Below are 144,179 nucleotides of genomic sequence, written 5' to 3' on the forward strand. Positions count from 1 at the left end.
TGTCTCCCATAGTTGAGGTCTACCTATGATGTAAATTACAGACGCCTCTCATCTTTTTAAGTGGTGGAACTTGCACTATTGCTGACTGACTAAATACTTTTTTGCCCCACTGTATATATACACGCATATATACATCCATGATGCATCACAAATTTACGTAACCTTTGTAACCTGATATCCATTCGCCCAGTCCCACTAACAAGAGCTCTATGGAACGCTCGCTATGTCTGCAACAAACTTTCCTACATCCAGGATCTTTTCATTACTGTCAAGATCTGAGGTTGCAGATTAATGATGCAGCTATTCTTTATTTCTTGCATCCATAGTTTTACAACAATTCCAGATGGTGATCGTTACATTGTCCCCAGTCCACAAGATCACCTCCCCGGGGCCGATAGTACCACTGCCACTATACCAGGCGATACTCACTGTCTCCCAACTTAGGGTTGGCCCACAGATTTAGATTCTCCCAGCAGTATTATCTGTAGTCAGTCCATGTTCCTCAAGATGGCAGGAAACAACCGACGCCCATGTGTCTTTAAGAAAGTTCCTGAAATCCAGATGACATCCCTCAACAGTGATGCGTGTGTCCAGCCCAGCCAGCAACCGACCTCCAAACTCCATAGGCCATCTATGTGCTCCAGGACCTCTTCTTAGATCCTCTCTCTTCGATGTCACTCTCCCGACTTCCTGACTAAACATGTGGCTTCTTCCTCCTTCCCATATAAACATTTTATTTTAGCTCAAAAAATGAAGACTATTCCAGAAGCCCATCTCCTGGGACAGCATATGAGACCCAATGTTATGACGGCTCTCCTTGTCTACTATCCCCATCCACACAATGTGCCTAGTGACTGGGAGTACAAAGGCTTGAAGCACCCAAGATACAGAGGAGATTAATAGAATAATTGCTTTACATTTACCTGTCTGGCCTTAGATATGCAAATTGCCTCTTCTGAGAAAAAGAGGACTTAAACTCTATAGCGCCACCTGTTGGAAGTAGCGATCCTACAAGTCACAATCAAACCTTTAACAATATGACTTAGGATAAAAGCCAAATCAGTATCTCAATTCGCAGATACGGTGTTTCGGGCTGTTGGCCCTCGTCAGTGCGAAGCATGAGAACTGATTTGGCTAGGTGAGAGGCTCTGGACTGGGGTCTAAGGGGTAACATTTATCCTTATGGAGAGTGACATACCATCTCTGGCTTGTCAAGGTAAGGAGGCTTGACAAGCCCCTTACCCCTTAGACCCCTGGCCTTACTGCTTACTGTCACTGAAGGGAAACATTGATTTCTGTGGATGAATTGACGAGCAAGAAAGTCTCGAATAAAAGACTAATATCGACCTAACAGATGTTCCATTCTGGAAAAAGTGTGCTTCCCATAGTTGTGGACTCCGCTCTACGTTCATTGGTCCAATAGTCTTTAAAAGAAGGCCAGCTACTCACAGTAAAACTTTCTTCCTCGGCATCACCGAAACCTGTCTCACCCCCTCTGACACACCCTCTCCAGCTGCACTTTCTTATGGTGGATTACCGCCCACCCTCGCAGGGCCAGCCATCACCTTCTTCGATCACTTCACCACCTGGCTACTTCAGATCCTTTCCACTGACATCCCCACTACTGTCATGGATGACTTCAACATCCCCATGGACACTTGCCACTCAGCTGTCTCTAAGCTGAGTCGTATTCTACGACCAAGGGCTACAGCCAGAAACGCGTTAGAATGACTTATTCTTTTTAAGCTGTCTCAACAATATCTTTTTCCTTTTTTAATGGAATGAACTAAAGAGATTTTTTATTTAAATCCAACCCATGGAGCCTTCTTTTTCCTTTTTCTTAATTCTTCCGGTGGTCAACGGACTTGGATCCCAGCTGCACTATTGAGAGGCAACCATTCACTCTTTACACGGTGAGGCTTATTTCCAATTTGTTTTTTTTCCAAACTACTTACATAATCTTCCCTCTCCGCTCCAGGTACACAATCACCACTCTACAAACTTACACATCCTCACAGAAATCTCAAACACCTTGATCTACACTCGCTGTATCCCATCTCCCTTTTGCAGAGATAAGTTCCTTACACAACGCAGATGTTCCTACATCTCTATAAAACACCACAGCAGCTGCAGCTCTCGAATTGGTCACACCCCCCCCCCACACAGACACACACACATACCAAAGCACGCACAATCAACAGGCAACCCTGGCACACCAGCCTGACTAAAGAACTGAGGCGGGCTTCCAGGGCTGCTGAACGGAAATGGAAAAGCTCACATTCCAATGAGCACTTCATCACATGCATAAAGTCCCTCACTACTTTCAAGTCCACACTTGCTGCAGCAATCAAACCTATTTCTCATCTCTCATATCCTCCCTGTCTCACAACCCTAAACAGCTATTCAACACTTTCAATTCTCTCCTCCGTCCTCCAGCGCCTCTTCCCTCTACTCTCATCTCAGCTGAAGATTATGCCTCATTCTTCACACAGAAGATTGATAACATTAGACAAGGCTTTGACCTAAAGTCCCCACGGTCCCTCCCCATAACTACTCAGCCCTCCTCCTCCAAAACCAGCTTCTCCACCATTATGGAATATCAACTTTCCTCTCCAGATCACACCTCACCACCTGTGCACTTGACCCGATCCCATCCCAAACCTCACCAGTCTTCATCCCAACCCTAACCCATTGCTTCAACTTGTTACTATCAACTGGTGTCTTCCCCTCTTGCTTCAAACATGCCTCGATCCCACCCATCCTCAAAAAACTCTCCCATGCCCCATCCTCTCTGTCTAGCCATCGCCCCATATCACTTTCCCCCTATGCCTCAAAACTACTGGAAAAACACATCCATTTTAGACTGTCCTCCCACCTCTCCTAGTGCTCTTCAACCACTTACAATCTGGCTTCTGACCGCATCATTCCACTCAAACTGTCCTGACTAAAGTCACCAATGACCTACTAATCACCAAATCCAAGCAACACTACTCTGTCCTCCTCCTCCTGTACCTGTCCTCTCCCTTCGACATAGTGGACCATTCCCTCTACTACAGATTCTCTCATGCCTTGGCATCACTTGGCCCTATCCTGGATCTCTTCAACTGACCGGATATGCAGTGTCTCCAACTCAAACACCAACTCCTCATCTGAACCAGTATCTGTTGGGAGTCCCCCAAGGCTCAGCTCTAGGACCCCTACTCTTCTCCATCTACACCTTCGGCCTGGGACAACTCCTAGAGTCCCACAGCTTTCAGTACCACCTCTGTGCCGATGACAGACAGATCTACCTATCTGGACCAGATATCACCTCCCTACTAACCAGAATCCCACAACATCTGTCCTCTATTTCATCTTTTTACTCTGCTAGATTTCTAAAACTTAACATGGATAAAACAGAATTCATCACATTTCCCCCCCATCTCACTCAACAGACAAGCTCACTGCCTTTGGGTAACCATTGACACTTATCGCGCCTTTAAACCACATATCCAAGCCCTTCCCACTTCCTCCAACTCAAAAATATTTCTCGGATTACAAACTTAACCAAGAATCTGCAAAAACACTAGTGCATGCCCGCATCATCTCCCGCCACGACTACTGCAACCTTCTACTCTGTGGCCTCCCCTCTAACACTCTCATACTCCCTCCAAACCTGCACCTCTGTAGGATCTAGCAGGCAAATAAGAGTTGATCCCCTGCAGACTGTGAGCCCTCGCGGGCAGGGTCCTCCCTCCTTATGTACTCGTGTGCCTTGTTATCTGCTCATGTTTAATGTATTTGTCTATATTTGCCCCGTATTCACATGTAAAGCGCCATGGAATAAATGGCGCTATAAAAATGTATAATAATAATAATAATAATCCTGGAGCCGACCTCATTAATAATAATAATCTTTATTTTTTTATATAGCGCTAACATATTCCGCAGCGCTTTACAGGTTGCACACATTATCATCGCTGTCCCCGATGGGGCTCACAATCTAAATGCCCTATCAGTATGTCTTTGGAATGGTCTTTCCTCAGTCACCCAGTCTCTGTCCATGATGGTTTTCACAGTGTGGTGATGCTCAAGCCCGTTATTTGGAGACATAATACATGGAATCGAGGTTTACGTCATCCTCCCATTGCTCATGTCTCTAAAAAAAAAACCTTTAATTTAAATCTTTTTCCGCTGAAATATCAGAATTCTCCCCATGCAAGAGGAATGGCTTCACTGTAATTATACCTGCTGGCCACTCACCATAGAGGACGCTGTGAGAGCAGGATTTATACACCTCTATCATAACTATTTTGGATATTCTACATGCATTTCCTGTTTTCCGGAATGGAGTTTGTCTGTCTGCGTGTTTTGATATGAGGGTTTTTTTGGAATGTCTTTGTCTAAAGACTTAGAAATAACGGAGAAACGAAACCAAAGTGAAAGACACACCTAAACACTTCATCTTGGTGTAGACAGTATTACCATTAGCCAATGAGATGCATGTATGCTAATGCCAGCACATATTAGAGGTAAGCTGAGCCAATTATATTGTTACAATGCATGAATACTAATAACCTATATAAGATTATGTAATGACATAAAGATCGGCCTTGATGCTCAATGTATCAGTGTGGCTCTTCCGTGCACGTATTTGGATTTTAGAATGTTATTTGGAGTAGGCATGTCGTCTCAGAACGTCCCACATTATGTGGTGACGACAAAGGCCATGTCCTGCAGACTAGCAATGAGACCGTCTGCTTCATCCACTCAAATCCACACTCCAAGCTGATCCTCACGATTGGCCAATTCTTTCCATCACATCCCTCACAGTCAGTCTCTGCCCCCACTTGGATCAAATCCTAGCAATAATCTCCTTAATCCGTGTTCAGGTCCGATGCTTTCTCCAATTAGGTCTGCGCTCTGATCAGATTCTCGTGGTCGGATACTTCCTCTGTTCGGATCAAATTCTTGAGATTGTAACGTTTTCTTTGCTCAGGTCCATGCTCTGATCTGATTCTTGCGGTGCGACTTTCCATCGGCTCATGTCCACGCTTGGATATTATGCTCATGGTAGGACGCTTCTTTGGCTCAGGTACAGGCTCAGATCTGATTCTTGCGGTTGGACGCTTCCTCAACTCAGGTCCGTGGTCAGACTATTCCTTGGCTCAGGTTCGCTCTGATCAAATTCTCGCAATCAGACGCTTCCTCTGCTCAGGTCAGATTCTAGTGGTCAGATTTTTCCTCCACTTGGATCCACGCTTGGATCAGATTCTCACGGTCAGATGCTTACTCCGCTCAGATCACATTCTTGTGGTCAGATGCTTCCTACATTTGGATCCACGCTTGAATCCTATTCTCGTGGTTAGATGCTTCCATGGTTCAGATTCGCGCTCACATCAGATTCTCACAGTCGGATGCTTCCTCCGCTTGGATCAGACTCTCTCAGTTGGATGCTCCTTCCGCACAGATCAGATTCTCGCAGTTGAATGCATCCTCCGCTTGGATCTGATTCTTACGGTTAGACGCTTCCTCTGCTCAGGTCCGTGCTTGGATCCAATACTTGCAGTTGGACGCTTCCTCGTCTCAGGTCGGTGCTCAGATCAGATTCTAGCACTCTGATGCTTCCTCCGCTTGGATCAGATTCTCGCAGTTGGATGCTTCCTAAGCTCAATTCAGCTTCTTGCAGTCGGACGCTTCCCTGGCTCAGATCTGCACTCTGATCCGATTCTCATGGTCGGACGCTTCTTCCACTCAGGTCCCTGCATTGATTTGATTCTCGTGGTTGGACACTTCCTGAGCTCAGGTCGGCGTTCAGATCCGACTCTCTTGGTCGGATGCTTTCTCTGTTCATGTCCGTGCTTGGAACTGATTCTCATAGTTGAACACTTTCTCATCTCAGGTCGGTGCTCAGATCAGATTCTAGCGGTCAGATTTCTCCTCAGCTCAGGTCTGTGCTTGGATCACATTCTTGCGGGTTGGACTCTTCCCCCGCTCAGGTCCCCATATTGATTTGATTCTCGTGGTTGGACACTTCCGCAGCTCAGGTTGGCGCTCTGATCCAATTCTCTTGGTCGGACACTTACTCCATTCAGGTCCGTGCTTGGATTTGATTCTCACAGTTGAATACTTCCTCGCCTCAGGCCGGTGCTCAGATCAGATTCTAGCGGTCAGATGCTTCCTCCCCTTGGGTCTATGCTTGGATTAGATTCTCATGGTCGGAGCACTAATCTGATTCTTGCAGATTCTTTCCTTGTTCAAGACGGCGCTCATATGCGATTCTCGTGGTCGGATGTCTCCTACGCTCGGGTCCAAGCTCGTAAAAGATTCTCGAGTTGGTTGCTTCCTCTGCTCAGGTTCGTGCTTGGATCCAATACTCACGGTTGGACACTTCCTCGTCTCAGCTCGGTGCTCAGATCAGATTCTCATGGTTGGATTCTTCCTCATCTCAGATCAGATTCTCGCGTTTGGACGCTTCCTTGTCTCAGATCAGATTCTCGCGGACATATGCTTCCTCGTCTCAGATCAGATTCTCGCGGACATATGTTTGCTCGTCTCAGATCTGATTCTCGCGGACATATGCTTCTTCGTCTCAGATCAGATTCTTGCAGTTGGACGCTTCCTCGTCACAGGTCAGTGCTCAGATAAGATTCTCACAGTTGGACGCCTCCTCGTCTCCGATCAGATTCTCGCGGACATATGCTTCCTCGTCTCAGATCAGATTCTCGCGGACATATGCTTCCTCGTCTCAGATCAGATTCTTGCAGTTGGACGCTTCCTTGTCACAGGTCAGTGCTCAGATAAGATTCTCACAGTTGAACGCCTCCTCGTCTCCGATCAGATTCTCGCGGACATATGCTTCCTCGTCTCAGATCAGATTCTCGCGGACATATGCTTCCTCGTCTCAGATCAGATTCTTGCAGTTGGACGCTTCCTCGTCACAGGTCAGTGCTCAGATAAGATTCTCACAGTTGGACGCCTCCTCGTCTCCGATCAGATTCTCGCGGACATATGCTTCCTCGTCTCAGATCAGATTCTCGCGGACATATGCTTCCTCGTCTCAGATCAGATTCTTGCAGTTGGACGCTTCCTCGTCACAGGTCAGTGCTCAGATAAGATTCTCACAGTTGGACGCTTCCTCGTCTCCGATCAGATTCTCACGGTCATACGCTTCCTCGTCTCAGATCAGATTCTTGCGGTCATACGCTTCCTCGTCTCAGATCAGATTCTCGCGGTTGGATGTTTCCTCGTCTCAGAGCAGATTCTCGCGGTTGGACGTTTCCTCGTCTCAGAGCAGATTCTCGCGGTTGGACGCTTCATTGTCTCAGGTCAGTGCTTAGATCAGATTCTTGTGGTTGGACACTTCCTCCACTCGAGTCCGGTTCTTACGATCGGTTTCTTTCATTTATTCATTATGATATTTTGTTAGCTTTTGTACAGACTAGCACATGACTAATCTCGCTTTACAGCGTGCTGTGAAACTGAACATCACCCCCCTCGTAATTAGCGCGAGGGATGGACGCTGCATTTATTCGGTAAGATTGTGTTACATGCACATACAAAATGATTGAAACCTCCCCCTTCTCTGCATTGCTCTGCAGACCACATTGTGAGTAATGCTCTGCAGACGAGCAGCGGGGAGGGGCCGGAATACAGAAAGTTCACAGATCTACATCAATATAGACAACTGTCCCACGATACGGCTCTTACACAGGCAGAACCACCTGGTGCTGTAGAGACTACTGGACCTTCGTACATTGGCAGCACACAGCTATAATGACAACATGGCGGCTCATTGCCTGAGCTCACACTCCATGCAGCTCCAGTATCAGCTGACCCCACACATCCGGCTGAACGTCCAACGTGGCAGAAGGCGAAGATCTGACATCCCCCATAAATGAGGCGAGTGTGGCCGCCAGGAGACACATGGACACGTCCCATCCTGCACATCATCAGGCCTGGAGGAAAACCATGGTAAGGAGGCCTGCAGGGGCAGAGGTGAGAAGGTCAGGAACAGAGGACCACCCAGACCCTAACCATGTTTTCATCACAGCCAGAGCTGCAGCAAAAACTACACCCGAAGCTTCTAGAACACTGCTCCAATCACAGCCAGAGATGCAGGAGGAAACCGGAAGATAGGACATGATGTAAGAGCAGAATAGTGAGTGCAGCTCTGGAGGTGACTGGAGGATAAGACATGATGTAACAGCAGAATAGTGACTGCAGCTCTGGAGGTGACTGGAGGATAAGACAGGATGGAGCAGAGATGTGACTGCAGCTCTGGAGGTGACTGGAGGATAAGACAGGATGGAGCAGAGATGTGACTTACCTAACACGTAGGCTGCGACCAGTTTCTGGATGACGGAGACGTGGAGGTTTTCGTTGAGGAGGCTCCGGGGGTCCCCTTGCAGCGGCAGCATGAGCACCAGCAGTGCGATCAGCCCCACCAGGATGTAGAGACTGAAGAGTCCAGGAGACAGCGGGCGGGAAACACCTGGCACAAGAGACAGCGCATACAGGTCAAGTAGAGATAAGCGGCGCCGTTACCCCCTCACCGCTGCTCTCCTACCTTGCCGCATGGAGAAGAGGTGGGAGGGCGGCCTCCACGCTGCGGGGTCTCGGGCTCCTCGCTCTCTGGACTGTGGTTTAGTTGGGTGTAATGTGGCGGGAATGTCCTTACTCCCGACAACAGCTCGTCCGCCGCCCTCCTCCCACACCTCCACCCGGAACCGGTCCATGGTGCCATAGTGGCGGGCGCGGATATCTCGATGCCGCGTGACTCTACGGGAGAAAGAAGGAAAAGTGAGAGCAGGACCCCCGGAGAACCGCACCAGCCGTATGTGTAACCACAAATATCCCTCACTCCCCTGGGCAGCTGGGCATTACCGCACGGCCCACGCATCCTGGAGGCAATATTGTGCAGCCCACGCCTCCTCGGGGCATTACCGCACGGCCCACGCATCCTGGAGGCAATATTGTGCAGCCCACGCCTCCTCGGGGCATTACCGCGTGGCCCACGCATCCTGGAGGCAATATTGTGCAGCCCACGCCTCCTCGGGGCATTACCGCGCGGCCCACGCATCCTGGAGGCAATATTGTGCAGCCCACGCCTCCTCGGGGCATTACCGCGCGGTCCACACATCCTGGAGGCAATATTGTGCAGCCCACGCCTCCTCGGGGCATTACCGCGCGGCCCACGCATCCTGGAGGCAATATTGTGCAGCCCACGCCTCCTCGGGGCATTACCGCGCGGCCCACGCATCCTGGAGGCAATATTGTGCAGCTCACGCCTCCTCGGGGCATTACCGCGCGGCCCACGCATCCTGGAGGCAATATTGTGCAGCTCACGCCTCCTCGGGGCATTACCGCGCGGCCCACGCATCCTGGAGGCAATATTGTGCAGCCCACGCCTCCTCGGGGCATTACCGCGCGGCCCACGCATCCTGGAGGCAATATTGTGCAGCTCACGCCTCCTCAGGGCATTACCGCGCGGCCCACGCATCCTGGAGGCAATATTATGCAGCGCACGCCTCCTCAGGGTATTAACGAGCAGCCCACGCATCCTGGAGGCAATATTATGCAGCGCACGCCTCCTCAGGGTATTACCGAGCAGCCCACACATCCTGGAGGCAATATTATGCAGCGCACGCCTCCTCAGGGTATTAACGAGCAGCCCACGCATCCTGGAGGCAATATTATGCAGCGCACGCCTCCTCGGGGCATTACCGAGCAGCCCACACATCCTGGAGGCAATATTATGCAGCGCACGCCTCCTCAGGGTATTAACGAGCAGCCCACGCATCCTGGAGGCAATATTATGCAGCGCACGCCTCCTCGGGGCATTACCGCGCGGCCCACGCATCCTGGAGGCAATATTATGCAGCGCACGCCTCCTCGGGGCATTACCGCGCGGCCTACGCATCCTGGAGGCAATATTGTGCAGCCCACGCCTCCTCGGGGCATTACCGTGCGGCCCACGCATCCTGGAGGCAATATTGTGCAGCCCACGCCTCCTCGGGGCATTACCGCGCGGCCTACGCATCCTGGAGGCAATATTGTGCAGCCCACGCCTCCTCGGGGCATTACCGCGCGGCCCACGCATCCTGGAGGCAATATTGTGCAGCCCACGCCTCCTCGGGGCATTACCGCGCGACCTACGCATCCTGGAGGCAATATTGTGCAGCCCACGCCTTCTCGGGGCATTACTGAGCGGCCCGCGCCTCCTCAGGGCATTATCGAGCGAGCCAGCGCCTCCTCAGGGCGTTACCGCGCAGCCCGCGCCTCCTCAGGGCATTACCGAGCGGCCCGCGCCTCCTCAGGGCATTACCGCGCAGCCCGCGCCTCCTCAGGGCATTACCGCACAGCCCGCGCCTCCTCAGGGCATTACCGCACAGCCCGCGCCTCCTCAGGGCGTTACCGAGCGGCCCGCGCCTCCTCAGGGTGTTACCGAGCGCCCCTCGCCTCCTCAGGGCGTTATTGAGTGGCCCGCGCCTCCTCAGGGCGTTACCAAGCGGCCCGCGCCTCCTCAGGGCATTACAGCGCGGCCCGCGCCTCCTCAGGGCATTACAGCGCAGCCCGCGCCTCCTCAGGGCATTACCGCGCGGCCCGCGCCTCCTCAGGGCATTACCGCGCGGCCCGTGCCTCCTCAGGGCATTACCGCGCGGCCCGCGCCTCCTCAGGGCATTACCGAGCGGCCCGCGCCTCCTCAGGGCATTACCGAGCGGCCCGCGCCTCCTCAGGGCATTACCGAGTGGCCCGCGCCTCCTCAGGGCGTTACCGCGCAGCCCGCGCCTCCTCAGGGCATTACCGAGCGGCCCGCGCCTCCTCAGGGCATTACCGCGCAGCCCGCGCCTCCTCAGGGCATTATCGCACAGCCCGCGCCTCCTCAGGGCATTACCGCACAGCCCGCGCCTCCTCAGGGCGTTACCGAGCGGCCCGTGCCTCCTCAGGGTGTTACCGAGCGCCCCTCGCCTCCTCAGGGCGTTACCGAGTGGCCCGCGCCTCCTCAGGGCGTTACCAAGCGGCCCGCGCCTCCTCAGGGCATTACCGAGCGGCCCGCGCCTCCTCAGGGCATTACAGCGCAGCCCGCGCCTCCTCAGGGCATTACCAAGCGGCCCGCGCCTCCTCAGGGCATTACCGAGCGGCCCGCGCCTCCTCAGGGCATTATCGAGCGGCCCATGCCTCCTCAGGGCATTACCGCGCAGCCCGCACCTCCTCAGGGCATTACCGCGCAGCCCGCGCCTCCTCAGGGCATTACCGCACAGCCCACGCCTCCTCAGGGCATTACCGAGCGGCCCGCGCCTCCTCAGGGCATTACAGCGCAGCCCGCGCCTCCTCAGGGCATTACCAAGCGGCCCGCGCCTCCTCAGGGCATTACCGAGCGGCCCGCGCCTCCTCAGGGCATTATCGAGCGGCCCACGCCTCCTCAGGGCATTACCGCGCAGCCCGCACCTCCTCAGGGCATTACCGCGCAGCCCGCGCCTCCTCAGGGCATTACCGCACAGCCCACGCCTCCTCAGGGCATTACCGAGCGGCCCGCGCCTCCTCAGGGCATTACCGTGCAGCCCGCGCCTCCTCAGGGCATTACCGTGCAGCCCGCGCCTCCTCAGGGCATTACCGAGCGGCCCGCGCCTCCTCAGGGCATTACCGCGCAGCCCACGCCTCCTCAGGGCATACTCACATGTCTATGCAGGAGTTCGGTCTGACGATCCCCTCAGCATCGATCACGGTATAACGCAGCGGAGCTGTGGACAGGACTGTGGAGAAGAAGAGATGGCGGTCACAGGACGGCCGCGGTCACAGGACGGCCGCGGTCACAGGACGGCCGTGCTCTGGCTCCACGCAGCGCGTCCGTGGAGCGCCCCCTACCTTTGTATCGCAGCCCTCGGGGGAAGGGGTTGTACAGGGTGAGCACCTGCTTGTGGCTGCTCTGCTCGTCAGCGTAGAAGTCCAGAGCCGGAGGAAACACAAAGACGGGGAGGGCGGACAGCGAGGGGGGAACAGGCGTCGTCCTGCGCTCCGCTCCTGGCGCCCCCCTCTGCATGGCAGTGATGACATCACATCCCGGAGGACACGAGATCACACGACACCCGGGGGCCTGCGAGACGGAAAAGTCAGAAGACACACGGGACCCTGCGGCGGAGCGACACCGGCGGGAGAGAGGGACATCACCGGGACACACAGGAGCACCTCACCGGACGCACACGCGTGATGCTATATATATATATATATATATATATACACACACCCGATGTTACACACACACACACACCATGTTACACACACACAGACGTTACACACACACACACCATGTTACACACACACGTTACACACACACACACACGTTACACACACACACGTTACACACACACACGTTACACACACACACACCATGTTACACACACACGTTACACACACACACACGTTACACACACACACACGTTACACACACACACACGTTACACACACACACACACCATGTTACACACACACGTTACACACACACACACACACACATACACACGTTACACACACACGTTACACACACACACACACACACGTTACACACACACACACCATGTTACACACACACACACCATGTTACACACACACACACGTTACACACACACCATATTACACACACACACACATTACACAGACACACCATGTTACACACACACACGTTACACACACACATACACCATGTTACACACACACACACGTTACACACACACACACCATGTTACACACACACCATGTTACACACACACCATGTTACACACACACGTTACACAGACACACCATGTTACACACACACCATGTTACACACACACGTTACACAGACACACCATGTTACACACACACACACCATGTTACACACACACGTTACACACGTTACACACACACCATGTTACACACACACACACGTTACACAGACACCATGTTACACACACACGCGTTACACAGACACACCATGTTACACACACACACACACACCATGTTACACACACACACCATGTTACACACACCATGTTACACACACACGTTACACACACATTACAGACACACCATGTTACACACACACCATGTTACACACACACACCATGTTACACACACACATTACAGAGACACCATGTTACACACACACACACCATGTTACACACACACACACACGTTACACACACACACACACACGTTACACACACACACACCATGTTACACACACACACACACACACCATGTTACACACACACACACACACCATGTTACACACACACATTACAGAGACACCATGTTACACACACACACACCATGTTACACACACACACACACGTTACACACACACACACACACCATGTTACACACACACACACACACACACCATGTTACACACACACACACACACACACACCATGTTACACACACACACACACACACACCATGTTACACACACACACACACACACACACACACACCATGTTACACACACGCACACAATGTTACACACACACATTGCCAGCCGCACACACAATGTCAAACTCATCGCCGACGACACACACGTGATGTCACACACACACACACGTTACACACACACACACGTTACACACACACACACCATGTTACACACACACACGTTACACACACACACACCATGTTACACACACACAATGTTACACACACACACCATGTTACACACACACACACACACACACGTCACACACACACACACACACACAATGTTACACGCGCGATGTTACACACACACATTGCCAGCCGCACACAATGTCACACTCATCGCCGACGACACACACGTGATGTCACACACACGATATTACACACACACACACGTGATGTCACACACATACGTCACCGGACCGGAGGATATCTCTTATACTACATGAGGAGACACGAATGACGTCACGGAGGCTTCTCCTCGTCACAGTGACGTCAGACCTCTACTACCGTCTCCTATATAACTGTGCAGACCGGCACAGGGTCCGGATACTCCCCGATAACGGACCTGCAGCTTCCGCCATGTCTTGTCTCCGGCTATTTCCCAGCGTCCTGGTCCATCGTTCTGATTGGTCAGAGCTGACGTCATTCACTTGATTGCCTGGAAACAGTTAACAGCAAAGAGGCGGTGTCCAGTTCCCAGTACCATAATTGGCCAAAAGATAACCAATCAGCATTCGCCGTCGCTTAGCAACAGAAAGAACCACCCTCTGTTACGACCTAACGCTGAGAACTTATTGTGCCGTCGCCATTTTCTTAGAGACCAAAATCAATTCAATAAAAGACGAATCTTACAAACAATGGCGGCTGTGATAGAGACCAACGCGTCCTGGATGGTAGAGAAATACAAAGACAAGTTACACATTGGCCGGCAGAGGGCGACAGAGGACACGAGAGAAGTGACAGCGCCGAGAATCCGCAACGTCCTAGACGTACAGCAGAGGAAGTGTCACGCTGGTAGCCATGGTAACGGCCACCTTTACTATCCGTGTACCCAGCCTGAGGTCGGAGCCCGGAATCAGGAATAGCAGGTTCTGAATGCTGCGCACTGGATCACTGAGCGAATCGGATCACTGAGCGCACTGGATCACTGAGCGCACTGGACGACTGAGCGCACTGGATCACTGAGCGCACTGGATCACTGAGCGCACTGGATCACTGAGCGCACTGGATCACTGAGCACACTGGATCACTGAGAGCATCGGATCACTGAGCTAATCGGATCACTGAGCGCACTGCATAACTGAGCGAATCGGATCACTGAGCGCACTGGATCACTGAGCGCATCGGATCACTGAGCGCACTGGATCACTGAGCGCATCGGATCACTGAGCACACTGGATCACTGAGAGCATCGGATCACTGAGCACACTGGATCACTGAGAGCATCGGATCACTGAGCATCGGATCACTGAGCGCACTGGATCACTGAGCGCATCGGATCACTGAGCGCACTGGATCACTGAGCGCATCGGATCACTGAGCACACTGGATCACTGAGAGCATCGGATCACTGAGCGCACTGGATCACTGAGCGCACAGGATCACTGAGCGCTCTGGACCACTGAGCGCACTGGACCACTGAGCACACTGAATAACTGAGCGCACTGGATCACTGAGAGCATCGGATCACTGAGCGCACTGGATCACTGAGCGCATCGGATCACTGAGAGCATCGGATCACTGAGCGCACTGGATCACTGAGCACATCGGATCACTGAGCGCACTGGACCATTGAGCGCACTGGATCACTGAGCGCACTGGATCACTGAGCGCACTGGATCACTGAGCGCACTGGATCACTGAGTGCAGCCGATCACTGAGCGCAGCAGTTCACTGAGCGCACATGACTACTGAGCGCACTGGATCACTGAGCGCAGCCGATCACTGAGCGCACTGGATCACTGAGCGCACTGTTATGATCTGGTGATTAGGGAGCGACATGCGTCTAGCTCTGAGCAGGTGGTAACTATACTGACCGCAGTCCCTAAGCTCAACACAACACTAGAAGTAGCCGTGGAATGCTCCTAACTCTGCCTAGGCATCTCGTCACAGCCTAAGAGCTAACTACCCCTAAAGATAGAAGCAGGAAAACTATCTTGCCTCAGAGAAAATCCCCAAAGGATAGATTAGCCCCCACAAATAATGACTGTGAGTGGAGAAGGAAATGACATACGTAGTATGAAACAAGATTTAGCACAGGAGGCCACTTCTAGCTAGATAGAAATAGTACAGGAAAGAGCACTGTGCGGTCAGTAATAAAAACTAGAAAAAGTCCACTGCAGAGAAATGCAAAAATCTCCACACCTGACTAAAGGTGTGGAGGGCAAACTCTGCTGCCCAGAGCTTCCAGCTTAACTGCATAGATCCATACTGAAAAGCTGGACAAATGAACAAAAACAAAGAAAGTGCTGAACAACAAGTCCACAACAAGAGAACCGCAAAAGGACAAGCAAGGACTTAGCTTTGATGAACTGGTCAGAGTGTCAGGAAAGTCCTAAGAGCAATGACTCCAGGCAGGAACAATTGACAACTGGCATTGAATGAGGGATAAGGCCAGACTAATATAGCCGAGCCAGAAAGACGATCAGTGAAAACAGCTGCAGAAGCTAAATCCAAGAAGCAGCAATACCACTAAAAACCACAGGAGGGAGCCAAAGAGCAGAACCCACAAAAATGCTACTTACAACCACAGGAGGGAGCCCAAGAGCGGAACTCACAACAGCGCACTGGACCACAGAGCACACTGGACCACTGAGTGCCCTGGACCACTGAGCGCAGCAGATCACTGAGCGCAGCAGATCACTGAGCGCAGCAGATCACTGAGCACACTGGATCATTGAGCGCACTGGATCACTGAGTGCAGCGGATCACTGAGAGCATCGGATCACTGAGCGCAGCAGTTCACTGAGCGCACATGACCACTGAGCGCACTGGATCACTGATCGCAGCCGATCACTGAGCGCAGCGGATCACTGAGTGCACATGACCACTGAGCGCACCAGGTCACTGAGAGCATCGGATCACTGAGCGCACTGGACCACTGAGCGCAGCGGATCACTGAGAGCATCGGATCACTGAGCGCAGCAGTTCACTGAGTGCACATGACCACTGAGCGCACTGCATCACTGAGCGCACCAGATCACTGAGCACCTGCAGATTTACCTGCGTGATCAGAACGCCGCGTCAAAGATGCTATTCCTGATCGTTGCGAACGTGGCCATTATGGTTGTATGTTCTTTTTGTTTTCTTACAGGAGACGAGGGTTCGGTGGAATTAGGAGTTAGGCGAGTAATACTGTGTTTAGTCTGATCTAATATATAAAGCTGAATGTGTGTGTGTGTGTGTGTATGTCCGGGATTGGCATCTGCACCGTCGCAGCTACAGCCACAAAATTTTGCACAGTCACACGTCTGGACCCCGAGAGCGTCATAGGCTATGTTGTGAGGTGAAATTTTAACCCCGCGCGTTCCAATTCACCAAACAATTTTGCCCCTATCTACATAATGGGGAAAAGTGAAAGGAAAAGTGTTGGAGGCAAATTGACAGCTGCCAGATGTGAACAAGGGGGACTTAAAGAATGAGAGCGATGGCGCCAAAGAGTATATACCGTACAGTTGCTAAGGTGGGGCCTCAACATGGGATATTCCACACACAGGGATATGAACACACACACAAAATGCGCCACAAACTACCACGTGCTTGAACACATATGCCACCCTCAGCACACATTTCACCACACATACACCAACCTCGCCACATAAAAGTCGAAACACAAAAGTCGCCGGTCAAAACTAGCCACATGCAAGAACTAGGCTCACGCAAAACTCACCTCATGGAAAACTCGCCACACGCAAAACTTGCACACGCGGAAAAATTGCCACATGCACAAAAGTTGCCTCACACAAAACTTGCACATACTCAAAAGGCACCACATATAATACTCACCACGCGGAAAACTCGCCATGCGCAAAACTTGCTGCACACAACTTGCTACACTAACCTGTCACATGCAACTCGACACACAAAAAGTTGCTACACGCATGTTGCCACACAAAACTCATCTCACAAAAGTCGCTACACGCATGTCGCCACACGCAACTCAACACACACAACTTGACACATGAAACTCGCCCTAAAACACACACAAGTCTGGTATTATCCTTCAAAAATAAAAATCTGATTAATAAGCAGACAAACTACAAGAGCAACAAATGTACCATATAGGAAATACGGCAGCTGTCAGTCACATGACCTGTCAATTATATGTATGTGTGAGCTAAGGCTGGGTTCCCATTGCGTTATGGGAACGCGCTTAACGGACAGCGTTGCACGGCGAAATTAACGCCGTGCAACGCGTCCGTTAGCGCGCCCATTCACGGCAATGGGAACGCGCAGCACTAGCGCGTGCCATGTTCGGCACGCGCTAGCGACGCGCCGGTGTTTCCTGGCGCGCCGCGGACGCTGCTTGCAGCGTCCGAGGCGCGCCCGCGGTCCGTTCCCCGCTCTCGCAGATCGGGGATCTGCGAGAGCGGGGACGTTACCGCGACCCCGGGACGCGGCCACAGTAAAAACATTGCGTTAGCGCAACCCGCTAGCGCTAGCGCTAAACGGGTTGCACTAACGCAATGTGACCCTAGCCTTATATATACTGCCAGGGGGAGGGCTTCCTGTTGGCTGGGGATATATCAGGCTGCCAATTTAGCTTACAAATACTGAGGTAAAAATACTGAGCAAATAACGTGTGAACGAGGTCTAATACAGGAGGAGATGACATACAGATATATATATTATATATATATATATATATATATATATATACAGAACGAGATGACATACAGGTATATGCTATATATAGGAGAAGATGACATACAGGTATATACTATATACAGGAGGAGATGACACACAGATATATACAGGGGAGATGACACAGGTATATACTATATACAGGAGGAGATGACATACAGGTATATACTATATATAGAAGGAGATGACACATGGGTATATACTATATATAGGAGGAGATGACATACAGGTATATATTATATACAGGGGAGATGACGCACAGCAGGTATATACTATATACAGGGGAGATGACATACAGGTATACACTATATACAGGAGATGACAGAGGTGTATACTATATATAAGGGAGATGACAAACGTATATACTGAGGTGAAAATGAAAAGGTGTGAGTGCAAAATGAGAGGAGTGAGGGAAAATAGTGGAGTGATTGGAAAATGACAGATGTGAGGTCGAAATGACAAGTGTTAGGGGGGAATGAGAGGAGTGAGGGAGAAAATGAGAGATGTGATTGGGAAAATAAGAGAAGTGAGGTGCTATAACTAATCACAGATATTTACTATGCCCAGGCAACGCCGGGCTCTTCAGCTAGTTTCTAATAAAGGACTTTATTTTGTCTGTGTCTTTATTTACCATATAACTATAAGATTAGTAATAGATAGGTTCTTATAGACGCTTCTCCATTACTAACCAGTGGGCTTGATGTCACTGGACAATACAGAGGTGACATCAACCCCACAAATACGAACCCCACTTGCCACCGCTACAGGGCAATTGAGAAGAGTCGGGCAAAGTGCCAGAATTGGAGCATCTAATAGATGTGCCTTTTCTGGGTAGCTGAGGGCTGCTATTTGTAGGCTGGAGGGGGTCAATATCCATGGCCCCTTACCAGCCTGAGAATACCAGCCCCCAGCTGAGAGCTAATGTCACTGGTGATCCCTGTATAACATCTTCACTATACACTATATACAGTGCTCCTGTGTATAATGTCACCAGTGATCACTGTATTACTTGTACACTGATACTATTTATAGAGCTCCTGTGTATAATGTCACTGGTGATCACTGTATTACCTGTACACTGACACTATCTACAGAGCTCCTGTGTATAATGCCACTGGTGACCACTGTATTACCCATACACTATATCCAGAACTGCTGTGTATAATTTCACCAGTGATCACTGTATTACCTGTACACTATATTCAGAGCTTCTGTGTATGTCACTGGTGATCACTGTATTACCTGTACACTGACACTATATGTAGAGCTCCTGTGTATAATGTCACTAGTGATCCCTGTATTACCTCTTCACTATACACTATATGCAGAGCTCCTGTGTATTATGTCACCAGTGATCACTGTATTACCTGTATGCTATATACAGAGCTCCTGTGTAAAATGTCACTGGTGATCATTATATTACCTGTACACTATATACAGAGCTCCTGTGTATAATGTCACTGGTGATCACTGTAACACCTGTACACGATACACTATATACAGAGCTCCTGCGTATAATGTCACTGGTGATCACTGTATTACATATACATTGAATACTATATAGAGAGCTCCTGTGTAAAATGTCACTGGTGATTACTGTATTACCTCTACACAATACACTACATACAGAGCTCCTGTGTATAATGTCAATGGTAATCCATGTATTACCTTACACTGACACTATATATAGAGCTCCTGTGTATAATGTAACTGATGATCACTATATTACCTGTACACTATACACTATATACAGAGCTCCTGTGTATAATGTCACTGGTGATCACAGTATTACCTGTACAATATACACTATATAGAGAGCTCTTGTGTATAATGTAACTGATGATCACTATATTACCTGTACACTATATACAGAGCTCCTGTGTATAATGTCACTGGTGATCACAGTATTACCTGTACAATATACACTCGCTACACTCATCAAGAGGGCGTTAAACTAGAAGAAGAGGGGACGGGAAGAAAAACATTAGACTTGAACAAAGAAGACCCAGGAAAACATACTCAGATGGGAGGTAAGAACATTTCTAAAACAATCCACAGCGAGGAGATTGGAACAAAACAAAATCCTCTAAACTGCATGCTCGCAAACGCCAGAAGCCTGACAAACAAGATGGAAGAACTAGAAGCAGAAATATCTACAGGTAACTTTGACATAGTGGGAATAACCGAGACATGGTTAGATGAAAGCTATGACTGGGCAGTTAACTTACAGGGTTACAGTCTGTTTAGAAAGGATCGTAAAAATCGGAGAGGAGGAGGGGTTTGTCTCTATGTAAAGTCTTGTCTAAAGTCCACTTTAAGGGAGGATATTAGCGAAGGGAATGAGGATGTCGAGTCCATATGGGTCGAAATTCATGGAGGGAAAAATGGTAACAAAATTCTCATTGGGGTCTGTTACAAACCCCCAAATATAACAGAAACCATGGAAAGTCTACTTCTAAAGCAGATAGATGAAGCTGCAACCCATAATGAGGTCCTGGTTATGGGGGACTTTAACTACCCGGATATTAACTGGGAAACAGAAACCTGTGAAACCCATAAAGGCAACAGGTTTCTGCTAATAACCAAGAAAAATTATCTTTCACAATTGGTGCAGAATCCAACCAGAGGAGCAGCACTTTTAGACCTAATACTATCTAATAGACCTGACAGAATAACAAATCTGCAGGTGGTTGGGCATCTAGGAAATAGCGACCACAATATTGTGCAGTTTCACCTGTCTTTCACTAGGGGCACTTGTCAGGGAGTCACAAAAACACTGAACTTTAGGAAGGCAAAGTTTGACCAGCTTAGAGATGCCCTTAATCTGGTAGACTGGGACAATATCCTCAGAAATGAGAATACAGATAATAAATGGGAAATGTTTAAGAACATCCTAAATAGGCAGTGTAAGCGGTTTATACCTTGTGGGAATAAAAGGACTAGAAATAGGAAAAACCCAATGTGGCTAAACAAAGAAGTAAGACAGGCAATTAACAGTAAAAAGAAAGCATTTGCACTACTAAAGCAGGATGGCACCATTGAAGCTCTAAAAAACTATAGGGAGAAAAATACTTTATCTAAAAAACTAATTAAAGCTGCCAAAAAGGAAACAGAGAAGCACATTGCTAAGGAGAGTAAAACTAATCCCAAACTGTTCTTCAACTATATCAATAGTAAAAGAATAAAAACTGAAAATGTAGGCCCCTTAAAAAATTGGAAAGAATGGTTGTAGATGACGAGGAAAAAGCTAACATATTAAACACCTTCTTCTCCACGGTATTCACGGTGGAAAATGAAATGCTAGGTGAAATCCCAAGAAACAATGAAAACCCTATATTAAGGGTCACCAATCTAACCCAAGAAGAGGTACGAAACCGGCTAAATAAGATTAACCCCTTCCCGACCCATGACGCCACGTAGGCGTCATGAAAGTCGGTGCCAATCCGACCCATGACGCCTATGTGGCGTCACGGAAAGATCGCGTCCCTGCAGATCCGGTGAAAGGGTTAACTCCCATTTCACCCGATCTGCAGGGACAGGGGAAGTGGTAGTTTAGCCCAGGGGGGGTGGCTTCACCCCCTCGTGGCTACGATCGCTCTGATTGGCTGTTGAAAGTGAAACTGCCAATCAGAGCAATTTGTAATATTTCACCTATTATAACGGGTGAAATATTACAATCCAGCCATGGCCGATGCTGCAATATCATCGGCCATGGCTGGAAATACTAATGTGCCCCCACCCCACCGATCGCCCCCCCAGCCCCCCGATCTGGCCGGTACACTGCTCCGGCTCCCCTCCATCCAGTGCTCCGCTCCCCCCCGTGCTCTTGTCCGCTCCCCCCGTGCTCCAATCACCCCCCCGTGCTCCAATCACTCCCCCTGCATTCCGATCAACCCCCCGTGCTCCGTTCCACCCCCCCGTGCTCCGTTCCAGCCCCCCCGTGCTCCGTTCCACGCCCCCCGTGCTCCGTTCCACGCCTGCCGCGCTCTGATTCCCCCCCGTGCTCCGATCCCCCCCCCCCGTGGTCCCCCCCCACCCCATCATACTTACCGATCCTGCCGGGGTCCCGTCCGTCTTCTCCCTGGGCGCCGCCATCTTCCAAAATGGCGGGCGCATGTGCAGTGCGCCCGCCGAATCAGATTCGTTCCAAAGTGCATTTTGATCACTGAGATAGATTATATCTCAGTGATCAAAATAAAAAAAAAATAATAAATGACCCCCCCCCCCTTGTCACCCCCATAGGTAGGGACAATAAAAAAATAAAGACATTTTTTTTTCCCACTAATGTTAGAATAGGGTTAGGGGTAGGGTTAGGGTTAGGGGTAGGGTTAGGGTTAGGAGTAGGGTTAGGGTTAGGGGTAGGGTTAGGGGTAGGGTTAGGGGTAGGGCTAGGGTTAGGGATAGGGGTAGGGCTAGGGTTAGGGGTAGGGTTAGGGTTTCGGTATGTGCACACGTATTCTGGTCCTCTGCGGATTTGATAAATCCGCAGTGCTAAACCGCTGCGGATTTATGGCGGATTTACCGCGTTTTTTTCTGCGCATTTCACTGCGGTTTTACAATTGCGATTTTCTATTTGAGCAGTTGTAAAACTGCTGTGGAATCCGCACAAAGAAGTGACATGCTGCGGAATGTAAACCGCTGCGTTTCCGTGCAGTTTTTCCGCAGCATGTGTACAGCGATTTTTGTTTCCCATAGGTGTACATTGAACTGTAAACTCATGGGAAACTGCTGCGGATCTGCAGCGTTTTCCGCAGTGTGTACATACCTTTAGAATTAGGCCATGTGCACACGGTGCGGATTTGGCTGCGGATTGGCCGCTGCGGATTCGCAGCAGTATTCCATCAGGTTTACAGTACCATGTAAACATATGAAAAACCAAATCCGCTGTGCCCATGGTGCAGAAAATACAGCGCGGAAACACTGCGTTGTATTTTCCGCAGCATGTCAATTCTTTGTGCGGATTCCGCGGCGTTTTACACCTGTTCCTCAATAGGAATCCGCAGGTGAAATCCGCACAAAAAACACTGGAAATCCGTGGAAAATCCGCAGGTAAAACGCAGTGCCTTTTACCCGCGGATTTTTCAAAAATGGTGCGGAAATATCTCACACGAATCCGCAACGTGGGCACATAGCCTTAGGGTTAGGGTTGTGATTAGGGTTATGGTTAGGGTTGTGATTAGGGTTATGGCTACAGTTGGGATTAGGGTTAGGGGTGTGTTGGGGTTAGTGTTGGAGGTAGAATTGAGGGGTTACCACTGTTTAGGCACATCAGGGGTCTCCAAACGCAACATGGCGCCACCATTGATTCCAGCCAATCTCGTATTCAAAAAGTCAAATGGTGCTCCCTCACTTCCGAGCCCTGACGTGTGCCCAAACAGTGGTTTACCCCAACATATGGGGTATCAGTGTACTCAGGACAAACTGCGCAACAATTACTGGGGTCCAATTTCTCCTGTTACCCTTGTGAATCTAAAAAAATGCTTGCTAAAACATCATTTTTGAGGAAAGAAAAATGATTTTTTATTTTCACGGCTCTGCGTTGTAAACGTCTGTGAAGCACTTGGGGGATCAAAGTGCTCACCACATATCTAGATAAGTTCCTTGGGGGGTCTAGTTTCTAAAATGGGGTCACTTGTGGGGGGTTTCTACTGTTTAGGCACATCAGGGGCTCTGCAAACGCAACGTGACGCCCGCAGAGCATTCCATCAAAGTCTGCATTTCAAAACGTCACTACTTCACTTCCGAGCCCCGGCATGTGCCCAAACAGTAGTTTACCCCCACATATGGGGTATCACCATACTCAGGAGAAACTGGACAACAAATATTGGGGTCAAATTTCTCCTGTTACCCTTGGGAAAATTAAAAAATTCTGGGCTAAATAATTATTTTTGAGGAAAGAAAACGTATTTATTATTTTCACGGCTCTGCATTATAAACTTCTATGAAGCACTTGGGGGTTCAAAGTGCTCACCACACATCTAGATAAGTTCCTTTCGGGGTCTAGTTTCCAAAATGGGGTCACTTGTGGGGGGTTTCTACTGTTAAGCCACATCAGGGGCTCTGCAAACGCAACGTGACGCCCACAGAGCATTCCATCAAAGTCTGCATTTCAAAATGTCACTACTTCACTTCCGAGCCTCGGCATGTGCCCAAACAGTGATTTACCCCCACATATGGGGTATCAGTGTACTCAGGAGAAACTGGACAACACCTTTTGGGGTCAAATTTCTCCTGTTACCCTTGGGAAAATAAAAAATTGCAGGCTAAAAGATCATTTTTGAGAAAATAATTTTTGTTTTTTTATTTTCATGGCTCTGCGTTATAAACTTCTGTGAAGCACTTGGGGGTTCAAAGTCCTCACCACACATCTAGATTAGTTCCTTTGGGGGTCTAGTTTCCAAAATGGGGTCATTTCTGGGGGATCTCCAATGTTTAGGCACACAGGGGCTCTTCAAACGTGACATGGTGTCCGCTAATGATTGGAGCTAATTTTCCACTTAAAAAGCCAAATGGCGTGCCATCCCTTCCGAGCCCTGCCGTGCGCCCAAACAGTGGTTTACCCCCACATATGGGGTATCAGCATACTCAGGATAAACTGGACAACAATATTTGGGGTCCAATTTCTCCTATTATCCTTAGCAAAATAGGAAATTCCAGGCTAAAAAATCATTTTTGAGGAAAGAAAAATTATTTTTTATTTTCATGGCTCTGCGTTATAAACTTCTGTGAAGCACCTGGGGGTTTAAAGTGCTCAATATGCATCTATATAAGTTCCTTGGGGGGTCTAGTTTCCAAAATGGGGTCACTTGTGGGGGAGCTCCAATGTTTAGGCACACACGGGCTCTCCAAATGTGACATGGTGTCCGCTAACAATTGGAGCTAATTTTCCATTCAAAAAGTCAAATGGCGCGCCTTCCCTTCCAAGCCCTGCCGAGTGCCCAAACAGTGGTTTACCCCCACATATGAGGTATCGGCGTACTCGGGAGAAATTGCCCAACAAATTTTATGATCCATTTTATCCTACTGCCCATGTGAAAATGAAAAAATTGAGGCGAAAATAATTTTTTTGTGAAAATAAAGTACTTTTTCATTTTTACAGATCAATTTGTGAAGCACCTGAGGGTTTAAAGTGCTCACTAGGCATCTAGATAAGTTCCTTGGGGGGGTCTAGTTTCCAAAATGGGGTCACTTGTGGGGGAGCGCCAATGTTTAAGCACACAGGAGCTATCCAAACGCGACATGGTGTCCGCTAACGATGGAAATAATTTTTCATTCAAAAAGTCAAATGGCGCTCCTTCCCTTCTGAGCCTTACCATGTGCCCAAACAGTGGTTTACCCCCACATGTGAGGTATTGGTGTACTCAGGAGAAATTGCCCAACACATTTTAGGATCCATTTTATCCTGTTGCCCATGTGAAAATGAAAAAATTAAGGCTAAAAGAATTTTTTTGTGAAAAAAAAGTACGTTTTCATTTTTACGGATCAATTTGTGAAGCACCTGGGGGTTCAAAGTGCTCACTATGCATCTAGATAAGTTCTTTGGTGAGTCTAGTTTCCAAAATGGGGTCACTTGTGGGGGAGCTCCAATTTTTAGGCACACGGGTGCTCTCCAAACGTGACATGGTGTCCGCTAAAGAGTGGAGCCAATTTTTGATTCAAAAAGTCAAATGGCGCTCCTTCCCTTCCAAGCCCTGCCGTGCGCCCAAACAGTGGTTTACCCCCACATATGAGGTATCAGCGTACTCAGGACAAATTGGACAACAACTTTCGTGGTTCAGTTTCTCCTTTTACCATTGGGAAAATAAAAATATTGTTGCTAAAAGATAATTTTTGTGACTAAAAAGTTAAATGTTAATTTTTTCCTTCCATGTTGCTTCTGCTGCTGTGAAGCACCTGAAGGGTTAATAAACTTCTTGAATGTGGTTTTGAGTACCTTGAGGGGTGCAGTTTTTAGAATGGTGTCACTTTTGGGTATTTTCAGCCATATGGACCCCTCAAACTGACTTCAAATGTGAGGTGGTCCCTAAAAAAAATGGTTTTGTAAATTTCGTTGTAAAAATGAGAAATCGCTGGTCAAATTTTAACCCTTATAACTTCCTAACAAAAAAAAATTTTGTTTCCAAAATTGTGCTGATGTAAAGTAGACGTGTGGGAAATGTTATTTATTAACTATTTTGTGTCACATAGCTCTCTAGTTTAACAGAATAAAAATTCAAAATGTGAAAATTGCGAAATTTTCAAAATTTTCGCCAAATTTCCGTTTTTATCACAAATAAACGCAGAATTTATTGACCTAAATTTACCACTAACATGAAGCCCAGTATGTCACGAAAAAACAATCTCAGAACCGCTAGGATCCGTTGAAGCGTTCCTGAGTTATTACCTCATAAAGGGACACTGGTCAGAATTGAAAAAAACGGCAAGGTCTTTAAGGTCAAAATAGGCTGGGTCATGAAGGGGTTAAAATAGATAAATCTCCGGGTCCGGATGGCATACACCCACGAGTACTAAGAGAACTAAGTAATGTAATAGATAAACCATTATTTCTTATTTTTAGGGACTCTATAGCGACAGGGTCTGTTCCGCAGGACTGGCGCATAGCAAATGTGGTGCCAATATTCAAAAAGGGCTCTAAAAGTGAACCTGGAAATTATAGGCCAGTAAGTCTAACCTCTATTGTTGGTAAAATATTTGAAGGGTTTCTGAGGGATGTTATTCTGGATTATCTCAATGAGAATAACTGTTTAACTCCATATCAGCATGGGTTTATGAGAAATCGCTCCTGTCAAACCAATCTAATCAGTTTTTATGAAGAGGTAAGCTATAGACTGGACCACGGTGAGTCATTGGACGTGGTATATCTCGATTTTTCCAAAGCGTTTGATACCGTGCCGCACAAGAGGTTGGTACACAAAATGAGAATGCTTGGTCTGGGGGAAAATGTGTGTACATGGGTTAGTAACTGGCTTAGTGATAGAAAGCAGAGGGTGGTTATAAATGGTATAGTCTCTAACTGGGTCGCTGTGACCAGTGGGGTACCGCAGGGGTCAGTATTGGGACCTGTTCTCTTCAACATATTCATTAATGATGTGGTAGAAGGTTTACACAGTAAAATATCGATATTTGCAGATGATACAAAACTATGTAAAGCAGTTAATACAAGAGAAGATAGTATTCTGCTACAGATGGATCTGGATAAGTTGGAAACTTGGGCTGAAAGGTGGCAGATGAGGTTTAACAATGATAAATGTAAGGTTATACACATGGGAAGAAGGAATCAATATCACCATTACACACTGAACGGGAAACCACTGGGTAAATCTGACAGGGAGAAGGACTTGGGGATCCTAGTTAATGATAAACTTACCTGGAGCAGCCAGTGCCAGGCAGCAGCTGCCAAGGCAAACAGGATCATGGGGTGCATTAAAAGAGGTCTGGATACACATGATGAGAGCATTATACTGCCTCTGTACAAATCCCTAGTTAGACCGCAAATGGAGTACTGTGTCCAGTTTTGGGCACCGGTGCTCAGGAAGGATATAATGGAACTAGAGAGAGTACAAAGGAGGGCAACAAAACTAATAAAGGGGATGGGAGAACTACAATACCCAGATAGATTAGCGAAATTAGGATTATTTAGTCTAGAAAAAAGACGACTGAGGGGCGATCTAATAACCATGTATAAGTATATAAGGGGACAATACAAATATCTCGCTGAGGATCTGTTTATACCAAGGAAGGTGACGGGCACAAGAGGGCATTCTTTGCGTCTGGAGGAGAGAAGGTTTTTCCACCAACATAGAAGAGGATTCTTTACTGTTAGGGCAGTGAGAATCTGGAATTGCTTGCCTGAGGAGGTGGTGATGGCGAACTCAGTCGAGGGGTTCAAGAGAGGCCTGGATGTCTTCCTGGAGCAGAACAATATTGTATCATACAATTATTAGGTTCTGTAGAAGGACGTAGATCTGGGGATTTATTATGATGGAATATAGGCTGAACTGGATGGACAAATGTATTTTTTCGGCCTTACTATGTTACACTATATAGAGAGCTCTTGTGTATAATGTCACTGATCGTCACTGTATTACTGGACATTTACACTATTTACAGAGCTCCTGTATATAATGTTACCAGTGATAACTACACTGACACTATATATATGGATCTCCTGTGTATAATGTCACTGATGGTCCCTGTATTACCTCTACACTGTACACTATATACAGAGCTGTGTATAATGTCACCAGTGATCACTGTATTACCTGTACACTATTGTAAGAACTCTGCTGGCATCACTGCATGGCCTCCCATCCCCCACCTGCATTACACTCAAACTCACTTATTTCTCTGGGCCTTGTGGTGACTTCTCTCTGCTGCCAGCTCCATGCTGTGTGCCTCATGTCTGCTGTTTGCTCTGTGCATGCTCTGTATGTGTGCATAAGGGGGCGGCAACTCCTGTTTCTTATAGAGACTGTGTGCACCTTGCTAAGGTGTCCCTGGCCAATCGCCATGAGCCTTCCTGTATTTAAGACATCCCCACCCATTGGTGGGGGCCTGTGCAACTTACTCCCTCAGTCAGTTCTTTGCTGCTGTGGTGCCAGGCCCTGTCTGGTTTACTCTTATGTCTGCCACCCAGGGGGGTGTTGTACCCTGGTCTGTGTCCTGTGTAGCCACCCAGTGGGGCTTAGTACCCTGGCCTATGTTTTTGTGTAGCCACCCAGCGGGGCTTCGTACCCTGGCTTGTGTCCATGTCTCTGTGTCTTGTCTCGTTCCTGACTCTGTCTTAGTCTAGTCCTATTCCGGTGTCCGTTTATATCCCTGTCTTGGTTTGCCTTTTCTGCTGTGCGTACTCTGTATCTAGCTTTGCTCTGCTCTGCCCTCTGTGTCTTGCTTTGCCCTGCTTTCGGCTCCGCTCTCTGCGACCTTGCTTTGCTCCTTGCTCTGCATTCTTAGACCTTGCTCTGCACTCTGACTCTGCTCTCAGCTCTGCACTCTGTGGCTTTGCTCTCAGCTCTGCTCTCTGTAGCTTTGCTCTGCACTTTGCTCTGTTCTCTGACTTTGCTCTGCACTCTGTGGCCTTGCTCTGCAGCTCCGCTCAGCTCTCGCTCTGTTGCCCTGCTCCTTGCGGTTCTACTTCTCCCGCTCTTGGCTCTGCCTCCAGCTCTTGGCTCCACCTCCTGCATTTCTGTACTTGGCTCCGCCTCCTGCGTTTCTGCACCCAGCTCCAGCTCTTGGCTCCGCCTCCTGCGTTTCTGCACCCGGCTCCAGCTCTTGGCTCCGCCTCCTGCATTTCTGCACTTGGCTCTGTCTCCTGCATTTCTGTGCTTGGCTCCGCCTCCAGCTCTTGGCTCCACCTCCTGCTCTTGGCTCCGCCTCCGGCGTTTCTGTTCCTAGCTCTAGCTCCTGTGCTTTCGCTCTGCATCCTCTCTTGCAGTGTTTCTCTACCTATTCTTAGGTCCTCCTGTCTGAACAGGTTCTTACCTGTTTTTACATACCTGCCTGCAGACTGGTCCCTACCGGTTCTTCCAGTGTACCAGTCTTGTCCACCTGTCCTGCCAGAGAGCCAGTCGTACCCGCCTGCCTACCAGAGAGCTAGCCATGCCCGCTGCCTGCCAGTGTCTCTGTTGTATCCTCTGCCTGCCTTTGTCCTAACCATGCCCACCTGTCTGTCAGAGTGTCAGCCGTGCCCGCTTGCCTGTCTATGTTCCGTTCCCCGGTGGGATCAGCAGCCACAGCCAGACATCACCCTGGAGTGGTACCTGGTAGCTTCCTATTGCACAAGTCTGACCTCACCATCAGAGGCTCCAGCGAACACCTAGGAAGCTACTTAGTTACGCCCCTTCCAGGGAAGTTTGGTCTGTGGTCCAGTGGGGCCACACCCCCGTATGCCCGCGCCAACCAGTCTGGGCGCTTGCGTGACAGTTTGCACAGGCCATGGTCCCCGCTGAGTCCCATGTGCCTTCGCTCTCGGAGCAAGATGAACTCTCTTCTTGCCAGTATTGGCCTCCGAGGAAAATGTTTACCCAGTCTGAAAGTCAGTCCTTCACTGCTCCATCCCCTATTGTCATCTCTAATGAGCTGTTTGATCGACTTCAAGCCTGCGCTCCTAATGACGAATCCAAGCCAGCAGATCCTCCATGCTACTATGGGGACCCAAAGCAATGTCGTGTGTTCCTGGAGCGGTGCTTGCGTTATTTCAAGTGGCATGCTCCCCAATTCCCCACTGACTGGTTGAAAGTAGGTTTCTTAATGGCCTACATAAGAGGAAATGCTTTGATGTGGTGCGACCCCCTTTGGGAAGCAGGGGACCCCATCATCTCAAATCTGCCGGCCTTCCTGGCGGCCTTCTGTAAAGCCTTCGATGAGCCAAGTACTGCATCTCCTGAAAAGTCTTCCCCTTCAAGCTCACAGAGACGGTCCAGACGAAAGAAACCTGTAGGTAAACCGTCACTTCCGTCCAAGACACACCTGTTCCACAACCTGCCAAAACAGCCACCCGAGCAAGATCCAAGAGGTCTAATAAGAGAGGGCTGGCAAAACTGCAGCCAGAATCTAGTGCTGAGATTGAAATACGGTATCCCTGTGGTTGTAAAGAACATTCAGATGGTCTTTGCCCTGTGAAGCCTGTACTCCAAAACCCTGGGCCAGTAGGAGAGGCTGCCCCTGGCGAGAGTACTTCCTCTCCATCTAAGTTAATGACTGTTTCTCTGCCTTCTGGGAGCTTTGGTGTGTTTAAGCCGCCTGTCATACGGAGTCGGTGTATGGTCTCCGTTCTACAGCTACAGAACCCGGTGTGGGCGTTGCCTGATAATGGCCGAGCCCTGCTAAAGAGCAGTCTAGTCCTGCAAGGACAACTACAGCTCCAAGTTGGAGCCTTATACACGAAGAAGTTTGTTTTCCGTATGCTGTCTGTTATGCCCATGGGTCATTCTGAGCCAAGGACTCTACCACCCGCTCTGGTCAAGAGTTCCAGTAAAGTGCTTCGTTTGAACTTACCCAGTCTTGAGAAGTGTCTGGTTCCAATGCGTGAAAGACACTCAGCAGTGTCATCTTCTTCAGCTGGTCTGCTAGTCGTCGAGTCAAGGTGTGCTGACGTCACTGAAGATGGGGAAACGGTGACGATGTCTCCACACATCTCCAGCAACTATACCAGTAAGCAGTTAGTCGTCGAGTCAAGGTGTGCTGACGTCACCGAAGATGGGGAGACGGTGACGATGTCTCCACACATCTCCAGCGACTATACCAGTAAACAGTTAGTCGTCGAGTCAAGGTGTGCTGACGTCACCGAAGATGGGGAAACGGTGACGATGTCTCCACACATCTCCAGCGACTATACTAGTAAACAGTTAGTCGTCGAGTCAAGGTGTGCTGACGTCACCGAAGATGGGGAAACGGTGACGATGTCTCCACACATCTCCAGCGACTATACCAGTAAACAGTTAGTCGTCGAGTCAAGGTGTGCTGACGTCACCGAAGATGGGGAAACGGTGACGATGTCTCCACACATCTCCAGTGACTATACCAGTAAACAGTTAGTCGTCGAGTCAAGGTGTGCTAACGTCACCGAAGTTGGGGAAGCGGTGACGATGTCTCCACACATCTCCAGCGACTATACCAGTAAACAGATAGTCGTCGAGTCAAGGTGTGCTGACGTCACCGAAGATGGGGAAACGGTGACGATGTCTCCACACATCTCCAGCGACTATACCAGTAAACAGTTAGTCGTCGAGTCAAGGTGTGCTAACGTCACCGAAGTTGGGGAAGCGGTGACGATGTCTCCACACATCTCCAGCGACTATACCAGTAAACAGTTAGACGTCGAGTCAAGGTGTGCTGACGTCACCGAAGATGGGGAAACGGTGACGATGTCTCCACACATCTCCAATGACTATACCAGTAAACAGTTAGTCGTCGAGTCAAGGTGTGCTAACGTCACTGAAGTTGGGGAAGCGGTGACGATGTCTCCAGACATCTCCAACGACTATTCCTGTAATCTGTTCCTAGGAACATCCCCGGCATTTGGACAATTTCTTCTGGATAACGGGCAGAAGATGGTTCCTATGTGGATACCTTCAGCGTCCTTGTGGCCGGCTGGTGAAGATTTCAAAACAGAAGTTTGTTCACCTCAATTTTTCTCTGATCCGGTGGAGCTGTTGTTCTCCACAATCATCTCTAATGATTTTTCTTGTGTTCCGTACTTAAGAACATCTCTGCTACCTGTCGGGCAAAAGTTGAATCCTATGAGAAGGCTTCCAGTTTCCATGTGTCCGGCTGGTGAAGATGTTAAGACAGCAGCATTCAAGTCCCTGTTACCTATGTATCTGGAGGAGGTGGTCCTGCTCATTGTGGAAGCTAACCCTGTTGAGCACCAAGAAACTTTGTTTTCGGAGATTCCTGGTGACCCTCCTGCCTTATTCTACCCTGAAGATGTCATGTTGGCCTGGACTGTGTCTGGACCTATTCTTCTTCTGCAAATCATCCTGGCGAGCTTGAAGAAGAGGGGCCAGTAAAGGAAGGGGGGTACTGTAACAACTCTGCTGGCATCACAGCATGGCCTCCCATCCCCCACCTGCATTACACTCACACTCACTTACTTCTCTGGGCCTTGTGGTGACTTCTCTCTGCTGCCAGCTCCATGCTGTGTGCCTCATGTCTGCTGTTTGCTCTGTGCATGCTCTGTCTGTGTGCATAAGGGGGCGGCGCTGGCAACTCCTGTGTCTTATTGACACTGTGTGCACCTTGCTAAGGTGTCCCTGGCCAATCGCCATGAGGCTTCCTGTATTTAAGACATCCCCACCCATTGGTGGGGGCCTGTGCAACTTACTCCCTCAGGCAGTTCTTTGCTGCTGTGGTGCCAGGCCCTGTCTCGTTTACTCTCATGTCTGCCACCCAGGGGGGTGTTGTACCCTGGTCTGTGTCCTGTGTAGCCGCCCAGCGGGGCTTAGTACCCTGGCCTATGTTTTTGTGTAGCCACCCAGCGGGGCATCGTACCCTGGCTTGTGTCCATGTCTCTGTGTCTTGTCTTGTTCCTGACTCTGTCTTAGTCTAGTCCTATTCCGGTGTCCGTTTATATCCCTGTCTTGGTTTGCCTTTTCTGCTGTGCGTACTCTGTGTCTTGCTTTGCTCTGCTCTGCCCTCTGTGTCTTGCTCTGCACTCTGACTCTGCTCTCAGCTCTGCTCTCTGTAGCTTTGCTCTGCACTTTGCTCTGTTCTCTGACTTTGCTCTGCACTCTGTGGCCCTGCTCTGTGGCTCCGCTCAGCTCTCGCTCTGTTGCTCCGCTCCTTGCGGTTCTACCTGACTCCGCTCCTTGCGGTTCTACTTCTCCCGCTCTTGGCTCCGCCTCCTGGGTTTCTGCACTTGGCTCCGCCTCCAGTTCTTGGCTCCGCCTCCTGCGTTTTCTCACTTGGCTCCGCCTCCTTCATTTCTGCACTTGGCTCCGCCTCCAGCTCTTGGCTCCGCCTCCTGCTCTTGGCTCTGCCTCCGGCGTTTCTGTTCCTAGCTCTAGCTCCTGTGCTTTCACTCTACATCCTCTCTTGCATTCTTTCTCTACCTATTCTTAAGTCCTCCTGTCTGAACAGGTTCTTACCTGTTTTTACATACCTGCCGGCAGACTGGTCCCTACCGGTTCTTCCAGTGTACCAGTCTTGTCCGCCTGTCCTACCAGAGAGCCAGCCGTGCCCGCCTGCCTGCCAGTGTCTCTGCTGTATCCTCTGCCTGCCTGTGTCCTAGCCGTGCCCGCCTGCCTGCCAGAGTGCCAGCCGTGCCCGCTTGCCTGTCTATGTTCTGTTCCCCGGTGAGATCAGCATCCACAGCCAGACGCCACCCTGGAGTGGAACCTGGTAGCTTCCTATTGCACAAGTCTGACCTCACCATCAGAGGCTCCAGCGAACACCTAGGAAGCTACTTAGTTACGCCCCTTCCAGAGAAGTTTGGTCTGTGGTCCAGTAGGGCCACACGCCCGCGCCATCCAGTCTGGGCGCGTGCGTGACAACTATATACAGAGCTCCTGTGTCCGGATGGCATACACCCACGAGTACTAAGAGAACTAAGTAATGTAATAGATAAACCATTATTTCTTATTTTTAGTGACTCTATAGCGACAGGGTCTGTTCCGCAAGACTGGCGCATAGCAAATGTGGTGCCAATATTCAAAAAGGGCTCTAAAAGTGAACCTGGAAATTATAGGCCAGTAAGTCTAACCTCTATTGTTGGTAAAATATTTGAAGGGTTTCTGAGGGATGTTATTCTGGATTATCTCAATGAGAATAACTGTTTAACTCCATATCAGCATGGGTTTATGAGAAATCGCTCCTGTCAAACCAATCTAATCAGTTTTTATGAAGAGGTAAGCTATAGACTGGACCACGGTGAGTCATTGGACGTGGTATATCTCGATTTTTCCAAAGCGTTTGACACCGTGCCGCACAAGAGGTTGGTACACAAAATGAGAATGCTTGGTCTGGGGGAAAATGTGTGTAAATGGGTTAGTAACTGGCTTAGTGATAGAAAGCAGAGGGTGGTTATAAATGGTATAGTCTCTAACTGGGTCGCTGTGACCAGTGGGGTACCGCAGGGGTCAGTATTGGGACCTGTTCTCTTCAACATATTCATTAATGATCTGGTAGAAGGTTTACACAGTAAAATATCGATATTTGCAGATGATACAAAACTATGTAAAGCAGTTAATACAAGAGAAGATAGTATTCTGCTACAGATGGATCTGGATAAGTTGGAAACTTGGGCTGAAAGGTGGCAGATGAGGTTTAACAATGATAAATGTAAGGTTATACACATGGGAAGAGGGAATCAATATCACCATTACACACTGAACGGGAAACCACTGGGTAAATCTGACAGGGAGAAGGACTTGGGGATCCTAGTTAATGATAAACTTACCTGGAGCAGCCAGTGCCAGGCAGCAGCTGCCAAGGCAAACAGGATCATGGGGTGCATTAAAAGAGGTCTGGATACACATGATGAGAGCATTATACTGCCTCTGTACAAATCCCTAGTTAGACCGCACATGGAGTACTGTGTCCAGTTTTGGGCACCGGTGCTCAGGAAGGATATAATGGAACTAGAGAGAGTACAAAGGAGGGCAACAAAATTAATAAAGGGGATGGGAGAACTACAATACCCAGATAGATTAGCGAAATTAGGATTATTTAGTCTAGAAAAAAGACGACTGAGGGGCGATCTAATAACCATGTATAAGTATATAAGGGTTCAATACAAATATCTCGCTGAGGATCTGTTTATACCAAGGAAGGTGACGGGCACAAGGGGGCATTCTTTGCGTCTGGAGGAGAGAAGGTTTTTCCACCAACATAGAAGAGGATTCTTTACTGTTAGGGCAGTGAGAATCTGGAATTGCTTGCCTGAGGAGGTGGTGATGGCGAACTCAGTCGAGGGGTTCAAGAGAGGCCTGGATGTCTTCCTGGAGCAGAACAATATTGTATCATACAATTATTAGGTTCTGTAGAAGGACGTAGATCTGGGGATTTATTATGATGGAATATAGGCTGAACTGGATGGACAAATGTCTTTTTTCGGCCTTACTATGTTACTATGTTACTATGTAATGTCACTGGTGATAAATTTAGTATTAGTAGTGTGTTTTTTATTAAAATGGTAGTCATTTCTTCTTGAAAAATTCTGCAGAGACACTGTGACTGTGCACACTTTAAGTAATCACCACTGTTGCCGGTCTGTGCCGGGGATTCGCTCATTTGCCCGATTTACCTCTCTATAAGTGAATTTAGCGAAGCTGAGCACATCTAATCGGCACATGAATGCAAGCGTGCAAATTGTCGGCTCTCACCAGCGGTATCAATGAATGCTGACAGCGTGTGCACTGCAAGGTATCAGGATTTAAAAGTCGGCAGACACAGAGTCTCTGCAGTGTCATCTGCCAGATACCAGACTGTAAAATTAATTTTCAGTATGGCGGTATTAGGTCAGCGTAGTATATGTTATTACGGTATGTGGCATTATTTTATGTGGTATTATTGGTGTTGGTGGGTTTTATTTAGTCACCGGATGGTGGTTATATTCTGGCTCTCTGCGGTGGTCCTATTGGTTTGGCGGCATTATTTTGCCCTTCAGCCCTGGAGCCGTAGAACTCCACTGTCTCCGATATTTTCCCACATTGGCTATGGTGATACCATTGCTCCCTATGGTACTCTGTTATCAGTCTCTGTCTGATGGCTCGATGCCTGCAGGGGGCGCACATACGGTGGTGACGCGTGGACATAGTGACTTTGGTGATACCATTGCTCCCTATTGTCTTCTGTTATCAGTCTCTGTCTGATGGCTCGATGCCTGCAGGGGAGGTACATACGGCGGTGACGCGTGGACATACTGACTTTGATGATACCATTGCTCCCTATTGTCCACTGTTATCAGTCTCTGATGGCTCGATGCCTGCAGGGGACGTACATACGGCGGTGACGCGTGGACATAGTGACTTTGGTGATACCATTGCTGTTATGAACTGGTGATTCAGAACCACAATGGACCTGGTGAATACGAGCACAGAAAATGACCTGATAGTTGCTAATCACATAGGACGAGCTCTGAGACATGGGAACTCTGCTGACCGCAATCCCTAATCCTATCAAACCACACTAAAGGTAGCCGTGGAGCGCTCCTGACCAGACCTAGGCGCCTCGGGCACAGCCTGAGAAACTAGCTAGCCCTGAAGATAGAATAATAAGCCTACCTTGCCTCAGAGAAATTCCCCAAAGGAAAAGGCAGCCCCCCACATATAATGACTGAGTTAAGATGAAAATACAAACACAGAGATGAAATAGATTTTAGCAAAGTGAGGCCCGACTTACTGAATAGACCGAGGATAGGAAAGATAGCTTTGCGGTCAGCACAAAAACCTACAAACAACCACGCAGAGGGCGCAAAAAGACCCTCCGCACCGACTAACGGTACGGAGGTGCTTCCTCTGCATCTCAGAGCTTCCAGCAAGCAAGAAAAACCAATATAGCAAGCTGGACAGAAAAAATAGCAAACAAAAGTAACACAAGCAGAACTTAGCTTATGCAGGGCAGACAGGCCACAATAACGATCCAGGAGAGAGCAAGACCAATACTGGAACATTGACTGGAGGCCAGGAACAAAGAACTAGGTGGAGTTAAATAGAGCAGCACCTAACGACTTAACCTCGTCACCTGAGGAAGGAAACTCAGAAGCCGCAGCCCCACTCACATCCACCAAAGGAAGCTCATGGACAGAACCAGCCGCAGTACTACTCATGATCACAGGAGGGAGCTTGACCACAGAATTCACAACACATTGCTCCCTATTGTCCTCTGTTATCAGTCTCTGTCTGATGGCTCGATGCCTGCAGGGGGCGCACATACGGCGGTGAGGCGTGGGCATAGTGACTTTGGTGATACCATTGCTCCCTATTGTCCTCTGTTATCAGTCTCTGTCTGATGGCTCGATGCCTGCAGGGGACGTACATACGGCGGTGACGCGTGGGCATAGTGACTTTGGTGATACCATTGCTCCCTATTGTCTTCTGTTATCAGTCTCTGTCTGATGGATCGATGCCTGCAGGGTGCGCACATACGGCGGTGACGCGTGGGCATAGTGACTTTGGTGATACCATTGCTCCCTATTGTCCTCTGTTATCAGTCTCTGATGGCTCGATGCCTGCAGGGGACGTACATACGGCGGTGACGCGTGGGCATAGTGACTTTGGTGATACCATTGCTCCCTATTGTCTTCTGTTATCAGTCTCTGTCTGATGGATCGATGCCTGCAGGGTGCGCACATACGGCGGTGACGCGTGGACATAGTGACTTTGGTGATACCATTGCTCCCTATTGTCTTCTGTTATCAGTCTCTGTCTGATGGCTCGATGCCTGCAGGGGACGTACATACGGCGGTGACGCGTGGGCATAGTGACTTTGGTGATACCATTGCTCCCTATGGTCCTCCGTTATCAGTCTCTGTCTGATGGCTCGATGCCTGCAGGGGACGTACATACGGCGGTGACGCGCAGACACATTGGAGCAGAATGGTTTGTGGTCCGTTTATTTCAGTCTCTGTCTGATGGCTCGATGCCTGCAGGGGGCGCACATACGGCGGTGACGCGTGGACATAGTGACTGGTGATACCATTGCTCCCTATTGTCCTCTGTTATCAGTCTCTGATGGCTCGCTGCCTGCAGGGGACATACATATGGCGGTGACGCGCAGACACATTGGAGCAGAATGGTTTGTGGTCCGTTTATTTCAGTTGAGGATGAGTACAGAAAAGACATCAGATGCAATATGGAGGGCAAGGCGGAAGCAGGCTGTCGCCATAGCAACATGGCAGCGGGATCCTGGCGCCGGCACTGACGTCACGGCGGCCTCTAGCAGGGCTTCTTGGCGATGCTGGTGAGGATCTGATGCTGCTGAGCGCGGTAAGTGATGACAAAACTGTCACCGACGATCCGACCGCGGCCAAAGTCGTCCACCTTCCCCATGAAGAGATAACTGGCGCCTGCGGATACAGAGACGGCTCAGCGCCACACACCGGGCATTCCTGCAGAGCATCTCTACCGACTGACACAGGGGTCTGCAGAGTATTCCACCTCTGACCGCTGTACATGTCTGCAGCACATCGCACCCTCCACCGCCTGATACACAGCAACTCTGCAGTCTGTACATGTCTGCAGCACATCGCACCCTCCACCTCCTGATACACAGCAACCCTGCAGAGTATTCCACACCTGACCCCTGTACATGTCTGCAGCACATCGCATCCTCCACCTCCTGTTATACAGCAACTCTGCAGAGTATTCCACCCCTGACCCCTGTACATGTCTGCAGCACATCGCACTCTGCACCTCCTGATACACAGCAACTCTGCAGAGTATTCCACCCCTGACCCCTGTACATGTCTGCAGCACATCACACCCTGCACCTCCTGATACACAGCAACTCTGCAGAGTATTCCACCCCTGACCCCTGTACATGTCTGCAGCACATCGCATCCTCCACCTTCTGATACACAGCAACTCTGCAGAGTATTCCACCCCTGACTCCTGTACATGTCTGCAGCACATCGCACCCTGCACCTCCTGATACACAGCAACTCTGCAGAGTGTTCCACCCCTGACTCCTGTACATGTCTGCAGCACATCGCACCCTGCACCTCCTGATACACAGCAACTCTGCAGAGTATTCCACACCTGACCCCTGTACATGTCTGCAGCACATCGCACCCTGCACCTCCTGATACACAGCAACTCTGCAGAGTATTCCACTCCTGACCCCTGTACATGTCTGCAGAACATTGCACCCTCCACCTCCTGATACACAGCAACTCTGCAGAGTATTCCACCCCTGACCCCTGTACGTGTCTGCAGCACATCGCACCATCCACCTCATGATACACAGCAACTCTGCAGAGTATTCCACCCCTGACCCCTGTACATGTCTGCAGCACATTGCACCCTCCACCTCCTGATACACAGCAACTCTGCAGAGTATTCCACCCCTGACCCCTGTACATGTCTGCAACACATTGCACCCTCCACCTCCTGATACACAGCAACTCTGCAGAGTATTCCACCCCTGACCCCTGTACATGTCTGCAGCACATTGCACCCTCCACCTCCTGATACACAGCAACTCTGCAGAGTATTCCACCCCTGACCCTTGTACATGTCTGCAGCACATCGCACCGCTCGGTACACACCTTTCTTCAGGATGGGGCACTTGGGGCACTCGTTCATGATTTGGACGCTCATTATCTTCCCAGCCTTCTGGATGTTCAGATCTCCCTCCTTGTAGGTCTGGATGATGTTGATGCTGGCGAGCAGAGTGCCCTCCTCCTCGCCCTTAACGAGGGTCTTCACGCTGCCAGTCAGCACTGCGGGTAAACGAGGTAGAGGTCAGTGAGGGTCTCCTCAACTGTATGTAACAGATAATAATGCACCCGGACCCTGGACGTGACACCGACTGCACCAATAATGCCCCCAGCGGGCCGCACCTGACACCGACTGCACCAATAATGCCCCCGGCGGGCCGGACCTGACACCGACTGCACCAATAATGCCCCCAGCGGGCCGCACCTGACACAGACTGCACCAATAATGCCCCCGGCGGCTGGACCTGATACAGACTGCACCAATAATGCCCCCGGCGGCTGGACCTGATACAGACTGCACCAATAATGCCCCCAGCGGGCCGCACCTGACACGGACTGCACCAATAATGCCCCCGGCGGGCCGGACCTGACACCGACTGCACCAATAATGCCCCCGGCGGGCCGGACCTGACACCGACTGCAACAATAATGCCCCCGGCGGGCCGGACCTGACACCGACTGCACCAATAATGCTACCAGCAGGCCGGACCTGACACCGACTGCACCAATAATGCCCCCAGCAGGCCGGACCTGACACCGACTGCATCAATAATGCCCCCATTGGGCCGCACCTGACACCAACTGCACCAATAATACCCCCAGCGGGCCGCACCTGACACCGACTGTACCAATAATGCCCCCAGCAGGCCGGACCTGACACTGACTGCACCAATAATGCCCTGGGCAGGCCGGACCTGACACCGACTGCACCAATAATGCCCCCAGCGGGCCGGACCTGACACCGACTGCACCAATAATGCCCCCAGCGGGCCGCACCTGGCACCAACTGCATCAATAATGCCCTAAGCAGGCCGGACCTGACACCGAATGCACCAATAATGCCCCCAGCGGGCCGCACCTGGCACCAACTGCATCAATAATGCCCCCGGCAGGCCGGACCTGACACCGAATGCACCAATAATGCCCCCAGCAGGCCGGACCTGAAACCGACTGCATCAATAATGCCCCCAGCGGGCCGCACCTGACACCGACTGCACCAATAATGCCCTAAGCAGGCCGGACCTGACACCGACTGCACCAATAATGCCCTAAGCAGGCCGGACCTGACACCGACTGCACCAATAATGCCCCCAGCAGTCTGCACCTGACACCTATTGCACTAATAATGCCCCCGGCAGGCTGGACCTGACACCGACTGCACCAATAATGCCCCCAGCGGGCCGGACCTGACACCGACTGCACCAATAATGCCCTGGGCAGGCCGGACCTGACACAGACTGCACCAATAATGCCCCCAGCGGGCCGGACCTGACACCGACTGCACCAATAATGCCCTGGGCAGGCCGGACCTGACACAGACTGCACCAATAATACCCCCAGCGGGCCGGACCTGACACCGACTGCACCAATAATGCCCCCGGTGGGCCGCACGTGACACTGACTGCATCAATAATGCCCCCGGCGGTCTGGACCTGATACCGATTGCACCAATAATGCCCCCGGTGGGCCAGACCTGATATAGACTGCACCAATAATGCCCCCGAAGGGCCGGACCTGATGTAGACTGCACCAATAATGCCCCTGGTGGGCCGCACCTGACACTGACTGCACCAATAATGCCCCCCATGCACCGGACCTGACACTAATTGCACCAATAATGCCCCTGGTGGGCCGGACCTGACACCGACAACATCAATAATGCCCCTGGCAGGCTGGACCTGACACCGGTTGCACCAATAATGCCCCAGCGGTCCGGATCTGACACCCACTGCCCCAATAATGCCCCCCAGGCCCATGATTCTGACATGGCTGTTACCAAACTGGCTGGCACAGAAATGGCTTCCTAGGGTTCCAGTCTTGCGACACTTCTCAGGGCACTTGGCAGCTGAACCTAAAACAAGCAGAAAAAAGACAGATGAGCCCCTAGAAGATCAGTAGATCCCCCCAATACCTGGGCTCCTCTTCACCTGCAGCTGCGGGTGCTGCCGATCCTCTGACTTTTGGCTTAGCGGTACTGGCAGGTTTGGTTGGTTTAGGCTTTGCGTTGGGCTTTGGCGTTGCTTTCTCTATAGGCTTAGCGGTGGGTTTTTGGCTGGACTTAGCTGTGGGTTTTGGGGTGGCCTCAGCTATAGTTTTCTTGCTGGGTTTTTGTGTAGGTTTCTGGGTGGGTTTAGCTGTGGGTTTTGGGGTGGGCTTAGGTTTTGGGGGTGCCTTTGTCCCGGACGGGTGGATGACACTCTTGGTGGTGGGCTTGGATTCGGTGGTTTTCTTCTGCACTTCAGAAACGTCCTTCATCCTGTAGACGGCCTCAAACCCGTCGGCCGTGACACTGAGGTCCGAAACAAACTGGACCAGCATCTCGTTCCCATCAGAGTAGATTGTCCTAGAGGAAATAAACAGTGACGGGGCATCATGGGGGTCCGAGCATGGCCAAAATATCTCCGCTAATGTCTGCTTGCCCACCCCCTGAGACCACCACATCGAACCCTCCCGACCTGCGGTTCTGCTGTGTGAGCTGACATAACCGTGGCGTGTACACACTGCTGAATACTCACGCGGGGGGGACGTCTCCGCAGAATTTCCCAATCTGCAGGTTGTTATCTGTCGCTCCGCCATTGAATATGGCCAAGTAATCGTATCGGCAGTAACTGTCCTCCTCTATGTCGAATTTCCCAAAGGACAGCTCGACTACCTGAGAGACGGAGTGGGGGGTCATTGTACGTCATACAAACCCCCAGACCACCCCAAACAATTCTTCAGTGTCAGTGCACATCACACAGACCCCCAAACCACCCCCATCAATCCTCCGGTGTAAGTGCATGTCACACAGACCCCCAGACCACCAGCAACAATCACACACAGACCCCCAGACCACCACCAACAATCCTCTGCTGTCAGTGCATATCACACATACCCCCAGACCACCCCCAACAATACTCCACAGAGACCCCCAGACCACCCCCAACAATCCTCCACACAGACCCCCAGACCACTACCAACAATCCTCCGGTGTCAGTGCACATCACACAGATCCCCAGACAACAACCAACAATCATACACACAGCCCCCCAGACCACCCCCAACAATACTCCAGAGACCCCCAGACCACTCCCAACAATCCTCCACACAGACCCCCAGACCACCCCCCAACAATCCTCCACACAGACCCCCAGACCACTACCAACAATCCTCCGGTGTCAGTGCACATCACACAGATCCCCAGACAACAACCAACAATCATACACACAGCCCCCCAGACCACCCCCAACAATACTCCAGAGACCCCCAGACCACTCCCAACAATCCTCCACACAGACCCCCAGACCACCCCCCAATAATCCTCCACACAGACCCCCAGACCACTACCAACAATCCTCCGGTGTCAGTGCACATCACACAGATCCCCAGACCACCACCAACAATCATACACACAGCCCCCTAGAACACCACCAACAATCCTATGGTGTCAGTGCATATCACACAGACCCCCAGACCACTCCCAACAATCATACACACAGACCCCCTGACCACTCCCAAGAGTCCACTGGTGTCAGTGCATATCACACAGACCCCCAGACCACCCCCATCATACACAGACCCCCAAACCACCCCCAACAATCATACACACCCCCAAACCACCCCCAACAATCATACACACAGACCCCCAGACTAACTCCAACAATCCTCTGGCATGAGTGCATATCACACAGACCCCCAGACCACCCCCAACAATCATACACACAGCCCCCCAGACCACCCCCAACAATCCTCCGGCGTCAGTGCATATCACACAGACCCCTAGACCACCCCCAACAATCCTCCACACAGACCCCCAGACCACTCCCAACAATCCTCTGGTGTCAGTGCAAATCACACAGACCCCCAGACCACCCCCATCAATCCTCCACACAGACCTCAAGACCACCCCCAACAATCTTCCGGTGTCAGTGCATATCATGAAGACCCCCAGACCACCCCCAACAATCATACACACATACCCCCAGACCACCCCCAACAATCATACACAAAGATCCCCAGACCATTCCCAACAATCCTCCAGTGTCAGTGCATATTACACAGACCCCCAGACTACCCCCAACAATCATACACACAGACCCCCAAACCACCCCCAACAATCCTCTATGTGTCAGTGCATATTACACAGACCCCCAGACCACCCCCAACAGTCATACACACAGACCCCCCAGACCACCCCCAACAATCCTCCAGTGTCAGTGCATATCACACAAACCCCCAGGCCACCACCAACAATCCTCAACACAGACCCCCAGACCACCCCCAACAATCCTCCACGCCGACCCCCAGACCACCCTCCAACAATCCTCTTGTGTCAGTGCATATCACACAGACCCCCAGACCACCCCCAACAATCCTCCACACAGACCCCCAGACCACCCCCAACATTCCTCCACACAGACCCCCAGACCACCCCCAACAATCCTCCTGTGTCAGTGCATATCACACAGACCCCCAGACCACTCCCAATAATCCTCCACACAGACCCCCAGACCACTTCCAACAATCCTCCACACAGACCCCCAGACCACCCCCAACATTCCTCCACACAGACCCCCAGACCACCAACAATCCTCCTGTGTCCGTGCATATCACACAGACCCCCAGACCACTTCCAACAATCCTCCACACAGACACCCAGACCGCCCCCAACAATCCTCCAATGTCAGTGCATATCACACAGACCTAAACCACCCCAACAATCCTCCACACAGACCCCCTGGACACCCCCACCATCCCCCAGGGTACATAATATGCCTGCCATCTACCACCAATTAGTTTGGCCAATGGGCCCTTCTCACCTGGTCTTTTGGGGCCACGATATGCCAGGAGCAGCTTACACCACTGGGGTAATTATTTTCTGGCCAGTTGGGGCTGGTTATACTTCCCTGGGGTTTTTCAAACTTCCCCCCACAGAGGAGATTGTCTGTAATACAGAAGTAATGGAGTCAAAATGTTCAGTCTGTGCCCGATGTCACCGTTCAGGGGTGCTCCCGGGGTCTCATACAGGGGCCTTCCCGAGGTCCCGTACAGGGGCGCTCCCGGGGTCTCGTACAGGGGCCCTCCCGAGGTCTTGTACAGGGGCGCTCCTGGGGTCTCGTACAGGGGCCCTCCCGAGGTCTTGTATAGGGGTGCTCCCGGGGTCTCGTACAAGGGTGCTCCTGGGGTCTCGTACAGGGGCCCTCCCGAGGTCTCGTACAGGGGCGCTCCCGGGGTCTCGTACAGGGGCGCTCCCGGGGTCTCGTACAGGGGCACTCCCGGGGTCTCGTACAGGGGCCCTCCCGGGGTCTCGTACAGGGGCGCTCCCTGGGTCCCTGTACAAGGGTGCTCCCAGGGTCTCGTACAGGGGTGCTCCTGGGGTCCGTGTACAAGGGTGCTCCCGGGGTCTCGTACACTGATGCTTCTGGGGTTGCCGTCCAGGGGCGTACTCTCACCTGACAGCTGTGGGGCCCCAGCACTGTACCAGACCAGGAACCCACGTCCTCCGGTTCCTTCATCTGACACCATCTCCAGCATCATCTGGGAGCCGGTTGACATGAGAGCTCCGGGGCGGAACGTTCCACAGACCCGAGCCAGACGCTGGGAGCCGGTGTCATGGCCATTGTAGATATTGAGGTAGTCATAGCGACATGTGGGGTCCGACTCCATGTCCAGGACACGGAAGGACAGGATGACCACATGACCCTCCGGGACCTGCAAGAGACATATGTCACCTCATGCCTGGCACAGACCTCTCACCTGCAGTCTCCTCCTCACCAGCAGTCTCCTCCTCTCACCCGCAGTCTCCTCCTCTCACCCGCAGTCTCCTCCTCTCACCCGCAGTCTCCTCCTCTCACCCGCAGTCTCCTCCTCTCACCCACAGTCTCCTCCTCTCACCCGCAGTCTCCTCCTCTCACTTGCAGTCTCTTCCTCACCAGCAGTCTCCTCCTCTCACCCGCAGTCTCCTCCTCTCACCCGCAGTCTCCTCCTCTCACCCGCAGTCTCTTCCTCACCAGCAGTCTCCTCCTCTCACCCGCAGTCTCCTCCTCTCACCCGCAGTCTCCTCCTCTCACCCGCAGTCTCCTCCTCTCACCCGCAGTCTCCTCCTCTCACCCCCAGTCTCCTCCTCTCACCTGCAGTTTCCTCCTCTCACCCGCAGTCTCCTCCTCTCACCCGCAGTCTCCACCTCTCACCCGCAGTCTCCACCTCTCACCCGCAGTCTCCACCTCTCACCTGCAGTCTCCTTCTCTCACCAGCAGTCTCCTCCTCACCTGCAGTCTCCTCCTTACCAGCAGTCTCCTCCTCTCACCCCCAGTCTCCTCCTCTCACCCGCTGTCTCTTTCTCACGAGAAGTCTCCTCCTCTCACCCGCAGTCTCCTCCTCTCACCCAGTCTCCTCCTCTCACCTGCAGTCTCTTCCTCACCAGCAGTCTCCTCCTCACCAGCAGTTTCCACCTCTAACCCGCAGTCTCCACCTCTCACCTGCAGTCTCCTCCTCTCACCTGCAGTCTCCTCCTCTCACCTGCAGTCTCCTCCTCTCACCTGCAGTCTTCTCCTCACAGCAGTCTCCTCCTCTCACCCACAGTCTCCTCCTCTCACCCGCAATCTCCTCCTCTCACCCGCAGTCTCCTCCTCTCTCCCGCAGTCTCCTCCTCTCACCCCCAGTCTCCTCCTCTCACCCCCAGTCTCCTCATCTCACCCGCTGTCTCTTTCTCACCTGCAGTCTCATCCTCTCACCTGCAATCTCCTTCTCTCACCTGCAGTCTCCTCCTCTCACTCACAGTCTTTTCCTCTCACCCGCAGTCTCCTCTCACCCACAGTCTCCCCCTCACCCACAGTCTCCTCCTCTCACCCGCAGTCTCTTCCTCACCCGCAGTCTCCTCCTCTCACCCGCAGTCTCCTCCTCTCACCTGCAGTCTCTTCCTCTCACCCAGTCTCCTCCTCTAACCCATAGTCTCCTCCTCTCACTCGCAGTCTCTTCCCCTCACCCGCAGTCTCTTCCTCTCACCCGCAGTCTCCTCCTCTCACCCGCAGTCTCTTCCTCTCACCCGCAGTCTCCTCCTCTCACCTGCAGTCTCCTCCTCTCACCCACAGTCTCCTCCTCTCACCCGCAATCTCTTCCTCTCACCTGCAGTCCCTTCCTCACCCGCAGTCTCCTCCTCACCCGCAGTCTCCTCCTCTCGCCTGCAGTCTCCTCCTCTCACCCGCAGTCTCCTCCTCTCACCCAGTCTCCTCCTCTCACCTGCAATCTCCTCCTCTCCTGCAGTCTCCTCCTCTCACCTGCAGTCTCTTTCTCACCCGCAGTCTCCTCCTCTCACCCGCAGTCTCCTCCTCTCACCCGCAGTCTCCTCCTCTCACCCACAGTCTCCTCCTCTCACCCACAGTCTCCTCCTCTCCTGCAGTCTCCTCCTCTCACCTGCAGTCTCCTCCTCTCACCTGCAGTCTCTTTCTCACCCACAGTCTCCTCCTCTCTCCTGCAGTCTCTTCCTCTCACTCGCAGTCTCTTCCTCTCACCCGCAGTCTCCTCCTCTCGCCTGCAGTCTCCTCCTCTCACCCGCAGTCTCCTCTCACCCACAGTCTCCTCCTCTCACCTGCAATCTCCTCCTCTCCTGCAGTCTCCTCCTCTCACCTGCAGTCTCCTCCTCTCACCTGCAGTCTCCTCCTCTCACCTGCAGTCTCCTCCTCTCTCCTGCAGTCTCTTCCTCTCACTCGCAGTCTCTTCCTCTCACCCGCAGTCTCCTCCTCTCACCTGCAGTCTCTTTCTCACCCGCAGTCTCTTCCTCTCACTCGCAGTCTCTTCCTCTCACTCGCAGTCTCTTCCTCTCACCTGCAGTCTCCTCCTCTCTCCTGCAGTCTCTTCCTCTCACCTGCAGTCTCCTCCTCTCACCCGCAGTCTCTTTCTCACCCGCAGTCTCCTCCATTGCACACATCTCTTGCACTCTCTTACCGTAATCTTCCACACACATTTCTTGTTATGGGGGTAATAGCTTGGAAACCCCTCGCTGGCGATGTATCCGGATTCCCCGCTGAGGTCTCCTCCGCACAGAAACTCGGGCCTGAGGATGGAAGAGCGGAGTGTGAACAGTGACCTGGATCGTGTATGCAGCACATGTGGTGCCGGTCATCACTGTGAGTCTTTTTCTCTACACTTTTGTGACCATTTTGCTTTTCCAGATATTTTAGACAGAGATGCGACTTTTACCAAATATGGTATTTTTTTATGCGTCTCCCTAAGTTTGGTGCAAAACATTGGCGATTATCACGAAGCAAAAAAAAGTGACTTTAATAAATCACAAATGATGAATTGGGTACTATGTGCCAAAAGTAAGTGCACCCCCTCCGGATATTGAACGTCTGTCACACCCCTCCACACAAGTGCGTCTCATCCAGCGCACAGGCGCGTCTCATTCAGCACACAGGCGCGTCTCATCCAGCGCACAGGCGCGTCTCATCCAGCGCACAGGCGCGTCTCGTCCAGCGCACAGGCGCGTCTCATCCCTCACACAGGTGCGTCTCATCCACCCTACAGGTGCGTCTCATCCAGCACACACGTGCGTCTCATCCACCACACAGGTGCATCTCATCCAGCACATAGGTGCGTCTCATCCACTACACAGGTGCATCCAATTTTGCATCTGTGTTTCCTAAGAAAGCAATTGTAACATCAATTGATCTTCAGGGTGCCAGGAATAAAAGAATCCACACTATCCATAAACAGGAATAAAAAAATCCACACTATCCATAAACAGGAATAAAAAAATCCACACTATCCATAAACAGAGAGGTGGTAGGGAACACAGCTAATTTACATGAATTTATATCTCCTAGTCCAGAGGAATTACATCCTAGGGTACTGAAAGAGTTAGCAGAGAAAATTGCAGAACCACTAGCCAGAATCAGGAGAAGTCCCAGAAGATTGGAGAAGGGCAAATGTTGCACCTAATTTCAAAAAAAGGAAAGAAGAAGATGGAGTCATGAAATTACTCTAACTTCTATACCAGGAAAGACCTGTGAACAAATGATTACACAGCATGTAAGTACTTAGTTAAGAATACATTAATTAACCGGAGCCAGCATGGGCTTGTACCAAAAAAGTCATGCCAGATTAATCTTAATTTCTTTCCATGATGGAATCACTGACTGGGCGGATCAGGAAAATGCAGTAGATATTGTATATATTGACTTCAGCAAAGCATTTGATAAAGTAACTCATACTATCCTTATTGAAAAATGACAAGGCTATGGTTAGTTGGATTCATAACTGGTTCAGTGTCGTACTCAAAGTTGTAATAAATGGCCTGGGCACTTTACATGATGGTGGAGGTCTTCTCTGGGTGTGTGGACTTGTGCTGTGAGGACACTATGCCCATGCAGGCCAATGACGCTAGGTTGCCAGGACCAGATGTTAGACAGTCCAATGAAGTGTCACGGCCACTCCTTCCGCTCATTCTTACCCGCTGTGGCGCGCTCCTCCTGCAGGCGCGCGCTCTCTCCTTCATTCTTCTCCGCTCCCTGGCTCTCGGCGGGTGCGCATGCACACCGCCCACTTCAGCACTTCCTTTTTCTGATTTACAGGCGCTCTGTATCTCCTCTCTGTGATCCTGGAGGACCGTGACCCGGAAGTCCTTCAGCAGTCCATGTATATAAAACGATTCCTTCCTCTGCTCCTTGCCTGTCTGTCATTTGTGCTTCTGTGACTCAGGTCCACCTTTGTCTTTGCACTACCTGTTTTGAGTCTCCACTCTGTCCAGCCAGTTCAGCTTCTCTGTCTCTCCCAGGCTTCCTTGTTTCCTCGTCCAGTCCGGTCCTCCCAGTGTCCTCTCTATACTCTGTTAGTCTGGTGTCTCTGTTCTGTCCTGCTTCCTTTGTGTCTTCCCCTTCGCAGAGCTCCTTTGGTCTTGCCGGTACCCAGCTCTTACCTAACTGTACTTCATCTTACCCCGCTCTGTCCGTCCTACGCCTAGCTTCTCTATTTTGTACTTCCTACTACCTGTCTCTGGGTTCCAGCTTCTGCGGCAATAGTCTCCCTTGGGTCTGCCCCTAACGCTCCCTGTATAGGGGGTGGTCTACCTGGTCAGCTCACCCTTGGGAGGTTCGTTGTTGTGGATCTGTAGGTCCACCCCAGGTATTCCAATAGGACTGCACTCAGATGACATCTGAGTGCAATCTGATTCTCACAGTACAGACAGGCCATGGACCCCGCTGGGACCTCGACTCCAACTCAGAAGGAGTTATTGTTCCTATGGGAGAACTAGTCCAGGATTATGTCCTTTTTGAACTCCATGGAGTCTCTCCGTGCTACAGGCTGCTGATCCCGGTAGTGCTTCGCAGCTGGCTGCTCTCCAACTGGAGTTAGCTCAACAGCGAGATACTCAACCCCATATACTTAATTTTATGGCTTCAGTGGATGATCGCTTTCGTGCTCTTCAAGCTTCTGCTCCCGTTTCCCCTCCAGCCTCAGTCCCTCACCCACCTCCTCGTCTGGCTAAACCTCCTCGCTATAGTTGGGATCCCAAATTGTGTAGAGGTTTCTAAACCAATGCCAGCTCCACTTTGAGTTACTTCCCTTGTAGTATCCCACTGACCGTGCTAAGGTAGCCTTTGTAATTTCACACCTGGAGGGTGAGGCTTTGGCATGGGTTAATCCTCTCTGGGAGCGGGATCATTCTCTCGTTTCTCAACTTTCTTGATACTTTTCGCAAGGTATTTGATGAACCAGGTCGTTTGGCCTCTACCACCGAGTCCCTTTTTAACCTCCATCTAGGAAAGTACTGCGCTGGCGCTGATGGCAGAGGCATGTTTTAGAGAGCGAAAAGCATCTTCAGCCTCCGAAGACCAAACGTGAGGGTTAGATCCTTTATGAGTCAAAGCTGAAATTGAGGCGACCGGAGAGGAAAAATGTGGGATAAACTGCCGATAATAATTTTCGAATCCGAGAAAGCGTTGAATTGCCTTTAGTCCCTGCGGACGCGGCCAGTTAAGCACAGCAGACACTTTATCAGGGTCCATCCGCAAACCAGAATCAGAAATGACATAGCCAAGAAATGGTAGCGAAGTTTGTTCAAAAACGCACTTTTCGAGTTTGGCGTAAAGATGGTTTTCTCTTAGTCGAGACAGAACTTGGCAGACGTGTCTTCTGTGGGAAGCTAGATCCGAAGAAAACACAAGACTGTCGTCCAAATATACCACTACACTGGAGTAGAGTAAGTCCCGGAAAACATCATTCACAAACTCTTGAAACACCGCTGGAGCATTACACAGGCCGAAAGGCATGACTAAATATTCATAGTGGCCATCTCAGGTGTTGAAGGCAGTTTTCCATTCGTCACCAGAGCAAATACGGATGAGGTTGTAGGCTCCACGAAGATCCAGTTTCGTAAATATACGTGCTCCCCTAAGACGATCAAACAACTCAGGAATTAGTGGAAGTGGATACTTGTTCTTGATCGTGAGGTTGTTGAGACCACGGTAGTCTATACAAGGACGGAGGGTTCCATCCTTCTTAACAAAGAAAAAACCTGCGCCTGCTGGAGAGGATAAAGCCTTTAGCTAGATTCTCCTGAATGTATTCAGACATGGCTTGTGTCTCGGTAGGAGACAACGGGTAGATTCGACCTCGAGGCGGAGTAGAGCCTGGTACAAGATCAATTGGGCAGTCGCATGGTCGATGCGGAGGCAAGGTCTCTGCTTCTCTCTTATTGAAGACATCCAAAAAAGCCTGATACGAGGAAGGTAGATTTGAGGACTCAGAAATAAGACGAGAAGGTTTTCTTGGCTGAACCGGAAGAAGACAGTTCTTCTGACAGAAGAGACCCCAATGCAGGATTTCACCTGACCTCCAGTCAAGAGTGGGCTCGTGAATCCTCAACCAAGGAAGACCAAGCACAATAGTATGAGACAAGGTAGGAAGCACATAGAAGGCGATATTTTCCTGATGCAGAATTCCAATTTGAAGCTCCAATTATTCGGTAACCAAGGTAACGGACTCCCGCAGAGTCCCACAATCTCCTAACAGCCTTGAGATGGATGAAATTCCCAGTCGCCCCAGAATCTATATAGGCAAAATCAGAAAAACGCTCATCACCCAAATGCAAAAGAACAGAAAGAGCAAGGGGTTGAGAGGGTTCAGAGACACCTAGGGAGACCTCTCTTACCTGCCCTAGGTGGAGGCGTTTCCCGGCCTGACTGGACAAGAATGCAAAAGATGTGATGCACTGCCGCAATAGAAGCAAAGACCTTGGGTTAGCCAGAGATCTTCTTCCGGACAACTGGCTATCTGTGGTTTCTTTTCCAAGATCTTCTCAGTCTCTGAAAGAAATTACACCATTGGCGACAAGGAACTATTGGCCATCAAGTTGGCGTTGGAGGAGTGGCGGTATCTGTTAGAAGGAGCTGTTCATCCTTTTAAGATCTATACTGACCACAAGAATCTGGAGTATATCTGCTCAGAGCAAAGACTTAACCCCCGACAAGCCAGATGGTCATTATTCTTTGCCTGCTTTGACTTTGAATTACATTTCCGTCCCGGCGACAAGAAGCTCAAGGCTGATGCTTTATCCAGATCTTTTCTCGCATCCGATACGGAAGAGGAGCCTTCACACATTGTGGATCCAAGCAAAATCATTCTTGTGGCTCCGGTTAGCATGTCTTCCTTGCCCCCTGGTAAGACCTTTGTCCAGGAGAATGAGAGGACTCAAGTTCTACGTTGGGGTCATGCCTCTAAACTGGCAGGCCATGTGGGATATAAGAAGACACTTGCTCTCATTTCGCACCACTATTGGTGGCCATCTCTTCTTCCGGATGTCCGAGGTTTTGTCGCTGCATGTCCTTCGTGTACAAGGAACAAGGTTCCTAGACGTCTGCCCTCCGGTCTCCTGCATCCGCTTCCAGTTTCTTTGGCTCCATAGCAACATATTGCAATGGATTTCATTACCAATTTACCCCGTCTTCTGGTCATATTTGTGGTCGTAGATCGATTCTCCAAGATGGCTCATTTCGTTCCTTTGCCAGGCTTACCTTCTGCTCCAGAATTGGCAAGAATCTTCATTACTCATTGTCACGGATCCCTACTCCGTGGCATCACTAATTTGTCACGTGCCTGCTCTTACACGTGACTTGGGGTTGTGTCTGCAAGGGTTAATCTATCTCCCCACTCTCCGTCCAGCATTCAACCTCTGTCCTATGCTGTAATGGAAGCGTAAATCACACACTGACCCAGGCCACACACCCGCCCATACGCGCTGCCACCACTCACCGAATACATGGGTGATGAGTCTCAGAAATAATACTAATAAAAATATGTCTATCACTCATAAGGCTCACACACTTTAGGCTATGGATTCTTTTAGAACATTCAAGGTTCAACTTGTTAAAGTTTTATACTTTAATAACAAAAGGGTCAGTGCTTACAATAAGAAAAAGTATAAAAATATGATAAAAAGAAATACAACTTATGCAAAACAGTATCAAAATAAACAGGAGAAAACTTACAGAAATTATCTAACTGGTAGTTGCTTTCTGCTCCCTGAGGGGGGGTGAATGGAGTTGGTGGAACACATCAGCTTCTCAGGCTACCCTCACATGTGAACACCGTTCTCTGTCTGCAGCCTAAATTTATAACTTTGGTCTGAGGTCAGGTTTCTAGACCGCCCCTCAGGTCAATATCATAACTGCTGCCTGTTTGATTGGGCCACGGCCGCACCCGCAATGAATATATTATTTTCTCTTGTGGAAAAAGGTTCTCAGGGATAGATTCCCTCAGGCCGCAATTAGCGTCTCCCCTCCAATACCTAGAAGGTGCCAAATGTTGCTTTTCTTCTCGGCCCTAGCTAGACCCCCTGGTGAGATATGGAGACAGAATTTCTACTAGTCCCAATGAAGTACCTATTAACACCTAGGTGCGACTTGCCTTCAGGACAGATGTTACATTATCACTAATCACACATATAACCCTAGACATATGTCACTACACACATATAGATATATATACACATATTTCACCACACTCATCTTCCGAATTCACGGTTTCCCGCTACACATTGTCTCTGATAGAGGAGTCCAGTTCACCTCTCGATTCTGGCGGGCTCTTTGCAAACTAATGAACGTTTCTTTAGATTTCTCTACAGCTTACCATCCACAGACCAACGGACAAGCAGAGCGCACAAACCAAATTCTAATGACTTATCTTCGTCATTTTTCCAACGGTCATCAAAATGACTGGTCTGATTTGCTTCCATAGGCCAAGTTTGCATACAATAACCATATCAATGTTTCTTCTTCCAAGTCTCCCTTCTTTATTGTCTACGGGCAACATCCTGGTATTCCTCTGCCGGTACTTCCTGTCTCAGGTGTGCTGGCGGACAATCTTCTGTCCGAGGAGTTCTCCAGGGTCTGGCGGGAGACCAAAATCTCATTAGAACAGGCTCAGGCCAGGACTAAGAGACATGCTGATAAGAGACGCCTGGATCCTCCGTTATTTCAGCCAGGTGATAAGGTGTGGTTGTCTTCCAAGTTTATTTGTCTTAAAATCCCCTCATATAAACTGGGTCCACGCTACGTAGGTCCTTTCGAAGTTTTGTCTCATATCAATGATGTTGCCTACAAATTGAAATTGCCCACCTCACTTCACATCCCCAACTCTTTTCATGTCTCCCTTCTAAAACCTGTCGTTTTCAATCAGTTCCATGTTTCTCCTCCTCAAACTCCTATACCTGTCACCGACTCAGATGTCTTTGAGGTTAAGGACATTCTTGCCATGAAAAAGTCTCGAGGTAAAACTCTCTTTTTGGTTGATTGGAAGGGTTTTGGTCCTGAAGAGAGGTCTTGGGAGCCCCGTGAGAACATACAAGCTCCTCAGATTTTATCCAGGTTTCTGTCTGGTCTTAGAAAGGAGGGTGCTAAGGGGAGGGGTACTGTCACCGCCGCTCCCCCCACTCATACTTACCCGCTGCGGCACGCTCCTCCTGCAGGCGCGCGTCCTCTCCTTCATTCTTCTCCGCTCCCCGGTTCTCGTCGGGTGCGCATGCGCACCGCCCACTCCAGCACCTCCTCTTTCTGATTTACAGGCGCTCTGTATCTCCTCTCTGTGATCCTGGATAACTGTAAAGGCCCCTTCACATTAAGCGACGCTGCAGCGATACCGACAACGATCCGAATCGCTGCAGCGTCGCTGTTTGGTCGCTGGAGAGCTGTCACACAGACCGCTCTCCAGCGACCAACGATGCCGGTAACTAGGGTAAACATCGGGTAACTAAGCGCAGGGCCGCGCTTAGTAACCCGATGTTTACCCTGGTTACCATGCTAAAAGTAAAAAAAAACAAACACTAGATACTTACCTACCGCTGTCTGTCCTCCAGCGCTGCGCTCTGCTTCTCTGCTCTCCTCCTGTACTGTCTGGGAGCCGGAAAGCAGAGCAGTGACGTCACCGCTCTGCTCTCCGGCTCACAGCCAGTACAGGAGGAGTGCAGAGCACAGCGCTGGAGGACAGACAGCGGTAGGTAAGTATCTAGTGTTTGTTTTTTTTTACTTTTAGCATGGTAACCAGGGTAAACATCGGGTTACTAAGCGCGGCCCTGCGCTTAGTTACCCGATGTTTACCCTGGTTACCAGTGAAGACATCGCTGGATCGGTGTCACACACGCCGATCCAGCGATGTCTCCAGGGAGTCCAGCGACGAAATAAAGTTCTGGACTTTATTCAGCGACCAATGATCTCCCAGCAGGGGCCTGATCGTTGGTCGCTGTCACACATAACGATTTCATTAACGATATTGTTGCTACGTCACAAATAGCAACGATATCGTTAACAATATCGTTATGTGTGAAGGTACCTTAACCCGGAAGTCCTTCAGCACTCCATGTATATAAGGCGATTCCTTCCTCTGCTCCTTGCCTGTCTGTCATTTGTGCTTCTGTGACTCAGGTCCACCTTTATCTTTGCACTGCCTGTTTTGAGTCTCCGCTCGGTCCAGCTAGTTCAGCTTCTCTGTCTCTCCCAGGCTTCCTTGTTTCCTCGTCCAGTCCTCCCCGTGTCCTCTTCGTACCTTGTAGTCTGGTGTCTCTGTCCTGTCCTGCTTCCTTTGTGTCTTCCCCTTCGCAGAGCTCCTTTGGTCTTGCCGGTACCCAGCTCTTACCTAACTGTACTTCATCTTACCCCACTCTGTCCGTCCTACGCCTAGCTTCTCTATTTTGTACTTCCTACTACCTGTCTCCAGGTTCCAGCTTCTGCGGCAATAGTCTCCCTTGGGTCTGACCCTAACGCTCCCTGTATAGGGGGTGGTCTACCTGGTCAGCTAACTCTTGGGAGGTTCGTTGTTGTGGATCTGCGGGTCCACCCCAGGTATTCCAATAGGACTGCACTCGGATGACATCTGAGTGCAGTCTGATTCTCACATGAGGGAGATGACTATTCAAAAATAAACTCTTTACTGAGCAGAAACTTGGTAGGGAATATGTACAAGAGATAGTGAGTACACTTAGCGACACTCAAGAATGCGGCACTGCTTGACTTTGAACCTTAGGTCCTTTATCTATGCATTTCAAAGGCTCTATTTAACTTGCTACCAGGAAGTTGGCACTTTCCCTCGCACTCTGGGCTAGTCCCAAACATTAACTCTCACTATCCCTACTGTCAAATTCCAAACATTATCAACATTGTTAACACAAGTCACAATTCTCATACATCACAGCTCACATTACAACCTCGGCCATCCAGAACCTGTAATTCACCATCACACTCCTACACATAACGTAGATCATCAGATGCTTGTGAAAAATACCAAGCCACTCTCCTGCACTTTACTTAGATCCAATTCTATAGATGATTTCGAGCCACTCTCCTGCATATTACTTAGACCAGATAATGTTGCTTTCTTTTGTGTCAGCCGGTCCTCTAAGTTAGGACCCTGGAACTTACGATCATGCAAGCCCTTTTTACTGTCTTCCTAACCCGGCACCAGTTCCTCAGGTTAATTTGGCCCCATCGAACAAGGGTCCTCGAGTCAACACAGACTTTTTTTCTGTGAGAGTAGCCCTTCATATTAAGGGCAGCCCTTCATATTAAGGGCACAGTCCATTGTCCAGCATCAATCCTTGGACAGAGATGCAATCCTTAGCTCAACATCTGTCCATGAGACTGGAATACACACAGTCTCTTTGGTATTTTGTCCTTACTGGATAAGGCTCAGTCCTTGACTGGGGATGTAGGACCCTCCAGCGATTGTAGTATCTCTTAATCCAGCAGGGCAATGTGCAACAAACAAAAACGAGGGGGAAAACAACTTCGGCCATCCGTGGCCATAAACATAGGGGAGTCTTGGATAAATAGGTTATTGACCAGCTGGAACCTTGGCCCCCAGAAATCTCGAACTGTTCCTCTTATCGGGTGCAACTGGCACAATGTGGCATTTTTCAGTTCATTCTCCATTCCTTCTCTAAAACAGGTCATCAACCAATGACATTCAGACCCAGGTCTCCTTGGCCTCAATTCTCCCCATGTACTCAGCTGAATGAGCAACCTGGGTCACATATACCATGGCTGGATTGGCTGCTACCTCCGGTAGTCCCATGGTTATTTTCTCCACCGAGGGACCATGGATACTCGAGTTGCTTTCCCCACTATTATTCCCGGGGGTGTCACTGCCTCAGGAACTGACAGGTCTCGCTGAGGCTCCACTGCTGCTGGCATTTCTTTAGCCTCTGATCTTATCCTTGAGACCTCTATCGTGAACCACCCCCACGGCCCATCTTCCTTCAAGAACTGGACCCGTTCTCAAGGCTGTAGACTAGGACTGCAGCGAAGAGAGCTGGCATTCAAACACTTTGTTCCATGTGCTCTCTTCCACCATGAAGCCAAAGCCCCTATCGCGGTCAAAGTATACCACCACTCCCTGGAATCATCTGCTGAACTAACTCTTCTCCACCGGGGCTCTCCAGTTGGGCCCAGACCCACTCCTCTCTCCTCTCTTCGAACTGTACTACTCCTGCAATCCTGCAATCCACTCCACACGGGTGACATGAGGTGCGCGCCCAGTGTTGAGGACCACTTCTGGCATCGGTGGGTGACCCTGCGGTGTCTGGGCCCATAGGATCTCCAGGTACTTGGCCCTACTATGGGCCTCGCACCAGTCAGTTGTAAAAAGCTCAGGCTCTTGTTTCCATCTGAACTCTGTCTTTTCCGTCAGGCTGCCCGGCCTCACCTGTTCCTCCATGGCTGCCATTAGTTGACGCAACGTCCTGCACCAATCTTTCCTTAGAGCAACCCACTTTGTGCCACCAGCAACTCCCACTCCACCATCATGATTCGGCACTGCTCTCTTGCTGACTTCCAACCCACAAATGGCGCCGCCTCTTTCGCTGCTTGAGGCTGGTCACGGCTCTGCTTTTCACTAGGTGGGGTTTTCTCGTGCTCACCATCGCGTTTCTCTGACTCCTCTGCCCATTCTCTGGAGTCACAACTTTCTGGTTGGGCCTTTTCCTTCCTCTTCGTTCTTCTATAATATAGGTCGCACTTTCAATAGGTGTAATCTCCTTAGGGCTGGACACAACTTTGCACCCTTTTGTTACTTCTATGCCCACGATGGGCAGGTCCTTCCTGTTGTTCTGCACCACTCACCTCCATTGCAGAATCCATGCTTGGTGCCATCTTAGACCACATAACAGTCGCCATCCTCCAAATAACTCGAGTCTTCCCCGCATCACTCTGCTCTTCCAGCTGCCAGACTTGATCCTGCCGACTACGCTAAGTATGATGTGGTACAGGGTGGTCTCCTTCGATGAGCAGCTCGGCTGTGGTGCCCCCTGCATGTTACATGAAGGTGGGGGTTCTGGCTGGGTGTGTAGACTTGTACTGTGAGGGTGCTATGCCCGTGCAGACCACATGTAACCGATGCCACTAGTTTGCCAAGACCAGATGTTGGACAGTACAATGAGGGAGACAACCGTTCAAAAGTAAACTTGTTACTGAGCAGTAACTTAATAGGGAATAGTAGATAGCGGGCACAAAGTCTTATGGACGTTTCCTTCACCACTCAGCAGTTTCCACACACAGATTCCTTCCTGTTTACTCTCTTGTCCTCTATCTTCACCTTTCCTTTTTACTCTGTTTGTCCTCTGTATTCACGGTTTCTCCCCACAGTCATGAACTCATCCCGCCGTTCAGCATCTTCTCTGCCCAAGGCCCAACTCGACACCACAGTCATGTACTCGTCCCACGGTTCAGCGTCTTCTCTCCCCACAGCCCAGGTTGACACCACGGTCATGAACTCATCCCGCCGTTCAGCATCTTCTCTGCCCAAGGCCCAACTCAACACCACAGTCATGAACTCATCCCGCCGTTCAGCATCTTCTCTCCCCACAGCCCAGCTTGACACCACGGTCATGAACTCATCCTGCCGTTCAGCATCTTCTCTCACCACAGCCCAGCTCAACACCACAGTCATGTACTCATCCCGCGGTTCTGCATCTTCACCCCCCAGGAGCTTTGGTGCCAGTAAGTCCCGTACTTCTCTTCTCTAGTGCTGACGCTCTGGAACTCCTACCTGGGGTACTTTCTTCATCTTGCATTCTCTGTTCCGTCCTGGCCCGTTACCTTCAGGACTTATAAACTCTGGGCCTTTCTGCTAGGCCTCCTCTCCCAGGACCTGTTTCCAGAAAATCACTCTATCCTTTTGTTCTTGGTCTCCACTCAGCTAGGGACACCCAAGAATGCGGCACTGCTCACTTTGGACCTTAGGTCTTTTCTCTATGCACTCCAGGCCCTATCTAACTTGGTACCAGGAAACTGTCAGTTTTCCTTCAACTTAGCCCCTTCCACTCTCAGCTAGTCCCAAACATAAAATCTAACTATCCCTTCTGTCAAACTACACACACTATCAACATTATTAACACAAGTCACAAATCACCTTATACATCACAGTTTATATTACACATTACAACCATTTACATATTCTTCAAAGGGGAACGGGTGTGACATGTCCATCTTCTTGCACAGGTGCATCTCATCCAGAACCCAGGTGCATCTCCTCCAACACACAGATGCATCTCATCCCCACAAACAAACATCAAGGAAGTGCACACAATGCCAGGAGTCTGCTGAAAAGCACAGTACTGGATGGATGTCCAGCAAACTGATGTAGATATGATGCTCTGGGGTTCACATACTTTAGGTATTGCAGTATATATAAAAGCAGAAGACTAACATTATTCAGAGCAAAAGATGCGGTGTGTGTGATGCAGTGACCCATGTTTCAGCCAGGGGGCGCTGTATGTGCTCCTCAGGATACGCATGGAGTCGTATCTGTAATGGTGATAATGAAACAGTGTCCGGCATGATTGTAAATGGCCGGTATGTGTCGTAGAGGGTGTCTGCGCTGTAAGCCTGTAGTATTGTTGCTCTGGGACCTGTAGTCCCACAAATATTTGTATAGTTAAAAGGGAGGCTTGCAGGGTTAGTCGGAGAGCTGGGCGGGACTGACTAACTACACACACACCTCGCACATATGGGGGTGGTTACAGCTACATAATGTGACCAGGGTGTGAGTCACATGTTCAGAGTGTATGGCTTGTGTGTTGGAATGTCCTGGAGTGGACTGGATTCCTGGAAGCACATGATAAGGCCATGGACTGATGGCCTGTGTGTTGGAAGTGCCTGTGACTGGACTTCCTGAATAGCACATGGAGAGGCCGTATCTGCAGAGCCTGGGACGGCTACTGTGTTGGGGAAGCTACAGTTCCTACTGTGAGTCTGGACTATCTGAGGTGCCCTGGTCACAAGGACGGTGACCCCAGTGAGGCAGCTTTCCCCTGGGAACCAGGACTGACAGGAGTGAGTGTGTGGAGCAGGAGCTCCTGTAAGGTAACTCCAGTTAAAAGGGGTTATGGGCAGAGAAGTATCTGCCATTAGAACAGACTGTCGGTGTTTGTTGTGTTCCGTGGACGTTAATGAACTGTTCGGTGAGTTAAAGCTGTACACTATAAAGTGCTATGGACTATGTGTAGGCCTGTGATATGCAACATGGCTTACGGTGCGGTTTCTGATGCTTAAATAAACCATATAGACTGTTATTTGTGAGAAACCGTGCCTGAGTGCATTAATCCCGTTGCCAAGCGAGTGTCCCCCAACCCACTCAGGTAGCGCTATCTCCCAGCGGATACACAGAGGAGGGTGGGGAGGCTTCCGGAAATGTTTGTTTTTTTCTCCACTTTATTACACCACAGGACATATCAGTCTCTATAAATCCTTGGATTATTATAGTTCAGTATTATTATCAGGCATTGTTATACATCGTTATTGGGTCCCGTGGTTTATTACCATTATGTTTTATGATAGATTTTTACGGATTATCACCATGGATTATTATGAATCATCACTATGAATTATTACTGTGGATTATTATGGATCATCACTATGGATTATTACAGATTATCATTATGGATTATTATGGATTATCACTAAGGATTATTACATATTATCATTATGGATTATTATGGATTATCACTAAGGATTATTACAGATTATCATTATGGATTATTACTGATTATCACCATGAATTATTATGAATCATCACTATGAATTACTACTGTGGATTATTATGGATCATCACTATGGATTATTACAAATTATCACTATGGATTATTATGGATTATCACGAAGAATTTTTACAGATTATCACTATGGATTATTATGGATCATCACTATGGATTATTGCGGATTATCATTATGGATTATGATGGATTATCACTAAGGATTATTACATATTATCATTATGAATTATTATGGATTATCACTATGGATTATTACAGATTATCATTATGGATTATTATGGATTATCACTATGGATTATTACAGATTATCACTATGGATTATTATGGATCATCACTATGGTTTATTATGAATCATCAATATGGATTATTTCAGATTATCACTATGGATTATTTCAGGTTATCACTATGGATTATTACAGATTATCACTATGGATTATTATGGATCATCACTATGGATTATCACTATGGATTACTATGAATCATCACTATGGATTATTACAGATTATCATTATGGATTATTATGGATTATCACTATGGATTATTACAGATTATCATTATGGATTATTATAGATCATCACTATGGATTATCACAATGGATTACTATGAATCATCACTATGGATTATTATGGATAATCACTACGTATTATTACAGATTATCATTATGGATTATCACTAAGGAATATTACATATTATCATTATGAATTATTATGGATTATCACTAAGGATTATTACAGATTATCATTATGGATTATTATGGATTATCACTATGGATTATTACAGATTATCACTATGGATTATTATGGATCATCACTATGGTTTATTATGAATCATCAATATGGATTATTTCAGATTATCACTATGGATTATTTCAGATTATCACTATGGATTATTACAGATTATCACTATGGATTATTATGGATCATCACTATGGATTATTGCGGATTATCACTATGGATTATTACAGATTATCATTATGGATTATGATGGATTATCACTATGGATTATTACAGATAATCCATAGTGATGATTCATAATAATCCATAGTGATGATCCATAATAATCCATAGTGATAATCCATAATAATCCATAATGATCATCTGTAATAATCCTTAGTGATAATCCATAATAATTCATAATGATAATATGTAATAATCCTTAGTGATAATCCATAATAATCCATAATGATAATCCGCAATAATCCATAGTGATGATCCATAATAATCCATAGTGATAATTTGTAATAATCCATAGTGATGATCCATAATAATCCACAGTAATAATTCATAGTGAGGATTCATAATAATCCATGGTGATAATCCGTAATAATCCATAATGATAATCTGTAATAATCCTTAGTGATAATCCATAATAATCCATAATGATAATATGTAATCATCCTTAGTGATAATACATAATAATCCATAATGATAATCTGTAATAATCCATAGTGATGATCCATAATAATCCATAGTGATAATTACAGATTATCATTATTTATTATTATGGATTATCACTAAGGATTATTACATATTATCATTATGGATTATTATGGATTATCACTAAGGATTATTACAGATTATCATTATGGATTATTACGGATTATCACCATGGATTATTATGAATCATCACTATGAATTATTACTGTGGATTATTATGGATCATCACTATGGATTATTACAAATTATCACTATGGATTATTATGGATCATCACTATGGATTATTGCGGATTATCATTATGGATTATTATGGATTATCACTAAGGATTATTACATATTATCATTATGAATTATTGTGGATTATCACTAAGGATTATTACAGATTATCATTATGGATTATTACGGATTATCACTATGGATTATTACAGATTGTCACTATGGATTATTATGGATCATCACTATGGTTTATTATGAATCATCAATATGGATTATTTCAGATTATCACTATGGATTATTTCAGATTATCACTATGGATTATTACAGATTATCACTATGGATTATTATGGATCATCACTATGGATTATCACTATGGATTACTATGAATCATCACTATGGATTATTACAGATTATCATTATGGATTATTATGGATTATCACTATGGATTATTACAGATTATCATTATGGATTATTATAGATCCTCACTATGGATTATTGCGGATTATCACTATGGATTATTACAGATTATCATTATGGATTATTTCAGATTATCACTATGGATTATTTCAGATTATCACTATGGATTATTACAGATTATCACTATGGATTATTATGGATCATCACTATGGATTATCACTATGGATTACTATGAATCATCACTATGGATTATTACAGATTATCATTATGGATTATTATGGATTATCACTATGGATTATTACAGATTATCATTATGGATTATTATAGATCATCACTATGGATTACTATGAATCATCACTGTGGATTATCACAATGGATTACTATGAATCATCACTATGGATTATTATGGATAATCACTACGTATTATTACAGATTATCATTATGGATTATCACTAAGGATTATTACATATTATCATTATGGATTATTATGGATTATCACTAAGGATTATTACAGATTATCATTATGGATTATTATGGATCATCACTATGGATTATTACAGATTATTACTATGGATTATTATGAATAATCACTATGGATTAATACAGATTATCACTATGGATTATTATGGATCACCGTATTTTATATATATATATATATATATATATATATATATATATATATATATATATATATATATATATTTATATTATATAGATTTGATAAGTATTTTTATTACGGTTTGTTATCACTGGAGATTATTAAGGACTAATCTGGATTTCTCCTATACCTCTGAGTTATTTTCTATTATGATGGATTCTTACTCTGGATTATTGTAGATTATTACGTAAACATTCTGGATTTTTGCTGCTATTTTTAAGTTTCCCTCTTAGAGATGGATCTTTGGAAATGAAAGCTCTGGAAGTTCCTGAAAAGATTGTACAGTCGTGGAATGTGCTGTGTCCGCGCCAAAGAGCGAGACGTCAGCGGACCTGGACCCCCGCCACCGTTTCCCGGGCACGAGGGGCCGGACGCGCTCAGAAGCCAAATACTCTGCTTTCTCATTAACACTTTCCGTTTTATCCGACAATGACAGAGAATCCTGTGTCTGGTGGGAAAGACGTGATCTATACTGTACCGGCACCAGCCGGAGATGCATCTTACCGTTGTGCTCAAAAGTTTACATACCCCGGCAGAATTTTTGCTTTCTTGGCCGTTTTTTTTCAGAGAATATGAATGATAATACCAAACTTTTTCCCCACTCATGGTTAGTGGTTGGGTGAAGCCATTTATTGTCAAACTACTGTGTTTTCTCTTTTTAAATCATAATGACAACCCAAAACATCCAAATGACCCTGATCAAAAGTTCACACACCCTGGTGATTTTGGCCTGATAAAATGCCCAGAAGTTGACACAAATGGGTGTGAATGGCTTCTAAAGGTAACATCCTTACCTGTGACCTGTTGGCTTGTAATCAGTGTGTGTGCATAAAAGCTGAGTGAGTTTCTGGGATCCAGACAGACTCTTGCATCTTTCATCCAGCCACTGACGTTTCTGGATTGTGAGTCATGGGGAAAGCAAAAGAATTGTCAATGGATCTACGGGAAAAGGTAGTTGACCTGTATAAAACAGGAAAGGGATACAAAAAGATATCCAAAGAATTGTTAATGCCAGTCAGCAGTGTTCACACTGTGATTAACAAATGGAAAATCCAGGGCTCTGTAAAAACAAAACCACGGTCAGGTAGACCAACAAAAATGTCATCCACAACTGCCAGGAAAATTGTTCGGGATGCAAAGAAAAACCCACAAATAACATCAGCTAAAATACAGGACACTCTGAAAACTAGCGGTGTGGCTGTTTCAAGATGCACAATAAGGAAGCACTTGAAGAAAAATGGGCTGCATGGTTGAGTCGCCAGAAGAAAGCCATTACTGCGCAAATGCCACAAACTATCTCGCCTACAATATGCAAAACAGCACAGAGACAAGCTTCAAAACTTCTGGAACAAGGTAATTTGGAGTGATGAGACCAAAATTGAACTTTGTGGCCACAACCATAAACATTACATTTGGAGAGAGGTCAACAAAGCCTATGATGAATGGAACACCATTCCTACTGTAAAGCATGGAGGTAGATCGCTGATGTTTTGGGGATGTGTGAGCTTCAAAGGCACAGGAAACTTGGTCAAAGTTGTAGGACAGATGAATGCAGCACATTATCAGCAAATACTGAAGGCAAATTTGCACTCATCAGCCCGGAAGCTGCACATGGGACATACTTAGACATTCCAACAGGACAAGAATCCAAAACACAAGGCCAAGTCGACCTGTCATTGGCCACAACAGAACAAAGTGAAGATTCTGGAGTGGCCATCTCAGTCTCCTGACCTCAATATCATTGAGCCACTCTGGGGAGATCTCAAGTGCGCAGTTCATGTTAGACAGCCCAGGAATTTACAGGAACTGGAGGCTTTATGCCAAGAAGAGTGGGCAGCTTTACCATCTGAAAAAATAAAGAACCTCATCCACAACTACCACAAAAGACTTCAAGCTGTCATTGATGTTAGAGGGGGCAATACATGGTGTTAAGAAATGGGGGATGTGAACTTTAGATCGGGGTCATGTAGATGCTTTAGGTTGTCAAAATGATTTCTAAAGAGAAAACACAGTAGTCTGACAATAAATGGCTTCACCCAACCACTAACCATGAGTGGAGAAAATGTTTTGGTGTTATCATTCATATTCTCTGAAAAAAGGCAAAGAAAGCAAAAGTTCTGCCGGGGTATATAAACTTTTGAGCACAACTGTATATACAGACACCGGAGTATACAGCCCCTTATATACAGGCACCAGAGTATACAGCCCCTTATATATAGCCCTTTATATACAGGCTCCGTTTTATTCAGTCCCTTATATATAGGCTCCAGTGTATACAGCTCCATATATACAGGCTCGGGTGTATATAGCCCCTATATACAGGCACCAGTGTATACAGCTCCTTATATACAGGCTCCGGAAAATACAGCTCCTTATATACAGGCTCCGGTGTATACAGGCACCAGTATATACAGGCTCCGGTGTATACAGCTCCTTATATACAGGCTGTGGTGTATACAGCTCCTTATATACAGGCTCCGGTGTATACAGCTCCTTATATACAGGCTCCGGTGTATACAGCTCCTTATATACAGGCTGCGGTGTATACAGCTCCTTATATACAGGCTCCAGTGTATACAGCTCCTTATATACAGGCTGCGGTGTATACAGCTCCTTATATACAGGCTCCGGTGTATACAGCTCCTTATATACAGGCTCCGGTGTATACAGCTCCTTATATACAGGCTCCGGTGTATACAGCTCCTTATATACAGGCTCCGGTGTATACAGCTCCTTATATACAGGCTCCGGTGTATACAGCTCCTTATATACAGGCTCCGGTGTATACAGCTCCTTATATACAGGCTCCGGTGTATACAGCTCCTTATATACAGGCTGCGGTGTATACAGCTCCTTATATACAGGCTGCGGTGTATACAGCTCCTTATATACAGGCTCCGGTGTATACAGCACCTTATATACAGGCTGCGGTGTATACAGCTCCTTATATACAGGCTGCGGTGTATACAGCTCCTTATATACAGGCTCCGGTGTATACAGCTCCTTATATACAGGCTGCGGTGTATACAGCTCCTTATATACAGGCTCCAGTGTATACAGCTCCTTATATACAGGCTGCGGTGTATACAGCTCCTTATATACAGGCTGCGGTGTATACAGCTCCTTATATACAGGCTGCGGTGTATACAGCTCCTTATATACAGGCTCCGGTGTATACAGCTCCTTATATACAGGCTCCGGTGTATACAGCTCCTTATATACAGGCTCCGGTGTATACAGCTCCTTATATACAGGCTCCGGTGTATACAGCTCCTTATATACAGGCTCCGGTGTATACAGCTCCTTATATACAGGCTCCGGTGTATACAGCTCCTTATATACAGGCTCCGGTGTATACAGCTCCTTATATACAGGCTCCGGTGTATACAGCTCCTTATATACAGGCTGCGGTGTATACAGCTCCTTATATACAGGCTCCGGTGTATACAGCTCCTTATATACAGGCTCCGGTGTATACAGCTCCTTATATACAGGCTCCGGTGTATACAGCTCCTTATATACAGGCTCCGGTGTATACAGCTCCTTATATACAGGCTCCAGTGTATACAGCTCCTTATATACAGGCTGCGGTGTATACAGCTCCTTATATCCAGGCTCCGGTGTATACAGCTCCTTATATACAGGCTCCGGTGTATACAGCTCCTTATATACAGGCTGCGGTGTATACAGCTCCTTATATACAGGCTCCGGTGTATACAGCTCCTTATATACAGGCTCCGGTGTATACAGCTCCTTATATACAGGCTCCGGTGTATACAGCTCCTTATACAGTGGGGCAAAAAAGTATTTAGTCAGTCAGCAATAGTGCAAGTTCCACCACTTAAAAAGATGAGAGGCGTCTGTAATTTACATCATAGGTAGACCTCAACTATGGGAGACAAACTGAGAAAAAAAAATCCAGAAAATCACATTGTCTGTTTTTTTATCATTTTTTTTGCATATTATGGCGGAAAATAAGTATTTGGTCAGAAACAAACAATCAAGATTTCTGGCTCTCACAGACCTGTAACTTCTTCTTTAAGAGTCTCCTCTTTCCTCCACTCATTACCTGTAGTAATGGCCCCTGTTTAATCTTGTTATCAGCATAAAAAGACACCTGTGCACACCCTCAAACAGTCTGACTCCAAACTCCACTATGGTGAAGACCAAAGAGCTGTCAAAGGACACCAGAAACAAAATTGTAGCCCTGCACCAGGCTGGGAAGACTGAATCTGCAATAGCCAACCAGCTTGGAGTGAAGAAATCAACAGTGGGAGCAATAATTAGAAAATGGAAGACATACAAGACCACTGATAATCTCCCTCGATCTGGGGCTCCACGCAAAATCCCACCCCGTGGGGTCAGAATGATCACAAGAACGGTGAGCAAAAATCCCAGAACCACACGGGGGGACCTAGTGAATGAACTTCAGAGAGCTGGTACCAATGTAACAAGGCCTACCATAAGTAACACACTACGCCACCATGGACTCAGATCCTGCAGTGCCAGACGTGTCCCACTGCTTAAGCCAGTACATGTCCGGGCCCGTCTGAAGTTTGCTAGAGAGCATTTGGATGATCCAGAGGAGTTTTGGGAGAATGTCCTATGGTCTGATGAAACCAAACTGGAACTGTTTGGTAGAAACACAACTTGTCGTGTTTGGAGGAAAAAGAATACTGAGTTGCATCCATCAAACACCATACCTACTGTAAAGCATGGTGGTGGAAACATCATGCTTTGGGGCTGTTTCTCTGCAAAGGGGCCAGGACGACTGATCCGGGTACATGAAAGAATGAATGGGGCCATGTATCGTGAGATTTTGAGTGCAAACCTCCTTCCATCAGCAAGGGCATTGAAGATGAAACGTGGCTGGGTCTTTCAACATGACAATGATCCAAAGCACACCGCCAGGGCAACGAAGGAGTGGCTTTGTAAGAAGCATTTCAAGGTCCTGGAGTGGCCTAGCCAGTCTCCAGATCTCAACCCTATAGAAAACCTTTGGAGGGAGTTGAAAGTCCGTGTTGCCAAGCGAAAAGCCAAAAACATCGCTGCTCTAGAGGAGATCTGCATGGAGGAATGGGCCAACATACCAACAACAGTGTGTGGCAACCTTGTGAAGACTTACAGAAAACGTTTGACCTCTGTCATTGCCAACAAAGGATATATTACAAAGTATTGAGATGAAATTTTGTTTCTGACCAAATACTTATTTTCCACCATAATATGCAAATAAAATGTTAAAAAAACAGACAATGTGATTTTCTGGATTTTTTTTTCTCAGTTTGTCTCCCATAGTTGAGGTCTACCTATGATGTAAATTACAGACGCCTCTCATCTTTTTAAGTGGTGGAGCTTGCACTATTGCTGACTGACTAAATACTTTTTTGCCTCACTGTATACAGGCTCCGGTGTATACCGCCTCTGTACACAGGCTCAGTGTGGCCTCCCTCTCTCCGAGGCCTCAGGGTCGGGTTTTCCAGCACACAGGCCTCTTTATGTGGACACACTCCACTCATTGATGCCTGACCTCACAACCTCGCCTGCGGCTGCTGCAGCGCTTCACACACCTTTAATTGGGATTTACATCCAGACCTGGAATTACTGGACGTCTCCGGTCCGAGCTGCCAAGTGTTGGAGGAGGGGGCGGCGCGGACCGGGAATATTCAGTGAGACCAGAGATACGCATCAGCACTGCCATGGTGGAAACTCCAGGGATGGAGCCGACATGGAAGATGGCAGCAGTCGCCCATAGCAACCAGTCAGATCATCTCTCCTGAAATAATCCGACTCAGTCAGAGGGTAGGCTCCTGCGATTGGTCACTGTGGGCATCACCGGTGAACGCCGGGTCCAAAGTGTGAGCCAACATTTACTGACTGTGGCACTCGAGCCCTGAGCCCTGACCACTGACCAGTTACACCTCCTGTCCTCGTACTTCACCTCCTGTCCTCGTACTTCACCTCCTGTCCTCGTTCTTCACCTCCTGTCCTCGTACTTAACCTCCTGTCCTCGTACTTCACCTCCTGTCCTCTCTATTTCACGTTCTGTCCGTCCTCCATCACTATCACTCCCTTATAACGCCTTCCAACCTTCCATTACAGTTGTGGCCAAAAGTTCTGAGACTGACTCACATTTTGGTTTTCCTATTTTGCCTTATCGGTGTTTTTCGTTTTTACTCTTTGTGACTGTTCAATATTCCTGGCAGCGCTGCCCCTTGTTCTCCACACTCCCGACCCTTGTTCTCCACACTCCCGACCCTTGTTCTCCACACTCCCGACCCTTGTTCTCCACACTCCCGACCCTTGTTCTCCACACTCCCGACCCTTGTTCTCCACACTCCCGACCCTTGTTCTCCACACTCCCGACCCTTGTTCTCCACACTCCCGACCCTTGTTCTCCACACTCCCGACCCTTGTTCTCCACACTCCCGACCCTTGTTCTCCACACTCCCGACCCTTGTTCTCCACACTCCCAACCCTTGTTCTCCACACTCCTGCCCCTTATTCCCCACACTCCTGCCCCTTATTCCCCACACTCCCGCCCCTTATTCCCCACACTCCTGCCCCTTATTCCCCACACTCCTGCCCCTTATTCCCCACACTCCTGCCCCTTATTCCCCACACTCCTGTCCCTTATTCCCCACACTCCTGCCCCTTATTCCCCACACTCCTACCCCTTATTCCCACACTCCTGACCCTTATTCCCACACTCCTGACCCTTATTCCCCACACTCCTGCCCTTAATCCCGCCAGCTGGATCATTGGCTTCTGGGCAGATCTTGTCCGGCGACCTCCCATTCTTGTCTCATCAGATCTCAGAGATATCACAATTTCTGAGATCTAAACCTCCTCCACGAACAACTTCTCCCATCATCCAGGACAATGAGGTGATGATGCTTTCCCCCCCATGACGGAGACCAGGTCACAAGGCAAAAGTTAGAACTAAGCAGCTCGGGTGATAAAACATTGACATTTTGGGTCCACAAAACTCCCCAGATCTCAGTCCCATCAAGAAACCGAGAACTTGTCATAAACTCCGAGATGTGATGATACAGGAATGGGCGGTGATCAGACAGGATCTGCTCAGAAGCCAATATCCAACTGCTGGGGCGAAGGGCAGAAGTCAAAACGTGAGATCCAAAATATTCTTCCACTTGAATTTTTTTATCTTCTACTGTACATCTCCAGCCTCCCTCTACACCTTCTGTCCCCTATTACACCTCCAGTCTCCATACTACACCGTCTGTCTCCTATTACACCTCCAGTCTCCATACTACACCGTCTGTCTCCTATTACACCTCCAGTCTCCATACTACACCGTCTGTCTCCTATTACACCTCCAGTCTCCATACTACACCTTCTGTCCCCTATTACACCTCCAGTCTCCATACTACACCTTCTGACCCCTATTACACCTCCAGTCTCCATAATACACCTTCTGTCCCCTATTACACCTCCAGTCTCCATACTACACCGTCTGTCTCCTATTACATCTCCAGCCTCCCTCTACACCTTCTGACCCCTATTACACCTCCAGTCTCCATACTACACCTTCTGTCCCCTATTACACCTCCAGTCTCCATACTACACCTTCTGACCCCTATTACACCTCCAGTCTCCAAAATACACCTTCTGTCCCCTATTACACCTCCAGTCTCCATACTACACCTTCTGACCCCTATTACACCTCCAGTCTCCATACTACACCTTCTGTCTCCGATTACACCTCCAGTCTCCATACTACACCTTCTGTCCCCTATTACACCTCCAGTCTCCATACTACACCTTCTGTCTCCTATTACACCTCCAGTCTCCATACTACACCTTCTGACCCCTATTACACCTCCAGTCTCCATACTACACCTTCTGTCCCCTATTACACTGCCAGTCTCCATACTACACCTTCTGTCCCCTATTACACCTCCAGTCTCCATACTACACCTTCTGTCTATTACACCTCCAGTCTCCATACTACACCTTCTGTCTCCTATTACACCTCCAGTCTCCATACTACACCTTCTGTCCCCTATTACACCTCCAGTCTCCATACTACACCTTCTGACCCCTATTACACCTCCAGTCTCCACACTACACCTTCTGACCCCTATTACACCTCCAGTCACCATACTACACCTTCTGTCCCCTATTACACCTCCAGTCTCCATACTACACCTTCTGACCCCTATTACACCTCCAGTCTCCATAATACACCTTCTGTCCCCTATTACACCTCCAGTCTCCATACTACACCTTCTGACCCCTATTACACCTCCAGTCTCCATACTACACCTTCTGTCCCCTATTACACCTCCAGTCTCCATACTACACCTTCTGTCTCCTATTACACCTCCAGTCTCCATACTACACCTTCTGTCTCCTATTACACCTCCAGTCACCATACTACACCTTCTGTCTCCTATTACACCTCCAGTCACCATACTACACCTTCTGTCTCCTATTACACTGCCAGTCTCCATACTACACCTTCTGTCCCCTATTACACCTCCAGTCTCCATACTACACCTTCTGTCCCCTATTACACCTCCAGTCTCCATACTACACCTTCTGTCTCCTATTACACCTCCAGTCTCCATACTACACCTTCTGACCCCTATTACACCAGTCTCCATACTACACCTTCTGTCCCCTATTACACCTCCAGTCTCCATACTACACCTTCTGTCCTCTATTACACCTCCAGTCTCCATACTACACCTTCTGTCTCCTATTACACCTCCTGTCTCCATACTACACCTTCTGTCTCCTATTACACCTCCTGTCACCATACTACACCTTCTGTCTCCTATTACACCTCCAGTCTCCATACTACACCTTCTGTCTCCTATTACACTGCCAGTCTCCATACTGCACCTTCTGTCCCCTATTACACCTCCAGTCACCATACTACACCTTCTGTCTCCTATTACACTGCCAGTCTCCATACTGCACCTTCTGTCCCCTATTACACCTCCAGTCACCATACTACACCTTCTGTCTCCTATTACACTGCCAGTCTCCATACTACACCTTCTGACCCCTATTACACCTCCAGTCTCCATACTACACCTTCTGTCCCCTATTACACCTCCAGTCTCCATACTACACCTTCTGACCCCTATTACACCTCCAGTCTCCATAATACACCTTCTGTCCCCTATTACACCTCCAGTCTCCATACTACACCTTCTGTCTCCTATTACACCTCCAGTCACCATACTACACCTTCTGTCCCCTATTACACCTCCAGTCTCCATACTACACCTTCTGTCTCCTATTACACCGCCAGTCTCCATACTACACCTTCTGACCCCTATTACACCTCCAGTCTCCATACTACACCTTCTGTCCCCTATTACACCTCCTGTCTCCATACTACACCTTCTGACCCCTATTACACCTCCAGTCTCCATAATACACCTTCTGTCCCCTATTACACCTCCAGTCTCCATACTACACCTTCTGACCCCTATTACACCTCCAGTCACCATACTACACCTTCTGTCCCCTATTACACCTCCAGTCTCCATACTACACCTTCTGACCCCTATTACACCTCCAGTCTCCATAATACACCTTCTGTCTCCTATTACACTGCCAGTCTCCATACTACACCGTCTGTCTCCTATTACACCTCCAGTCTCCATACTACACCGTCTGTCTCCTATTACACCTCCAGTCTCCATACTACACCTTCTGTCCCCTATTACACCTCCAGTCTCCATACTACACCTTCTGACCCCTATTACACCTCCAGTCTCCATAACACACCTTCTGTCCCCTATTACACCTCCAGTCTCCATACTACACCGTCTGTCTCCTATTACATCTCCAGCCTCCCTCTACACCTTCTGACCCCTATTACACCTCCAGTCTCCATACTACACCTTCTGTCCCCTATTACACCTCCTTTCTCCATACTACACCTTCTGACCCCTATTACACCTCCAGTCTCCATAATACACCTTCTGTCCCCTATTACACCTCCAGTCTCCATACTACACCTTCTGACCCCTATTACACCTCCAGTCTCCATACTACACCTTCTGTCTCCGATTACACCTCCAGTCTCCATACTACACCTTCTGTCCCCTATTACACCTCCAGTCTCCATACTACATCTTCTGTCTCCTATTACACCTCCAGTCTCCATAATACACCTTCTGACCCCTATTACACCTCCAGTCTCCATACTACACCTTCTGTCCCCTATTACACTGCCAGTCTCCATACTACACCTTCTGTCCCCTATTACACCTCCAGTCTCCATACTACACCTTCTGTCTATTACACCTCCAGTCTCCATACTACACCTTCTGTCTCCTATTACACCTCCAGTCTCCATACTACACCTTCTGTCTCCTATTACACCTCCAGTCTCCATACTACACCTTCTGTCCCCTATTACACCTCCAGTCTCCATACTACACCTTCTGTCTCCTATTACACCTCCTGTCACCATACTACACCTTCTGTCCCCTATTACACCTCCAGTCTCCATACTACACCTTCTGTCTCCGATTACACCTCCAGTCTCCATACTACACCTTCTGTCCCCTATTACACCTCCAGTCTCCATAATACACCTTCTGACCCCTATTACACCTCCAGTCTCCATACTACACCTTCTGTCCCCTATTACACTGCCAGTCTCCATACTACACCTTCTGTCTCCGATTACACCTCCAGTCTCCATACTACACCTTCTGTCCCCTATTACACCTCCAGTCTCCATACTACACCTTCTGTCCCCTATTACACCTCCAGTCTCCATACTACACCTTCTGTCTCCTATTACACCTCCAGTCTCCATACTACATCTTCTGTCTCCTATTACACCTCCAGTCTCCATAATACACCTTCTGACCCCTATTACACCTCCAGTCTCCATACTACACCTTCTGTCCCCTATTACACTGCCAGTCTCCATACTACACCTTCTGTCCCCTATTACACCTCCAGTCTCCATACTACACCTTCTGTCTATTACACCTCCAGTCTCCATACTACACCTTCTGTCTCCTATTACACCTCCAGTCTCCATACTACACCTTCTGTCTCCTATTACACCTCCAGTCTCCATACTACACCTTCTGTCTCCTATTACACCTCCAGTCTCCATACTACATCTTCTGTCTCCTATTACACCTCCAGTCTCCATAATACACCTTCTGACCCCTATTACACCTCCAGTCTCCATACTACACCTTCTGTCCCCTATTACACTGCCAGTCTCCATACTACACCTTCTGTCCCCTATTACACCTCCAGTCTCCATACTACACCTTCTGTCTATTACACCTCCAGTCTCCATACTACACCTTCTGTCTCCTATTACACCTCCAGTCTCCATACTACACCTTCTGTCTCCTATTACACCTCCAGTCTCCATACTACACCTTCTGTCCCCTATTACACCTCCAGTCTCCATACTACACCTTCTGTCTCCTATTACACCTCCTGTCACCATACTACACCTTCTGTCCCCTATTACACCTCCAGTCTCCATACTACACCTTCTGACCCCTATTACACCTCCAGTCTCCATACTACACCTTCTGTCCCCTATTACACCTCCAGTCTCCATACTACACCTTCTGTCTCCTATTACACCTCCAGTCTCCATACTACACCTTCTGTCTCCTATTACACCTCCAGTCACCATACTACACCTTCTGTCTCCTATTACACCTCCAGTCACCATACTACACCTTCTGTCTCCTATTACACTGCCAGTCTCCATACTACACCTTCTGTCTCCTATTACACCTCCAGTCACCATACTACACCTTCTGTCTCCTATTACACCTCCAGTCTCCATACTACACCTTCTGACCCCTATTACACCTCCAGTCTCCATACTACACCTTCTGTCTCCTATTACACCTCCAGTCTCCATACTACACCTTCTGACCCCTATTACACCAGTCTCCATACTACACCTTCTGTCCCCTATTACACCTCCAGTCTCCATACTACACCTTCTGTCTCCTATTACACCTCCAGTCTCCATACTACACCTTCTGTCTCCTATTACACTGCCAGTCTCCATACTGCACCTTCTGTCCCCTATTACACCTCCAGTCACCATACTACACCTTCTGTCTCCTATTACACTGCCAGTCTCCATACTGCACCTTCTGTCCCCTATTACACCTCCAGTCTCCATACTACACCTTCTGACCCCTATTACACCTCCAGTCTCCATACTACACCTTCTGACCCCTATTACACCTCCAGTCTCCATACTACACCTTCTGTCTCCTATTACACCTCCTGTCACCATACTACACCTTCTGTCTCCTATTACACCTCCAGTCTCCATACTACACCTTCTGACCCCTATTACACCTCCAGTCTCCATACTACACCTTCTGTCTCCTATTACACCTCCTGTCACCATACTACACCTTCTGACCCCTATTACACCTCCAGTCTCCATACTACACCTTCTGTCTCCTATTACACCTCCAGTCTCCATACTACACCTTCTGTCTCCTATTACACCTCCAGTCTCCATACTACACCTTCTGTCCCCTATTACACCTCCAGTCTCCATACTACACCTTCTGTCTCCTATTACACCTCCAGTCTCCATACTACACCTTCTGTCCCCTATTACACCTCCAGTCTCCATACTACACCTTCTGTCCCCTATTACACCTCCAGTCTCCATACTACACCTTCTGTCTCCTATTACACCTCCTGTCACCATACTACACCTTCTGTCTCCTATTACACCTCCTGTCACCATACTACACCTTCTGTCTCCTATTACACCTCCAGTCTCCATACTACACCTTCTGTCTCCTATTACACCTCCAGTCTCCATACTACACCTTCTGTCTCCTATTACACCTCCAGTCTCCATACTACACCTTCTGTCCCCTATTACACCTCCAGTCTCCATACTACACCTTCTGTCCCCTATTACACCTCCAGTCTCCATACTACACCTTCTGTCTCCTATTACACCTCCTGTCACCATACTACACCTTCTGTCTCCTATTACACCTCCTGTCACCATACTACACCTTCTGTCTCCTATTACACCTCCTGTCACCATACTACACCTTCTGTCTCCTATTACACCTCCTGTCACCATACTACACCTTCTGTCTCCTATTACACCTCCAGTCTCCATACTACACCTTCTGTCTCCTATTACACCTCCAGTCTCCATACTACACCTTCTGTCCCCTATTACACCTCCAGTCTCCATACTACACCTTCTGTCTCCTATTACACCTCCAGTCACCATACTACACCTTCTGACCCCTATTACACCTCCAGTCTCCATACTACACCTTCTGTCTCCTATTACACCTCCAGTCACCATACTACACCTTCTGTCCCCTATTACACCTCCTGTCACCATACTACACCTTCTGTCTCCTATTACACCTCCAGTCACCATACTACACCTTCTGTCCCCTATTACACCTCCTGTCACCATACTACACCTTCTGTCTCCTATTACACCTCCAGTCACCATACTACACCTTCTGTCCCCTATTACACCTCCTGTCACCATACTACACCTTCTGTCTCCTATTACACCTCCAGTCTCCATAATACACCTTCTGTCCCCTATTACACCTCCAGTCTCCATACTACACCTTCTGTCTCCTATTACACCTCCAGTCACCATACTACACCTTCTGTCCCCTATTACACCTCCTGTCACCATACTACACCTTCTGTCTCCTATTACACTGCCAGTCTCCATACTACACCTTCTGTCCCCTATTACACCTCCAGTCTCCATACTACACCTTCTGTCTCCTATTACACCTCCTGTCACCATACTACACCTTCTGTCTCCTATTACACCTCCAGTCTCCATACTACACCTTCTGTCCCCTATTACACCTCCTGTCTCCATACTACACCTTCTGTCTCCTATTACACCTCCAGTCTCCATACTACACCTTCTGTCTCCTATTACACCTCCTGTCACCATACTACACCTTCTGTCTCCTATTACACCTCCAGTCTCCATACTACACCTTCTGTCTCCTATTACACCTCCTGTCACCATACTACACCTTCTGACCCCTATTACACCTCCAGTCTCCATACTACACCTTCTGTCTCCTATTACACCTCCTATCACCATACTACACCTTCTGACCCCTATTACACCTCCAGTCTCCATACTACACCTTCTGTCTCCTATTACACCTCCTGTCACCATACTACACCTTCTGACCCCTATTACACCTCCAGTCTCCATACTACACCTTCTGTCTCCTATTACACCTCCTGTCACCATACTACACCTTCTGACCCCTATTACACCTCCAGTCTCCATACTACACCTTCTGTCTCCTATTACACCTCCTGTCACCATACTACACCTTCTGACCCCTATTACACCTCCAGTCTCCATACTACACCTTCTGTCTCCTATTACACTGCCAGTCACCATACTACACCTTCTGTCCCCTATTACACCTCCTGTCACCATACTACACCTTCTGTCCCCTATTACACCTCCAGTCTCCATACTACACCTTCTGACCCCTATTACACCTCCAGTCTCCATACTACACCTTCTGTCTCCTATTACACCTCCTGTCACCATACTACACCTTCTGTCTCCTATTACACCTCCAGTCACCATACTACACCTTCTGTCTCCTATTACACTGCCAGTCACCATACTACACCTTCTGTCCCCTATTACACCTCCTGTCACCATACTACACCTTCTGTCTCCTATTACACTGCCAGTCACCATACTACACCTTCTGTCTCCTATTACACCTCCTGTCACCATACTACACCTTCTGTCTCCTATTACACCTCCAGTCTCCATACTACACCTTCTGTCTCCTATTACACTGCCAGTCACCATACTACACCTTCTGTCCCCTATTACACCTCCTGTCACCATACTACACCTTCTGTCCCCTATTACACCTCCAGTCTCCATACTACACCTTCTGACCCCTATTACACCTCCAGTCTCCATACTACACCTTCTGTCTCCTATTACACCTCCAGTCACCATACTACACCTTCTGTCCCCTATTACACCGCCAGTCTCCATACTACACCTTCTGTCTATTACACCTCCTGTCACCATACTACACCTTCTGTCTCCTATTACACCTCCAGTCACCATACTACACCTTCTGTCTCCTATTACACTGCCAGTCACCATACTACACCTTCTGTCCCCTATTACACCTCCTGTCACCATACTACACCTTCTGTCTCCTATTACACTGCCAGTCACCATACTACACCTTCTGTCTCCTATTACACCTCCTGTCACCATACTACACCTTCTGTCTCCTATTACACCTCCAGTCTCCATACTACACCTTCTGTCTCCTATTACACTGCCAGTCACCATACTACACCTTCTGTCCCCTATTACACCTCCTGTCACCATACTACACCTTCTGTCCCCTATTACACCTCCAGTCTCCATACTACACCTTCTGACCCCTATTACACCTCCAGTCTCCATACTACACCTTCTGTCTCCTATTACACCTCCAGTCACCATACTACACCTTCTGTCCCCTATTACACCGCCAGTCTCCATACTACACCTTCTGTCTATTACACCTCCTGTCACCATACTACACCTTCTGTCCCCTATTACACCTCCAGTCTCCATACTACACCTTCTGTCTCCTATTACACCTCCAGTCTCCATACTACACCTTCTGTCTCCTATTACACCTCCAGTCTCCATACTACACCTTCTGTCTCCTATTACACCTCCTGTCACCATACTACACCTTCTGTCTCCTATTACACCTCCAGTCACCATACTACACCTTCTGTCTCCTATTACACCTCCAGTCTCCATACTACACCTTCTGTCTCCTATTACACCTCCTGTCACCATACTACACCTTCTGTCTCCTATTACACCTCCAGTCACCATACTACACCTTCTGTCTCCTATTACACCTCCAGTCTCCATACTACACCTTCTGTCTCCTATTACACCTCCTGTCACCATACTACACCTTCTGTCTCCTATTACACCTCCAGTCTCCATACTACACCTTCTGTCTCCTATTACACCTCCTGTCACCATACTACACCTTCTGTCCCCTATTACACCGCCAGTCTCCATACTACACCTTCTGTCCCCTATTACACCTCCAGTCTCCATACTACACCTTCTGTCTCCTATTACACCTCCTGTCACCATACTACACCTTCTGTCCCCTATTACACCTCCAGTCTCCATACTACACCTTCTGACCCCTATTACACCTCCAGTCACCATACTACACCTTCTGTCCCCTATTACACCTCCAGTCTCCATACTACACCTTCTGTCTCCTATTACACCGCCAGTCTCCATACTACACCTTCTGTCTCCTATTACACCTCCTGTCACCATACTACACCTTCTGTCTCCTATTACACCTCCAGTCACCATACTACACCTTCTGTCTCCTATTATACCTCCTGTCACCATACTACACCTTCTGTCCCCTATTACACCGCCAGTCTCCATACTACACCTTCTGTCTCCTATTACACCTCCAGTCTCCATACTACACCTTCTGTCTCCTATTACACCTCCAGTCTCCATACTACACCTTCTGTCTCCTATTACACCTCCAGTCTCCATACTACACCTTCTGTCTCCTATTACACCTCCAGTCTCCATACTACACCTTCTGTCTCCTATTACACCTCCTGTCACCATACTACACCTTCTGTCTCCTATTACACCTCCAGTCACCATACTACACCTTCTGTCTCCTATTACACCTCCAGTCACCATACTACACCTTCTGTCCCCTATTACACCTCCAGTCTCCATACTACACCTTCTGTCTCCTATTACACCTCCAGTCACCATACTACACCTTCTGTCCCCTATTACACCTCCAGTCTCCATACTACACCTTCTGTCCCCTATTACACCTCCAGTCTCCATACTACACCTTCTGTCTCCTATTATACCTCCTGTCACCATACTACACCTTCTGTCCCCTATTACACCTCCAGTCTCCATACTACACCTTCTGTCTCCTATTATACCTCCTGTCACCATACTACACCTTCTGACCCCTATTACACCTCCAGTCTCCATACTACACCTTCTGTCTCCTATTACACCTCCTGTCACCATACTACACCTTCTGTCTCCTATTACACCTCCAGTCACCATACTACACCTTCTGTCCCCTATTACACCTCCAGTCTCCATACTACACCTTCTGTCCCCTATTACACCTCCAGTCTCCATACTACACCTTCTGTCTCCTATTATACCTCCTGTCACCATACTACACCTTCTGTCTCCTATTACACCTCCAGTCTCCATACTACACCTTCTGTCTCCTATTACACCTCCAGTCTCCATACTACACCTTCTGTCTCCTATTACACCTCCAGTCACCATACTACACCTTCTGTCTCCTATTACACCTCCAGTCTCCATACTACACCTTCTGTCTCCTATTACACCTCCTGTCACCATACTACACCTTCTGTCTCCTATTACACCTCCAGTCACCATACTACACCTTCTGTCTCCTATTACACCTCCAGTCTCCATATTACACCTTCTGTCTCCTATTACACCTCCTGTCACCATACTACACCTTCTGTCTCCTATTACACCTCCAGTCTCCATACTACACCTTCTGTCTCCTATTACACCTCCTGTCACCATACTACACCTTCTGTCCCCTATTACACCGCCAGTCTCCATACTACACCTTCTGTCCCCTATTACACCGCCAGTCTCCATACTACACCTTCTGTCTCCTATTACACCTCCTGTCACCATACTACACCTTCTGTCTCCTATTACACCTCCACTCACCATACTACACCTTCTGTCTCCTATTATACCTCCTGTCACCATACTACACCTTCTGTCCCCTATTACACCGCCAGTCTCCATACTACACCTTCTGACCCCTATTACACCTCCAGTCTCCATACTACACCTTCTGTCCCCTATTACACCTCCAGTCACCATACTACACCTTCTGTCTCCTATTACACCTCCTGTCACCATACTACACCTTCTGTCCCCTATTACACCGCCAGTCTCCATACTACACCTTCTGTCTCCTATTACACCTATTACACCTCCTGTCACCATACTACACCTTCTGTCTCCTATTACACCTCCAGTCACCATACTACACCTTCTGTCCCCTATTACACCTCCTGTCACCATACTACACCTTCTGTCTCCTATTACACCTCCAGTCTCCATACTACACCTTCTGTCTCCTATTACACCTCCTGTCACCATACTACACCTTCTGTCCCCTATTACACCTCCAGTCTCCATACTACACCTTCTGTCTCCTATTACACCTCCAGTCTCCATACTACACCTTCTGTCCCCTATTACACCTCCAGTCACCATACTACACCTTCTGTCCCCTATTACACCGCCAGTCTCCATACTACACCTTCTGTCCCCTATTACACCTCCTGTCACCATACTACACCTTCTGTCCCCTATTACACCTCCAGTCACCATACTACACCTTCTGTCTCCTATTACACCTCCTGTCACCATACTACACCTTCTGTCTCCTATTACACCTCCAGTCACCATACTACACCTTCTGTCTCCTATTACACCTCCTGTCACCATACTACACCTTCTGTCTCCTATTACACCTCCAGTCTCCATACTACACCTTCTGTCTCCTATTACACCTCCTGTCACCATACTACACCTTCTGTCTCCTATTACACCTCCAGTCTCCATACTACACCTTCTGTCTCCTATTACACCTCCTGTCACCATACTACACCTTCTGTCTCCTATTACACCTCCAGTCACCATACTACACCTTCTGTCTCCTATTACACCTCCAGTCTCCATACTACACCTTCTGTCTCCTATTACACCTCCTGTCACCATACTACACCTTCTGTCTCCTATTACACCTCCTGTCACCATACTACACCTTCTGTCTCCTATTACACCTCCAGTCTCCATACTACACCTTCTGTCTCCTATTATACCTCCTGTCACCATACTACACCTTCTGACCCCTATTACACCTCCAGTCACCATACTACACCTTCTGTCTCCTATTACACCTCCTGTCACCATACTACACCTTCTGTCCCCTATTACACCTCCTGTCACCATACTACACCTTCTGTCTCCTATTATACCTCCAGTCTCCATAATACACCTTCTGTCCCCTATTACACCTCCAGTCTCCATACTACACCTTGTCTCCTATTACACCTCCAGTCACCATACTACACCTTCTGTCCCCTATTACACCTCCTGTCACCATACTACACCTTCTGTCTCCTATTACACTGCCAGTCTCCATACTACACCTTCTGTCCCCTATTACACCTCCAGTCTCCATACTACACCTTCTGTCTCCTATTACACCTCCTGTCACCATACTACACCTTCTGTCTCCTATTACACCTCCAGTCTCCATACTACACCTTCTGTCCCCTATTACACCTCCTGTCTCCATACTACACCTTCTGTCCCCTATTACACCTCCAGTCACCATACTACACCTTCTGTCCCCTATTACACCTCCTGTCACCATACTACACCTTCTGTCTCCTATTACACCTCCAGTCTCCATACTACACGTTCTGTCCCCTATTACACCTCCTGTCTCCATACTACACCTTCTGTCCCCTATTACACCTCCAGTCACCATACTACACCTTCTGTCTCCTATTACACCTCCAGTCTCCATACTACACCTTCTGTCCCCTATTACACCTCCTGTCTCCATACTACACCTTCTGTCTCCTATTACACCTCCAGTCTCCATACTACACCTTCTGTCTCCTATTACACCTCCAGTCTCCATACTACACCTTCTGTCTCCTATTACACCTCCTGTCACCATACTACACCTTCTGTCTCCTATTACACCTCCAGTCTCCATACTACACCTTCTGTCTCCTATTACACCTCCTGTCACCATACTACACCTTCTGACCCCTATTACACCTCCAGTCTCCATACTACACCTTCTGTCTCCTATTACACCTCCTGTCACCATACTACACCTTCTGACCCCTATTACACCTCCAGTCTCCATACTACACCTTCTGTCTCCTATTACACCTCCTGTCACCATACTACACCTTCTGACCCCTATTACACCTCCAGTCTCCATACTACACCTTCTGTCTCCTATTACACCTCCTGTCACCATACTACACCTTCTGAACCCTATTACACCTCCAGTCTCCATACTACACCTTCTGTCTCCTATTACACCTCCTGTCACCATACTACACCTTCTGTCTCCTATTACACCTCCTGTCACCATACTACACCTTCTGTCTCCTATTACACCTCCAGTCTCCATACTACACCTTCTGTCTCCTATTACACCTCCTGTCACCATACTACACCTTCTGTCTCCTATTACACCTCCAGTCTCCATACTACACCTTCTGTCTCCTATTACACCTCCAGTCTCCATACTACACCTTCTGTCTCCTATTACACCTCCAGTCTCCATACTACACCTTCTGTCTCCTATTACACCTCCAGTCTCCATACTACACCTTCTGTCTCCTATTACACCTCCTGTCACCATACTACACCTTCTGTCTCCTATTACACTGCCAGTCTCCATACTACACCTTCTGTCTCCTATTACACCTCCTGTCACCATACTACACCTTCTGTCCCCTATTACACCTCCAGTCTCCATACTACACCTTCTGTCCCCTATTACACCTCCAGTCACCATACTACACCGTCTGTCTCCTATTACACCGCCAGTCTCCATACTACACCTTCTGTCTCCTATTACACCTCCTGTCACCATACTACACCTTCTGTCTCCTATTACACCTCCAGTCTCCATACTACACCTTCTGTCTCCTATTACACCTCCTGTCACCATACTACACCTTCTGTCTCCTATTACACCTCCAGTCTCCATACTACACCTTCTGTCTCCTATTACACCTCCTGTCACCATACTACACCTTCTGTCTCCTATTACACCTCCAGTCTCCATACTACACCTTCTGACCCCTATTACACCTCCTGTCTCCATACTACACCTTCTGACCCCTATTACACCTCCAGTCTCCATACTACACCTTCTGTCCCCTATTACACCTCCTGTCTCCATACTACACCTTCTGACCCCTATTACACCTCCAGTCTCCATAATACACCTTCTGTCTCCTATTACACCTCCTGTCACCATACTACACCTTCTGACCCCTATTACACCTCCAGTCTCCATACTACACCTTCTGTCTCCTATTACACCTCCTGTCACCATACTACACCTTCTGACCCCTATTACACCTCCAGTCTCCATACTACACCTTCTGTCTCCTATTACACCTCCTGTCACCATACTACACCTTCTGACCCCTATTACACCTCCAGTCTCCATACTACACATTCTGTCTCCTATTACACCTCCTGTCACCATACTACACCTTCTGACCCCTATTACACCTCCAGTCTCCATACTACACCTTCTGTCTCCTATTACACCTCCTGTCACCATACTACACCTTCTGACCCCTATTACACCTCCAGTCTCCATACTACACCTTCTGTCTCCTATTACACCTCCTGTCACCATACTACACCTTCTGACCCCTATTACACCTCCAGTCTCCATACTACACCTTCTGTCCCCTATTACACCTCCAGTCTCCATACTACACCTTCTGTCTCCTATTACACCTCCTGTCACCATACTACACCTTCTGTCTCCTATTACACCTCCAGTCTCCATACTACACCTTCTGTCTCCTATTACACCTCCAGTCTCCATACTACACCTTCTGTCTCCTATTACACCTCCAGTCACCATACTACACCTTCTGTCCCCTATTACACCTCCAGTCTCCATACTACACCTTCTGACCCCTATTACACCTCCAGTCTCCATACTACACCTTCTGACCCCTATTACACCTCCAGTCTCCATACTACACCTTCTGTCTCCTATTACACCTCCAGTCACCATACTACACCTTCTGTCCCCTATTACACCTCCAGTCACCATACTACACCTTCTGACCCCTATTACACCTCCAGTCTCCATACTACACCTTCTGTCCCCTATTACACCTCCAGTCTCCATACTACACCTTCTGTCTCCTATTACACCTCCAGTCTCCATACTACACCTTCTGTCCCCTATTACACCTCCAGTCTCCATACTACACCTTCTGTCTCCTATTACACCTCCAGTCTCCATACTACACCTTCTGTCCCCTATTACACCTCCAGTCTCCATACTACACCTTCTGTCTCCTATTACACCTCCAGTCACCATACTACACCTTCTGTCTCCTATTACACCTCCTGTCACCATACTACACCGTCTGTTCCCTATTACACCTCCAGTCTCCATACTACACCTTCTGTCTCCTATTACACCTCCAGTCTCCATACTACACCTTCTGTCTCCTATTACACCTCCAGTCTCCATACTACACCTTCTGACCCCTATTACACCTCCAGTCTCCATACTACACCTTCTGTCTCCTATTACACCTCCAGTCTCCATACTACACCTTCTGACCCCTATTACACCTCCTGTCACCATACTACACCTTCTGTCTCCTATTATACCTCCAGTCTCCATAATACACCTTCTGACCCCTATTACACCTCCAGTCTCCATACTACACCTTCTGTCTCCTATTACACCTCCAGTCTCCATACTACACCTTCTGACCCCTATTACACCTCCTGTCACCATACTACACCTTCTGTCTCCTATTACACCTCCAGTCTCCATAATACACCTTCTGACCCCTATTACACCTCCAGTCTCCATACTACACCTTCTGACCCCTATTACACCTCCAGTCTCCATACTACACCTTCTGACCCCTATTACACCTCCTGTCACCATACTACACCTTCTGTCCTCTATTACACCTCCAGTCTCCATACTACACCTTCTGTCTCCTATTACACCTCCTGTCACCATACTACACCTTCTGTCTCCTATTACACCTCCAGTCACCATACTACACCTTCTGTCTCCTATTATACCTCCTGTCACCATACTACACCTTCTGACCCCTATTACACCTCCAGTCACCATACTACACCTTCTGTCTCCTATTACACCTCCAGTCACCATACTACACCTTCTGTCTCCTATTACACCTCCTGTCACCATACTACACCTTCTGACCCCTATTACACCTCCAGTCTCCATACTACACCTTCTGTCTCCTATTACACCTCCTGTCACCATACTACACCTTCTGTCTCCTATTACACCTCCAGTCTCCATACTACACCTTCTGTCTCCTATTACACCTCCAGTCTCCATACTACACCTTCTGACCCCTATTACACCTCCAGTCTCCATAATACACCTTCTGTCCCCTATTACACCTCCAGTCTCCATACTACACCTTCTGTCTCCTATTACACCTCCTGTCACCATACTACACCTTCTGTCTCCTATTACACCTCCTGTCACCATACTACACCTTCTGTCTCCTATTACACCTCCAGTCACCATACTACACCTTCTGTCCCCTATTACACCTCCTGTCACCATACTACACCTTCTGTCTCCTATTACACCTCCAGTCTCCATACTACACCTTCTGTCCCCTATTACACCTCCTGTCTCCATACTACACCTTCTGTCTCCTATTACACCTCCAGTCTCCATACTACACCTTCTGTCTCCTATTACACCTCCTGTCACCATACTACACCTTCTGTCTCCTATTACACCTCCAGTCTCCATACTACACCTTCTGTCTCCTATTACACCTCCTGTCACCATACTACACCTTCTGACCCCTATTAAACCTCCAGTCTCCATACTACACCTTCTGTCTCCTATTACACCTCCTGTCACCATACTACACCTTCTGACCCCTATTACACCTCCAGTCTCCATACTACACCTTCTGTCTCCTATTACACCTCCTGTCACCATACTACACCTTCTGACCCCTATTACACCTCCAGTCTCCATACTACACCTTGTGTCTCCTATTACACCTCCTGTCACCATACTACACCTTCTGAACCCTATTACACCTCCAGTCTCCATACTACACCTTCTGTCTCCTATTACACCTCCTGTCACCATACTACATCTTCTGACCCCTATTACACCTCCAGTCTCCATACTACACCTTCTGTCTCCTATTACACTGCCAGTCTCCATACTACACCTTCTGTCCCCTATTACACCTCCAGTCACCATACTACACCTTCTGTCTCCTATTACACCTCCTGTCACCATACTACACCTTCTGTCTCCTATTACACCTCCTGTCACCATACTACACCTTCTGTCTCCTATTACACCTCCTGTCACCATACTACACCTTCTGTCTCCTATTACACCGCCAGTCTCCATACTACACCTTCTGTCTCCTATTACACCTCCTGTCACCATACTACACCTTCTGTCTCCTATTACACCTCCAGTCTCCATACTACACCTTCTGTCTCCTATTACACCTCCTGTCACCATACTACACCTTCTGTCTCCTATTACACCTCCAGTCTCCATACTACACCTTCTGTCTCCTATTACACCTCCTGTCACCATACTACACCTTCTGTCTCCTATTACACCTCCAGTCACCATACTACACCTTCTGACCCCTATTACACCTCCAGTCTCCATAATACACCTTCTGTCTCCTATTACACCTCCTGTCACCATACTACACCTTCTGACCCCTATTACACCTCCAGTCTCCATACTACACCTTCTGTCTCCTATTACACCTCCTGTCACCATACTACACCTTCTGACCCCTATTACACCTCCAGTCTCCATACTACACCTTCTGTCTCCTATTACACCTCCTGTCACCATACTACACCTTCTGACCCCTATTACACCTCCAGTCTCCATACTACACCTTCTGTCTCCTATTACACCTCCTGTCACCATACTACACCTTCTGACCCCTATTACACCTCCAGTCTCCATACTACACCTTCTGTCTCCTATTACACCTCCAGTCTCCATACTACACCTTCTGACCCCTATTACACCTCCAGTCTCCATACTACACCTTCTGTCCCCTATTACACCTCCAGTCACCATACTACACCTTCTGACCCCTATTACACCTCCAGTCTCCATACTACACCTTCTGTCTCCTATTACACCTCCAGTCACCATACTACACCTTCTGTCCCCTATTACACCGCCAGTCTCCATACTACACCTTCTGTCCCCTATTACACCTCCTGTCACCATACTACACCTTCTGTCCCCTATTACACCTCCAGTCTCCATACTACACCTTCTGTCTCCTATTACACCAGTCTCCATACTACACCTTCTGTCTCCTATTACACCTCCAGTCACCATACTACACCTTCTGTCTCCTATTACACCTCCTGTCACCATACTACACCTTCTGTCTCCTATTACACCTCCAGTCTCCATACTACACCGTCTGTTCCCTATTACACCTCCAGTCTCCATACTACACCTTCTGTCTCCTATTACACCAGTCTCCATACTACACCTTCTGTCTCCTATTACACCTCCAGTCACCATACTACACCTTCTGTCTCCTATTACACCTCCTGTCACCATACTACACCTTCTGTCTCCTATTACACCTCCAGTCTCCATACTACACCGTCTGTTCCCTATTACACCTCCAGTCTCCATACTACACCTTCTGTCCCCTATTACACCTCCAGTCTCCATACTACACCTTCTGTCTCCTATTACACCTCCTGTCACCATACTACACCTTCTGTCTCCTATTACACCTATTACACCTCCTGTCACCATACTACACCTTCTGTCTCCTATTACACCTCCAGTCTCCATACTACACCTTCTGTCTCCTATTACACCTCCTGTCACCATACTACACCTTCTGTCTCCTATTACACCTCCAGTCACCATACTACACCTTCTGTCTCCTATTACACCTCCTGTCACCATACTACACCTTCTGACCCCTATTACACCTCCAGTCACCATACTACACCTTCTGTCTCCTATTACACCTCCTGTCACCATACTACACCTTCTGACCCCTATTACACCTCCAGTCTCCATACTACACCTTCTGTCTCCTATTACACCTCCTGTCACCATACTACACCTTCTGACCCCTATTACACCTCCAGTCTCCATACTACACCTTCTGTCTCCTATTACACCTCCTGTCACCATACTACACCTTCTGACCCCTATTACACCTCCAGTCTCCATACTACACCTTCTGTCTCCTATTACACCTCCTGTCACCATACTACACCTTCTGACCCCTATTACACTGCCAGTCACCATACTACACCTTCTGTCTCCTATTACACCTCCTGTCACCATACTACACCTTCTGACCCCTATTACACCTCCAGTCTCCATACTACACCTTCTGTTCCCTATTACACCTCCAGTCTCCATACTACACCTTCTGTCTCCTATTACACCTCCAGTCTCCATACTACACCTTCTGTCTCCTATTACACCTCCTGTCACCATACTACACCTTCTGTCTCCTATTACACCTCCTGTCACCATACTACACCTTCTGTCTCCTATTACACCTCCAGTCTCCATACTACACCTTCTGTCCCCTATTACACCTCCTGTCACCATACTACACCTTCTGACCCCTATTACACCTCCAGTCTCCATACTACACCTTCTGTCCCCTATTACACCTCCTGTCACCATACTACACCTTCTGTCCCCTATTACACCTCCAGTCACCATACTACACCTTCTGTCCCCTTTTACACCTCCAGTCTCCATACTACACCTTCTGTCCCCTATTACACCTCCTGTCACCATACTACACCTTCTGTCCCCTATTACACCTCCAGTCTCCATACTACACCTTCTGTCTCCTATTACACCTCCAGTCACCATACTACACCTTCTGTCTCCTATTACACCTCCAGTCTCCATACTACACCTTCTGTCTCCTATTACACCTCCTGTCACCATACTACACCTTCTGTCTCCTATTACACCTCCTGTCACCATACTACACCTTCTGTCTCCTATTACACCTCCAGTCTCCATACTACACCTTCTGTCCCCTATTACACCTCCTGTCACCATACTACACCTTCTGACCCCTATTACACCTCCAGTCTCCATACTACACCTTCTGTCCCCTATTACACCTCCTGTCACCATACTACACCTTCTGTCCCCTATTACACCTCCAGTCTCCATACTACACCTTCTGTCCCCTATTACACCTCCTGTCACCATACTACACCTTCTGTCTCCTATTACACCTCCTGTCACCATACTACACCTTCTGTCTCCTATTACACCTCCTGTCACCATACTACACCTTCTGTCTCCTATTACACCTCCAGTCTCCATACTACACCTTCTGACCCCTATTACACCTCCAGTCTCCATACTACACCTTCTGTCTCCTATTACACCTCCTGTCACCATACTACACCTTCTGTCCCCTATTACACCTCCAGTCACCATACTACACCTTCTGTCTCCTATTACACCTCCAGTCTCCATACTACACCTTCTGTCCCCTATTACACCTCCTGTCACCATACTACACCTTCTGTCTCCTATTACACCTCCAGTCTCCATACTACACCTTCTGTCCCCTATTACACCTCCTGTCACCATACTACACCTTCTGTCTCCTATTACACCTCCAGTCTCCATACTACACCTTCTGTCTCCTATTACACCTCCAGTCTCCATACTACACCTTCTGTCTCCTATTACACCTCCTGTCACCATACTACACCTTCTGTCTCCTATTACACCTCCTGTCACCATACTACACCTTCTGTCTCCTATTACACTGCCAGTCTCCATACTACACCTTCTGTCTCCTATTACACCTCCTGTCACCATACTACACCTTCTGTCTCCTATTACACCTCCAGTCTCCATACTACACCTTCTGTCTCCTATTACACCTCCAGTCTCCATACTACACCTTCTGACCCCTATTACACCTCCAGTCTCCATACTACACCTTCTGTCTCCTATTACACCTCCTGTCACCATACTACACATTCTGTCTCCTATTACACCTCCTGTCACCATACTACACCTTCTGTCTCCTATTACACCTCCAGTCTCCATACTACACCTTCTGTCTCCTATTACACCTCCTGTCACCATACTACACCTTCTGTCTCCTATTACACCTCCAGTCTCCATACTACACCTTCTGTCTCCTATTACACCTCCTGTCACCATACTACACCGTCTGTCCCCTATTACACCTCCAGTCACCATACTACACCTTCTGTCTCCTATTACACCTCCTGTCACTATACTACACCTTCTGTCCCCTATTACACCTCCAGTCTACATACTACACCTTCTGTCCCCTATTACACCTCCTGTCACCATACTACACCTTCTGTCTCCTATTACACCTCCTGTCACCATACTACACCTTCTGTCCCCTATTACACCTCCAGTCTCCATACTACACCTTCTGTCTCCTATTACACCTCCTGTCACCATACTACACCTTCTGTCTCCTATTACACCTCCAGTCTCCATACTACACCTTCTGTCCCCTATTACACCTCCTGTCTCCATACTACACCTTCTGTCTCCTATTACACCTCCTGTCACCATACTACACCGTCTGTCCCCTATTACACCTCCAGTCACCATACTACACCTTCTGTCTCCTATTACACCTCCTGTCACAATACTACACCTTCTGTCTCCTATTACACCTCCAGTCTCCATACTACACCTTCTGTCTCCTATTACACCTCCAGTCTCCATACTACACCTTCTGTCTCCTATTACACCTCCTGTCACCATACTACACCGTCTGTCCCCTATTACACCTCCAGTCACCATACTACACCTTCTGTCTCCTATTACACCTCCTGTCACTATACTACACCTTCTGTCCCCTATTACACCTCCAGTCTACATACTACACCTTCTGTCTCCTATTACACCTCCTGTCACTATACTACACCTTCTGTCCCCTATTACACCTCCAGTCTACATACTACACCTTCTGTCCCCTATTACACCTCCTGTCACCATACTACACCTTCTGTCTCCTATTACACCTCCTGTCACCATACTACACCTTCTGTCCCCTATTACACCTCCAGTCTCCATACTACACCTTCTGTCTCCTATTACACCTCCTGTCACCATACTACACCTTCTGTCTCCTATTACACCTCCAGTCTCCATACTACACCTTCTGACCCCTATTACACCTCCAGTCTCCATACTACACCTTCTGTCTCCTATTACACCTCCTGTCACCATACTACACCTTCTGTCCCCTATTACACCTCCAGTCTCCATACTACACCTTCTGTCTCCTATTACACCTCCTGTCACCATACTACACCGTCTGTCCCCTATTACACCTCCAGTCACCATACTACACCTTCTGTCTCCTATTACACCTCCTGTCACTATACTACACCTTCTGTCCCCTATTACACCTCCAGTCTACATACTACACCTTCTGTCCCCTATTACACCTCCTGTCACCATACTACACCTTCTGTCTCCTATTACACCTCCTGTCACCATACTACACCTTCTGTCTCCTATTACACCTCCTGTCACCATACTACACCGTCTGTCCCCTATTACACCTCCAGTCACCATACTACACCTTCTGTCTCCTATTACACCTCCTGTCACTATACTACACCTTCTGTCCCCTATTACACCTCCAGTCTACATACTACACCTTCTGTCCCCTATTACACCTCCTGTCACCATACTACACCTTCTGTCTCCTATTACACCTCCTGTCACCATACTACACCTTCTGTCCCCTATTACACCTCCAGTCTCCATACTACACCTTCTGTCTCCTATTACACCTCCTGTCACCATACTACACCTTCTGTCTCCTATTACACCTCCAGTCACCATACTACACCTTCTGTCTCCTATTACACCTCCTGTCTCCATACTACACCTTCTGTCTCCTATTACACCTCCAGTCTCCATACTACACCTTCTGACCCCTATTACACCTCCTGTCACCATACTACACCTTCTGTCTCCTGTTACACCTCCAGTCTCCATACTACACCTTCTGACCCCTATTACACCTCCTGTCACCATACTACACCTTCTGTCTCCTATTACACCTCCTGTCACCATACTACACCTTCTGTCTCCTATTACACCTCCAGTCTCCATACTACACCTTCTGTCTCCTATTACACCTCCTGTCACCATACTACACCTTCTGTCTCCTATTACACCTCCAGTCTCCATACTACACCTTCTGTCTCCTATTACACCTCCTGTCACCATACTACACCTTCTGTCTCCTATTACACCTCCAGTCTCCATACTACACCTTCTGTCTCCTATTACACCTCCTGTCACCATACTACACCTTCTGACCCCTATTACACCTCCAGTCACCATACTACACCTTCTGTCTCCTATTACACCTCCTGTCACCATACTACACCTTCTGTCCCCTATTACACCTCCTGTCACCATACTACACCTTCTGTCTCCTATTACACCTCCTGTCACCATACTACACCTTCTGTCTCCTATTACACCTCCAGTCTCCATACTACACCTTCTGACCCCTATTACACCTCCAGTCTCCATACTACACCTTCTGACCCCTATTACACCTCCTGTCACCATACTACACCTTCTGTCCCCTATTACACCTCCTGTCACCATACTACACCTTCTGACCCCTATTACACCTCCAGTCACCATACTACACCTTCTGTCTCCTATTACACCTCCTGTCACCATACTACACCTTCTGTCCCCTATTACACCTCCAGTCTCCATACTACACCTTCTGTCCCCTATTACACCTCCTGTCACCATACTACACCTTCTGTCTCCTATTACACCTCCTGTCACCATACTACACCTTCTGTCTCCTATTACACCTCCAGTCTCCATACTACACCTTCTGACCCCTATTACACCTCCAGTCACCATACTACACCTTCTGTCTCCTATTACACCTCCTGTCACCATACTACACCTTCTGTCCCCTATTACACCTCCAGTCTCCATACTACACCTTCTGTCCCCTATTACACCTCCTGTCACCATACTACACCTTCTGTCTCCTATTACACCTCCTGTCACCATACTACACCTTCTGTCTCCTATTACACCTCCTGTCACCATACTACACCTTCTGTGTCCTATTACACCTCCAGTCTCCATACTACACCTTCTGTCTCCTATTACACCTCCTGTCACCATACTACACCTTCTGTCCCCTATTACACCTCCAGTCTCCATACTACACCTTCTGTCCCCTATTACACCTCCTGTCACCATACTACACCTTCTGTCTCCTATTACACCTCCTGTCACCATACTACACCTTCTGTCTCCTATTACACCTCCTGTCACCATACTACACCTTCTGTCCCCTATTACACCTCCAGTCTCCATACTACACCTTCTGTCCCCTATTACACCTCCTGTCACCATACTACACCTTCTGTCTCCTATTACACCTCCAGTCACCATACTACACCTTCTGTCTCCTATTACACCTCCTGTCACCATACTACACCTTCTGTCCCCTATTACACCTCCAGTCTCCATACTACACCTTCTGTCCCCATTACACCTCCTGTCACCATACTACACCTTCTGTCTCCTATTACACCTCCTGTCACCATACTACACCTTCTGTCTCCTATTACACCTCCTGTCACCATACTACACCTTCTGTCTCCTATTACACCTCCAGTCACCATACTACACCTTCTGTCCCCTATTACACCTCCTGTCACCATACTACACCTTCTGTCCCCTATTACACCTCCTGTCACCATACTACACCTTCTGTCTCCTATTACACCTCCTGTCACCATACTACACCTTCTGTCTCCTATTACACCTCCTGTCACCATACTACACCTTCTGTCCCCTATTACACCTCCAGTCTCCATACTACACCTTCTGTCTCCTATTACACCTCCTGTCACCATACTACACCTTCTGACCCCTATTACACCTCCAGTCTCCATACTACACCTTCTGTCTCCTATTACACCTCCAGTCTCCATACTACACCTTCTGTCTCCTATTACACCTCCTGTCACCATACTACACCTTCTGTCTCCTATTACACCTCCTGTCACCATACTACACCTTCTGTCTCCTATTACACCTCCAGTCTCCATACTACACCTTCTGTCCCCTATTACACCTCCTGTCACCATACTACACCTTCTGTCTCCTATTACACCTCCTGTCACCATACTACACCTTCTGTCTCCTATTACACCTCCTGTCACCATACTACACCTTCTGTCTCCTATTACACCTCCTGTCACCATACTACACCTTCTGTCCCCTATTACACCTCCAGTCACCATACTACACCTTCTGTCCCCTATTACACCTCTTGTCACCATACTACACCTTCTGTCCCCTATTACACCTCCAGTCACCATACTACACCTTCTGTCCCCTATTACACCTCCAGTCTCCATACTACACCTTCTGTCTCCTATTACACCTCTTGTCACCATACTACACCTTCTGTCTCCTATTACACCTCTTGTCACCATACTACACCTTCTGTCTCCTATTACACCTCCTGTCACCATACTACACCTTCTGTCCCCTATTACACCTCTTGTCACCATACTACACCTTCTGTCTCCTATTACACCTCTTGTCACCATACTACACCTTCTGTCTCCTATTACACCTCCTGTCACCATACTACACCTTCTGTCCCCTATTACACCTCCTGTCACCATACTACACCTTCTGTCCCCTATTACACCTCCAGTCTCCATACTACACCTTCTGTCTCCTATTACACCTCCTGTCACCATACTACACCTTCTGTCTCCTATTACACCTCCTGTCACCATACTACACCTTCTGTCTCCTATTACACCTCCTGTCACCATACTACACCTTCTGTCTCCTATTACACCTCCTGTCACCATACTACACCTTCTGTCTCCTATTACACCTCCTGTCACCATACTACACCTTCTGTCCCCTATTACACCTCCAGTCTCCATACTACACCTTCTGTCTCCTATTACACCTCCTGTCACCATACTACACCTTCTGTCTCCTATTACACCTCCTGTCACCATACTACACCTTCTGTCCCCTATTACACCTCCAGTCTCCATACTACACCTTCTGTCTCCTATTACACCTCCTGTCACCATACTACACCTTCTGTCTCCTATTACACCTCCTGTCACCATACTACACCTTCTGTCCCCTATTACACCTCCAGTCTCCATACTACACCTTCTGTCTCCTATTACACCTCCTGTCACCATACTACACCTTCTGTCTCCTATTACACCTCCTGTCACCATACTACACCTTCTGACCCCTATTACACCTCCAGTCTCCATACTACACCGTCTGTCCCCTATTACACCTCCTGTCTCCATACTACACCTTCTGTCCCCTATTACACCTCCAGTCTCCATACTACACCTTCTGTCCCCTATTACACCTCTTGTCACCATACTACACCTTCTGTCCCCTATTACACCTCCAGTCTCCATACTACACCTTCTGACCCCTATTACACCTCCAGTCTCCATACTACACCTTCTGTCCCCTATTACACCTCCAGTCTCCATACTACACCTTCTGTCCCCTATTACACCTCCAGTCTCCATACTACACCTTCTGTCTCCTATTACACCTCCTGTCACCATACTACACCTTCTGTCCCCTATTACACCTCCAGTCTCCATACTACACCTTCTGACCCCTATTACACCTCCAGTCTCCATACTACACCGTCTGTCCCCTATTACACCTCCTGTCTCCATACTACACCTTCTGTCCCCTATTACACCTCCAGTCTCCATACTACACCTTCTGTCCCCTATTACACCTCTTGTCACCATACTACACCTTCTGACCCCTATTACACCTCCTGTCACCATACTACACCTTCTGTCCCCTATTACACCTCCTGTCACCATACTACACCTTCTGTCCCCTATTACACCTCCAGTCTCCATACTACACCTTCTGTCCCCTATTACACCTCCTGTCTCCATACTACACCTTCTGTCCCCTATTACACCTCCAGTCTCCATACTACACCTTCTGTCCCCTATTACACCTCTTGTCACCATACTACACCTTCTGACCCCTATTACACCTCCTGTCACCATACTACACCTTCTGTCCCCTATTACACCTCCTGTCACCATACTACACCTTCTGTCCCCTATTACACCTCCAGTCTCCATACTACACCTTCTGTCCCCTATTACACCTCCAGTCTCCATACTACACCGTCTGTCCCCTATTACACCTCCTGTCTCCATACTACACCTTCTGTCCCCTATTACACCTCCAGTCTCCATACTACACCTTCTGACCCCTATTACACCTCTTGTCACCATACTACACCTTCTGACCCCTATTACACCTCCTGTCACCATACTACACCTTCTGACCCCTATTACACCTCCAGTCTCCATACTACACCTTCTGACCCCTATTACACCTCCAGTCACCATACTACACCTTCTGTCTCCTATTACACCTCCTGTCACCATACTACACCTTCTGACCCCTATTACACCTCCAGTCTCCATACTACACCTTCTGTCTCCTATTACACCTCCAGTCACCATACTACACCTTCTGTCTCCTATTACACCTCCTGTCACCATACTACACCTTCTGACCCCTATTACACCTCCAGTCTCCATACTACACCTTCTGTCTCCTATTACACCTCCAGTCACCATACTACACCTTCTGTCTCCTATTACACCTCCAGTCTCCATACTACACCTTCTGTCCCCTATTACACCTCCAGTCTCCATACTACACCTTCTGTCCCCTATTACACCTCGTGTCACCATACTACACCTTCTGTCTCCTATTACACCTCCTGTCACCATACTACACCTTCTGTCCCCTATTACACCTCCAGTCTCCATACTACACCTTCTGTCTCCTATTACACCTCCTGTCACCATACTACACCTTCTGTCTCCTATTACACCTCCAGTCACCATACTACACCTTCTGTCTCCTATTACACCTCCTGTCACCATACTACACCTTCTGACCCCTATTACACCTCCAGTCTCCATACTACACCGTCTGTCCCCTATTACACCTCCTGTCTCCATACTACACCTTCTGTCCCCTATTACACCTCCAGTCTCCATACTACACCTTCTGTCCCCTATTACACCTCTTGTCACCATACTACACCTTCTGTCCCCTATTACACCTCCTGTCTCCATACTACACCTTCTGTCCCCTATTACACCTCCAGTCTCCATACTACACCGTCTGTCCCCTATTACACCTCCAGTCTCCATACTACACCTTCTGTCTCCTATTACACCTCCTGTCACCATACTACACCTTCTGTCCCCTATTACACCTCCAGTCTCCATACTACACCGTCTGTCCCCTATTACACCTCCTGTCTCCATACTACACCTTCTGTCCCCTATTACACCTCCTGTCACCATACTACACCTTCTGTCCCCTATTACACCTCCAGTCTCCATACTACACCGTCTGTCCCCTATTACACCTCCTGTCTCCATACTACACCTTCTGTCCCCTATTACACCTCCAGTCTCCATACTACACCTTCTGTCCCCTATTACACCTCTTGTCACCATACTACACCTTCTGACCCCTATTACACCTCCTGTCACCATACTACACCTTCTGTCCCCTATTACACCTCCTGTCACCATACTACACCTTCTGACCCCTATTACACCTCCAGTCTCCATACTACTCCTTCTGTCTCCTATTACACCTCCTGTCACCATACTACACCTCCTGTCACCATACTACACCTTCTGTCCCCTATTACACCTCCAGTCTCCATACTACACCTTCTGTCCCCTATTACACCTCCAGTCACCATACTACACCTTCTGACCCCTATTACACCTCCAGTCACCATACTACACCTTCTGTCCCCTATTACACCTCCAGTCTCCATACTACACCTTCTGTCCCCTATTACACCTCCTGTCACCATACTACACCTTCTGTCTCCTATTACACCTCCTGTCACCATACTACACCTTCTGTCCCCTATTACACCTCCTGTCACCATACTACACCTTCTGTCCCCTATTACACCTCCTGTCACCATACTACACCTTCTGTCTCCTATTACACCTCCTGTCACCATACTACACCTTCTGTCCCCTATTACACCTCCTGTCACCATACTACACCTTCTGTCTCCTATTACACCTCCTGTCACCATACTACACCTTCTGTCTCCTATTACACCTCCAGTCTCCATACTACACCTTCTGTCCCCTATTACACCTCCAGTCTCCATACTACACCTTCTGTCCCCTATTACACCTCTTGTCACCATACTACACTTTCTGACCCCTATTACACCTCCTGTCACCATACTACACCTTCTGTCCCCTATTACACCTCCTGTCACCATACTACACCTTCTGACCCCTATTACACCTCCAGTCTCCATACTACTCCTTCTGTCTCCTATTACACCTCCTGTCACCATACTACACCGTCTGTCCCCTATTACACCTCCAGTCACCATACTACACCTTCTGTCCTCTATTACACCTCCAGTCTCCATACTACACCTTCTGACCCCTATTACACCTCCAGTCTCCATACTACACCTTCTGTCTCCTATTACACCTCCTGTCACCATACTACACCTTCTGTCTCCTATTACACCTCCTGTCACCATACTACACCTTCTGTCTCCTATTACACCTCCTGTCACCATACTACACCTTCTGTCTCCTATTACACCTCCAGTCTCCATACTACACCTTCTGACCCCTATTACACCTCCAGTCACCATACTACACCTTCTGTCTCCTATTACACCTCCTGTCACCATACTACACCTTCTGTCCCCTATTACACCTCCAGTCTCCATACTACACCTTCTGTCTCCTATTACACCTCCTGTCACCATACTACACCTTCTGTCTCCTATTACACCTCCAGTCACCATACTACACCTTCTGTCTCCTATTACACCTCCTGTCACCATACTACACCTTCTGTCCCCTATTACACCTCCAGTCACCATACTACACCTTCTGTCCTCTATTACACCTCCAGTCTCCATACTACACCTTCTGACCCCTATTACACCTCCAGTCTCCATACTACACCTTCTGTCTCCTATTACACCTCCTGTCACCATACTACACCTTCTGTCTCCTATTACACCTCCAGTCACCATACTACACCTTCTGTCTCCTATTACACCTCCTGTCACCATACTACACCTTCTGTCTCCTATTACACCTCCAGTCACCATACTACACCTTCTGTCTCCTATTACACCTCCTGTCACCATACTACACCTTCTGTCCCCTATTACACCTCCAGTCTCCATACTACACCTTCTGTCTCCTATTACACCTCCTGTCACCATACTACACCTTCTGTCTCCTATTACACCTCCAGTCACCATACTACACCTTCTGTCTCCTATTACACCTCCTGTCACCATACTACACCTTCTGTCTCCTATTACACCTCCAGTCACCATACTACACCTTCTGTCCTCTATTACACCTCCAGTCTCCATACTACACCTTCTGACCCCTATTACACCTCCAGTCTCCATACTACACCTTCTGTCTCCTATTACACCTCCAGTCACCATACTACACCTTCTGTCTCCTATTACACCTCCTGTCACCATACTACACCTTCTGACCCCTATTACACCTCCAGTCTCCATACTACACCGTCTGTCCCCTATTACACCTCCTGTCTCCATACTACACCTCCAGTCTCCATACTACACCTTCTGTCCCCTATTACACCTCTTGTCACCATACTACACCTTCTGACCCCTATTACACCTCCAGTCTCCATACTACACCTTCTGTCTCCTATTACACCTCCTGTCACCATACTACACCTTCTGTCTCCTATTACACCTCCTGTCACCATACTACACCTTCTGTCTCCTATTACACCTCCAGTCTCCATACTACACCTTCTGTCTCCTATTACACCTCCTGTCACCATACTACACCGTCTGTCCCCTATTACACCTCCAGTCACCATACTACACCTTCTGTCTCCTATTACACCTCCTGTCACCATACTACACCTTCTGTCCCCTATTACACCTCCAGTCTCCATACTACACCTTCTGTCCCCTATTACACCTCCTGTCACCATACTACACCTTCTGTCCCCTATTACACCTCCTGTCACCATACTACACCTTCTGTCCCCTATTACACCTCCAGTCTCCATACTACACCTTCTGTCCCCTATTACACCTCCTGTCACCATACTACACCTTCTGTCCCCTATTACACCTCCTGTCACCATACTACACCTTCTGTCTCCTATTACACCTCCAGTCTCCATACTACACCTTCTGTCTCCTATTACACCTCCAGTCTCCATACTACACCTTCTGTCCCCTATTACACCTCCTGTCACCATACTACACCTTCTGTCCCCTATTACACCTCCAGTCTCCATACTACACCTTCTGACCCCTATTACACCTCCAGTCACCATACTACACCTTCTGTCTCCTATTACACCTCCAGTCTCCATACTACACCTTCTGTCTCCTATTACACCTCCTGTCACCATACTACACCTTCTGTCTCCTATTACACCTCCAGTCTCCATACTACACCTTCTGTCCCCTATTACACCTCCAGTCACCATACTACACCTTCTGTCTCCTATTACACCTCCTGTCACCATACTACACCTTCTGTCCCCTATTACACCTCCAGTCTCCATACTACACCTTCTGTCTCCTATTACACCTCCTGTCACCATACTACACCTTCTGTCTCCTATTACACCTCCAGTCACCATACTACACCTTCTGTCTCCTATTACACCTCCTGTCACCATACTACACCTTCTGTCCCCTATTACACCTCCAGTCTCCATACTACACCTTCTGACCCCTATTACACCTCCAGTCTCCATACTACACCGTCTGTCCCCTATTACACCTCCTGTCTCCATACTACACCTCCAGTCTCCATACTACACCTTCTGTCCCCTATTACACCTCTTGTCACCATACTACACCTTCTGACCCCATTACACCTCCAGTCTCCATACTACACCTTCTGTCTCCTATTACACCTCCTGTCACCATACTACACCTTCTGTCTCCTATTACACCTCCTGTCACCATACTACACCTTCTGTCTCCTATTACACCTCCTGTCACCATACTACACCGTCTGTCCCCTATTACACCTCCAGTCACCATACTACACCTTCTGTCTCCTTTTACACCTCCTGTCACCATACTACACCTTCTGTCCCCTATTACACCTCCAGTCTCCATACTACACCTTCTGTCCCCTATTACACCTCCAGTCTCCATACTACACCTTCTGTCCCCTATTACACCTCCTGTCACCATACTACACCTTCTGTCCCCTATTACACCTCCAGTCTCCATACTACACCTTCTGTCCCCTATTACACCTCCAGTCTCCATACTACACCTTCTGTCTCCTATTACACCTCCAGTCTCCATACTACACCTTCTGTCCCCTATTACACCTCCTGTCACCATACTACACCGTCTGTCCCCTATTACACCTCCAGTCACCATACTACACCTTCTGACCCCTATTACACCTCCAGTCTCCATACTACACCTTCTGTCTCCTATTACACCTCCAGTCTCCATACTACACCTTCTGTTCCCTATTACACCTCCTGTCACCATACTACACCTTCTGTCCCCTATTACACCTCCTGTCACCATACTACACCTTCTGTCCCCTATTACACCTCCAGTCTCCATACTACACCTTCTGTCTCCTATTACACCTCCAGTCTCCATACTACACCTTCTGTCCCCTATTACACCTCCTGTCACCATACTACACCTTCTGTCCCCTATTACACCTCCTGTCACCATACTACACCGTCTGACCCCTATTACACCTCCAGTCTCCATACTACACCTTCTGACCCCTATTACACCTCCAGTCACCATACTACACCTTCTGACCCCTATTACACCTCCTGTCACCATACTACACCTTCTGTCCCCTATTACACCTCCTGTCACCATACTACACCTTCTGTCCCAGAATTGTACCTTTTTCCATTCATCCTCCCTTCACTCTACAGCATTTCCCGTCCCTATATAAACTCTGTCCCGCTGTTATCCTCACCATCATTCAGTACACGAATTATCCCTTTACTCTGTCCCCCCACATCTCCGGCTCTGCTACATCCCATTACTTACCTGTTCAGCAGGATCGGTGCTGAACGTGCTGCCTCTTCTTACCTGGTGTTGTTGGTGCTCTGTGCCCAGCAGAGACCGAGGCAGAGGGTGAAGCAGAGCAGCAGAGCCGGGCTCATTGTGCAGAGAGGACAGGAGGAATGAGGCTGCAGATGGGAGGCAGTGAGAGAGAAGACTACAGGACCCTGGGGGGCGGGGGGAATAGAAAACAGATGTGCGCTGTGCTTCCCCTCAGATTACACTCACACCGCACTTACTACAGATATACGCTGTATACACACACTATATACACACACACCTCTCAACACTTTGCCAACAGTATATTCACAGTGCTCACCACTATGCACTCAGTATACACACATTATATACACAGAGCCCTCTCACCACCATGCACTCACTACACTAATGTAATAAGCTCTAACAAGCTAAAGTCATGTCACTACTCCGAACAGCTCACTACATGCAGATTTCTATAGCCACCACTAGGGGGAGCTCACTACATGCAGATTTCTATAGCCACCACTAGGGGGAGCTCACTACATACAGATTTATACAGTCACCACTAGGGGGAGCTCACTACATACAGATTTATACAGTCACCACAAGAGGGAGCTCACAACATACAGATTTCTACAGCCACCACTAGGGGGAGCTCACTACATACAGATTTATACAGTCACCACTAGATGGAGCTCACTACATGCAGATTTATACAGTCACCAGTAGGGGGAGCTCACTACATGCAGATTTATACAGTCACCACAAGAGGGAGCTCACTACATACAGATTTATACAGTCACCACTAGAAGGAGCTCACTACATGCAGATATATACAGTCACCAGTAGGGGGAGCTCACTACATGCAGATTTATACAGTCACCACAAGAGGGAGCTCACTACATACAGATTTATACAGTCACCACTAGAAGGAGCTCACTACATACAGATTTATACAGCCACCACTATATGGAGCTCACTACATGCAGATTTATACAGTCACCACTAGATGGAGCTCACTACATGCAGATTTATACAGCCACCACAAGAGGGAGCTCATTACATACAGATTTATACAGTCACCACTAGATGGAGCTCACTACATACAGATTTCTACAGCCACCACTAGATGGAGCTCACTACATACAGATTTATACAGTCACCACTAGATGGAGCTCACTACATGCAGATTTATACAGTCACCACTAGGGTTGAGCGAAACGGGTCGAACATTTTCAAAAGTCGCCGACTTTTGACAAAGTCGGGTTTCATGAAACCCGATCCGACCCCTGTGCGGGGTCGGCCATGCGGTACGCGACTTTCGCGCCAAAGTCGTGTTTCAATGACGCGAAAAGCGCCATTTCTCAGCCAATGAAGGTAAACGCAGAGTGTGGGCAGCGTGATGACATAGGTCCTGGTCCCCACCATCTTAGAGAAGGGCATTGCAGTGATTGGCTTGCTGTCTGCGGCGTCACAGGGGCTATAAAGGGGCGTTCCCGCCGACCGCCATGTTACTGCTGCTGATCTGAGCTTAGGGAGAGGTTGCTGCCGCTTCGTCAGAAGCAGGAATAGCGTTAGGCAGGGTCCATTAACCACCAAACCGCTTGTGCTGTAGCGATTTCCACTGCCCAACACCACCTTCGGTGTGCAGGGACAGTGGAAGCTACATTTTTTTTTTTTTTCCTCAGCGCTGTAGCTCATTGGGCTGCCCTAGAAGGCTCCCTGATAGCTGCATTGCTGTGTGTACGCCGCTGTGCAAACCAACTGCTTTTTTCAAATCACAAATCCTCTTGTTCCTTCCTTTCTGCACAGCTATCTTGTTTGTTTGTCCACACTTTTTATTTAATTTGTGCATCAGTCCACTCCTTATTGCTGCCTGCCATACCTGGCTGAGATTACTGCAGGGAGATAGGAATTGTAGGACACTCCGTTTTTTTTTTTTGTTTTTTTTTGTGGGAGATTAAGATTGGCATTTCTGCTAGAGTGCCATCCCTGTGTGTGCCATCTCTCACTCAGTGGGCCATAGAAAGCCTATTTATTTTTTTGCTTGATTTGGGTTCCAAAATCTACCTGAAAAAATCATTAAATCAATCAGTGGGAGATTAATATTGGGCTTTGGGCTTGTGTGCCAGTCCTAAGCCTGCCATCTCTCTCTCTCAGATAGTGGGCCATAGAAAGCCTATTTATTATTTTTTTTATTGGGTTTATAAATTTTCCCTGGAAAAAAAAAAAAAGTGGGAGATTAATATTGGCCTCTGGGCTTGTGTGCCAGTCCTGAGCGTGCCATCTCTCTCACAAATAGTGGGCCATAGAAAGCCTATTTATTTTTTTGGTTGATTTGGGTTCTAAATTCTACCTGAAAAAATCACTAAATCAATCAGTGGGAGATAAATATTGGCCTCTGGGCTTGTGTGCCACTCCTGACTCCTGTGTGCATCCTCTCTCACTCAGTGGGCCCTAGAAAGCCTATTTTTTGTTTTATTTGTTTTCTAAATTCTCCCTGAAAAAATCATTTTATTTTATTTGGTTTCTAAATTATTCCTGAAAAAAATCATTTTTTTTGTATTTTTTTTTTCTAAAGTCTCCCTGAAAAAAAAAAAAAAAATCAAATCAGTGGGAGATTAATATTGCCCTTTCTGCTTGTGTGCCAGTCTTGACTCCTGGGTGTGCCATCTCTCTCTCTCTCTCCAATTGTGGGCCATAGAAAGCCTATTTTTTTTTTTAGCTTGATTTGGGTTCCAAAATCTACCTGAAAAAATCACTAAATCAATCAGTGGGAGATAAATATTGGCCTCTGGGCTTGTGTGCCACTCCTGACTCCTGTGTGCGTCCTCTGTCACTCACTGGGCCCTAGAAAGGCTATTTTATGTTTTATTTGTTTTCTAAATTCTCCCTGAAAAAATCATTTCATTTTATTTGGTTTATAAATTCTTCCTTAAAAAATCATTTTATTTATTTATTTTTTTTTTTCCTAAAGTCTCCTTTTAAAAAAAAAAAACACAAATCAGTGGGAGATTAATATTTACATTTGCGCTTCAGTGACAGTCCTGCGTGTGTGGCATCTCTCTCATTTGTTGCCACCAACAACAGAGTGTGTAACATTGTGCCTGATTTTCGTTGTGGTCTCACTCACTTGTAAAGGGGTAGCTAAATCATACTGAAGTTATAGCTCACCGTGTAAGTTGTGTGACTGCAACAAATACCGTTCGTTTGGTAACGTTTTTAAAACAATGAGGAAGTATGGTGGAAGAGGTCGTGGCCAGGGGCGTTCATTGTCAGCTGGTAATGAGGGTAGTGGTAGTGGTGGAGCATCAGGTGGTCGTGGGAAAAAAAATATTGCACCTAAGTCTGGAGCTGTGGAGCCAGGTTCGTCGTCCGGCTACACAAGGCCTCGAACGCTCCCTTTTCTGGGAGTAGGAAAACCGCTTTTAAAGCCTGAGCAGCAAGAGCAAGTTTTGGCTTATCTTGCTGACTCAGCCTCTAGCTCTTTTGCCTCCTCTCGTGAAACTGGTAAATGTAAAAGCAGCGCATCGTTAGTGGATGTTCACGGTCAGGGACAAGTCACTTCCTTGTCCTCTTCAGCAAAAACAACAACAGAGAAGAATGCAGCAGGCGACACAACGGGTTACTCCATGGAGCTCTTTACACATACCGTCCCTGGCTTAGAAAGTGAAGCAGTTAACAGTCCATGCCCATTACAAGTTGAATCTGACATGGAGTGCACTGATGCACAGCCACAGCCAGACTACTATCCTGGTCCTTTGACTCAGACCACAACATTGCCCTCGCAGGGTGCTGATCAAGAATCAGACCCTGATGAGACTATGTTGCCCCATCACGAACGCTATACCACCGACCGACAAGGTGACACAGACGAAGTTGCACACGAGCTACAAGAAGAGGTAATAGATGACCCAGTTCTTGACCCCGATTGGCAGCCATTGGGGGAACAGGGTGCAGGCGGCAGCAGTTCTGAAGCGGAGGAGGAGGGGCCGCAGCAGGCATCAACATTGCAACAGGTTCCATCTGCCGGGCCCGTATCTTGCCCAAAACGCGTGGCAAAGTCAAAACCTGTTGGAGGACAGCGTGGCCATCCGGTTAAAGCTCAGTCTGCAATGCCTGAAAAGGGATCCGATGCTAGGAAGAGTGCAGTCTGGCATTTTCTTAAACAACATCCAATTGATCAGCGCAAAGTCATCTGTCAAAAATGTTCAACTACCTTAAGCAGAGGGCAGAATCTGAAAAGTCTCAATACAAGTTGCATGCATAGACATTTAACTACCATGCATTTGCAAGCCTGGACTAACTACCAAACGTCCCTTAAGGTTGTAGCACCCTCGGCCAATGAAGCTAGTCATCAACGCAACATCCCTTCCGGCAGTGTAGGGCCACCATTTTCCGCACCACCTGCAGTATCTGTGCAGGTTTCTTTGCCAGGCCAAAGAAGTCAGGGTCAGGGAATCACCAGTTTCGTAGTAGGAAACACTGCATCTAGGGCACCGGTGGCAACAATACCATCTCCCACCGTCTCTCAGTCTGCCATGTCCACCGGCACCCCCGCTAGTTCCACGATCTCCAGCTCTCCAGTCCAGCTCACCCTACATGAGACTATGGTTAGAAAAAGGAAGTACTTAGCCTCGCATCCGCGTACACAGGGTTTGAACGCCCACATAGCTAGACTAATCTCGTTAGAGATGATGCCCTACCGGTTAGTTGAAAGCGAAGCTTTCAAAGCCCTGATGGACTACGCTGTACCACGCTACGAGCTACCCAGTCGACACTTTTTTTCCAGAAAAGCCATCCCAGCCCTCCACCAGCATGTTAAAGAGCGCATCGTCCATGCACTCAGGCAATCTGTGAGCACAAAGGTGCACCTGACAACAGATGCATGGACCAGTAGGCATGGCCAGGGACGTTACGTGTCCATCACGGCACACTGGGTAAATGTGGTGGATGCAGGGTCCACAGGGGACAGCAAGTTTGGGACAGTTCTGCCTAGCCCACGGTCTAGGAAACAGTTGGCTATAGCCATTCGCACCCCCTCCTCCTCGTCCTCCTGCAGAAGCGAGACCTCGTCCACAGACCGCAGTCGCACAACCACTCCATCCGCAGCTGCCACTGTTGCACACCAGGTCTCCCATTATGGGGCAGCTACTGGCAAACGTCAGCAGGCTGTATTGGCTATGAAGTGTTTGGGCGACAACAGACACACCGCTGAAGTTCTGTCCGAGTTCTTGCAGAAAGAAACGCAGTCGTGGCTGGGCACTGTAGATCTTGAGGCAGGCAAGGTAGTGAGTGATAACGGAAGGAATTTCATGGCTGCCATCTCCATTTCCCAACTGAAACACATTCCTTGCCTGGCTCACACCTTAAACCTGGTGGTGCAGTGCTTCCTGAAAAGTTATCCGGGGTTATCCGACCTGCTCCTCAAAGTGCGTGGACTTTGCTCACATATCCGCCGTTCGCCCGTACACTCCAGCCGTATGCAGACCTATCAGCGTTCTTTGAACCTTCCCCAGCATCGCCTAATCATAGACGTTGCAACAAGGTGGAACTCAACACTGCACATGCTTCAGAGACTGTGTGAACAGAGGCGGGCTGTTATGTTTTTGTGGGAGGATACACATACACGGGCAGGCAGTAGGATGGCAGACATGGAGTTGTCAGGTGTGCAGTGGTCGAAGATTCAAGACTTGTGTCAAGTCCTTCAGTGTTTTGAGGAATGCACACGGCTGGTTAGTGCAGACAACGCCATAATAAGCATGAGCATCCCCCTAATGCGTCTGCTGATGCAAAGTTTGACGCACATAAAGGATCAGGCGTCTGCAGCTGAGGAAGAGGAAAGCCTTGATGACAGTCAGCCATTGTCTGGCCAGGGCAGTGTACAGGACGAGGTAGCGGGCGAAGAGGAGGAGGAGGACGAGGAGGATGATGGGGATGATTATATTTTTAATGAGGAAGCTTTTCCGGGGCCACTGGAAATTGGTGGTGTGGCAAGGCCGGGTTCTGGTTTTTGGAGGGACACAAGTGACGTGGATTTGCCTGAAACTGCCCCTCAACCAAGCACAACCACAGATTTGAGAACTGGAACTTTGGCCCACATGGCGGATTATGCCTTACGTATCCTCAAAAGGGACACACGCATAACAAAAATGATGAACGATGACGATTACTGGTTGGCCTGCCTCCTTGATCCTCGCTATAAAGGCAAATTGCAAAATATAATGCCACATGAGAACTTGGAACTAATATTAGCAACCAAACAATCAACTCTTGTTGACCGTTTGATTCAGGCATTCCCAGCACACAGCATCGGTGATCGTTCTCACACGAGCTGCAGGGGCCAGCAGACCAGAGGAGTTAGAGGGGCAGAAATCAGAAGTGGCGTTGGCCAGAGGGGTTTTCTGACCAGGTTGTGGAGTGATTTTGCTATGACCGCAGACAGGACAGGTACTGCAGCATCAATTCAAAGTGACAGGAGACAACATTTGTCCAGTATGGTTACAAACTATTTTTCATCCCTTATCGACGTTCTCCCTCAACCGTCATTCCCATTTGATTACTGGGCATCAAAATTAGACACCTGGCCAGAATTGGCAGAATATGCATTGCAGGAGCTTGCTTGCCCGGCAGCTAGTGTCCTATCAGAAAGAGTATTCAGTGCTGCAGGTTCAATACTAACAGAAAAAAGGACTTGTCTGGCTACCCAAAATGTAGATGATCTAACCTTCATTAAAATGAACCACAACTGGATTTCGAAATCTTTTGCCCCACCTTGCCCGGCTGACACCTAGCTTTCCTATGTAAAGGTCTTGCCTGTGGACTATTCTGAACGACTTTTCCAATCTCGTAATTTGCAGCACCTGATTGTCCAGCATCCGACATGTTAACACCTCCCTAAATGGCCAAAGTCCCCACATGGGGCCGTGGTATCGCCACTTGGCGCCAGCACCCGTGAGAGTACTGTTTGTCTGAAGAGGTGGGTGTGCCCGCTTTTGGTCGACGGCACTGCCACTAGGTCCCTCATAGTCCAATAAAGTGTCTGGCGGTGGTGGTGCGCACCCAACGTCAGACACACCGTTGTAATATGAGGGGCCCTGGGCCTGTACCGCCGGCCACAAAACAGTCCCCCCCCCCCCCCAGGTCAAACAGTGCTCTACCACTTGCAAAATTTTCTCTCACAGCTCCACCAATGTTTAGTCTATGCGCTGACATCCTTCAATGCCTGGCACTGTCAATACCATTGTATTGACATTTTTCTTATGTTAGGCCTTCGAAGCCTGTCTGCGGTCACTCCTTCCACTAGGCCTCCACTGACCACACCACTGCTGCCCGTGTTCCCCTGGAACCAATTTTAAATTGCCTACAGCCAGCCCAATTTATTATGTTAGGGCTTCGAAGCCTGTCTGCGGTCCCTCCTTCCACTAGGCCTCCACTGACCTGTCTACTGCCGCCCGTGTTCCCCTGGAACCAATTTTAAATTGCCTACAGCCAGCCCAATTTATTATGTTAGGGCTTCGAAGCCTGTCTGCGGTCCCTCCTTCCACTAGGCCTCCACTGACCTGTCTACTGCTGCCCGGGTTCCCCTGGAACCAATTGTAAATTGCCTACAGCCAGCCCAATTTATTATGTTAGGGCTTCGAAGCCTGTCTGCGGTCCCTCCTTCCACTAGGCCTCCACTGACCTGTCTACTGCTGCCCGTGTTCCCCTGGAACCAATTGTAAATTGCCTACATCCCAATTTTTGTTATGTTAGGCCTTCGAAGCCTGTCTGCGGCCCGTTTTTCCACTACTACTACACTGACCAGGCCACTGCTGCCCGTGTTCCCCTGGAACCAATTTTAAATTGCCTACAGCCAGCCCAATTTATTATGTTAGGGCTTCGAAGCCTGTCTGCGGTCCCTCCTTCCACTAGGCCTCCACTGACCTGTCTACTGCTGCCCGGGTTCCCCTGGAACCAATTTTAAATTGCCTACAGCCAGCCCAATTTATTATGTTAGGGCTTCGAAGCCTGTCTGCGGTCCCTCCTTCCACTAGGCCTCCACTGACCTGTCTACTGCTGCCCGGGTTCCCCTGGAACCAATTTTAAATTGCCTACAGCCAGCCCAATTTATTATGTTAGGGCTTCGAAGCCTGTCTGCGGTCCCTCCTTCCACTAGGCCTTCACTGACCTGTCTACTGCTGCCCGGGTTCCCCTGGAACAAATTTTAAATTGCCTACAGCCCGCCCAATTTATTGTGTTAGGGCTTCGAAGCCTGTCTGCGGTCCCTCCTTCCACTAGGCCTCCACTGACCTGTCTACTGCCGCCCGTGTTCCCCTGGAACCAATTGTAAATTGCCTACAGCCAGGCCAATTTATTATGTTAGGGCTTCGAAGCCTGTCTGCGGTCCCTCCTTCCACTAGGCCTCCACTGACCTGTCTACTGCTGCCCGTGTTCCCCTGGAACCAATTGTAAATTGCCTACATCCCAATTTTTGTTATGTTAGGCCTTCGAAGCCTGTCTGCGGCCCGTTTTTCCACTACTACTACACTGACCAGGCCACTGCTGCCCGTGTTCCCCTGGAACCAATTTTAAATTGCCTACAGCCAGCCCAATTTATTATGTTAGGGCTTCGAAGCCTGTCTGCGGTCCCTCCTTCCACTAGGCCTCCACTGACCTGTCTACTGCTGCCCGGGTTCCCCTGGAACCAATTTTAAATTGCCTACAGCCAGCCCAATTTATTATGTTAGGGCTTCGAAGCCTGTCTGCGGTCCCTCCTTCCACTAGGCCTCCACTGACCTGTCTACTGCTGCCCGGGTTCCCCTGGAACCAATTTTAAATTGCCTACAGCCCGCCCAATTTATTATGTTAGGGCTTCGAAGCCTGTCTGCGGTCCCTCCTTCCACTAGGCCTCCACTGACCTGTCTACTGCCGCCCGTGTTCCCCTGGAACCAATTGTAAATTGCCTACATCCCAATTTTTGTTATGTTAGGCCTTCGAAGCCTGTCTGCGGCCCGTTTTTCCACTACTACTACACTGACCAGGCCACTGCTGCCCGTGTTCCCCTGGAACCAATTTTAAATTGCCTACAGCCAACCCAATTTATTATGTTAGGGCTTCGAAGCCTGTCTGCGGTCCCTCCTTCCACTAGGCCTCCACTGACCTGTCTACTGCTGCCCGGGTTCCCCTGGAACCAATTTTAAATTGCCTACAGCCAGCCCAATTTATTATGTTAGGGCTTTGAAGCCTGTCTGCGGTCCCTCCTTCCACTAGGCCTCCACTGACCTGTCTACTGCTGCCCGTGTACCCCTTGAACCAACATCAGAAAATATAAAAATAAGTATTTTGCTTATAAAAAAGAAAATACTGGAGAGATATCAAATGCAGACATTTTAACATTAAAAACAAACACATACAACAAAAATCTGGTACAGTACTAAAAATGGCCACCAGCTACAATAACTTTCTCCTGCAAGTAGTTAACTGAAAGTTTTTTCAATTTAAAACACAGATATGGCATCCACCGAGTGTTGTCCTGTCGCGTCTTCTTTATATTATTGCCAAGAAGATGCAAAACAATAAAAATAATAAAATCATTATTTACCAAAAAAATAGAGTAAGTCAAAACAACATTGCAAATAAACATTCATTACAAATAAAGAAGCAGGGCGCGTCCGAGGGTGAGTATATACCTAATAAGAATATAATCACCCTCGGACGCGCCCTGCTTCTTTCCGACAGCCTTCCTTCCTAAGAATCAGCCCTTCCGTGGTGTAGAGAGAGGGCTTGTTACACTCCAAGGTGTTCCCCAGGTTGCCTTTCCTGAGCTTCGATCTTCATGCTCTCGTTTAGTAGTTGTTGGAAACTACACTGCATTAGGCCTACAAATTGGGTATGGGGTGTAGAGAGATGGTGTGTTCAACTCCAAGGTGTTCTCCAGGTTGCCTTTCCTGAGCTTCGATCTTCCGGCTCTCGTTTAGTAGTTCTTGGAAACTACACTGCATTAGGCCTACAAATTGGGTATGGGGTGTAGAGAGATGGTGTGTTCCACTGTAGAGAGATGGTGTGTTCCACTCCAAGGTGTTCCCCAGGTTTTCTCGCCAATGCTTCGATCTTCATGCTCTTGTTTAGTAGTTGTTGGAAACTACGCTGCATTAGGCCTACAAATTGGGTATGGGGTGTAGAGAGATGGTGTGTTCCACTCCAAGGTGTTCCCCAGGTTTCCTCGCCAATGCTTCGATCTTCATGCTCTCGTTTAGTAGTTGTTGGAAACTACGCTGCATTAGGCCTACAAATTGGGTATGGGGTGTAGAGAGATGGTGTGTTCCACTCCAAGGTGTTCTCCAGGTTGCCTTTCCTGAGCTTCGATCTTCCGGCTCTCGTTTAGTAGTTCTTGGAAACTACACTGCATTAGGCCTACAAATTGGGTATGGGGTGTAGAGAGATGGTGTGTTCCACTCCAAGGTGTTCTCCAGGTTGCCTTTCCTGAGCTTCGATCTTCCGGCTCTCGTTTAGTAGTTGTTGGAAACTACGCTGCATTAGGCCTACAAATTGGGTATGGGGTGTAGAGAGATGGTGTGTTCCACTCCAAGGTGTTCCCCAGGTTTCCTCGCCAATGCTTCGATCTTCATGCTCTCGTTTAGTAGTTGTTGGAAACTACGCTGCATTAGGCCTACAAATTGGGTATGGGGTGTAGAGAGATGGTGTGTTCCACTCCAAGGTGTTCTCCAGGTTGCCTTTCCTGAGCTTCGATCTTCCGGCTCTCGTTTAGTAGTTGTTGGAAACTACGCTGCATTAGGCCTACAAATTGGGTATGGGTTGTAGAGAGATGGTGTGTTCCACTCCAAGGTGTTCCCCAGGTTTCCTCGCCAATGCTTCGATCTTCATGCTCTCGTTTAGTAGTTGTTGGAAACTACGCTGCATTAGGCCTACAAATTGGGTATGGGGTGTAGAGAGATCGTGTGTTCCACTCCAAGGTGTTCTCCAGGTTGCCTTTCCTGAGCTTCGATCTTCCGGCTCTCGTTTAGTAGTTCTTGGAAACTACACTGCATTAGGCCTACAAATTGGGTATGGGGTGTAGAGAGATGGTGTGTTCCACTCCAAGGTGTTCTCCAGGTTGCCTTTCCTGAGCTTCGATCTTCCGGCTCTCGTTTAGTAGTTCTTGGAAACTACACTGCATTAGGCCTACAAATTGGGTATGGGGTGTAGAGAGATGGTGTGTTCCACTCCAAGGTGTTCTCCAGGTTGCCTTTCCTGAGCTTCGATCTTCCGGCTCTCGTTTAGTAGTTCTTGGAAACTACACTGCATTAGGCCTACAAATTGGGTATGGGGTGTAGAGAGATGGTGTGTTCCACTCCAAGGTGTTCTCCAGGTTGCCTTTCCTGAGCTTCGATCTTCCGGCTCTCGTTTAGTAGTTCTTGGAAACTACACTGCATTAGGCCTACAAATTGGGTATGGGGTGTAGAGAGATGGTGTGTTCCACTCCAAGGTGTTCTCCAGGTTGCCTTTCCTGAACTTCTATCTTCAGGCTCTCATTAAATTGTGGTTAAACGGAACAACTGCATTTGGCGTACTAGTTGGTTTGGGGCCTACTATCGGTGTCTGCCACTCCTTGCTGTTCTCCTGGTTTCCTGTCCTGAAATTCCGTTTTCAGGTGCTCGTTAAGTAGTTGTTAATGTTAGACTGCATTTGGCCTACTAGTTGGGTTGGGGCCTACTATCGGTGTCTGCCACTCCTTGCTGTTCTCCTCCACTGAACAAAGCTGTGCCGCCTGTTTACTACGGTTGTCAATTTTGAACTGCATTTCGACTACTTACTGATTTGGGCCTACTCTCTGTGTCAGCCTCTCATTCCAGTTGTCCTCCACTGCAATGCCCCCTGGTTATTCCTGTGTTACCAATTTTGAACTGCATTTAGCCCACTTTATTATTTGGGCCTATATCTGTGTTTCCTCCTCATCCTGCCCATTGCCCAGCCAGTGATAGATGAGTCTGCTGGTACATTGACCCATAACGCAACATTCCCCGTGCACGCTACACAACAACATTGTGACCCTGCTGAAAGTCAGGTTGCTCTTCCCGCATACCATACCACCTTACACGGGGACAAAGAGGAAGGTGCAGATGAAAGTGCAGGTTCCTTCATCAGGTGGGGGGAGGAATACTAGTTGGCGACGTCACTGGCACAGGGCCTCTCATAGTACGCAAAAGTGTTGCTGCCGGTGGGAGGCGCCCCCGCCGTGCAAACACACCGCTGTACTTTGAGGGGCCCTGTGCCAGTGCCAATGCCAACGAGTGGGCCCCCCCTGCTTGCTCAGGTTCACAGCACATGCAAAGTTGAAATACTTACCTCTCCCTGCTCCACTGCCGTGACGTGGTCCAGATTTCCTGGGCCCACTAATTACTTGAACCAGCCCTACCCACCACAACTTTAGCCAAATGACCCCCAATTTCAAATGCCTTCCAATTATTATAAGGTAAATTACGCTTGACAAGCTTCATTAAGAAGAATGGATGGTTTTGACATTAAAATGGGCACTCTAGGTGTTTTCCTGGCCCCCACTCACTGCCGACTATGCTGCCCCATTGACTTGCATTGGGTTTCGTGTTTCGGTCGATCCCGACTTTACGTCATAATCGGCCGATTTCACTCGACCCGACTTTTGAGATAGTCGGGTTTCGCGAAACCCGGCTCGACTCTAAAAAGGTCAAGGTCGCTCAACTCTAGTCACCACTAGAAGGAGCTCACTGCATGCAGATTTATACAGCCACCACTAGATGGAGCTCACTGCATGCAGATTTATACAGCCACCACTAGATGGAGCTCACTACATGCAGATTTATACAGTCACCACTAGATGGAGCTCACTACATGCAGATTTATACAGTCACCACTAGAAGGAGCTCACTACATACAGATTTATACAGTCACCACTAGATGGAGCTCACTACATGCAGATTTATACAGTCACCACTAGATGGAGCTCACTAGATGCAGATTTATACAGTCACCACTAGGGGGAGCTCACTACATACAGATTTATACAGCCACCACTAGGAGCTTGTAGTCTGTGGAGGAAGGTGCTGGTTTGTTTGCTCCAGGAGTGTAAGCACTTTTTTTTATACTCAGGAATCCCCCCCCCTCTCTGACCCAGGCAAGAGAGGGGTGTAGTGGATGGACTGTGGGGCTGAGTCCCCGTCTCCCACCCCTTGGTCTAAGCCAGCGAGGGGTGGGAGCTCATTGCTACCGGCATAATGGGTGACAGGATCAGGCAAGGCCCAAAACATGGTGGAGCCCAGGAAAACCCAGGAGGGCTGCAAAGCCCCTAAGGCTGAGGCGAGGGCCACTGTGGTGTCTCCTCCCGGAGGCGAGCGGAGTACTCGCAGAGGTGCAGCGGCGCCGGTGCCGAAGGATTGGGGCACTAAGGCCGCACGGGAGCCGGTTGACAGCTATGGCTCCCGCGTCCATGCGTACCTCAGCGAGTATGAGGAGACTGGGAAGACCCTCAGGAGACTCCGGGAGGAGATGAAGGAGGTGAGGCAAGCTGCAAGCAGAGCCTCCCGCACAGAGAAGTCTGCCCTAACAGCCATGATATCCAGCCTGGGGATCTGCATTGAGGGCATGGAAGCCCGGAGAGCGGCGATATTAAATAATAGCGGGCCCTTCCGGGAAAAGCTGGAGAATGACGACCGATTCCACAACATGGCTGCTGCAAAGGAGCCAGAGGGGTCTCGGCGTCCGACCCAGGTGGAGGAGGTGGACCATGAGGAGATGGAGGAGGCACCGTACCCACCTGGGGGCTTGGTAAGTGATCTCCAGGCCACACACAGCGGGATAGATCCAGTGCAGGTCCCACTCCCATCAGACCATAGTATTTCAGAGGATGATGGGGGTGATGCGGATGATAGCAGCAGCGAGAACAGCAGCAGTGGGGGTTGCCTCGTCTTGCAGCAGATCCGTCAGCTAGAGTCCCCAGTAAATTAAGCCCACCTGAAGTTTGGGGATGAGGTCTGCGGGGACGAGGCAACCGGGAGGGGGAAAAAGAAAAAAAAGGAAGAAAACATCGAAGGAGAGGTTGGTGTTTGTCCCCCTTCCTGGGACCCCCCAGTCCCGCTGTGTGGAGCCCACTACCCACCCCGGCCCGGGACCTGCAGTGGGTCCGGTGCGAGGGTGCGGGGAGAGTACAAGTCATATGGCGCAGGTCGCCGTCTCTGCTGGCGGTAGCAGAGGGGGCGAGAGTGGGCATGCGGCTGCAAAGCCGGACAGTGTGCATGGTCTGGAGAGTGGCCCTGTGGCGGGCAGTAATAAAACCTGTGGAGGTGTCTAGGCCCGATCCTCTGTGGAAACGGGGGACGGCCTGGTGCCTGCTGCACCCGCTGACGCTCAGGGGGTAGGGGCTGTGGGTACCTTGCCGGTGGTCACCGTTCCCCGCAGTGTTGGCGGTGCGCTGTCAGCCGGGGCCGCATCATCGGCGGCGTGTGCTGTGGTGTCGGGGTCCCCCACATGCAGATCCGATGCTGGGTCAAAGTCCGGAACCCCGGCACCGGTTATCATCTCGGGTGCAGCTGTAATGGCTGCGGTAATGCTGGCCCGGACCGCATCTTCGCCGGAGAAAGTCGCACCGCCGGGGTCCTCTGCATGTGTGTCACCTGTATCTGTGGGGGACCCGGTGGTGAAGTGCACACAGGAGCGTGGAGATGGTCTGCAGGAGAGGCTGGAGCAACAGTCTGCAGCTGCCAGCACATGCTCTGCTGAAAAGCAGGGTGTGGTAATTAAACCCTGCAGGATCGATCTTAAAGGGGCAGCTGCACTGCAAATAGCAACCTCCCCAGCAGAAAGCAGTGGAAAAAATACAAATGAAAATGTAAATAAGAATGGAAGTGGTGTGAATAGTGTGTGTGATGGTGATAATGGTGAAGGGTCAGGGGCGGTTTCTGCTGGAGGTATGGTTGGTGTGAATGGTGCCAGTGCGGGGACTTCTACTAGTGAAAATGGTGAGGCAGAGGTGAGGTTGAGATGGTTGACTGTGAGGTTGAGGGTTCAGGGATAGGTTCTGGTTAGTGATCATCGAGTATTCTCGGTACTCAAGATTTCTCGAGCACGCTCGGGTGTCCTCCGAGTATTTGTAAGTACTCGGAGATTTCGTTTTCATCGCCGCAGCTGAATGATTTACAGCTGCTAGCCAGCATAAGTACATGTGGGGGTTGCTTGGTTGCTACGGAATCCCCACATGTAATCAAGCTGGATAATAGATGTAAATCATTCAGCTGCGGCGATGAAAACTAAATCTCTGAGTACTTACAAATACTCGGAGGACACCCGAGCGTGCTCTGGAAATCTCGAGTAATGAGTATAATCGCTCATCACTAGTGCTGGTCCATCGCTCCCTCACCTGCAGGCACCATTAGTTATGCGGCTGCTGCCGGTGGGGTTCTGCAGGGGTCTTACTTATCTCCGGACCCAGGGAATGATGCTTTTCACTGCCTTTCCTGGAGGCCCTCAAAAAAAGGGGAGCGGACAATCAATGTAGAGGGAAGAGAGGTGGAGTTGTCCTGGCTAGATAAGTTTGGTTTAGCTGCCTTCCAAGCGAAAAGGGGGGGAGACCGTGTGGTCCCTCCGGACAGCCGGCAGGGGGTCTCCAGGAGAAATGTGGTTCCTCTACGCTGGAGGGGCCAGGGGCGGATTATAATGGGGTCAATCTGGGCGGTAGCCCAGGGCCAAGTGGTGTGGGGGGGGCCTAGGCTACCTCTCAGATTGCCCGCCACCATCAGAGCATTAGTGCCCTGACTGGCGTATGGGCCTGGTGGGCAGAGGGGGCCACATCGGGCCCCGTCTCATCTGCTCAGCGGGCCCCTACCGGCGCTGCGGCAGTTTCACCTATTCACGTGTGGGCGCGCGCCCGCACGTCAATAGTTAACAGCCGCCAGCCAATTGGAGGTTGGTAGTTGAAGTCAGCCGCAGGCGCAGCGCACACGTCGCTGGCGTCTGACATCATTGTCAGTCGATGGCGAGTGTGTGCTGCTGGAGGGAGCTTCGCCGCTGGAGCGCAGGTCAGGTGAGGAGAACTCGTTTTTTTTGCGAACGGCCAGAATGCTGGACACTGTCTGGGGGCAATATGCTGGAGTCTGGACACACTGGGGCAATGCTGGACACACTGGGGCAGATTGCTGGACACACTGGGGCAATATGCTGGAGACACTGGGGCAGATTGCTGGACACACTGGGGCAATATGCTTGACATACTGGGGCAGATTGCTGGACACACTGGGGGTAATATGCTGGAGACACTGGGGGCAATATTGAAGACACGGGCAGAATGCTGGACACACTGGGGGCAATATGCTGGACACACTGGGGGCAATATGCTGGACACACTGGGGCAGAATGCTGTACACACTGGGGGCAATATGCTGGACACGGGCAGAATGCTGGACACACTGGGGGCAATATGCTGGACACACTGGGGCAGATTGCTGGACACTCTGGGGGCAGATTGCTGGACACTCTGGGGGCAATATGCTGGACACACTGGGGCAGATTGCTGGACACACTGGGGCAATATGCTTGACATACTGGGGCAGATTGCTGGACACACTGGGGGTAATATGCTGGAGACACGGGGCAATATTGAAGACACGGGCAGAATGCTGGACACACTGGGGGCAATATGCTGGACACACTGGGGGCAATATGCTGGACACACTGGGGGCAATATGCTGGACACACTGGGGCAGAATGCTGTACACACTGGGGGCAATATGCTGGACACGGGCAGAATGCTGGACACACTGGGGGCAATATGCTGGACACACTGGGGCAGATTGCTGGACACTCTGGGGGCAGATTGCTGGACACTCTGGGGGCAATATGCTGGACACACTGGGGCAATATGCTGGACACACTGGGGGCAATATGCTGGACACACTGGGGCAGATTGCTGGACACACTGGGGGCAATATGCTGGACACACTGGGGGCAGATTGCTGGACACACTGGGGGCAGATTGCTGGACACACTGGGGGCAGAATGCTGGACACACTGGGGGCAATATGCTGGACACACTGGGGCAGATTGCTGGACACACTGGGGGCAATATGCTGGACACACTGGGGCAGATTGCTGGACACACTGGGGGCAATATGCTGGACACACTGGGGCAGATTGCTGGACACACTGGGGGCAATATGCTGGACACACTGGGGCAGATTGCTGGACACACTGGGGCAATATGCTGGACATACTGGGGCAGATTGCAGGACACACTGGGGGTAATATTCTGGACACACTGGGGCAGATTGCTGGACACACTGGGGCAATATGCTAGACATACTGGGGCAGATTGCTGGACACACTGGGGCAATATGCTGGACATACTGGGGGTAATATGTTGGACACACTGGTGGCAGGACTGGAGGCATGGGCAGAACGTAGATACAGGGCATGATTGGAAACACGGGGCAGGATTGGATCATGGGGCAGGATGGATACAATGGAGACAGATGGGGCAGGATGGGGAGATCATATGGGGTAGAATGGATACTCATGAGGGCAGGATGCGAGAACATATGGCTGGAGCCAGGAATGAGATACACGGGGCCAGAATGGGGAATATTATTACCATAGGGGATAATTAAGGGATATTACTGCAGTGATGTATTTATTTTATTTTTTGAGTATACTGTTTTACATGGGGGGCGGTCCTGTTGCTGTGCAGAGTTACACTATGTCGCCTTTTTTTCTTCATGTGGTGTAATGTAGAAGTTGGGAAAAATTAAGTAATGTATTCTACAAGCGGAGCTCGAGATAACTGTGTTATTTCCTGCAGAGAGAAGTCCTGGCTGGATGAAATGATGGCGGTCTGTGCTGGATGAAAGATGAAGGACTTCACCTAGAGACGTCACTGGTGAGTCAGTGTTACCTATACACTGACCCTATACACTGTATACTATATACAGAGCTCCTGTGTATAATATCACCGGTGATCACTGTATTACCTCTACACAGACACTGCATACTAAGTACAGAATCTCCTGTGAATACTGGCACTTATGGTGATAGTATTGTGTTTTTTTTACTGATCAGTATTGTACTATTCAGTCAGTATGTGGTGGTAATATGTGGTCTGGAAATAGTGTTGCTGTATTTGTCCCCTGTATGCGCTATTTGGTTACCATGTGGTGGTAATATGTGGTCTTGACATGGTGTAGCGGTATTTGTTTCTTGTATGTGATATTATTCGATCACTGTGGTTGTAATATGTGGTGTGGTCATGGTGCGGTGGTATTTGTTCCTTGTATGTGATATTATTGGTCATTTGAAAATTTGAAAAATAGATCAAAATATACCTAAATTGTATTGCATATTTTAAAAAATATTTAATAGGTTATAGTAGAGTAGGGCCTGGCCAAAAGTGTCTACCGTGTAATGGTGGCGGCTTACAAAATCTTTTGGCCAAAACAAAAGCTGCCGGCTATATGTGTGATCTGGTGATGGGAACTGTTAATGTGTGATAGGTGACCCCATCGCATGACCCCGTCACATGACCGGGGGGCCTACAGTGTCTGAACAGCCCGGGGCCCTGGCTACCCTTAATCCACCCTTTGGAGGGGCGATGATGCGTTTCCATCCAGGACAAATGTGGTGAAGCTCCTCATGAAGATGGACTTCAGGGCTATTGACATCTTTGCTCTAATATATCTTTTGGGACCTCCACCTTTGATATCAGCTTTTTTTGGCCGGAGGGCTTGGAGCTCTTTTGGTCGAATTATGAGCTGGTAAAAGAGGAGCCTGGCTGGCGCGGATTCGCCGTAGAAGCAATTTCTCGCCAAAGTGTGCCGAAGAAAGTGACTGTTTTAACGTGTAATGAGTCTCTTTCTGGCATCGACATAATGACCTGGTTGACCAGTTCGGCGAGGTTGTGGCGGTCCCTAAGAAGAATCAGGACTCTTTTAGCATCTGGTCAAGAGGCTGGACCTTCATGGTAAAGTTGAAGCGTTCAGGGGGCACTGTCACCCACATCCCTTCCTTGGCTTTCCTGGGAAGGGATCGGATTCTGGTCTTCTACCAGGGGCAGCCGAAGGTCTGCCACAGGTGCGGTGATCCTCACCACTTCTGCAAGGTGCAGAAATGTGCCTTGTGTGGCGAGGTGGGTCACCTCGCTGTGTCCCGTGGTGTCATTTGATGTCACTTGTGTGGTGATCTAGGTCACCCGTTCAGCCGCTGCCCTCATTCCTTCTCTAATGCCATGGCCGGCCGGGCGCAGGGGAGCTGTGAGAAAGTTCTTGGCGGTGCAACTTCTGCAGGGGTTGGAGGTGGTAGCGGGGAAGGAACTGAGTGGCCGATGAGGAATGGCAGGGATAGGGGCCCCTCTTACCAGCGGAGGCAGGCAAGGCGTCAGGAGGAGCCTCGGGAAATGGGTAATTGCTGCCCCCTCCTCCAAGGCGACGGCCCATGTCACTGAGGCCCGGGGGAGGAAGCGGTGAATGAGGAGATCAGACGGATGGAGAATGAGGAAGTGGCTGACCTCTCAGATGCCTCCAATATGAAAGTTTTGATGAGGATGGAGGAGAACAGCCAAAAGAAATGGGTGACAAGGGTACCAAGAGTGCCAAAAGTTAAAAAAAAAAAAAAAAAAAAAAAAAAAAAGAGAAAAGGTGGAAAATCTTCTCCTTCCTTGACCAAGGTGCCTAGGGAAGGTCCCACCGACTCCCCTCTGATCCCCCCTCTCCAACCGGTTTCAAGCCCTTGATGACCCTGCTGAGACAGGAGTCGGGGGTGAGGTTCCGGAGGTAACATCGGGAAGGCCTTTGGGAGGGGGTGGAGTCCCTTCTCCAGGGGGTGTGTCTTCATCGGGAGGTGGGGCTGACCCTGGGTCCGGAGATGAGAAAGAGGTGGGAGGGATGGATACCTCTGTCTCTCTGAAAAGAAGAGGGGGGCTTCATCGTCCAGAGATGAGCGGGCTAGGAAAATGGGTGGGGGAAGAAAAAGGCAATCGAACTCGATCACTCATGATAGCGGCACCCACCCCGTTGACTCTGGTGACCATTAATGTCGCTAGTATAAAGTCTAATGCGGCTACATTTGCGGCCTTTGATTTTCTCACCTGATTTTAGGCTGAAATTTTGCTTTTGCAGGAGACCAGACTTACAGATATGGGAGCCATACCAAAGGCGGAGAGTGACTGGAGGTGCGGGTCCTCGTACTGGTCTCTTGCGGCCGAGTCGTGTAGCGGGGTGGCAGTCCTTTTTAAGACTGCATCGGTTGAATGCCGGAGTTATCGAGGTAGAAATGGAGAGGTGCCTGGTGTTAGACGTCTTCATGAGGGGACAGGCGCTTCAGCTCATTAACATCTATGGTCCGCAGTCAAAGTGGGACCGTAAATGTCTCTTCCTGAAGATTAAGCCCTATCTTTTTACGAGTCGGCAGGTGGTCTTTGGAGGTGACTTTAAAGCTACGTTCAGACTAGCGTTGTGCTAGTCTGCGTCGGCGCCGCGTCGGGCGACACAGCGGCGATGCACGCGTCATGCGCCCCTATGTTTAACATGGGGGACGCATGCGTTTTTGCTTGTTGCGTTTTGCGACGCGTGCGTCTTTTTTGCCGCAAGCGTCGGACCAAGTAAACGCAACAAGTTGCATTTTTCTTGCGTCCGATTTTCGGCAAAAAACGACGCACGCGTCGCAAAACGCAGCGTTTTTGCGTGCGTTTTGCTGCGTTTTGCCGTGCGTTGTGCGTCGCGTCGCCGACGCAGCAGCGCACAACGCTAATCTGAATGTAGCCTAACACTGTCACAAGGCTTCGTGATAGGTGAGGCTCCATTGACCGGCTGGCTTATGATAGTAAGGGTATGTGTCCACTTTCAGGATGGCCGGCGGTATCGCCGGAGCGGCTTAGCCGCTCTGCGGTAAGCCCCGCCCCCTTTCTGGGACGCGATGATGCCGGATGTGTTCACAGCACACATCCGGCATCATCGCTCCCCACCATAGCGCCCTGTGCTATATCTTGCGGCGATGCAGCGTCGCCGCAAGATATACGGACATGCTGCGATCTGAAAAGACGCGCAGCATGTCCGGAGTCGCAGGGCCGCCGCGTGCGTGTTACCACGCATAGTGGAGACGGGATTTCATTAAATCCCCTCCACTATGCTGTAACATCTGGACGCTGCGTGTCTGACGCTGCGTCCCTATGCAGCGTCAAACACGCAGCGTTTACTGCACGTGGACACATACCCTTATACTCTTAATAGCATAGCTAGTGACGCTCGTCTGGTGGATGTCCACATCCGGCACACCCCAGGTCACTGTGGTTTCACCTTTCATAGAGATAGCTGCAGGTCTTAGATAGACAGGTTTTTTTTTTTAAAGGAGGAAGCCATCTCTTCAGCAGTGTCCATTGTTGAGGTGGAGTTCTCCAATCACTGTCTGATTTTTCTCTGAATGTTTCAAAAACCCCTTGGATAGGAAAGGGACTATGGAAGCTTAATTCGTCCCTCTTAGAAGAAATAAGACAATCCTTTGAGGACTTTCTTCAGAGCCAGGTACCGCTTTTGGATCTCTGTAGCGATAAGTCAGAGTAGTGGGATATGTTCAAGGAACGGGTTGCGAGTTTCTTCCGCCAGCTCTTGAGCCTCAGGAGCCTGAGCAGGTACCGCCTGTATCAGGAACTGAGGAGGAAACTCAAACATCTCGTCTTGGCTGGAGGTGACCGTGAGGAGATCTCCAGAGTGAAGTCTTTACTCAAGAGGTAATAGAAGAGCGTGTGCACTACATCTATATGGTGCCCGGGTAGGTTCCCAAACCTTAATGACAAATAAAATATAACCCGGCACTCAACTTAGCGGTGAGATATTGAAGTAGATTTATTGATCCCAATATACAATAGACGTTTCGGTCCCAGGTCAGGACCTTCATCAATAACTGTAAAGGTGCATATGTTGAGGGAGGATCTAAATTGATCCTTCACGGTTGACTCAGTGATTTCCAAATTAATCTACAGGGCGTTGCCGACAACTGAAAATGACCAGACGGAGATGTATGTCTCTGTATGGGGGATCGAGCAGATCTCTGGCCCCCGTTTATTGTATATGACTTTTCATAGTCATAGAAATTATACTTCAATCAATCAGCATCAGAACACGCTCACAGTTCAACAGGCAGAAGAGCAGCGGCTTTTGCTTGCATATCCGCAAAGGCGTTACCAACAGTCTGTGGACTGTTCCTAGAACCGTGCGCCTTAACTTTGATAATGGCCACCTGAGTAGGTAATTTGATTGAGTCCATGAGGGTTTTAACAGCTTCAGCATTCTTCACTGGAGTCCCGGCGGTAGTAATAAACTCTCGATTGGCCCATAGGGCTCCGAAATCATGAGCAATACCAAATGCATACTGTGAGTCCGTGTGTATATTAGCCCGCCTGTCTTTGGCCAGAACACATGCAGTAGACAGTCTGAAGTTCTACTTCTTGCGCTGACAGTGAGGGAGGGAGTGCAGCTGCGTGCACTACAGTATCTTCCGTAGTAACAGCGTATCCGGTGTGGAATCTGCCAAAATCATCTTGAACCATCTTTCAGGACATTGTAGAGAGGTTGCATTATGCGGGATGCGTCCGGTATCCACTGACGATAATAAGTACATAGTCCAATAAAACGCTGGAGTGCAGTCTCATCTTTTGGGAACGGAAGGGCGCTGACTCCTATTTTTCTTTCTTCTGTGAGGTGTCTGACACTCTGAAGGAGACAGTGACCCAAAAATATCACTCGACCAAGGCACAACTGAAGTTTTGAGGCCGAAACCCGACAGTTCAGATCTGGCAGATACTTGAGGAGGCTAACAGTGGCAGCAATGGCTTCCTGCTCTGTTCGTGCACACAACAAAAGCTTATCCACATACTGAAGCAGCATGACATAAGGGTGATTTAACTGCCAGGGTATAAAGACACTCGCCCATATTTTTTTGCAAACTGATTGGGACTGTTTTGGGCCCCTTGTGGCATAACTGTCCACATCAATTGTCATCCCTGATAAGTGAATGCAAACAAAACTGGCAATCAGGGTGTAATGGAATGCTGAATAAGGCATTGGCGAGATCGATGACTGTGAACCAAGCAGCATCCTGAAATATCTGGTACAAAAGAGTATGTTTATTGGGTCTGCCATCTACACTGAGGAGTGAGATTCCCAGACATGGGGTTAAAAGGCATATTGGAGTATGGGACTGGATTTGTGTAAGGTGGGGAGGGCAGGAGCTAAAGTCTGTTGCGTGGGCCACTGATAACGAACGGAGCTGTGTCCTTGTAGTTGGGGTGGGAGCTAGAGAGCGAGCAAGAATCGCTGTGGCCGTTGATTTAACCTTTAATTTCCCTGTTGATGCAGAGCGGGTTAAATTCTTCTAAAAACTTTGTACTACTTTTAATGCATCATTCGGAGTGGAAGTCTCAATATCGGATCTGACTGACATTATTGCCTCTTTCAATTCAGATTTAAGGCTGGACATCAAAGCTACTACAAAAAGGTGTGTATGGGCTTTGTTTTACAATGAGAGTCCCAGATCTTTAAATACTACCATAAGATGTCCATAGAACTTCTCGGCAGTCCAGGATATATTGGTGAAAATACAGAGAGAACGCAGCTACTTGCCCCCTCCATACCAGAGACACAGCAGAGATAAGAAAATCGCAGCATTCCTCAGCACAGAAAGAAGAAAGCAATAGTGCAGCTGTTTGACCCCTCCCATCAGGTATCTTACAAATTTCACACAGAAACAGAATACAGCAGTTCTCAGACTTAATTAATTTCTACAAAACCTTCATCACACAATTCATATGAAAAACCAGACCACCTTAGAAAAACCTATGATTGAGAATATCTTTCCTGCAGTCCTGACAGATTTCTTTCCCCGTCTTTGGGCTAACAGTATCAGATTCATCACACAAATTCAAAGTCTTCTTTTACTTCTACGGAAACTGATTCTCCTTTAGAGCTAAATATCCTTACTTTAGTCATGCATAGTACTAGAGCGGCCGTATAGTCTATTCCATTGGGTCTACCTGTCCCCCGCTGGGACAACCCAAAAACGCAGTACTCAGTGAAAGGAGGAGGGCATCTCAGACTTTCCCTCCGGATACCCCTGGACATATCTATAATATAACGCTGGGAGCGTCACTCTGTCCGAAGCCTTTATAGACTGCGCAGGCGCGACACTCCTATCGTTACATTATAGTGTCAGGAAAAAAAAATAGCGCCGGAAGGCGCGGACTGCCGGGAGCAGGGGGTCGGGAGCAAGGGGACATTTTCTTGAAAACACACTGCAGTGTGTCTTCAAGAAAATGGAGCCGGAAAGCACGGACTGCGCAGGCGCCGATTCTGGCACCAGGAGGAGCAAGACAATGGCGCCGGAAAGGAATCAAGTGGTGCAAGTAACAAATTGTTGTGCCATGAGGCTGTGGCACTTCATGCCACAGCTATTTGTTACTTACGCCACCTGATTCATTTCCGCTGCCATTTTCTTTCTCCTCCTGCTCCCGGAATCGGCACCTGCGCAGTCCACGCTTTCCGGAGCCATTTTCTGGAAGACGCACTGCCGATTCCAGGAGCAGGAGGAGAAAGAAAATGGCGGCGGAACACAACCAGGTAGCGTCTTCACAGGATCCCGCCCTCATTACGCTGTGGCACTTCATGCCACAGCGATTTCTTACTTTTAGGCCCTCTGACTCCTGGCAATGAATGTCTCCCTTCTCCCGCAATCGGCGCATGCGCAGTCCGCGCTTTCCGGTGCCATTTTGTGGGAAACCTCAGTGTGTCTTCAAGAAAATGGCGGTGGAAAGCACAGACTGCGCAGGGGCCGATTCCTGAAGCACCAGTCTGCACTTTTCGGCTCCATCAACCATAATGGAGCAGTGTACCGGGGCATATAATATGGAGCATCTTATGGGGGTCATCAACCATAATGGAGCAGTGTACGGGGCATATACTATGGAGCATCTTATGGGGGCCATCAACCATAATGGAGCAGTGTACGGGGGCATATACTATGGAGCATCCTATGGGGGCCACAAACCTTTATGGAGCAGTGTACGGGGCATATAATATGGAGCATCTTAAGGGGGCCATAAACCTTTATGGAGCAGCGTATGGGGCATATGGATGGGAGCAGCACATGACAGAACGGGGGCGCAGGATGGGAGCAGCACATGACAGAACGGGGGCGCAGGATGGGAGCAGCACATGACAGCACGGGGGTGCAGTATGGGAGCAGCACATGACAGAACGGGGGCACAGGATGGCAGCAGCAGCACATGTCAGAATGGGGGCGCAGGATGGGAGCAGCACATGACAGAATTGGGGCGCAGGATGGGTGCAGCACATGTCAGAATGGGGGCGCAGGATGGGAGCAGCACATGACAGAATTGGGGCGCAGGATGGGTGCAGCACATGTCAGAATGGGGGCGCAGGATGGAGCAGCTCATGACAGGATGGGGACGCAGGATGGAGCAGCTCATGATTGGATTGGGACGCAGGATGGAGCAGCACATACCAGGATGGAGACCATATACCAATATAAATGCTCGCCACCCGGGCGTAGAACGGGTTCAATAGCTAGTACATATATCTATATATTCCTGAGTTACACATCCTACCCATCTTCGATCACCTCACCGCGCCTGATTCTAACAGTGATCAGGAATTCAGGATATTTTGACTATAAAGAGAATTAAATCACTGGTCAATCCGGGGTGTCCGTCCTTTATGAGGTATGGTTTGAGCACTGGGCTCCCAACGGAACTACACCTCTATATGATTCCACCCAAGAATCACTCCACCATCGGGGACAAACCTCAGATCCTCTTTGCAGCACAAACACAGGAAAACCACATCAAACGGTCAGTCTGGACAGGATAACTGCCAACTTACCGTGGTTGTTGTGGGGGATGATCAGTCCCAATTTTCCAGTGCCTGTGTCCGGTCCGAGGGTCTTTTGTCTTGTTGTCCTCCGGGGGCAGAGGCGTTCCTGTTTGGGGCTCCACGTTTCGGGCGCCAACTGTTGAGGGAGGATCTAAAGTGATCCTTCACGGGTAACTCAGTGATTTCCAAATTAATCTACAGGGCGTTGCCGGCAACTGAAAATGACCAGACGGAGACGTATGTCTCTGTTTAGGGGGATCAAGCAGCTCTCTCGCCCCCGTTTATTGTGTATGACTTTTCATAGTCATAGAAATTATACTTCAACCAATCAGCATAAGAACACGCTCACAGTTCTTAACCTATAAGAATGCAGGAACAGTCTGTACGTCAAAGTCTCATAGAACAATACACCATCAGTCTCATGTCCTGTCCAGATTGCAACAATCAAGGTCTTATAACAGCTGTAAACTTTAGCCTAGTAACAAAATTTATATCAAAACAACAAAATTGAGTCGAAAAGCACAAAATGGAGAATCTTTCTTAACTTGTTCCTTCACAGTATGACAGTTGTGCTTGTAGTACCATCTATAGTGTGTGAAAGTAGCTCCTGATCTTCCTCCTCCTCTTTGTCACCCAATCCACGTTGGGATGAGATGAGGCTGGGCTGTGTGTAATCACCCTGTATTCCTTGCTCCATCTCATCGTGCTCTGCTGCAATTCATCCTCTTTGATTGTGAGCAGAGAGCATTTCAGAACACAGAGAAGCGGGATGGTGATGCTAATTATGGCATCATTGTTGCTCACCATCTTGCTGGAGTCCTCAAAGTTTTGGAGGATGGTACATATGTCTGACATCCATGTCCACTCCTGAGGTCTTATGTACTGTATGGAGTCTGAACTGAATACCGACAGCCTTGTTGATGCTAGTAGTCAACAACTGCCCTCTTCTGCTCACAAATCCTTTCCAACATATGCAGTGTAGAGTTCCAATACGTGGGGACATCACACACCAGTCGGTGAGCCGGAAGCTGCAAACGCTGCTGAAGCACGGCAAGGGTGGCGGAAGCTGTAGCTAACTTTCTAAAATGGGCAGACAGGCAGCGTACTTTGACAAGCAGATCCAGTGGCTCCTAGTAGGTTTTGAGAAACAGCTGAACCATGAGGTTAAGCTCATGGGCCAGGCATGGTACTTGTGTGAGCTTGCCTCGCCTCAAAGCCGCCACCATGTTCCAGCCATTGTCACACACAACCATACCTGGCTGTAGGTTCAGCAGTGTAAGCCACAGATCTGCCTGCTCTTTCAGAGCTGTCACCATTGTGTGGTTTGTCACCTAAGCATATAAGCTTCAGCACAGCCTGTTGCCGCTTGGTTGAGGCAGTGCTGCAGTGCTTCCAGCTTGTGACTGATGTGGTCATTTCGAAGATGGAGGCTGAAGAGGAGTAGGTGGATGAGGTGAAGGAGCTGTAGACTGTGGGGACAACCGTGATTGACCTAGGGCCCGCAATCCTTGGCGTCGGGAGGACCTGTTCCATCCCAAGGTCCGATGGGTCCTGGCTTCCACTATGTTAACCCATTGTGCTGTCAGTGAGATGTACCATCCCTGCCCACAAGCACTTGTCCATGTGTTTGTGGTTAGGTGGACTTTCCAAGTAACTGCATTGTTGAGGGCACGGATAATGTTGTGGGACACGTGCTTGTGTAATGCAGGGACGGCACAGCGGGAGAAATAGTGGCGGCAGGGGACCAAGTACCGAGGGACAGCCGCCACCATTAGCTTGCAGAAAGCTTACGTCTCCACGAGCCTAAAAAGCAATATTGCGAGTGCAAGCAGTTGCGAAATGTGGGAATTTAGTAGTGTGGCCTGTGGGGTGTTGGCTGTGTATTTGCGCTTGCGTTCCAAGGACTGGGGTATGGACAAATGAACACTGCGCAGCGACAAGGACGTGGACATACTTGATGTTGGTGTTAGTTGAGTGCTTACAACAACAGGTGTAGGGCAGGAGGCATCTTCGCATGCACCATGGACAGGGGATTGGCTAGCACGCACAACAGTGGACACTGTACCTGGACCCTGGGGTTCGGCCCACAAAGTCGGGTGCTTTGCTGTCGTGTGCCTGATCATGCTGGTGGTGGTCAGGCTGGTAGTTTTGCTACCCCTGGTGATGCGGGCATGGCAGGTGCTGCAAATGGCCTTTTTGGGGTTATCAGCAGAGTCTTTAACCCCTTCATGACCCAGCCTATTTTGACCTTAAAGACCTTGCCATTTTTTGCAATTCTGACCAGTGTCCCTTTATGAGGTAATAACTCGGGAACGCTTCAACGGATCCTAGCGATTCTGAGATTGTTTTCTCGTGACATATTGGGCTTCATGTTAGTGGTAAATTTAGGTCGATAATTTTTGCGTTTATGTGTGAAAAAATTGGAAATTTGGTGAAAATTTAGAAAATTTCGCAATTTTCAAATTTTGAATTTTTATTCTGTTAAACCAGAGAGATATGTGACACAAAATAGTTAATAAATAACATTTCCCACATGTCTACTTTACATCAGCACAATTTTGGAAACAATTTTTTTTTTTGCTAGGAAGTTATAAGGGTTAAAATTTGACCAGCGATTTCTCATTTTTACAACGAAATTTACAAAACCATTTTTTTTAGGGACCACCTCACATTTGAACTCAGTTTGAGGGGTCTATATGGCTGAAAATACCCAAAAGTGACACCATTCTAAAAACTGCACCCCTCAAGGTACTCAAAACCACATGCAAGAAGTTTATTAACCCTTCAGGTGCTTCACAGCAGCAGAAGCAACATGGAAGGAAAAAATGAACATTTAACTTTTTAGTCACAAAAATGATCTTTCAGCAACAATTTTTTTATTTTCCCAATGGTAAAAGGAGAAACTGAACCACGAAAGTTGTTGTCCAATTTGTCCTGAGTACGCTGATACCTCATATGTGGGGGTAAACCACTGTTTGGGCGCACGGCAGGGCTTGAAAGGGAAGGAGCGCCATTTGACTTTTTGAATGAAAAATTGGCTGCACTCTTTAGCGGACACCATGTCACATTTGGAGAGCCCCCGTGTGCCTAAAAATTTGAGCTCCCCCACAAGTGACCCCATTTTGGAAACTAGACGCCCCAAGGAACTTATCTAGATGCATAGTAAGCACTTTGAACCCCCAGGTGCTTCACAAATTGATCCATAAAAATGAAAAAGTACTTTTTTTTCACAAAAAAATTATTTTAGCCTCAATTTTTTCATTTTCACATGGGCAACAGGATAAAATGGATCCTAAAATTTGTTGGGCAATTTCTCCTGAGTACACCGATACCTCATATGTGGGGGTAAACCACTGTTTGGGCACATGCTAAGGCTCGGAAGGGAAGGAGCGCCATTTGACTTTTTGAATGAAAAATTATCTCCATCGTTAGCGGACACCATGTCACGTTTGGAGAGCCGCCGTGTGCCTAAACATTGGAGCTCCCCCACAAGTGACCCCATTTTGGAAACTAGACCACCCAAGGAACTTATCTAGATGCATATTGAGCACTTTGAACCCCCAGGTGCTTCACAAATTGATCCATAAAAATGAAAAAGTACTTTTTTTTCACAAAAATTTTATTTTAGCCTCAATTTTTTTCATTTTCACATGGGCATCAGGGTAAAATGGATGCTAAAATTTGTTGGGCAATATCTCCTGAGTACACCGATACCTCACATGTAGGCGTAAACCACTGTTTAGGCGCACGGCAAGGCTCAGAAGGGAAGGAGCGCCATTTGACTTTTTGAATGAAAAAATAGCTCCAATCGTTAGCGGACACCATGTCACGTTTGGAGAGCCGCCGTGTGCCTAAACATTGGAGCTCCCCCACATATGACCCCATTTTGGAAACTAGACCACCCAAGGAACTTATCTAGATGCATATTGAGCACTTTGAACCCCCAGGTGCTTCACAAATTGATCCATAAAAATGAAAAAGTACTTTTTTTTTCACAAAAATTTTATTTTAGCCTCAATTTTTTTCATTTTCACATGGGCATCAGGATAAAATGGATGCTAACATTTGTTGGGCAATATCTCCTGAGTACACCGATACCTCACATGTAGGCGTAAACCACTGTTTAGGCGCACGGCAAGGCTCGGAAGGGAAGGAGCGCCATTTGACTTTTTGAATGAAAAAATAGCTCCAATCTTTAGCGGACACCATGTCACGTTTGGAGAGCCGCCGTGTGCCTAAACATTGGAGCTCCCCCACATATGACCCCATTTTGGAAACTAGACTACCCAAGGAACTTATCTAGATGCATATTGAGCACTTTGAACCCCCAGGTGCTTCACAAATTGATCCATAAAAATGAAAAAGTACTTTTTTTTCACAAAAATTTTATTTTAGCCTCAATTTTTTTCATTTTCACATGGGCATCAGGATAAAATGGATGCTAAAATTTGTTGGGCAATATCTCCTGAGTACACCGATACCTCACATGTAGGCGTAAACCACTGTTTAGGCGCACGGCAAGGCTCGGAAGGGAAGGAGCGCCATTTCACTTTTTGAATGAAAAATTAGCTCCAATCGTTAGCGGACACTATGTTGTGTATGGAAGGTATGTAGTGTATGTCAGGTTGGTGTGTGTGTGGTGTAGTATTCACCACACACACACACACACACACACACACCTGACGTACACTATACCACACCACACCAAACTGACGTACACTACGCCATACACACCCTGACACTACGTCAGGTTGGGTTGTGTAGTGTTAGGTTGGGGTGTGGTGTAGTGTACGTCAGGTAGGTGTGTGTGGTGTAGTGTACACCACACACACACACACACCAACCTGACGTACACTATACCACACCACACACCAACCTGATGTACACTACGCCACACACACCAATCTGACACACTACGTCAGGTTGGTGTGTGTGGTGTAGTGTATGTCAGGTTGGGGTGTGGTGTAGTGTACGTCAGGTAGGTGTGTGTGGTGTACTGTACACCACACACACACACACCAACCTGACGTACACTATACCACACCACACACCAACCTGATGTACACTACGCCACACACACCAATCTGACACACTACGTCAGGTTGGTGTGTGTGGTGTAGTGTATGTCAGGTTGGGGTGTGGTGTAGTGTACGTCAGGTAGGTGTGTGTGGTGTACTGTACACCACACACACACACCAACCTGACGTACACTATACCACACCACACACCAACCTGATGTACACTACGCCACACACACCAATCTGACACACTACGTCAGGTTGGTGTGTGTGGTGTAGTGTATGTCAGGTTGGGGTGTGGTGTAGTGTACGTCAGGTAGGTGTGTGTGGTGTACTGTACACCACACACACACCAACCTGACGTACACTATACCACACCACACACCAACCTGATGTACACTACGCCACACACACCAATCTGACACACTACGTCAGGTTGGTGTGTGTGGTGTAGTGTATGTCAGGTTGGGGTGTGGTGTAGTGTACGTCAGGTAGGTGTGTGTGGTGTACTGTACACCACACACACACACCAACCTGACGTACACTATACCACACCACACACACCAATCTGACACACTACGTCAGGTTGGGGTGTGGTGTAGTGTACGTCAGGTTAGTGTGTGTGTGTGGTGTTGTGTATATCAGCCTGGTGTGGGTGAGTTCTGTAGTGGAATATCAGGATGTGGCTAGTCCACGGACGTGTGATGAATTCTGAAGCATTCATTCAAACACAGTGCAGGTTTGTCGGGACACGTTTCACATTGGAAACGAGTTTCCCTTCTTATCCCCCTTTTATAGCACACCCGGCACCTTTTTTTTGCTCTCCCCTCACAGGGAAAATGTTGCACCGGTACCATACGGGAGACTTGAGTTCCAGCAGTGCTGGGGCCCGCTCCTTCCTCGTCTCCAAACATCAGGGCCTTTATCACCGCCTCCTGGAACTGAAGGAAGGTGTTGTTGGTCTGGCCTGCACATCGTGATAGCACGTATGCGTTATACAGTGCCATTTGTACGATGTGCACAGCCAGTTTTTTATACCACACCTTCGTTTTCCGCATGGCACTATAGGGCTGGAGGACTTGATCAGAAAGATCAACTCCCCCCATGTGTTTGTTGTACACCAGGGCACAGTCCGGTTTGTGGACCTGTGCTGGGGTACCTCGAACAGTGCTGGCCGTGGTGCCGGGACCATGGATTGTTGTCAAGAAAAAGACGTCCCTTTTGTCTTTGAACGTGACCGCAAGCATGTTGCCACTACATTGGGCCCGGCTCTCACCCTTTGGGAGAACCTGCTCAATTAGTGACAAAGGGAGACCCCTCTTGTTTCTGCGCACAGTACCGCAAGCAACGGTAGCTCTGGCAGAGAGGGACTGAAAGAGTGGGATGCTTGTATAAAAGTTATCAACGTACAGATGGTAACCTTTATCAAGCAGTGGGTGAACCAAATCCCACACTATTTTCCCACTCACCCCCAGAGCAGGTGGACAATCTGGGGGCTGGATACTGCTGTCCTTTCCTTGATAAACTCTAAAGCTGAGAGTGTACCCTGAGGTACTCTCACAGATCTTGTAGAGTTTTATCCCGTACCTCGCCCTTTTGCTTGGCAGGTACTGACGGAACTGAAGCCTCCCTTTGAAGTGGATGAGGGATTCATCCACACAAATTTCCCTTTGGGGAATGTACACTTCAGCAAACTTGTTGCTGAAGTGTTCGATGACCGGCCGAATTTTGAACAATCTATCAAAATTCGGGTCATCGCGAGGAAGGATGTCCGTATTGTCCCTAAAGTGGAGAAATTTATGAATCGCCTCAAAACGTTTGCGATTCATAACCATGCCAAATACTGGAGTTTGATATAAAATATCAGTACTCCAGTATTGGCGAAGTTCTGGTTTCTTCACAATTCCCATGTGAAGGACCAGTCCCCAATATTTCATCATTTCTACGGAGTCAACGGGCTTCCAAGTAGTAAATGATGAAACTGGGTTTTGGGCAAAAAATTGCAGGGCGTACAAATTTGTTTGCTCCACCATGAGACTGACGATTGACTCCGAGAAAAAGACTTTGAAAAAGTCTATCTCCCGGAGGTTGGCAGTCTCAAATTGGATTCCTGATTGGGGAATGAAATCAGGAATCCGTGGAGCAAAGTTTTCAGGGACGGGGGTCCAGACGGGGGCACTAGTGCTAGGTTGGGCGTCACTAGCACTAGGTTGGGGGTCACTTACACTTGGCTCCGACTCTCCTCCCCTGGGCTCCGGCTCCCCTCCCCTGGGCTCCGGACGATTTCTCGGCCTGCGACATCTTGGGGGTGGCGAGTCGGTGTCACTAGGGGAGGAAGAGTGGGAGGAATACAGAAAAGTGGGGTCCTCTCCCTCACTATCAGCTTCGGAGGCAAGAAAGGAATATGCCTCCTCAACTGAGTACAGCCTTTGTGACTGGGATGACTGGGATGAGCGGGACATTGTGTGTGTGGTGCGTGTGCGTGTGTAAAAAAAAATCGGGACCGCCCCTGGGTGAGTATAATCTAACGTCTTTTTCTCCTTTTTCAGGTAACATCGGGGGCTTATCTACAGCATTACAGAATGCTGTAGATAAGCCCCTGATGCCGGTGGGCTTACCTCACCCGCGAATTTCGGGGTGACAGGTTCCCTTTAAGCTACATGTCTACAGTCACTATGTGTGAATCCTCATATCGTGCGCACTATGCTCTGTGAGGATTCTCCGGTGCCTGCGCCGGGAACAGGTTTTCCTGTGACGGCAAACATGCGAGATATATATATATATATATATATATATATATATATATATAAAACACACACGCACAGTCCCAATGTATAATTGACACACGCACAGCCCCACTGTATATATAGTGCACACACGCACAATCCCACTGTATAATCACACACACACACACACACACGGCCGGACAGGGACAAAAAAGCAGCCCTGCCACAAAAAACCCCACCAGTCCACATACTCAAACACTCCCCACCCCCGAAAAGTGAATTTTGCTATACTTTGTCCTGCCCTTCAACACTCCTCTTAAAGGCGTTATTTGAAGAGCCACATGTGAATGGCGCCGAAGTGCGCATGATCGACCACAGGTCCATTTACATGGTGCTCTTTAGCCACGTAGCATATTGCCCAGCCACGTAGTTTACGTAGTATATTGCCCAGCTACGCACAGAGCCACGTAGTATACAGCACAGAGCCACGTAGTATACAGCACAGAGCCACGTTGTATACAGCACAGAGCCACGTAGTATACTGCCCAGCCACGTAACTGGGCAGTATACTACGTGGCTGGGCAATATACTACGTGACTGGCCAATATACTACGTGGCTCTGTGCTGTATACTACGTGACTGGCCAATATACTACGTGGCTCTGTGCTTTATACTACGTGAATGGGCAATATACTACATGGCTGGGCAATATACTACGTGGCTGGGCAGTATGCCCAGTTACGTAGTATACAGCACAATCACGTAGTATATTGACCAGTCACGTAGTATACAGCACAATCACGTAGTATATTGGCCAGTCACGTAGTATGCACCATATCCCTGTTAAAAAAAAAAAGAATTAAAATAAAAAATAGTTACATACTCACCTCCTGGAGCCTCCGGATCGAAGCGTCCGTTCCCCGATGCTTGGCGTGCAGTCCGGTCTGAAGATTGCATTGCGGTCTCGCGAGAACGTACGTCATCATCTCGCGAGACCGCAATGCATGCAGCGGTCACCGGGACGTCGCGCGGAGCGGAAAAGGCCGGTTCCTGATCCGGGGGGGCCACCGGAGGGTGAGTATGTAACTATTTTTTATTTTTTTATTATTTTTAACATTAGATATTTTTACTATTCATGCTGCATAGGCAGCATGAATAGTAAAAATGTGGTCACACAGGGTTAATAGCGGCGGTAACCGAGTGCGTTACACCGCGGTCAATGCTGCCATTAACCCTGTGTGAGCGCTGACCGGAGGGGAGTATGCGGACGCCAAGCACTGACTGCGGGGAGTAAGGAGCGGCCATTTTCTTCCGGACTGTGGCCGTCGCTGATTGGTCGCGGCAGCTATGACAGGCAGCTGGCGAGACCAATCAGCGAATGAATAACCGTGACAGAAAGAAAGAAGGACAGACGGAAGTGACCCTTAGACAATTATATACTGTATATATATATATATATATATATATATATATATACATATTTAAGACAGCATTATACTATATTATGATGCATACATCACATAAGAGACACCGCGACTGCTGAATATATATCACATTGAAACTACTGTATATACAATATATAGTTGATACTGCGACTGATGTGTATAGTTGTAGTATCACCTATATATTGTATGTGATACTGTGACTGCTGTACATACATACATTATATAGGTGAAACTGATTATATATATATATATATATATATATATGTTTCACCTATATAATGTATGTACAGCAGTCACATTATCACATACAATATATAGGTGATACTACAACTATACACATCAGTAGCAGTATTGCCTATATATAGACTGCTGTATATACATTATATAGGTGATATTGCGATTATATACAGCAGTAGCAGCCAGTATCACCTATATAATGTATATATAGCAATCTGTATCTTATATATGTGGGCAATACTGCTACTGATGTGTATATACGTTATATAGGTGATACTGCTGTGTATACAGTGGTGTGATATATACACACACCCCACAGTGTCACCTATATAAGACAGTGTCACCTATATAAGGTATATACGCATCAGTAGCAGTGTCACCTATATAACATATAGACTGCTATACTTACATTACATAGGTGGTATAGCGATTATATACAGCAGTATCACCTATATAATGTATATATAGCAGTCTATACACATTATATAGGTGCAACTGCTGTTTATAATCACTATACCACCTATATAATTTACGTATAGCAGTCTATATGTTATATAGGCAATACTGCTACTGATGTATATATGTTATATAGATGATACTGCTGTTGTGTATACATGTACATATATATATACATAAACACACCCCACAGTGTCACCTATATAAGGTATATATATGCATCAGTAGCTGTCACCTATATAAGATATAGATTGCTATACATACATTATATAGGTAGTATAGTGATTATACACAGCAGTATCACCTATATAATGCATATATAGCAGTCTATACACATTATATAGGTGCAACTGCTGTATATACATAAAAAAAATTCATCTTGGGAGTTGGGACTAACCCAGGTCCCTGGTGAGGTCGGGAGGATGAAGGGCTGAGGTGGGACGGGTCCTGGCCAGCGTCGGCGATGAAGAGGATCCCAGGCAGACAGGCAGTGGTGAGCAGCCAGTTTTCTCTGACGCTGGTGCAGGCCGGCCAGCGTCAGACGCACACACAGTCAGGTGGAGCCTGGAGGCGCCCTATGCGCGCGCGCGGGACATTTCAAATCTTTCGTGGTCTGATCTCCTGTGTGCCTGCGCTGGCACAGGCAGCAGACGAGCGCGCGCAGGACCTAGGAACGCGGCCGTGCTCGTGCACTAGCACGGCCGCCGCGGCGCTTCTCAGCCGCCGGCAATGCGCGCGCGCACACACAGGACCTGCCTTTACAAGATTTAAAGGGCCGGCTGGCGGAAATCGCTGCCGGTCCTCCAGCGGCCCTGTCCAGCTGCTCAGGCACCGGCCCGGGGGGCATATGCATTCCTGCCACCCGGCCCAGTCCGCCCCTGATCTTGGGTAAGTTACTATATCATCCACCACCTCATCTTCCAGTACCGCACCATGGTCCTCCTCCTGACTTTCTGGTAATTGTGTTTCATCATCGTCCACTTCTTGTGACACTTTCTCATCATTGCCTTCGTGTGACCGTGGCTGTTCAAATATTTGGGCATCGCTACATGCAAATTCTTTTTGCCCCGCTTCAAGTGGATCGGGCGAGAGTCCCGAATCTATAAATGGAAAACTGAAAAGCTCTTCGGAGTGTCCAAGTGTGGAATAGTTGTCTCTGGGCATTCGACATGGTGGGAGGAAGGAGGATCAGGGTGAGAAATATGCGTTCCAGACTCGCGGCTTCTGAGACTTGACATTGTGGAAGACATGGTGGTGGTGGCTAAGTGACTGGGAGCATTATCCGCTATCCAACCAACAACCTTTTAACACTGCTCTGGGTTCAATAGTGGTGTGCTGCGGTCCCCTAGTACTTGGGACAGGAAGGTTGGGCGAGAAGATATGGGTGTTTGTTATGGCACAATTTCAGCTTGCCCACAACCTCGGCATGCACCATCACGTCCACTTTCCCGTCCCTTGCCACGCGCCTTGCCCATTTTAAATGAAGGATAATATTTTCCACGTTCACTAAAAATAGCAGAATTTTGAGCGTACTTATATGTGATCCATGTAAGGGACAAACTACAGTTTTAAATAGATGAATTTTTAGTGCTGTAATATGGAAAGGATCTGGCTGTATTCTGCAGTGCCAACAAGCAAATGTAGCAGAAAAAAACATTGTTCTCTGGATTGCTTTTTAAGCAAATAATCAGGATTAAGATCCCTCCAAAAGTTATTCCTGGCCCCTGAGACCTGGGGGTAAGGCTAGAAATATCTATAAAACAGCAACAGCAGCAGACAGAGCTGGAATGGACACTCTTGCTATATGCACTGCAGCCTGCAACATACACTGCCTGCCTGACTAGCACTGATATCTATGCAGCTTGATTAATCCTCAGAAGGACTGTTAGTTGAGATGGATATGTGTCTAATATATTGTGGTATACCACAAATCTTTCTCTAGCTCAGCAGCACCTCTTCCTACACTGGTGATTCCGGAGTAGACTGTGAGGAGCAGGGTGGTGCCAGGTCTGATATAGACCTGATGATGCTGTGCGGCCAGCCAATCACTGTAATGCCACAACCAACATGGCTGCGGCATTACAGTGTGTGGCAGACAATCCCTGCATGTTCATTGACTCTATAAAGAGTGCCAAACATGCAGGGAGGGGACCCCAGGAATACTCGGCGAGCTCCGAGCATCTTGAGCAGTGAGAAGCGAGCCAGACTTGTTGTTCCCCAAAGACCTGCCTCCTGGCGCGCTATACCTCTGCTACCTACCTCTTGGGGTAGCAGAGGTATAGCGTGCCACGAGGCAGGTCTTTGGGGAACAACAAGTCTATCCAGGTAATATGTACCTATTAGGTTTTGTGAAATCTCCTGTCATACCAAATATGCGGCACTCATAAGGCGGACGAGTGTGCAATATTTTGCGGTCCCATATTGTGCAATTTGGCGGTGGGAATCGGTCTTGTGTATTGGAAGACTTATTCTGTGGTAACGAGTCTCTAGATGACTAAAATAACAACTACTAATAATTAATATGCACTTGCACTTTTTTTGTAGCATGGTTTATTAGGGATTAATCTGCACTGTCACTTTGAAGTTTTGAGATATTTGCCGCAAGGAATTTTTTCGGTGATTATAAAGTTCTCATGAATGTTCATGGGCACCTTTGTATGACAGGGAATATAGTTTATTGACCTTTCCTGGATACCTGTGTGTCCCTTCGCTTACCTCTATTGGATGATTTGCTCTAGTTTTGAGGCACTAATTTTAATTGTGTGTATTGTTTATATGTTAATAAAGCTATATTTAAAAAATAAATAAATAACACTTATTGACTAAGTGTAGTTTAATAACTAGCTCTGTAGTCAGTATGTTTATGTCAGCAGAAGTGTATGGTGAGCGAGCAGAGGAGTACCACATGTGAGCAGAAGTGTATGGCGAGTGAGCAGAGGAGTACCACATGGGAGCAGAAGTGTACGGTGAGCGAGCAGAAGAGTACCACATGGGAGCAGAAGTGTACGGTGAGTGAGCAGAGGAGTACTGCATGTGAGCAGAAGTGTATGGCGAGTGAGCAGAGGAGTACTGCATGTGAGCAGAAGTGTACGGTGAGCGAGCAGAAGAGTACCACATGTGAGCAGAAGTGTATGGCGAGTGAGCAGAGGAGTACCACATGGGAGCAGAAGTGTACGGTGAGCGAGCAGAGGAGTACCACATGTGAGTAGAAGTGTATGGCGAGTGAGCAGAGAAGTACCACATGGGAGCAGAAGTGTACGGTGAGTGAGCAGAGGAGTACTGCATGTGAGCAGAAGTGTACGGCGAGTGAGCAGAGGAGTACCACATGGGAGCAGAAGTGTACGGTGAGCGAGCAGAGGAGTACCACATGGGAGCAGAAGTGTACGGTGAGCGAGCAGAGGAGTACCACATGTGAGCAGAAGTGTATGGCGAGTGAGCAGAGGAGTACCACATGGGAGCAGAAGTGTACGGTGAGCGAGCAGAAGAGTACCACATGGGAGCAGAAGTGTACGGTGAGTGAGCAGAAGAGTACCACATGGGAGCAGAAGTGTACGGTGAGCGAGCAGAAGAGTACCACATGGGAGCAGAAGTGTACGGTGAGTGAGCAGAGGAGTACTGCATGTGAGCAGAAGTGTATGGCGAGTGAGCAGAGGAGTACCACATGGGAGCAGAAGTGTACGGTGAGCGAGCAGAGGAGTACCACATGGGAGCAGAAGTGTACGGTGAGCGAGCAGAGGAGTACCACATGTGAGCAGAAGTGTATGGCGAGTGAGCAGAGGAGTACCACATGGGAGCAGAAGTGTACGGTGAGCGAGCAGAAGAGTACCACATGTGAGCAGAA

At 48.5% G+C, this 144,179-nt stretch overlaps 2 protein-coding genes across 2 annotated transcripts; both read right to left on the reverse strand.

Annotated features, from left to right (window-relative positions):
- Positions 1 to 3,877: 3,877 nt before the first annotated feature.
- LOC138677415 (motile sperm domain-containing protein 1-like) lies at positions 3,878 to 14,092 on the reverse strand. Its single transcript, XM_069767520.1, has 6 exons — positions 14,000 to 14,092; positions 11,848 to 12,076; positions 11,660 to 11,735; positions 8,549 to 8,760; positions 8,309 to 8,473; positions 3,878 to 7,963 (listed from the first exon to the last, which is right to left on the reverse strand). The coding sequence occupies exons 1-6, from the start codon at positions 14,078 to 14,080 to the stop codon at positions 7,932 to 7,934; spliced, it is 795 nt and encodes a 264-aa protein (XP_069623621.1). The 5' UTR covers positions 14,081 to 14,092; the 3' UTR covers positions 3,878 to 7,931.
- Positions 14,093 to 38,530: 24,438 nt separating this feature from the next.
- PCOLCE (procollagen C-endopeptidase enhancer) lies at positions 38,531 to 104,784 on the reverse strand. The gene is made up of 9 exons (XM_069767521.1): positions 104,631 to 104,784; positions 48,098 to 48,206; positions 45,607 to 45,865; positions 44,974 to 45,098; positions 42,691 to 42,827; positions 42,103 to 42,518; positions 41,952 to 42,026; positions 40,004 to 40,177; positions 38,531 to 38,803 (listed from the first exon to the last, which is right to left on the reverse strand). Exons 1-9 carry the CDS (start codon positions 104,702 to 104,704, stop codon positions 38,673 to 38,675), a joined length of 1,500 nt encoding a protein of 499 aa, XP_069623622.1. The 5' UTR covers positions 104,705 to 104,784; the 3' UTR covers positions 38,531 to 38,672.
- Positions 104,785 to 144,179: the final 39,395 nt, after the last annotated feature.

The sequence above is a fragment of the Ranitomeya imitator genome, chromosome 4, assembly GCF_032444005.1.
Source record: "Ranitomeya imitator isolate aRanImi1 chromosome 4, aRanImi1.pri, whole genome shotgun sequence".
NCBI classification, from domain to species: domain Eukaryota; kingdom Metazoa; phylum Chordata; class Amphibia; order Anura; family Dendrobatidae; genus Ranitomeya; species Ranitomeya imitator.

Bases quoted from the DNA above. Each gene is read 5' to 3' on its own strand.
- PCOLCE (XM_069767521.1), bottom strand. From the start codon at position 104,704: ATGAGCCCGGCTCTGCTGCTCTGCTTCACCCTCTGCCTCGGTCTCTGC. The intron at 48,207-104,630 runs GTAAGAAGAGGC...TTCCATCCTCAG, and splicing joins CAGAGCACCAACAACACCAG to GCCCGAGTTTCTGTGCGGAG. The intron at 42,519-42,690 runs GTGAGTATTCAG...TATTTCCTCTAG, and splicing joins TGCGGAGACGTCCCCCCCGC to GACAATCTACTCTGATGGGA.
- LOC138677415 (XM_069767520.1), bottom strand. From the start codon at position 14,080: ATGACGTCAGCTCTGACCAATCAGAACGATGGACCAGGACGCTGGGAA. The intron at 8,761-11,659 runs GTGAGTATGCCC...TTTCTCCCGTAG, and splicing joins CCGAACTCCTGCATAGACAT to AGTCACGCGGCATCGAGATA. The intron at 7,964-8,308 runs GTAAGTCACATC...CTGCCCCTGCAG, and splicing joins GGTCGCAGCCTACGTGTTAG to GCCTCCTTACCATGGTTTTC.